Source organism: Terrapene carolina, unplaced genomic scaffold (assembly GCF_002925995.2).
Source record: "Terrapene carolina triunguis isolate 2854851 unplaced genomic scaffold, T_m_triunguis-2.0 Scaffold84, whole genome shotgun sequence".
NCBI lineage: Eukaryota > Metazoa > Chordata > Testudines > Emydidae > Terrapene > Terrapene triunguis.
The window spans coordinates 14,692,545-14,836,723 of NW_020664435.1; the positions used below are offsets into that span (position 1 = coordinate 14,692,545).

At 39.4% G+C, this 144,179-nt stretch overlaps 10 protein-coding genes and 1 long non-coding RNA gene across 11 annotated transcripts; 10 read left to right on the top strand and 1 right to left on the bottom strand.

Moving 5' to 3' along the window:
- Positions 1 to 11,691: 11,691 nt before the first annotated feature.
- On the top strand, positions 11,692 to 14,692 carry HOXA11 (homeobox A11). Its single transcript, XM_024222939.3, has 2 exons — positions 11,692 to 12,370; positions 13,852 to 14,692. Exons 1-2 carry the CDS (start codon positions 11,692 to 11,694, stop codon positions 14,082 to 14,084), a joined length of 912 nt encoding a protein of 303 aa, XP_024078707.1. The 3' UTR covers positions 14,085 to 14,692.
- An 8,649-nt stretch (positions 14,693 to 23,341) lies between these two features.
- HOXA10 (homeobox A10) lies at positions 23,342 to 26,715 on the top strand. Its single transcript, XM_024222958.2, has 2 exons — positions 23,342 to 24,164; positions 25,316 to 26,715. Exons 1-2 carry the CDS (start codon positions 23,342 to 23,344, stop codon positions 25,588 to 25,590), a joined length of 1,098 nt encoding a protein of 365 aa, XP_024078726.1. The 3' UTR covers positions 25,591 to 26,715.
- Positions 26,716 to 30,189: 3,474 nt separating this feature from the next.
- On the top strand, positions 30,190 to 34,938 carry HOXA9 (homeobox A9). Its single transcript, XM_024222985.2, has 2 exons — positions 30,190 to 32,772; positions 33,601 to 34,938. The coding sequence occupies exons 1-2, from the start codon at positions 32,220 to 32,222 to the stop codon at positions 33,837 to 33,839; spliced, it is 792 nt and encodes a 263-aa protein (XP_024078753.1). The 5' UTR covers positions 30,190 to 32,219; the 3' UTR covers positions 33,840 to 34,938.
- Positions 34,939 to 41,059: 6,121 nt separating this feature from the next.
- HOXA7 (homeobox A7) lies at positions 41,060 to 42,758 on the top strand. The gene is made up of 2 exons (XM_024223004.3): positions 41,060 to 41,527; positions 42,463 to 42,758. Exons 1-2 carry the CDS (start codon positions 41,152 to 41,154, stop codon positions 42,744 to 42,746), a joined length of 660 nt encoding a protein of 219 aa, XP_024078772.1. The 5' UTR covers positions 41,060 to 41,151; the 3' UTR covers positions 42,747 to 42,758.
- A 2,541-nt stretch (positions 42,759 to 45,299) lies between these two features.
- On the bottom strand, positions 45,300 to 56,195 carry LOC112124526. The gene is made up of 3 exons (XR_002909643.1): positions 56,083 to 56,195; positions 45,788 to 45,860; positions 45,300 to 45,385 (listed from the first exon to the last, which is right to left on the bottom strand). It is a non-coding gene; the product is annotated as an uncharacterized LOC112124526 (long non-coding RNA).
- Positions 49,359 to 52,903, top strand: HOXA6 (homeobox A6). The gene is made up of 2 exons (XM_024222995.2): positions 49,359 to 49,930; positions 51,052 to 52,903. Exons 1-2 carry the CDS (start codon positions 49,495 to 49,497, stop codon positions 51,309 to 51,311), a joined length of 696 nt encoding a protein of 231 aa, XP_024078763.1. The 5' UTR covers positions 49,359 to 49,494; the 3' UTR covers positions 51,312 to 52,903.
- Positions 53,026 to 55,518, top strand: HOXA5 (homeobox A5). The gene is made up of 2 exons (XM_024222977.3): positions 53,026 to 53,807; positions 54,576 to 55,518. The coding sequence occupies exons 1-2, from the start codon at positions 53,246 to 53,248 to the stop codon at positions 54,824 to 54,826; spliced, it is 813 nt and encodes a 270-aa protein (XP_024078745.1). The 5' UTR covers positions 53,026 to 53,245; the 3' UTR covers positions 54,827 to 55,518.
- A 10,494-nt stretch (positions 56,196 to 66,689) lies between the features above and the next one.
- Positions 66,690 to 69,299, top strand: HOXA4 (homeobox A4). The gene is made up of 2 exons (XM_024222966.3): positions 66,690 to 67,272; positions 67,685 to 69,299. Exons 1-2 carry the CDS (start codon positions 66,696 to 66,698, stop codon positions 68,011 to 68,013), a joined length of 906 nt encoding a protein of 301 aa, XP_024078734.2. The 5' UTR covers positions 66,690 to 66,695; the 3' UTR covers positions 68,014 to 69,299.
- Positions 69,300 to 85,468: 16,169 nt separating this feature from the next.
- On the top strand, positions 85,469 to 89,269 carry HOXA3 (homeobox A3). Its single transcript, XM_024222948.3, has 2 exons — positions 85,469 to 85,998; positions 87,428 to 89,269. The coding sequence occupies exons 1-2, from the start codon at positions 85,533 to 85,535 to the stop codon at positions 88,195 to 88,197; spliced, it is 1,236 nt and encodes a 411-aa protein (XP_024078716.1). The 5' UTR covers positions 85,469 to 85,532; the 3' UTR covers positions 88,198 to 89,269.
- Positions 89,270 to 93,295: 4,026 nt separating this feature from the next.
- Positions 93,296 to 95,408, top strand: HOXA2 (homeobox A2). The gene is made up of 2 exons (XM_024223021.3): positions 93,296 to 93,799; positions 94,348 to 95,408. Exons 1-2 carry the CDS (start codon positions 93,418 to 93,420, stop codon positions 95,088 to 95,090), a joined length of 1,125 nt encoding a protein of 374 aa, XP_024078789.1. The 5' UTR covers positions 93,296 to 93,417; the 3' UTR covers positions 95,091 to 95,408.
- A 4,482-nt stretch (positions 95,409 to 99,890) lies between these two features.
- HOXA1 (homeobox A1) lies at positions 99,891 to 101,290 on the top strand. The gene is made up of 2 exons (XM_024222762.2): positions 99,891 to 100,530; positions 100,935 to 101,290. The coding sequence occupies exons 1-2, from the start codon at positions 99,891 to 99,893 to the stop codon at positions 101,288 to 101,290; spliced, it is 996 nt and encodes a 331-aa protein (XP_024078530.2).
- The last annotated feature ends 42,889 nt before the right edge of the window (positions 101,291 to 144,179 follow it).

The window sequence follows — 144,179 nt, forward strand, 5'->3', positions numbered from 1 at the left end:
ACATAGTTTTTAATTTGTTTTTGTAGCATTCTAAGATGTAGTGAAAGGAAATGTAAAAGTTCTCACTATATTCTGGAATTATGAATTCGACAGTTTCAGTGTCTAACACTTTTGATCACCGAAAATATATATGAATGTAGTAAATAAACGGTAATTATATCTATATCTATATCTATAACTATATATCTATATCTAGTAAATTATATGTATATATGTATGTGTGCATATATGTATATACACGCATTATGCACTATATATATAGTTAGCATTTATTTACTACATTCATATATATTTTCGGTGATCAAAAGTGTTAGCTTAGATACTGAATTTGTCGAATCCAGAATATATGTATATTGGCAAAATGTGTCTGCACATTTTCTCGGTTTCGTTATTTATAATCGTTAGTTTGACTGAAGAAATACAGATACAAACACACGCATTTACACTCGTATGTACTCTGTATGTATATAACATACTTCAAATTACATATAATTTACATGTAATTTATATTTGTATTGCACAATTCAAGTTGCATATAATTTGCACTTAAATATATTATACTAACAAATAGTTTAGCAAACTCTTCCCAAAGCAATAGCAGTTACATATTACCCAGGAGTAATTGTTTAAAAATGTGAATAGGTTTAATAAAATCACTTAAAAACAATTTCTAGTAACTCTTTATCAGAACTAATGAATGAAAATTTTGTTCAGATTGACTACCTATCAGCTAAATCCCCGTGCTGAAATTGGGTTACTGGATTTAAATTTCCACTGGTGTCTATATATTTTTACAGTGTACGTATTTTATAGTGTAAAAAGTGTGCAATTTCAATTGTGATGCTTACAAGGAGCAACATAACATTTTGGACCTGACCCTGCTCTCATTGAAATGCATTGCAAGTTCCCATTGACTTCAAAGGAAATAGGATAAGGTCCTCTTTCCTAACAAATAAAGGTTCCTCTCCTGCTTCCGTTTAAGTATAGAAAAATCCCACTGACTTCAGCAGGAGTGGGATTAGGCCCAAGGCGCAGACGTATAACAATAATTCAAACCAGGGTCTAGCTCTCGTGTAGTCTTATTCAGTTAATGGGAATACACCAACACCTAAAAATGGAAGGTTCGGGCCTTATTAAGAATTGTTATCACAGTAAGCATATTTAGCAATACAGAACTTGCATCTGAAGAGATGAGGTTTTTTACCCACGAAAGCTTATGCCCAAATAAATCTGTTAGTCTTTAAGGTGCCACCGGACTCCTTGTTCTTCTTTTTTAAGGCACATTACGTCCCCCATTAACTGTCCGGCAAACCACCTCCTGATTTGGGCTCCGACTCTACAAAACATACATGGGAAAGTTAATAGCTTTAGTCAGGTGAGTTCTATTGATCTTGCTGGGATTATTCACTCGAGTAAAATTATTTACTTACGTAGGGGGTTGCAGAATTGGGCCAATAACTGACCTCACGTACGGATTTAGCTTGATCCGTTGGTAATTGTTTTACTTATCAATGCGTCAACTGATTTAATAACAAATTAAGAATTAGCTGTGCTTACTGATTTATTAATTGAAGAATTCTTTAAAATTGACCGCGCTATGAGATGTAGGGAGAGGGAAATTCGCTGTACTTTACTTAATATCGAATAATCTGTCAGCAAACATGAAGAGGAATAGGTTAATGGCATGATTTTAAGACACTTCACTGATTAAGTTTTCTTCTTTTTAACTGTGAAACATCTGATCGTCCGCTTTATTTTCGAATATCTATCTATCTATCTATCTAGTCTTCTTGTGTATACATAAACACACCTATATATGCATGTGCGTGGGTGTATGTTATTTATTACCTTAATTTACCATCCAAAAGCTGTTGGCATATACATTTTCAAATACAAATTGCTGCTGTATTAGATATTCCCGTCTCAGCAATCTGACGCCAACGTTCTAAAATATGTCCGTAATATGTGTTTTATAGGAAAATACATCACCAACGAAAATAATTAACAAACGCGATACACTACTTCACAAAGTACTCCCATGCACATGGGTCTGAGAAAAACGTTATTTATATTCTCAACACTACCAGGAATATATTCAAATGGGGAGGGGGGGTCATTGTATCTGTAATGTTTAATAGTGTTATACACATTCAGCATTTTATTTGCATACATTTAAAATAACCCAAAATAGCCTGGGAGGATTGTTGTTGTTATTAATGTATTGTTTATTATTTATTATTATTATTTTATTTATTTTAAAATCAGGACAAATAAAAGACACCTAGAGGTTTTAACTTTTCCCCCCAGATCCCTGGAAAATGCTGTATATAGAAAAAAATGAAGGCAAGCTAATGCTTTATATTTAGAGCATTTATGGCAACAGTAATGCCAAGGTAATATTTCTGTCTCAGTGCAAAATGAAAAACATAATTAAAGATAAAAAGATTAGCGCAGCCTCATATTTTGCAATTCTTGCAGGATTCAGCAACATAAACCTTAATTCCAAGTGTCTGAATATGTTGATTTATAATCTTCTAATGCCTGACGTCCTTAGAACATTGGATTTAGAATTCCCATAGACTAGAAATGTTTTATGATATTTGATGAGGACGGAAGAGTAAAACAAATGTTTTGTATTTTTTCCACAGCAAGAGAATAAGATGGTATTTAATCTATCTCCGCCTTTAACTCCTGGCAGCAACAAAGGTGGTTTGCAACGGGAAATAAAACTTGACAGCAGCATATTTCCTAAAAGGGATTAGTTTAACGGCAAAACTATGTCTTTTTCCTCTTTCTTAAAAATACTTCCGTTTAAAATTACTGGATTTCTAAGAAATCATTTCGAAAGAAACCCACTGTGGTGCTTAAAATTGTAATGATTGGGATGCAGAATTATGTCACGCTTCTATGGAAATGACTTTATTTTTTTCATGTCTGAACAAACGGTAAGTATCTAGACCGCCAAACTATAAATTTAAGTTTACAAAATGTTGCTGTCTTAAGTAAAATACACATTTCAGTGTCTGTGTAGGCAGCGTTAGCAATGAAATCAAAACAGTGCTTAATACGAAAAAGATATGCTATAAAAAGGCGGTTTGTTGTCATTGGGAACTTTTAAATGAACTTAAAATGATGATTTGAAGAGATGTGCTTAAAGATTTTCTTGTGGTTGAATTGCAGAAAAAATATGAAGGATAGTCGTTTTCTTTCCCAAATTATACTTGTTCCCAAATAAACTACGGACCATGTTGACTGCTGACATTACAATTATTTTCTGAGGGGACAGTTCCCGCAAAATGTGGGATTGGCTTGGGTGTTTTAGCCTATTGTTGCTTATTTTCTTGGAAGCCTCCTATTCTTTCCTTGCTAATTGCCCCTTTTGTAGGGATTTGGCTCATTAACTGCAGCTACGAAATGCAAATGTTCATTAACGCTCTGCGAAAACGCCCCAGTGAAAATATGGCGTGCTGAAATGCAATGGTCTTTGCCGCTCCTAGATCTGATTTCTGATTAAAGATCCCCTAAGAGAGCATCTTCCCTTCCCCCCTCTCCTCCTGCAGCGTGAAAGAAAGCGCCCTCCTCTACGTAGTAAAGGTCAAGTCCTACAACGCACAATCCACGGTCATTACTGTATTGTGACCCACGGTGTATTGGAGAGGGAACGTCAGTGTGTCCAGTGATCAAAAACTCTTGGACTTTTCCTCTAGGGCGATGGGAATACACGGAATTATACTGCAGTTAGCCTACTGCAATTACCTTGTTGTATTAGAATTTCAGTCGGAAATTTAAGCAGGACTGAAAAGAAATGCTTAACATGATGCATTTTCCAAGTAGGCTAGGCTGAAGTCTGTGAGAAAGCTTATGCACCTTAGCAACTCAGTTTCTTTGCGTGCCTGGGTGCGATAAAAAACCTTTAGAGTTCCAGAAGAAATACTTTTGTGGACCAGGTGTATTGTATGTATAGGAAAGCCACTACTGAGTGGGTGTCTAGAGTGCTATCAAGCGAGGCGCGGGATCCTAGCTATTAGTCTCCGGTTTTTGATGTTTGCACAAGGGAAGAAGATTTCGGACACTGGGGTAAGATTTAAATGTTTTTCCTCGATCTTGCTCAATGGTTTCCCTCTCCCTGCTGCTGATGTTGAACTCAAAACAGTGTGGGACCGTGGATTTGTACAGCAATGTCATTTGGAAGGCCTTTGCGGCGGTTTTTCAGCCCACTCCTCCTCCTCTTCCCCTGCTTAACCTTCCAATCTAGCTCTCTCCCATGATATAAACAGAAGTACAGATTTTGCTTCAGAAGTTTGGGGGAATGCGTGCGGCTAATGGTGACGATCAAGCCATTTATAAAAGTATTAATTCTGATGGTCACTTGGGGGCAAAGCTCCAACTTGCCAAAAGATGCTACGGAGCACAACATAGGTGGAAACAACAAAAGGGTTTTAGCATTAAAGAAAGATGAAAGGTGCTGGGAGTGTCAAACCCAAGATTAGAGGGTGCATGTAGTGACGGTGCTGGATAATTGGTTTTGTATTTGTCTGTTTCTCTAAGAGTTTGCTCAAATGTAATTGAAAAAGAATCGGTTGAGTTTCTTTCCGAGTAATTTTTTTTCATTGTTTGCCTCTTTTTGTTATTATTTAATCTTGCAAGAGAATTAAGGAGAGGGGAAAAACCCTGCAAGGATAAAGCCATCCATGGACGAATTTCCTTAATGCTCCCTTAGGATGGTTATTTAACCTGCCTGTTTTGGCCATATGTGGAATGTCCGAAAACAAATTTCCACAGGATTTTAATCATTTAAATTTAAATGAATCCGAAGTTAATTTTAATCACCTTGATTCAAACTCCCCAAGCATAGTTTGATTTGTTTAGTATATCAGAAATTCGCCGCTGTACCCAGCCTCGGTTAAAAATAATCGGAAGGCAAAGTATTTTAGGCCAGTCTGTTCTTAACCTTCGGGATGCCGCTGGGTAGACATAAAAATGAATAGTTCTTAATACAAAGAAGGCTTGGATTGCTTTCAGCCGTAGCTAATGGTTGGCATATGTCTAAATATAAACAGCTTCAACAAAATAAAAATACCACATTGAATAAACAGGAAAAACAGGAAAAGGGGAACGACTAGAGAGCCACATCTCAGCTCTGCTTGTTTTGCTGGAATTTGAGAAGTTTACATACGTGCATGGTATAAAATGTATTGTTGTGTTGCTAAATAGTTTCATTTATATCTATATTGATGTTTGAACCATTGCTAGACATGGGCCAGGAAAAGGAAATTGACAATACGATGGACATAGGATTTGTGGGGGAAATATTTGTATAAGCACCCTTGTATTTTATTTGCATAGCTAAAATACAGTACACAAAAGGAAGAAGACCTTACAGAACAATATAAAACGTGTGTGGTAAAGCTATTACATTTTACAATCCACAACTTGTGTTTTACAAATATAAGATTTAAAAAGTTACATAAGTACAGGTTACCTTTATTATAATATAGTTCTTAGAGTCCATCAGAATATGTTAATGTTCGAAGTCGTTGGTTTGACAGGCTCAGTATAATGATACTTCCTGTACCCGCCCCCTGAAACAATCCTTGATGAAGAAATGTCTTTAGGTCGGTGTGTTTCACAATTCTTGAGTAGGGCTCTCCTATACAGTTAGCAGGGTGGCATAGTAGAATCTGATTTTTTTTTTTTTTTTTTTTTTTTTTGGTGAGTGGACAAAATATTTTTTAAAACCCCCTTATCTATCGCTGTTAAAATTCAACATGCATTAGCGAAAACACTGAGTATTACACAATCGGATTTAGCTGAGAATCCAAGTGCTCGACTTTTTTTTTAGGATGCACAGCAAAATGCGGATCTCAGCCCCAAGAATAACCAAAATAAAAAGAGTTTGTCTAGCCGTAGCGACATTTTATTGCCTATAACTTTAAAATCTTAACATTAAGAGCATATTATATATACCACAGGAATTGAACTTCGTTGTTGTAACCCTGAATTCCAATATAACAAAATAACCTTCTGTAGGAAGCAATACAATCAGCAATACAAAACTCTTTTTCTCCCAGCATGTATTTCATTGATTAACATACCTAAGGTCAAGTTCAAGGCATCACCTGTAGCAATACTTCTAAATATATGTGGGCATTGGAATGTTCTGGAGGGGTTGTTTCTGTTGTTCATATAAACAGCATCGCAGTTCCCAGACAGCGCATCAATTGTGTAAGCAAATGGTTGTGGGTCAAATCTCTGTGGACTTTGCATCAGGAGATCACGAGTCTGTACATTTTATGTAAGGATAGAGGTAGTCTTATTGTTTTATAACTAGGTTTCTTGAAATAAATCTTGGAGATTAATGATTAATTCCACATAAAATACATCTGCATGAAAGGTGATTGGAACCTGTTTACTACAGGTGACGTTAATTATCCTAGTCATCTGTGGATATGAATATGGGTGGAACTCAGTTAAAAGTGTCTGGCTTTCTATATCAAAGGATAAGAAGCGAAGAATTTTGCTTTCGCAGACACTTTAGAGCAACTGGTTTAGACACCCATCCCCTGCACCCCACATTTGTCAGAAGTCTCTTGCACCTGTATGTGGATACATGGAAATAAATTAGTTACTGTATGTTTTCATGTATTGGAAAAATATAGCTGCACAATCAAGTAGAGAAAGGAAGATATTTATGGTACCATCGACAGTCAAACAATTTCAGAAACACCTAGACGTCCAATATAACACCTCCTTATGTCCACCTTATTTTTGACCCTGCCTCGATTCTCTTAGAGATGGTACACAAAAATACCATGACATTGTAGGCAAATGTATACTCTGGGTCTCGACGCTTTCCAGAAAAACACGTTTTCGGAAACAGAATAATGAGAGAAAGACTCAGCACTTAAAACGGTGCTTGTGGTATGTTATAAATAATATCTAATATTTTGGTTAAAAAGAACAGGAAAATAACATTTGAAAGAGATTATTCTATTTAGCAGAATAAATTCCTTGTTAAAAAGAGAAACACCTCTGTGTTTATATTTGTTACAGTTATCGGAATGTTGCCTTACTTTCAGTAACAGCTATTAGATATCGAGCATCATTCTAAGTGAATATCAGATATTCTTGTTAAATGCTAAAATCGTGTAGCTTTATTCATATCGTCATAAGTCTTATTTAAGTATTAAAAGAGACCACGATAAAGGAAAATCATTTTTCCAAACATTGTAACTTTAACATACAACATTTTCAATGCTAATAAAATGATGTACAATCTCCAACTTGGTAAGTAAAATTGTTTTAAAAAGCTTATTCATCAGAATTAATTTAAGGCCGTTAAATATACCAAGACTTCAGTTGAACTGTGACTCAATTTTGTATTTATATTTGCTTTCTCTTTATATATAAATTTGCACCTCCATAATATGACTACAATTAGGTAGCGCCTGGTTTTGAATAATGAAGAGACTATTCCATATCATAATTTTGGAAATGCATCTTGCTCTTTTGATAAATCCCTACTAGCTGTAATAGCAGAGGTATTAGTGTTTGAAATCCATTATCAAAACATTGTTACAATTTTTTTTTCTTAAAATGTTAAAGAAATGTGTTTAGGTGAAAAACTATATTTTGGTTATTACCGTATAGCTCAGTAGTATAGTGGTCAAAAAGGAAAAGAGAAAAATAGCTGAGTAGAGAACTAGTAAGTCTTAAATAATGTTTAATCCAAACAATCGTCAGGAAATTTAAACAATTACATTTAAGACAATTTTTTTCAAAGTGTTGCGACCTTATAGGCAATTTTCATTAGAAAGAAAGAAGTTATGAAGTTTTCGTTGGCCAAAATATGTTGCATATTTCCTAATATTGCCCTACTATAATAACTGCATGTATATAGAAAGAAAAGCATACAATACCCATATGCTGTAACAATTAATTAGTTCATAATTTTGGAGACATCAAAATTCTATCAAAAAGCATGCTTATTGAAAATATGCTAATTTTCAAAAATCAATAAAGGTGTAATATTTTAGTTAACTCGTTTTACATATAAATTACACTTAGTATACACTTCTACTCTGAAACACAGGTATTCACCCTAATATTTAATATAAATTATAGTGCGATTTGTTTTTATGAAAACCCCCACAAACATAATACAAAGTGGCAACATTTTACACATTATAGAACTTGACCTTTTAAAGATCCCCTATATTGTTTTTAAAAGTTCCTTCCGCACACCAGATATATACAAACTCTGGACGTGGCATCCTAGCTTTGTATATATCGCTCCAAAGTATGGATTAATTTTTCTTCGCTTTGTATAGGTAGACATGGCCCAATCTGCTCATAAAGTGTATTCACCTATTAGCGATATTTGCGCCCATTGTAAAATGTATCTAGAATGTCATGCAGCGCAGTTGCAAAGCACATAACATGATTATACACATTGCCCTTTCTCAGCCAGACGAAATAGTTGTAAAAGAGGACTGAATGCATTTTGCTTCTCAAAATGAAATGCCTTCTTTTGTTTTTGCTGTTCCCACTGAGGTTAGCAGGGGCAATGCACGGTGTTATTTGCTTTCTAAACGCAGAAGTCCCAATGACTGTATTAAAAGAGCAATTCAAAATTAGACAAAATAATAAACAGTATAATTGTGTTTAAAACAGCAACATAAAAGCAGTCTTACTGCAATTACCCAGACATTCCGGGGCTTTAAGCGTACATTATGTCTGTTTCACTTAGCAGCAAATAAAGCAGAGAACTAACTCCGCCTTGGGTGCCTGCTTATTCTTACACTAGCTGCACCCTTAAATCTTTTCAATAATCGTTTCTAATTGTTCTACAGATGTAATCATTTGTCAGGATGCATTTTGTTTTCTCCTGTGTTAAAGCATGTTCTAACAGACTAAGTACCCTACTTCTCTGGGAAAATACATAGCAAACCATCAAAACTAAGCATGTATATTCCGCATAGGCTGTGCAGTGTCCTTTAATATAATGCTAGCTGGACTTGCATTATTAATTGCGTTCTTGCCTTCATCCCATCATGATTTCCCTTTGTTTCAAATAGGCATACATGAAAACAGCAAGTCAGAGCCTTTAACTGTACGACAGAAATTGAATGTAAATAGGAGCGGGAAATAGCCACATACAAACCTTTTTTCAGAACTGCAGCCCGTTCTATCCCCCAGGTTTGAGATTTATTTAATTAAGAGGGGACTGCAGCGATTCCAAGTAGGTGGTGTCTCCCGATTAACCGTTGGTCAGCTCTGTCATGTCTGTTCTCACACAAGCTGAAGTTGACTGCCAAAAGTGCTATAAAACCGCAGGTCAGTCTAGAACTGTTTTCGGTTCTCCTAGACGCGCCGTGTTCAATTATAGCCTTAAAAGCCCTAATACAAGTGCAAGAATTTGTTTGCCATCACACAGAGGCGGGGCGAACCTCTGCAATGGTGGCGCCTTTGTTATCTCAAAGTCGCTGAAATCCTTTATACATTCCTTTTGTCTGGAAGGGGGAAATAGATTTTAATATCAAGAATTGAAAGGGAGGGAGGAGGGAGATGAACTGTACTCAGAGAGCAAGAGTCTTTTTAAAAAAAAAAAAAAGTCTAAAGGGGAAACTAAATAAAGGCAAAAGTGTAGAATTAAGGAAGAAGTCTAAGCATGGATGCTGCAGAGTTCTTCTGCGGCTTAAAAACATTTTTACAATCCCCAAACGACAATGGAGTCTTCAGGTAGCACTTTGATGACATGCATATCTCTTACTTCCATCCACTTTCTGGCAAATATGTCAAGCTTGAAGATTAATTAATAATTTCAAGTTCAGCTCACAAACACTGAGGGAGCATAAAAGTTCTTGCAGCACACCAAAATAAAGAGTTCATTAAAGGGATATGTCCAGAGCATTTGATTTGTGATTCGTAACCCTTGTAAAATAAAAAAGGCATATAAACATTAATGCTAATAAATTAGTTTACTCCACTACAAAGTAATTACTTGATAATGTTGATATTTACAGCTTGAATTCAAATGTAATAGTTAACTATAATTTAGCGAAAATACATAATGGGAATATTTAGTCAGTGCAAAACATGATAAGATTTGTTATTAAGTCAGTTACGATAAGCTAAGCAATAAATAAACAAATCGATGTTGACATTTAAATACCGAAGATCTCCAAAATTTACAATAGAACTTTCCCCTGATATATAAATACTTCCACTACATTGTGGACGTAGACAAATTCAAAATGTTGTTATTTTAATATTTTTAGTTTTCCTTCCATTGCTCGCCCAGGTCCACAGGAACAGAGATGGTGAAATATGTCCAATTTCTTAATTACACCAACTTCACAATAGTCGTTTGTGGCCTTAGTGTAATTCTGTTTTACTGTTTTGATTAAAATGAGCCAGAACCTGAATATTTCTTTTCGGATATCGATAGGAAAAATGGTTTTTTTTTTCAACAGATTAAGGCTGTTCATGCCTCAAAAGGTGCTGGCTTATTTCTCTGTTTTCTTTGGCAAAGATCATTCGATGGGATGTGCATTTTTGTTGGCAGAGAAATACTTTTTAGTCTCTGCCCTGTACAATCCGCTTTCCACATCATCCCTTTCATGCAACACTAGTAAAAGCTTCACTACGTTTTTAAAATAGGTCTATCTAGATCTCAACGTCCAGCGATGGTCTGAAGAAAAAATAAAAGTATCTGGGTGCTGGAAGTTTGTTTCTAGGGGTTAATAGGATATAAAAATATTTTTAACAAGGCTTCTGGCAATTAAACATAGAATATTTGTGAAATCGGAATAGCCCAACATCCTTTGGTTTCCCAGGTATTTAGCAGCACTGTTTAGGCAAAGAGATCAGATGCCCTCTTTACGCAGTGGTCTGGAATTTAAAGGACTTCCTAACATTGCAAATAAAGAAAGCAACGCTTTGGAGAAAAGGCAAAAAGAGAACCTTCATGATGGGAATAAAATGTTATTAAATATCTCTAGCAAAACTTGGATAAAATCGGACAGGGTATTTGTGGTTAATATGTTAAAAAGGAAAGGAAGACACTAAGCGCTTCGGAAGTGAACATGAATGCGAGCATGTAATCTATTCACCATGAAAATCAGTACAGACTTGACCCTGGCACATTCTTCCAAGCAAAACCCTGCAGGGCGACTATCTTCTGCACAAACAAAAAAATACCGACCGATTGCTTTGGGAGCATTCAATGCTAGAAATCAGATCGCAGGAAAAAACAAGCATTTAATTTCTCTTGATTTTTTTTGCAAATACTGTATACAAATAAAAAAGATCTCACCTAACATGTGGGAATTGCTAATTCTTTCTATTCCACAGCGACCTGGTGCAATTGGTCAAACTGATAAGTAGGAAAAAGTGTCATGCGTCTTTTTGTCCTCTAAGGGTACACAAGGCAAGCATGAGTTATATTTTAGATTACGTGCTTTTGGTGAGAATACCAAAGTGACGATCTGTTGCTTCCCTTGAGATGGCTACAAAGAAAAAAGGGCCCATACTTGCAGCTTGTCAATTTCAACATTTGGTCACATGACCAGCACCTCCCTGCTAAGGATGGGGATAGATTTCCACGTCAGCTTACGTCTCCAAATTTCTTACTTCACGGATCTGCTTCAAAGAGGCAGCTGCATTAGAGAATCATGTTAAGCTCAGCTAATGCGGAGAACCCGAGGTAGCCTAATGATGGATTTTGATGAGCGTGTTCCTTGTTCCTCTAACATGTATTTGCCAAGTTGTACTTACTACGTCTCGGGTCCTGATTTCTCCAGCCTCCCTTCTTTTTTGCCCCAGACCCCGTCTTCTCGCCCTATGACATACTCCTACTCTTCCAACCTACCCCAGGTCCAACCTGTGAGAGAAGTTACCTTCAGGGAGTATGCCATTGACCCCTCCAGTAAATGGCACCCCAGGAACAATCTACCCCACTGCTACTCAGCAGAGGAGATCATGCACAGAGACTGCCTGCCTGCCACCAACACGGCTAGCATGGGCGAGATGTTCGGCAAAAACACAGCAAACGTCTACCACCCCACCACCAACGTCTCGTCCAATTTCTATAGCACGGTGGGGAGGAACGGGGTCCTGCCCCAGGCTTTCGACCAGTTTTTCGAGACGGCGTATGGCACCACGGAAAACCTGTCCTCAGCGGACTATTCGGGAGACAAGAATGGCGAGAAAATGCCTCCGACAGCTACTGCAACTTCAAGTTCGGAAGGCGGCTGCAGCAGAGAGGCGGCAGCAGCAGCAGAGGAGAAGGAGAGGCGGAGGAGGACAGAGAGCAGCAGCAGCCCGGAGTCATCTTCCGGCAACAATGAGGAGAAATCCAGCAGCTCCAGTACGTATAAAGGCAGCGCCCAAGCGCTTTATGAAAGGGAGTTTGAAATCTAGCGCACCACCGCTGTTAAATTTTTATATGCTGTTTTATAAGCATATAAGGTTTATGAAGGGCCTTTAGATTTCCCCCAACAAAACTTTGTTATAAAAGGCAAGATCACGTGTTTAGTGCTGAAATTGGCCGTGAAATACCCACCGGCCAATGGATGCCTTTAAAAAAAATCGTTCTCCTTCCTTTTTTTTTTTTTTTTAAATAATAATAAAAAAGGGCTCTGTGGTCAAACTCTCGAAAATATAATAACGTTCGTTTGTGCCTGTAAAGTCACCAAAAAGGGATCCTGACTCCTTTGATATCAAGGTAATCCAGTGATTTTATAAAAGCCATGTGTTGCACCAGAAGTCTAGTTAGGGGCTGAATTCAAAGCCATCACCATTTTAACGATTGCACTAGCATAGTGTTTAGCAGATAAAGTAGCCGCCTGAACTGTAGCAATATATTAAAAGAAACAAATTAACCCAAAGCTGGCCTTTTTGTCTAAAGGAAGCCATTTTACTTAGGCATTATGGCAATTACGTGTTGCCTTCTGTCCAACAGTCTGTTACTTACAATTGTTATTCAATCTGTCAAAGTCTGATTTTTATATGTGTTTTTTAAAAGGCAAAGCAAGTAAACAACTTTGAAAAATACCTCTACAGTGGCCTGTACCAGAAAAGGAAGTTTTTTTTTAAAAAAGTGATAAGACTAATATTTAATGTAAAGAGCTTTTGAACCTTGAAAACCTTCCAAACAGAACTACTCTGCGTAGTGAACTTTAAGCCTATTGTGGCAAATTGAGAGACGACATTGCTATTATAACTATATACCTGCATTTTAAAAACCAGCGGAGTCAATCAGAATGCAATGATTTAATAGCAGCCTTAGACGCAGTGCCATTTCCACTGATTAAAAAGAAAGGTGAGGGGGGGGGCAAACACATTCATGGAAATGTAAAGCCAGTATCTGTAGACAGAATAAAAATCAATTGTAATGGTCTGGAGAAAGATTGGGGTTGGAAATGTGTTTACTAACCCTGATAACATAATGTCAGCTGAAGTGAACCAGGTGATTAAAACAGAAATGTCTATGTGCAGCTGTTTGTTTAGTCTGTTACACCACGGTACCAAGCATCGCATATAGCTTCTGAAAAGTGCAGGTACAAACAATGAGGCAGGTACTCTAATTCTTGTTCTGTATTATGCCTGTCCACCTTGCCGAAGTGACACGTTGTTTGCCATCATTGCTTTTTCACATGAAGAAATGTGGGCTCTGCGTTTTCTGTACCCTTTCCCCATAGAAAGCTCGATAAGGTTAAGAGCTAGCCTGTAGAATAGGACCTAACCGTTATACCCATGGAGTAGGCAAAACACTTTACAGATTTGCCCCTTGACTGAGCTTTTCCCAGTACCAAGTTTCAAACACTTCTGCCTTTTTTCATTCCACAGGTGGACAACGGACCCGTAAAAAGAGATGTCCATACACCAAATATCAGATTAGAGAATTAGAAAGAGAATTCTTCTTCAGTGTCTATATAAACAAAGAGAAACGCCTCCAGCTTTCCCGAATGCTCAATTTGACCGACCGTCAAGTAAAAATATGGTTTCAAAACAGAAGAATGAAAGAAAAAAAAATTAACAGGGACCGATTACAATATTACTCAGCTAATCCACTACTTTAAAACTCATAGCGTTTTTCAAAATGAGATTAAATTCAGATTTCGCCCTTGACAAGGTCAAGCCACAGGGTTACATTTAAGAAGGAGGTGTGTAACTGACGGGACTATGAGACCTATGATTTTACATACATGTAAATCAACTCTGGACTTTTAATTTTTTAATTTTTGATATTTACGTATCAACTGGAATTGATTTGATGCTGACCCACATGGCATCTAGGGCCAACAGGCCAGCCACAATCTTTGTTCTGAGTGCAAAATTCATACCTCTTACCTTTACAGACACTTCCGCTCGTTCTGTTCTGGTTTCAGTAATTAAAAGTGGGAAGTGAACCTTTGCCTATTCACTGTTTAACTATTGTTGATCTTGTTCCCCTGTTTTACTGTGGAATGTGTGTGTGGAAATTACAGGTCGAGTTTACGTGCTGAGGACCACTGCAAAACAAAGCTTCGCAAAATAATATTTTTTTCCTTCGGAAGAGAATGTCTCTGTTAGAGCAGAGCTCCATGACTAATTGATTTAAATAAAAATAAATACATATTCCTTTACAAGGTCAATCAAGAAAGTTATAGTACAGACGAAGTGATGGATATAATCGTGTTTTATTGGGGGGGGGAATGATATGAAAGACTTGATTATTTACTTTAAAAATATGTCAGGCATAAATTTGCCATATATCGTAAAGAAACAATCACTGAAAATAAAATGTTGAGCAGTTGTCATATTAGCTCTCGATTTATTTATAACAACTGTCTATACCTTGCCATCCTTTTAACAACTAATCATGATCCCATATTTAAACGTTTAAAAGATTGCAAAATGAATTCCAAAGTTTTAAAAGAAAAAAATAAATAGAAAACTAACCTTCTGGCTTCTGGCTCACAAACTTTCTTCAGGAAATACCTGTGGAGAACGAGAGTTTGGTTAATACCACACAACACTTAAATGTAACTTGGATTTGTACAATGCACTAACATTTGAATCACCAAACTAATTTAATCTTCTATTTCTTTAGAAGGTTGCTTGTAAGGAATTTATTCAGAAGCCGAACAATGTAAATATGGTAATTTTGTTTTCATATGTTGTTGTCTACTTTAAATGTCATGAGCTCTACTTCGTCCCTCAGGCGACATATACAAAGAATGGATAGTTGTTTGGAGTTATTTTAAACATATACATATATATATATATATATATAAATATATATATTGTCCTGCAGGAACCAAAGCGAGAAAAATGCAATTTAAAAAAATATTTAAAATTCTATATCAGTTTACAAAGGATACGATATTCTATCGTTAAGGTAATTTGCTGTTGAGAGTACGTGAATGTATATTTCATACAGGAACAGTGTTTTACAAGACTTGTAAATAAAAAAACATTACCTATTTTGTTTTAATACATTTTTTACATATGTTTTTCCTTTGGGGTGAGAGGGTGCCTTTTTTTCTCTACATGAGCAACAAATTGGTGATAATTATTTTTGAACAATCAGTTTACCAAATGGATGTAATTTCTTTTTACACAGTTCACAAAATGCAATATCTTTGTATTACATCACTGTTTTCAATATCTATCATCTATATGTATATACAGTTTTCTTTTAATACGCGAAAGTATTTGGTTGCATGTATACAATGGAACAGCGCACAAGGAAATAAAAAAATGGAAAATTTATATTTTTATTCTGGTGTTACATTACTGTGTATGGTTTTATCTAATCTAAATTTTACAATCAAAATCTACTGTGCAAGTTACTCGCCTATTTTTTCTAATCCTTCACTATCAGCCAAAGCACAGTGTTCACACTGGTGAATAAACATGCAGACCAAAGTTCATTTAAATCTAAATTTCAACGGATTAAAAAGAGAAAAAATAATGCTTTTAGTAATTCAGTGTAAATATCACGCCTTTGTTCTCAGCTGTAAAATACACACAAGACGATAACTTGTTATGTTCTAGGAATTAAAAATATATTGTTTATTTCAGACCACACATGTCTGGACTAACCATTTTAAAATTATTTTTAGTATCAGTAATGTTTGGGAATATTTTATCACCATAACCCTAAAGCGAATTTTAAAATGAGCTGACGTGTGTGTAAAGGAGTGAGAACATTGTTTTCTTCGAAAAGTCTTCCATGTGTGAGAGTGGTGGAGCTGGGCTGTATGAAATTGTCCTTGATCTCGAAGGGGGGAAAACAAAAGTTGGGAAAACAATGTCTAGATGAGACTGTGGTATGGAGAATGGCATTTTAATCTCTAATTCTTGTCCTAATCTTAATCAGGAAAAGAAAGTGCATACTGTTTTTGAATTGTTTACTGGCTTTGAACTTCTGTATTGCATTGGACATCACCCATAACCTTGAGGTGAAGGGCTAAATGGCTCTGGACCTGTGGTTGACAACCCCCACCCAGTCAGACAACGTCTCGTCAAAGGAAATGTTTTAAAAAATGAGAAAAGTAGTTTGTTTGTTTGTTTGTTTGTTTGTTTGTCTAGAATGCCACAATGGTATGCAAGTTTTAAAAGAGATGGACGGAAAGATACAGAGAGAGAGAGAGAGAGAGAGAAATAAATGAATGGCAGTGAGTGTTTAGCAAGAAGCTTCCTTTCCTAGTTAAAAATTAACTGGTATTCATGGCTACTCCTGGAGGTAGTTGAGCCATGGCGTTTCTCTGGTTGGGATTTGATTTCCTAACCCAATAAAAACACATCCTCTGTGTTGCTGTGACAATGTGATTATAAAAAGTGTCCATGACTTGTTCATTTGCATATATGGAATGCCCTGCTATAAACTAAGCAGAGGGTCTACAGCAATTTCTTAGATATAGAAATTAGATCTGAATAACACTTGTCTGGACACATTCTCTAGCATCCTTTTATTAGAATAGTGAATCTGAATTCGTTAGTCAGTCACTGTTCCTCAGGTGCTCGATTGCCACAAGATGGCGTGCTTCAGATCAATGTCAAAGCCGCAGCGGGAGAAGAGAACCCCTGGGAAAAAAATCTTGGCCTTTGTTCACTTTACATTCTAGCAGCAGCACGTTAAATTATTGCACTTTCTATGCTACGGTTGGCAAAAGTTGCTTCAGTGGATTGCTTACTTGACACATGAAGTTAAACATTTCGCAAGGCATTCCTGAAAAATTTAATCCCGATTGACTTTGGTTTAGAAAAAGCATGAAGGTAAGTGCTTAGATCTGCCATATGTACAGAAATTAAAATGGAATGGGTTGTTATCAAACTAGTTCTTGGAAAGTTTGCATGAGCTTTATTTGTTTTGTTTCAGTTAAGCATTTTGGAGGAGAACTATAGAGAGGGGAACTATTCCAAAAAGTTGGTTATTAAACTTAATACATGAAAGAATATTTAAGAGACTTCTTAAATTTTAGTTGACTATTTTTCTTTTACTTAATAAAGTTTTGGCTAACAGTATGGAAAAATCCACGTTATGGGGATTTTTTTTTTCAGAAGAATACTGTAGATTTCTTCCAATTATACAAATCGTTGCACTGGAAATATGATCAAACTTGACATTTATGTGTAGAACGCTAAGGGTCTTCAGTCAAATAGAGCTATGATAACATACACTGAAAATGACAGGTAATTTTGATGTTCTTATTGGACTTGAACCGTAGTTTGCTTATTGGTCAAAATTTTAATGGAATGGCTAGGACAATATTTGTTTAAAAACGTCACTATTCTGAGGCAAACTTTACTCTTTTCTTTTTGTTGCAGCTGGAAATAGATGTTGGTAAACGTATAGTTAAAGTCACTTGCACAAGGAATAAAATATTTGATTGCGTATTAAGTGAGTGTTTGAATAAGACTAACTTTAAAATATTCATTATCTATCTATCGCAGATAGAACACTGTTGCAGACGGATATAGGTCAAATATACCCATTTTCTAAGGCGTGAGTTGGGATGTAGTTGCTAACGTATCTTCAACGTGTAATTTAGCAGCTACTGTACTTCTGGTTATTCCTCCTGTTTCTTCAGTTCCACGCTTCATTATAAAGTCTGCATTTGAAAAATGTGTGGTTCTGTGAATTCACTAGTTTAGCCGCATATTTTAATACACAGGGTCCTATAGTCTGAGTACTTTGCTTTTAAATATCAGATTCAAATACAGTTAATTTAAACTTTGCTTCCTGATTGTAATACTATGCCATCGTCAAAAGAGACTAATGAAACTGGTATGCAATATTTTGCACGAAAAGATCATTTAAAACATGTTTAGAGAAATGTGGAGTGAATTGTTAAAAACCCACATGCAATCATTATGAAGTATATTTTAGATCATTATCAGAATCTATGTATTAAGAAAATATATTACATTAAAAGTTCAAGAATGTTGATCTTTTTTCACTTCCGCGGATAGGCGTCAATACTTAAAAAGGCACCTCAAAATAAAGCGGGACGAATACCGAAAGCCCTTTTAGTAAATTCTATTTTACACCAGTCAGATTAGGCTTAGCATATTTGATCAAATATTTTCCTTGTTGTTCCCTTCCCCCATCCAGTACTCAAATGAATAAATCAAAGAGACCCCAGCAGTAGTTAAAGCGCCCTCTGGTTACAAATTGTTTACTGATGGTCTTGGTCATAGGACAATATTTAAAAAAAACCAAGCTTGCTTCTTACAATAACTGTTTATTATTTCACATGGTTTGGAATAGCGTGTTTTGGAGGAAAGAGTCTAAAAGAAATTCAGTATTTACTTTGCGTTAATTATTCATGGAAACAATTCTATTTTGCGTGCTAAGGATACCACTTCCTATACCAAGGGGAGGTTTTTCATAATGTTTTGTCACAACCTTTTCATCTAATGGTCTAAAATTGCAATTTGAGGCCAATATCTATCTAACCATCTAGCTAGCTAGCTAGCTCTCAAGCTGCCTCCACCTCGAAAAGGGATACTTATATTTTACATCAAAACTGTATTTAAAGAGAAGGTAGTCACAAAAAAGACAGTAGCTATATAACTTGAAATGTTTAATATTACTGTCTGTCCTAAATCTACATTAAAAGACAGATCTCTACGTCTGTACCGTATTAAGGGCTACATAGACATTAGAAAGCACTAGAAGGCAGCGGTCTCACAGAGGTTAGTGATTAGGTAAATCCTTAAAAATGGTTCTGGTGTAATTTTTTATACTGTATAGTAATCATAGGGGTCTATACTAGGGAAAGGGCTCATCAGAGTTATGTGCAAAATACATTGCTAATCAAAATTAGTAAAACGGCACACAAAATATAAAATATATTCAGAAGATAGAAGGCCTTCAGACGGCTGGGATACAAATTAAATTGCAACCTCAATTTCAAAAAGGATAACATCCCAAGGTTCATTTTGTCCCTTATAGCGTGAAACAATTTCTAGTAAAGATAAAAATTGGTGAGCTAGTCATTTATCACCTTTCTTGGCGCAGACACGGTTTCTAAACCTCCTGATTGAAAGCCGCCTTCTTTGGATCAAATCCAGAAAGAAAAGTAAATCTGGCACACATACACGGTCCTGACAACTGACAGTTCTAATATTAAATAAGTATTCACTGACTGCATTAGTTTTTTGAGATTTATACAATGTAATCTACCTCTATATACTCATATAGGCGGCGTACACACGCCCATGACAAACTTCAGGAGGGTTTACATTTTAGTATATTGCAATTTGCCCACGTCAGAAACAAAAGCATATTTTAATTAGCATACAAAATAGCATCAGCCGATTAACAGTGTTGTACCTTTTGTTTTGTCTAGGAAATAAGAAAGAGATAAATCATTATTTAGCTTGATGCATTTTAAAGTTTCGAACCAGAGTTTGCATGAGGGTGAGCTATCCTTTTTAATTTATTTCTTTTAGTTTTTAATTTTTAGTCTAACCAATAAAAGAGTTTAACGACTCTATTAATACATCCATTACACTTTTCTTAGATTGGTAAAATTTTATTTTGATCTTGTTGTCTGTGTATGCCATTAATTTAGATTCCCCACCAAATAACACTTTTACTTGCTTAGACGCTTTTTAAACTGTACTTGCTCATTTGTATTTACCGCCAGATGGTGTTGCTTATATAAGCAGAATTTAGAAGAAACTATTTCTCGTCCCTTGGAATAGACAATATTATTCAAAATTTCTTTAAAGTCGGGGTTAATCTTCAAGAGACACATTGTTAAGTGTTTAAAATGTAGTAGCTACACACGCTGCATGCCAAATTAGTTTAGTTTATCCAAAATTGGCCATTATCTTTTATAGTTAAGAATCAAGTGAACATTATTAGTTTTACTTCACTGGGTTTGATGATGTTAGTTACTATTTGCCTTGGCCTTGTTAGCGATTAAAGAAAGCACAGATAATACACAGCCGAGTTGAGTTCATGATCTAGACTAAGTGCTTTGACCATCAAAGCAACACTGTTCATTACTATAAACAAAACAATAAAGGGCATAGATTTCTGTTTCCTGTTGCAAGTTATAGGTGAATACCTATCCTTTGGGTTAAAGTAATCAGCATTACTAATGCTAAAAATCAATCCCTCTGTGGCAGATCTTTTGCTACAAAGGATAAAATAAAGTATTGAGTTAAAACCTGTTTTCTTTCTTTGATTAGTCTGTGTCCTGTATTTCATCTCCCTGATTTCTTTGCCTTAACATTTTTTAAAAAGGCAAATCCAATTATTTTTATAAAATTTGCAATCGTTTTATTTAGGCTGACAAGCATTTTACATACTTTTTCTTTGATCCTTTTTCACTTTAATACAAAACTAATTTTAATTTTAAAAACTAGCTGGTTATTTAAAAAAACAGTTTTGGAAGGATTTCAAGCGTTACTCTTCTATTAGTATAGTTTCTAGATTTGCAATCCATTTCTATATAATTTGGCAAATACAGAATAAACACGCCGCAAGAGCAGACTTCCCCGGTGTAAATTTTATACCTGATTTGGGTAGAGAAATGTATTTGGAACTTGGAACTAAGGGTCACATTTCATTTTATTTAGATCTGTATTTATAACGCTAAGCCTATTGATAATAACCTTCTTGTATACTAGCCAATAAACTGGTTCCTTATATGGTATTAATTTTGTTAGCAGTGATATGGCCCTCACAGGAATCTGATAAGGGTTTGTCTATCACACATTAACACATTGTGGGGTAAGTCGAGTTTGGGAAATACACACAATATTACAGCAGGAAAATAAATAAGTAGAGGGGTTCCGATAGGCTGTTTGATGTCCCCAGATCACTGCACTCGACCATTACGTCCTACTTGGCAGTCGTATGTAAGCAATGGTATAATACTCATTAGATAACATTTGAAAAATAAGCAGCATTTCCATAAAGATTTTATGGGCACTGCAAAGTTGTAACAACCTCTACCAGCTCACAGCATTTCCAGCTGACAGGGAAAGAACCTTGGGAGGGCCCCTTCAGCTTAATTTGCCCATGGAAACTAACATTTGTGTCCCGCTGTTTTCTGTACGTTTCAAAATAACTTGTCTAGGGGAATGTCAAAATGTGGAAAGGAATTTCCTCGTTGTAGGCAAACACTAAAATATTAAACCACGTGAGGCTCGACAGATCAATAGATCGAGGGGAAATGTACAGAGTACAGTTGACACTGTTATTCTTGTAATATTCTCCTAGATGCTTTGAACGCCAAGGGTATGCGCTGCAGGAGTGTATGGCTGAACGCCTGCCTGTTCTGACTGACACAGTCAAGCGTGGTCAGAAACGAAGCCAAATGACCACTTTAACTGTTTCCTTGGCATTCTTATTGGTTACGGCTGGCTTTATGGCAGAGCTGGGTGCCAGAATGAGGCGAGCATTAAGATTTAATGAGCAATATTTATTTTTCAAACGGTTATTTGTACTCATCGGGAAGCCAAAGACAACCGATCCTTTGCTTCTAGGATCTGAGGATCAGCTTTGTGTTTTAAACAGAAGACCCATATGCTAAGCGGGAATGTGTCACCGAATGCTTTAAAAATATTTAAAAATCCCACGCAGCCATAGACCTTGCACAAAAGACCATGATTTCTCCAAGTCAGTTGTATGATTTTAAAATAGCATAAATGAGAGATGATATAAGTGAACCATCATCCAGCTATTTCATTACAAAGTCTATCCAACGCTCCGTCTGCATGCCTGTCTGTCTGCGCTCTGCCTAGGAGCTCCGCTACAATTACATATTGACTGTACAGCATTGTCTAATATCCCAGGATTAGTTGTTTTAGTATTTTACTGAGGAAATGGACGGTACATTTTAACAGATTCACAGTGAATGATTCAAATGAGAAAATGTAAAACATAAATACCGATATATAAACACATAGGGAGGGTGGCATCATGTGGGAATCCATTTTCACTGTTTAGATTTGGATTCTTTCTGTGACTTCTATCTTTTCATTAGAAATGTTAACCAGATTTAGGGACAAATCCAAGGTGAACCATGGTATTAGAAGATGCAATCACAATATTCTGCCACAATGGAATTAGTTATTAATTGATTCTTCAGTACTCTAGCCAACAACTATTCATCTCTAGTACATTTCAGACTAGTTTACAGTAATTCACATTTGGTGGTGATGTTAGTCTAGGAATAGCTAATTTCTTAATAATTTAAGGCTACAGAAGCCAGAATCCTTTATAGCGTCAAATGGTGCGTGATAAATAATAACAATTTTTTAAAAGTAGGCAATCAAATAAAATGTCACAGACCCCAGCCGTAAAAACAGAGGATTCCTGGCTTTATTAATATCATCACAAACACATGCTGTGCAACGAGGCGAGCACGCCTTACTTCCGGAAAGCACAACTGTAGGAAAAGAAGTGATAATAAAAGGTTTATTTATATCCCGCTTCATCCTAGGTAATAATAAACATCAGACTGCTCTGCTACTTTATAGCAGTGAATGTGATAATAGAAGAGTATAACGTGTGCTAACACTAAAATAAGGTAGGAAATTGTTTTATACTTTTCAGTGTGCATCTGTATCTCCGCATACACGTATACCCTATATCTACCTATAGCTATCGATATGGGTAGATTTAGGTGCTCGTCTATATGGAAATAGATATTACACATTAATATACATATATATTCTAAATACAGAGGTCGACCTGAGACCAGCTCTCTGCATACGAAACCAAACTGGGAGGGGTTGCTGGTAGGGCTTGGGTTTCCATTGGCTGTAAGCATTTGCCGTGGTGCGGGGGTATCTCTAATCATATTCAGCATGTTTTGCACAAGAAATGTCAGCCAGAAAGGGCTATCGGCTCCCTTCGCCAAATTATTCCACAACAATGTCATGCTCAGAGAGCCCGGCTGCAAACTCTTTTTTGGTAGACTCCTTGATCAGCTCAGGCAGAGGGGAAGGAGGAGGAGGAGGAGGCGGAGGAGGAGGAGGCGGCGGCTACTATCCCAACAGTAGTGTCTTTTTGCCACAGGCGTCCGATTTGTCCTATGGGTTGCAAAGCTGCGGACTTTTCCCAGTTTTGAGCAAACGCAATGAAGGTGCTGCTCAAAGCATGGTCCCCACTTCTCATCCCTACATGTCAGGGATGGAGGTCTGGCTAGAGCCCCCAAGATCCTGTCGCCTGGAAGAGCCTGAAACCCAGCAGGCTACCTCCTGCTCTTTTGCTCAAAACATTAAAGAGGAGAACTCTTACTGCCTCTATGATTCAGACAAATGTCCTAAAGGTGCAGCTGCCACAGATCTATCTACTTTTCCAAGGCTAAACGCTGAGGTCTGTCCCATGAACAACGCTAGTGGGGTTCCTGTCCCAGGCTACTTCCGCTTGTCTCAAGCTTATGGCACTTCCAAGAACTACAATGCTGGGCAGGTTGTTGCTTCCCAGTTCACACCGCAGCCCCAAGTTCGTTTTGATGCGGCTCCATCTTTGCCTTCAGTCCCAACAGAAGCGGGGAGGACAGAGACCGAGGAGGCTTCCCCCAACACCTTGGCTTGCGTCTCCCAGAGGGAGGAAGACGCCCAGGCTTCGTCTTCGACCGCAGAAGAACTCTCCCCAGCTCCGTCAGAAAGCAGCAAACACTCTCCTGAGAAAGAACCCATAGGTAAGCAAATAAAAGCCGTGTGAGGATGGTAGTTACATCACAAATGGAAAGGAGGATTCGAGCAGCCTGCAGAGCTGGCAAGAAGCGCCGCTCAGACTGACCTTCTGAACTTTTTAATATTTGGGCGTGGGGATGTAGTAAAAAATAATGTCCATCCTATAGTTTAAATGTTAAAGCCTCCGCTCTGGGCAAACCTTAACCTGCATGCGGTTTAAACATATAGAAAAACAGAGATCCATCTTCCCAGTTGATGTGAGGGTGCCTAAGAGATAACATAGATGTTTGTAAAGCATCCAAAATAAGCAATAGGCAGTGCCAATAAATAAACCCATTAACGGGGTAAGTTATATTTTACGATCCAGAATGCTTTTCAAAATAACTGGCGCGGTGAAATGTTCTTTCTATGAACTGCTATCAAATTAGACTGATGAATGCTCCACGAATATCCTTCAGTGTCTTCAATAGATAACAGGGCTGTTATTATTTATTATTGTGATCCCATAGGCAAAAATAAAACCCTAGTGGGCGATATTGTCAGACTTTTAAGTTGCTGATCATTTTACAATTGATTTTTTTAGATATAATACAGTTGCTCTATTAAACAAAAAAGGAAAACCAAAACCATCACCCACTCCACTAACAGACCAATATCTAAATAATAGCAACAAACACCTACAAAGGGACCTTAGTTTGTTTTTAAAACTGGGTAGAAGCTTCCTAGTTAAGCGGGAAATAAGGCGAAATAGCTCATCTTGTCTTCCATCTGCAAAGCTCGCTTATAAAGTTTAAATCCGCAGTTTTTCCTGACGCAGTTTTGAAAAGAATAAACTGAACTGCAACACAAGGGTTGGGCGGGGGAGCCATTTAAAAAGCCACTTCAATTAAATTAACTGACCACTGACGTATCTCTATCACTGTAGGAGCCAACCATTCTTTTCATTAGGAAAATGGAAACACAGACATTCAGTTTTAATGATCTCCCCGGGCTTTTGGGGGCTAGATTTTTAAAGGAAACGCCGGCTACTCTAAACAAGAGGCTGAGGTGCCCGCAAGGACTCCCTAATTTAGAACTGTGACCAGGGGTCGCAACTTGAGGAACCTCTTTGCCTCTGTCATCTGGTAATGTCCCTTTTTTACTTTCTTAAAACTAGGCAATTCAAAAGGAGAAAATGCAGCAAACTGGCTAACCGCAAAAAGTGGCAGAAAGAAACGATGCCCCTATACCAAGCACCAAACTCTCGAGCTGGAAAAGGAGTTTCTATTCAATATGTACCTGACTCGTGAGCGTCGCCTAGAGATCAGCCGCACAGTCCACCTAACAGACAGACAAGTTAAAATCTGGTTTCAGAACCGCAGAATGAAACTGAAGAAAATGAACAGAGAGAATAGAATTCGGGAGCTCACAGCCAACTTTAATTTTTCTTGATAAACCTATAAGCACATTTTTTTATGGTTTAAAGAGCCAGTATCATTTTCCTAGGCTTTAGTAATCTGCACCTGTATGGATTAAGGATTTTATACATTCTCAGTATGTCCATAACTTCTTTATAGCTATTTCTGGGGGGGAAAGCCATAATGATGCATAAAATTCCGTGTGTGCCGCCCTTGTTCCATTACAATTCCCTTGATGTTATTTGCTTCTTTAACCTTGAAACAGAGACATATGATTTCAAGAGCTGCAAATATATTTTTTTCCTCTTGAAAAAGTAAGCAAACCCGGTTAAAGGCGCGTTACACTTTTAAACGATAAAAAGGTATATGTGAACCGTGTGTAGCTTAATAATGAATAATTGAAGCCTTGCCATAGTTCTATGTAATGGGAGATCAACTTTTCCCCCTCCAAATGGCAGGAGTTCCAATAATTAAATGCAGGCATGCTTTAAAAGAAGGGCTTCAGGGGAACTGGTGTTAACCTCTGTTTTCTTTTCCTTTTCCTTTAACATAACAACCAATATCTGAAGCTTTAAAATTGGCCAGGAAAATGAGACCTTTTCTCTTTAAGGATATAAAAGATCTCGTGTTGCTTATGGACTAAATTATTACACTTACCTCTGAATTTCACCCACTCTGTCTGGTTGTAGATATTGACCATAATGTAGTTTTGCTTAAATATGTGGAATTAGTGGATTTTTGTCTATACATGACGTTACCGCTGGTAACGCATGACAAGCACACAACAATCCCCCCCTGTCTTGAGAAAAAAAATAGTCCCTTTTGCTAGCTAAGTTCATTGAACATCAGAAGGACTTGCTGAGCCAAAGAGCGAGGGAGAATGTGTCCGTCTATCCTTTATACTGTGAAGTTACATGCATTAAAAAGGTCAAACGTGTAGGTGCAAAAAGAAATAAAGAAGGGGAAAATATAAATACAGATATGTATAAATGTCTATTATTATAAAAATGACGATACTGGTTTAAGCAAATGCATTCTATCATTATTATAAATGTTAGTTCTAGCTCTATCTAGTACTTACCTTAAATCGGAATAAATTAATATTGTAATGCTGCTGTGCGTGAAAAGACGATGTTTATGTTCTCATAGAAGAATAAAAGACGTGGAATGAATCCTTTTAATTTTACCTCTTTTTGTGACTGTTTATCCTCAGGTTCTACTTTATGTCTTCAAGAACTTTTACAACAGGAATAGTTGCCTAAACACCCTGCAATTACTTTAGGAATCTATTTAAATATTACCTAGACGGTCGTAATTTGTCTGGGCCATATAGCAATGGTGCAGTAAGGTTTGTCGGCTTTTGTTCAGTTTTATGACTTGCTAGTATATCTGGATTGTTGCTGTCTTGGACGAGTGGTTTCAGTTGAGTGAGGAGCTGCATAGACAGAGGAAGCAAATTACTATTTCTTGAGTGTAGCGTATTGATTTTTTTTTTTTTTGAAAAATAAAACACCTTGAAATATGCTGATGTTTTTGACTCCAAAGGACGGTGAAAAATCTAGCTTTAGCAGATGGCTCAGAAGAAAATCATAAAGGTGAGCACATGTAAATGAGGGTATTAAGGTCTTGTTCTTCTTATCAAACAGGTCCTAGCCACTTTTACACATCTGTATCCTCTGCCTTTCTACCTGTCTGCATGTTATCAGGCTTATTTAATATGCTTTTTCTTTCCTTGCTGCATGTTTAAGTATTAAAGAGTTTTGCACTAGGGGGAAACAAAATATAGGGCCTGAATAACGGCTACAGCTAATTCTTTCTTTCGGGGGGAGGGGCGGCGGAGATAGACTTAACCCGGGCTTATGGCGAGTCTTTAGCTTTTTATGATCTACCATTACGGCGCACGGCTTTTCTTCACTTTTTCATGTGCATGGAGAATTAGAAGAAAAACTCACACGAGAATATTCCCCCCTCCCCCCCCCCCCACACACATTTTAAAAAATCCTAGCCAGATTGGAGTCGGTGACCGGTGTAGGCTGTGGGGGAGCGAGGGGAGGTGGAATGTTTTGGTCACATTTCTGGTTTTATTTTTATAGCGGGATCCTTGCGTAAGGAACACGGCTATGGGGAGCGTAATAATTAGAGCGCTGAGAACTGTTCTGTGGTTTAGGTAGTTTCATGTTGTTGGGGCTCCACCTTTCTCTCTGCAGCACGAAACTGCCTTAATTACTTCAGTTGAAATCATCACCAGGTATGATAGTGCGAGTTGGTTTACTACCGAAGAAATCTTACAGCTGAAGCTATCTGTAGGCGTCAAGTCCCAATGCCATTGTTTCCTATCAGCAACGAAGGTTCATTCACTTCCCAATAAACATTGCAGCCAAGGGGGAAATCTTGGGGAACTCTTCAAGGTTAGCTAGTTCTTGAGTAAGCCTGCTTGCTTATGGAATTTTTAAATATATCTTGTCGTCTACATTCAAGGTCAGGTGCGCTTTACATTCTGCTCAGCAATTGTTCTGTTGTTGTTTTTTTTTGGGGGGGGCTGGATTTTTTAAATGCGTTACAATTCAATTGCGTGCCAATATTCATACAGTCTGTTATCCTGAGTCCTTGCAATGTAGCGTCAATATAAGTAAGCAAAGGTAGCGACTGCAACCAGACCAGAGACGGAGTCTCATTTTTTTGTTAAGATATTTTATGTCATTGTGTCACCTTTTTTTTGCCTGCACACTGTTGTGTTATTTCGTGTCCATCTCAGCCTTGAGTGTATCTAAAATCTAAGTCTGCTTCTACATATGTCCAGGGATTAATCATATATTACACAAAAGGACTTTACCGGAGGTGAAGGGGTAACCAGAAGTGATTTAAAATCGGCCAAAACCCATTTCCCTATAGCTCACAAGGCCTCGGTTACGATCATTATTACAGTGTGTCCAGGCGCCGACATTCCATTGAGGCTGAATGAGCAACAGCGACCTCACTGGGCCTTGTGCAGGGGATCTAGGGCTGCCGGCTATTGTGTACATAGACCAAACAGAAATAGGAGCTGCAGCCCTTGTTTAGATCACAGGCACAACATTTATCCTTAACGTACATGATCAAGATTTCTTCTGGCTGCAAGGACTTGGGAAGTATTTGAAAATTGAATATCCTTTTTGATCATTCGTTTTTAAACTTTTCAGGGCTCATATAGGCTACAGTGAATAAAAATAGTTTGGAAACGGGATTTTCACGGGTTATGTAGATGTGTTATAATTAAATTCTCATAGGAAGGGATGCATTTACAAAGAAAGAGTCAAACCTTTAAATTGCAGACATATGACTCTGAGTGTATATGTCTGTATACACTCTGTATGTATGACGATGTATACTTATGTCTATCTATCTATCTATCTATCTATCTATCTATCTATCTATCTATCTAAGTTATAGTGTGTGTACATAGGCTTGCCTCTGCTTTATTTAAAATTTTCAGTATATAATTTTCATTTCATGAGCACTTATCTCAAGTTCTATACAAATTTCCATTTTAAAATTTCTGGAACTGGTTAGTTTTCAATGGAAATAAGTTCTTTAAGAGGCGATCCAGCAATTCCCATTCAATCAAGACTGAAAATTCCTACAGACTATTTATCCAAATGCCAAAGCCTATATGCAAGCTCTATAGTGCATTAATAGATAAATTGCATTTACTATTTCCCTTCAGTTAAAAATAGCAATATCCTTTCTGTTACATTGGATTTAAAAATCGTATCTAAATTGCAGTTTTAGAGTTCTGATTATACAGGTATGGAGGACAGAACCATTTTTAAAATTACTACAGATAAACTGTTTCTCTTCTAAATACCCCGAGATACCATATACACAGACCAATTTTATATTAATTTTTCCTGGTGGTGACTAACTGTCTACGTGATTATGTTTCTTATAGTTTAAAATTATTTGTGATGCAAACTATATCAAATTAATAATTTCAATACCCTGATTATCAGAACTTAAAATTGATTAAAAAAACTCGCCATAAAAGGGAAAAAAAGAAAGGAGAACATATTGAGTGTGTTAGTCAGAAACCTGCCTGAAAATAGCGTTATTTATTATGTATTATTATTTTAACTCTAGGTGTCTTTCAGTCTCCTAATGCTCCTTTAATCCTGCAGCGAGCAATTTTCGGAATACATAGGGTGTTTAAGAATCTGCCATATTATTTTACATTCTGTCTATGTATATAAGTGTGAGCAATCAAAAATGAAACACGCTGCAGCTTCAGTACCCAAATTCTAACATAAACATCCAGGACTCCTGGAGTTAAGATTATTTTTCTTACTGGAAAAAGGAAGTTCTGCAATCACATTTCACCCCAGTTGATTCAATAATAAATACAAATGACGTGGAGTTCCGTCTTTCAGTAATAGACATAGACTTCTTTTTCTATCGCGGTATGTCAGTACATGCATGAAAAAAAAAAGCTATAATGAGTACATAGAACTTTATTTGCATTAAAAATGTTGTAAAAGAACGGATTGCCATTCGCTTGGGCAATCTCTAGGGGTTTTTTTTGTTTGTTTTTGTTTTTTTAGGTTTTCTGACTAATGTATTAAATAATAGTTTCATATAGCTCTTGTGATTTCAAATCAGGATAGAAACTGTTGTTAAAAATTACATCTCTGTAAGCTTCCTGGTGTAATTGGGAAAAGTTGAAAAGAAACAAAAACAGAGCGCGCGAGAGAGACCAAATAGTGATGTAAAACTAATGAGAAACATATTTTTGCATGCAGAATATTCACACATGAATTTAATTATTACGCAGTTGCTCTGCCGTTTGCTGGTCTCTATGCTGAATAATATTTTTCAAATGCAGTTGACAGAGATGTTTTCCCCCTCCCATTGGTCTCTTTTTCCTTGCAACAACAGGAAATAAGCAGCACACACATAAACAGAAGAAGATAATTAAATCAATTGTCATACTTTCAAATGTTTCAGCCATTAGTTTAATTCATAACACTGGACTTGATCTGGGAGCCGTATCACTTTTTTTTTGTATAGGACTGTAACCCTCCGCTTAGTTTTGATGCTGTAGTCTGTGCACAGAAGTCAAAGAACGTGCCAGCAAATACCTAGATTTGCACATAAATTTGATTAATCAGAAAGTGATACAACATAATGCAAGTGCCCTTTTTACAGTACAACTGAGAAGAAGGGTGCCTTTCGGCAATGAGGAAGAGAATGTTTTCCCCCCTGCTGCTTTGGTGCATATTTAAGAATTAATCGTCTTGATAAACACTCCTCCCCCTCCTCCTCTTTCCTCTCTCTTCCTCTCTTGTTCTGGTTTAGCTCCGTTCTAGATATAATATTAGCTACATTTCAGGAAGGCAGGTCTAAAAAGCTCTTCTGTGCAAACAGACGTAAAAGTGGAAATAAATTCAAACAGCTGAAATACATTCAAACAATTTGGTGGAGAAATCAACCACTGTATTTGTTCTATTAAAGTCGATTTTACTTCACTCGCTTTAATTATAGTTTTCCTGTGATAATTGTGTGTGTGTGTGTCTGAGGTGTTTTAATATAATGTAATTGGCAATGTTCCAGAAGTGCATATTCGTTCAAATTTCCTTTCACACCTTCTATTAAAAGATAGTTTCGAAATCCGGTAAATTTACCAGGAACACAGTGTTTATAGTATAATTCAAATGCATCGATTAATTCTTGTGTATCTGGTTAAATGATTTTTTTGGAGATTCTTATTGTGGTTTTAAATCTGGTGCATTCGGGATTTCTAACTGGAGTTTGTTGTCTTTAAACGTGAAAAAACAGTTGTTCAGAAAAGTCCAAGATCCAAGACTAGTTAGTGGTGTCTATACAAATACAAATTTAAATATCGATTTAAAATATTTCTATATTCCTCCTCTGGTCTGTGTGGTAAGGAGCTACTCTGTAGATTAGTTTCGGTAAGAGACTGTGATGAATTTGACTTTTCATTGCCAGCTCCAGTTAGCTCGGAACTAAACGGAACAGTATTATTTACAGTTAGTTCCCAAACTAAACACAATAGTATAATTTAACCTTTCCAAGCTCTCGTAAATTTTTACTGCTGTGAAACACAGCGATGCAAATGAATATGCTCATAGTTACTGACTTAATAACATGCCTGTGGCTCCTGAAACAATAACTCCTTATGAAATATAATAAATATATATTTAAATACAGTATACCGCAACTGCTATTTTGCTTTTTTATTACTTCAATTACTGTATAATTTTATGTGAAGGTCTCCGATCACAAGGTTTTTGCTGGGAACACGAACCACTGATGGGATGATTAATTATGATATAAAATAGTCCGCTTAAAAAGGGTAATAATACAAAATCTGATCTTTTAATCTCAGTTGGCCACAATTAAAACAAACTTTATAGTATAACTCAAATATCCCTTTGCATAAAAACATATGGCTTTGCTATAAAAATTATGACTGGAAAACACTGACCCATTAATAGCCTGCGGAGTGATTTATACTTTATTGTTCTGCTACCCTGCCATGTGACTCCGGCAACCAATGGGCTGACAGGCAGCCTTCAACTTATTAGGTGACTGTACTTCTTGCAAGGACCAAGTTGTTACATGAAATCTGCAGTTTCATAATTTCAGCAGGTCCTGCTCTGTGTTTGTTGAATGGCAATGTCGACTTCAGGGACGCTCAGCAATTATTATGTGGACTCTTTCATAATTCACGAGAGTGAAGACCTGGTGCAGTCCAGATATGCCTCTGCTCCACTGGCACCGCCAACGAGACAGCCAGCCCTGAGCGAGCACCCTGAATTCACCCCATGCAGTTTTCAGTCGAAAACTTCAGTCTTTAGCACTTCCTGGAACCCCGTTCACCCTCCGAGCGCTAATAATGTGCCCACTGTGTACCATCCATATGTGCATCATCAGGCACCAATGGCAGCGCCTGACGGCAGGTACATGCGTTCGTGGCTCGAGCCTATGCCGGGCTCATTGTCTTTCCCTGGGTTACCTTCCAGCAGGCATTACGGCATTAAACCTGAACCGCTCTCGGCCAGAAGGGGTGACTGTACCACGTTTGACACGCACACGTTGTCTCTGTCTGATTATGCTTGTGGTTCTCCTCCAGCTGATAGGGATAAGCAACCCAGCGAAGGTGCGTTCTCTGAAAACAATGGAGAAAATGAGACAAACGGAGAAAAACCACAGATTGATCCAAGTAAGTGCAACTGCAAGGGTAATGGACTTCAGGTCTCTGAGCAGGCTGCAGGGAGGTTAGCATCTTGGGCTAACTAAATGACTAGCAGTTGCCGTTGCTCGGGTGTAGTTCGATCTTAAAGGGAACTGTGCATGTCTAAACTCTTAAAACGTGAATTAGAATGCCTGAACGTCCAGGCACAACTCGGCCAGGCGTGGTTTCCCCGTGTACGTACTTTTGGGAAATCATTAGGAAGCATTGGCTTCTTTTGTCACGAGTATCTTGCAAGAAACAGCCCAGGGTAGGTTACTGTAAGGATGAAAACAGAAACCTCTTCATTTACTTCATTTTCTTGCTGTAAATCTAACGGAACAATAGGCTCAATGTTAATGCACAAAATAATGCGTATGCAAATAAGGCGAATAAGCAACGGAGGCTTAATTGAGCCAGCTGTATAGTGACTCGCTATCTCCTTGAAACCTTACAGTGGGGACACGGGAGAAGGTCAGAATTAAAAACTGAAACGTTTTCCCGGTGACATTCTAAGCCCACTAGTCCTCCCCGGGCGGTGAGGAGGAGGGACAGTCTATTTTAAAATCACATTCTATAAACAATATCAAGGCTAGAGTAGGCGGGGGCTGGGCTTTTACCGCGTGCGATTCTATGTGACCTCTCCATGTGTCTGTATTTTGATTCCATTGTGCCTAACCATCCTGTATGTCTGCTGAAATGAAAGGAATGTCGTAAACCCTAATATCAGGCTACCTACGCTTTTAAAGTCAGGGCACCAAACTGTGGTGCGACGTGGCTTCCTCCCTCCACTGAACTTCTCCTGCTCTTTTATTGTAGATAATCCTGCTGCAAATTGGCTGCACGCAAGATCCACTCGGAAAAAGCGTTGTCCGTACACCAAGCACCAAACGCTGGAACTGGAAAAGGAGTTTTTGTTCAATATGTATCTCACTAGGGACCGTAGATACGAAGTGGCGAGACTCCTTAATTTAACTGAGAGACAAGTGAAAATCTGGTTTCAAAACAGGAGGATGAAAATGAAGAAAATCAACAAAGACCGAGCAAAGGATGAATAATGAGGAAACACAGGTTACTTTTTTTTAAAGAAAATCCTCCCTCCCCCCGCTCCAACCCCACCACACAATGCGACTGTGCCCAGGCCTCGTTTTTTTGTCATGGCAAATTCTAATCGTTAATGTACCTTGTAACAGTAGCATTGAAATATCGGTTTGCCAGTGCTACTGCGGCGGTACCATAATACTTTTAATTTTATAATAGGAAAGAAAAAGGGGGCATTAGCACGGAAGGCTGTTTATGGGCTTGTATAATTCTACCTGTTCTTCACTTACAAAGAAACAAAACAAAACAAAAAAAAACTACCTTTTCGTAATGCACAACTATTTACGGACTGTAGAGTTTAGACTACGTAGTTAATTTAATTTGCCCTTTGCGCGGCAGAGAGAGGTCTGCTGTAATACTTGAACACTGTGTTTTATTGTGGTAATTATGTTTGTGACTCAACTTATGTGCTTGGGTGCTGTACCAGATGTGATTGTGAAAGCTAGAATTCAATTTGAACTCAGGTTGTTTATTATAAAAGTTGCATAGAGTATAGCTCTGTAGTGTAATAAGTCTTTTCTGTATAACTAGACAGTAAACCTTTGATTGTAATATCTATCTATCCCCAACCTATATATAGAGATATCTATATATATATACCAATTTAAACAAACAAAAACAATAATAAAAAAATCGCCGGAGTATCTAAGAATTATGGTTCTCAAACTATTACCAAGAAGGTCATTTTAGTACGAAAAGTTGATATATATAGTACTGTCTTTGTCAGCTGTATATATAATCTATATATTAAGGAAAAAGTAAATAATCAGACTAGCTTAAATATTGTTTTTGCACCAGTAAGCAGTTATCAGATTTCGGAGCTATACATATATGTGAAAAGGGTAACTACCTATGGTTTACGTTTTAATTTTAATCAAATAATTTGAAGCTTATTGTAATGAAGTTTAATTTTATTGATAATAAATTATACACTATAAAAAGCTACATTTGGTTATTGTAGATTTGTATCGAATATAAAAATCTGGGAAGTTGTGTTTATGCAGAACATACACTGTATATTTTGCAATAGTTACCTCATGGCCTACTGACCAAATTGTTGTGTTGAAATGATATTTAACTTTTTGCTAAATAAAATATATTGATTCTTTTATGTTTTGTGATGTTTTAACATTATTAAGAAGGCGCTCATCTGTATAACCCAACATAAAAACCAGTAGAAACTGCATGGTTAGAACAATTGTGGTAGGAATAGAAATTTATTTGATCCAGGTTAAATGCACAGATATATGAGTGCAAAACCTGTATAATAATATGTACTAATTTTCTTTGTTTAACCTACAGAGTGCATAAAAACACCCGGATACAATTATGTAATCCAGTGCTTAGAAACATAGTCAGGAAACCCTTTAAATACTATGGAGTGCATGCTTTGGAGTTAACGTATTTGAATAAAGTTTTTTTAAAAGAACAAGACGGAAATAGTCAAAACTTTTTAGAGGGACAACAATGTAAATAGATTAGACATCTTAATTTTAGTTGGCACTGTAAATTACCCCATTATAAAATGGGCATAGCTAAACTGGCTGCAAAAGGTTTGAGAAACCCTCGCTTTGCCAATATATTAATTTTATCCCCTTCCATATATAATGTAATGTGCAAAATATGTCATTTTAAAAAGTTTTGCAATCAGTTATTTTTCTTCTCCTTTATTTGCATCTGCAATTTTTCCTCTGAAGTGGCTTATGACACGTAAAATAAGCACATTGCGTTTTACTATCTCTAAGGGTAAAGGTTTACAGACAAGAAATGATATTATTATTATGAAGTCTACTTTGGTCGCTGTTTTAGTCCAACTGAGAAAATGTGCCTCGCAACAAGCTAGTGCAACGAAGCCAAATACATGAAAGAAGGTTTATTAAAGAAACTTTATTTCGGGTGAAAGTTATTTTTTTTCCAGCTGAGCAACAAAACCAAATAGCAAATATCGTGAGCCAGCTAAAGTTATCCCTGCTTTAGGCCGACATCTTACCGCCCAAAGAAGGAATCTTCCAAAATACGATCCAGAATGCACGTCTGCTCAAGACCAAGCAAACCATATTTGTAAATATGTAGAACAAATGCTTTGTGAGTGTATTATTTTTAAGACAAAAGTAGCCAGAACATTTATAGTCACAATTCTTGGCAGAAGATGTTGCTAGGAAAATTCAGAGCTATACAATGCAATAAAAGAAAATGACTGCTGTAACCGTTTATGGGGTGTAAAACGCTGCAGGGTTAAACACAAAATTTAGGGCGCTCGCAAGAAGCTTACAGAGGTGCAAAAGTGCGGAAGGAAAATCTTTCAGCCTCACTTCTTCTTCTTCTTCTTCTTTTTTTAAAAGAAATCTCTGGTAAGTTTTGATGGGTTATAATTAGTAAACGGGAAATAGTTTTGTTGCACACTCACACACAAAAAAAGACCCTAATTGATCCCTGTTCCAGTGTTTTGGGATGTTCGGGACGCCCTCTGTTGTTGCAGACAGAGGAAACTTCAAAGAATCAGCATTAAGGGTGTGTAATAAATGACGGGTCTGCAAACTGTCTGGAATTCGGCTCTTAATGAGTTTACAACTGTCCAGCCACAATTAAGATTTTCTACCAAAGCCTTTTCATTTGTTTTGTCTGGCTGTTTTAGATAAAGCGGGGGTGCGGAAATAACTACCTTTTATTAGCCTTCCTCTTCTGAAATCTAAGCTCGAAGGCGAACGTTTATCTTTAATGTATTTGTGACCGGAACATTTTGTATAATTGCTACTCTTTTGCCGAGCAGATTATTGAAGTATTCGCTGTCGGAGACGTAAACTGTTAGCAAACTGAAACGTTCTTGCATCATTTATTATTTGCAATGTCCCAAATAGAACAGCAGATGGCAGTATTATTCCATGAAAACATTCACAAACCCGCCATGAAGCATACTGCGAGAGCACTTGAAAGCTCCTAAAATGTCGACTTTATAGGAGAATAACTGGATTTGAAACAACTGATCTGATGTTAACCAAGGCCAACAGTTCTTACTCTGGGCTTATTATGAATGATGCTTCATTGAAAAATAATATAGTTAGTATTAGACTTGCTGTGCAGTAATTGAAAAGGTAAAGTTTCAGTCTCCGATTTTATCAGACGATTTATTTATTTTTAATTATCAAAGCATTAAAGCATTTCTAATTAGTTAACATAAACCGCTGACGCCTTTATACACTATTCAATTCCCTTTTCACCTTTCCTTTTTTCAAAAATATTAGCCATTTTATCATTAACCCATTAATGTACAAGCAAACTATTCTGATTTCATTCAGGGCTCATGAGCGCTTTAATATTTCGGAGAAGCGGGGATTGAAAAAGTATTAACATAATGATTCGAATGTCATGTAGCGTTCTGTGGACGGCGGTGGTGTTTTTCATAATCAAGTCCATAACGCGATTTCACAAGACGTGGGCTTTGTATGGGGAACGAACAAAGAGTCAAACTAACTCCCAAATTCCCAAATTGCGTCTGATGAAGTGGGCATTCACCCACGAAAGCTTATGCTCTAATACTTCTGTTAGTCTTAAAGGTGCCACAGGACCCTCTGTTGCTTTTTACAGATTCAGACTAACTCTGTTACTTAATTCCCAAATGGAACTCTTCTTACTGAACATACGACCTAACCTTGTTCACTGAAGAAACGGCAAGGTTGCAAACTTTAATTTGAAAATTATTTACTGGCAACTGAAATTCTTCAACAGCTGTCTTTGATACAGTTAAAACACTGCTTGGGTTCCTAGCAATTTCAGCTCTGTGGGACCCGTTTAATTATATCATACAGATGCTAACCGTCCGATGAGATGTCTCTACACATTCATTCTTAAATTCTCGTGCCTCTTATTTTTATTTCCCTCGTTAATTTTAGTATTTATCCGTTTTGGTTTTGTTGACTGCGTTGTTCCTCGCTAACTGCTTTCATGGCGCAGTTTAGTGGAATTATGTTATCTTTTGTCAAATCAGTCGTGAAAACGAGAGAAAAACTAACCGAAAGAGAAATAAAGACAGGAACCCTCTAAACATGGTCGAAGATATTAGTGTTATATCTTTCAAGTTAAAGAAAACAAAGAAAACGAACCGCGCCCTAGGAGTCATCTTACTTAACTATTTTGATATATTTGATTAATATTTCTTTAAATTAAAGGCAATTTCTTGAAACCAATTCTCAGAATGAGCAAGGGATGTGGGGATTATGTTATTTTTTCCACATCACTTTAAGTATGTTAGTATTTTTAGGGTAAAATATAATTGAAATAGAACCATCGCTTTCTCAGGTTTCTAATAAGCCTATTCATATCGAATGTCTGCATATATTCGTATTTTAAAATAATTATTTGATTAATTATTTTTCTTGAGCAGTTAAATTATACTGAAATGAACACGTGCGTATGTATTTCAAAGTAAGTAATAATTTGGCACGGTATGTCCCATTATCATATTGGATAAATTATAGTGGTAACATATTTTGAAACAACAGAGTAGTGTCCAGGGTCACAGTTACATCAAAATATTGCTTAACACACAACCGATAATCAGGCAGTGTTCCCAGGTTGCGTATAACTTCTGCGCACCATTTTATCACTACCTTTTCCATTCTGGGAAAAGCTCAGAATGCAATGAGACATAGACCGGGTCTTTATTAGTAAAAAAGAAATAAATTCTAAGTTTTTTTTAAAAACATAGGAGGCTATTGTGATAGCTGAAAGCTTGCGATTTACTTGTCCACTATTTTTTTTTCTTGAATGTAATAATTCACTCAAATGTAAAAGTTGCAATTTCAGAAATATGCTAAAGCACTATACCGTGCAGTATAGAATGCAGCAGATTGACATGTTTTAGAGTCTATTCCAGAGGTAGTATTTTAAGGAGGCTTTTGTCGAATAGGTGCGGGGGAAACACTTTCCTGGGACTCCTGATGTGTCTTATTCAGTGCGAACTTGGTGTGAAATATTAATATTGTTTACAAGAGGTGACATTGGAAAGATGAAAGGAAAACAATCAAAGGTGGCGGTATCCATGTTTAATATCCTGATTACTTTTAAATATGTTTTAAGAAGCGAGACACACTTAAATGTTCTTTTTAAGGCTCCTCTATAAACTCCTGTCTTGCATTATCAATACCCAAGTCTAGACATTGGTTATGTTTGCTGTTTCTTTCTTCTTGCATCTTGGTATGTTGTCACCAGAGGAGCAATTTATTGGTCTAATGCCGTCTAATTCAGCCTCTTTGATCTTCTTAGTAGTCTTCTTGGTTGCTTCGCATTCGTTTAACTTCTTGGGCCTTTATTTCTTTCCAGAAAGTCAGTTGGGATTGTGATTCTTCGTTTTTTGTAATTAACTGTAATGCTGAGTAATATTTCTGAAACAAAATAAAGAGGAAGCTGTTTATTCAGATGCTGGCTTTAGATTGCGAATAATAACCTGGTTTGTACATGTTTAGCTGTTGACAAATATCTAGATGTAGTCACAACGTTTGCATACTCTTAACCACAAATATCTAGATGACTTCGCTTTAGTCAATTTCACTTGTTTTTCTCCGTACCCTACATGGGATTGTTGCAATATTCGCATATAAACAGTCCTCAAGCGTTTTTTTTTTCCCTTAGGTTTTCAAAACGTGAACTCTAGGGTCCGTGCGAAATATCTCCAAGAACAATTTTAACTGGTGAGAAGTTCTTTGTACACAGGGCATTAAACTCTATAATTTAAAGGAGAATTTCCGGGGCAATTCCATTGTGCTTCTTCCAGTTTATGATGTGCAATATAGCAGGGCAGTAAAAGCTGTCTTTACCAGGACTCCCTGTCTGAGAGAAGGAAACCCATTTTATGATCCGTTTAAAGGAAGGGTACGGTGCAGCATCCTCAATGGAAAGTCATTCTTATTGTTGGAAAGCGGAGTGTTTAGAAAATGAGGAACGTTACCCGTGATCTAAATGTAATGTTGCTGTCTCCGTCTTCGGATAGTAAGGTATGTACATTGAAAGGCAAAGAATGCATCAAACAATTAGTTAAGATCTGAAGCCCTACATGTGTGACTCCAGGACTTATTGGTTTTTAAAAGGTGTTCAGACGAGAGGTATCCTCTTTTTGCTTCAAGGGAACGGGGGAAAGCGGAATTGTTCTGCTATTAGACGTAATGAATCCGTCAGGAATACAGTCGTAACAATACAGATTTAGCAACGGAGTATTATAAATAAAAAACGTGATCGATATATTAATTCACCTTTGAAATCGGAAGAGATGGACTAAGTTTCACACGCAAGGTTCGGTAATGTATGCGAGTCATTATTATAAGAGCCAAGGAGTATTAATATTCTTTCAGAACGGTTAGCTTCGTCCTTTGAGACATACTGGTTTGCAAAAGAGTTAAAAGCGGATTTCTGGAGCAACCCCATCCTGATCCATCTAGCCGAAAGCGATTAGCAGAATGTAATATAGCAATATCGTAATATATCTGTTAGCAAATTAGGGAATGCAATATATACTTATTTCACTACTGCAGAAAAATAATGCATGCGTGAGTAACAGAATTATTTAAACTTGTGTGTATGTGTGTGTGAGAGAGACACATGGTTTCAGTTTACTGCGGAGGCTTTTTAATGTGCAAGATGTGCTTTCCCCCCAAACACTAACTATTGATCAGCTGAGCACTGTAGCTTTTATTAAATAGAAAACCTTCCTACACATATTATAATATAGTCCAATGCTATGCGATCTCCACTTGGATAAAAAAAAAAACAGAAAGGAGAAGAAAAAAAAAGACAGAAAATGAGGAGTAAACTGAGAGGCAGGGAGCAATATGTGCGCAGCCATACCTTGTTTTTCTAAACCAATACAGCTCTAGAATAGAGAGATCTGCGTCGCACAACGTGCGGTTTAAGTTTCATAATACAACCAAATAAATCTCTGTTTATTTTACTTACTATACTTTATAGGGATCTTACAAAATATAATCTACCATGTGGCACCCTTAACCAAAAGCCCCCTTGTCTTTAATTTGTTAGACATATATTTGATCCTCTTCCCCTTCCATTATAGGATATTGTGAGACACCCTGATCCATACCACCTGTGATGCAGGAGGAGATTGGAGGATGGGGTCATATGACTGGTCACGTGCTGGAGGCAGCTCAGTCCAAAAGAAAATGGGGTTTGGTGTAAATCTGGGGGTGTAATGTTATCATATATCACGCTACCTCGTAAAACCGACACTGAAGCCTACCGGACAACAAATCACAAGTCAAAATTATGAGTTCTTCGTATTATGTGAACGCTCTTTTTAGCAAATATACGACGGGGGCTTCTCTTTTCCAAAATGCAGAGCCTACTTCTTGCTCCTTTGCAACCAACTCTCAGAGAAGCGGCTATGGACCAGGGGCTAGTGCTTTCACCTCCTCCATGCCTGGCTTGTACAATGTGAACAGTACCATATATCAAAACCCGTTCTCTTCCGGATACAGCCTGGGCTCAGATGCCTACAACCTGCATTGTTCCTCTTTTGATCAGAACATTCCCGTCCTCTGCAATGATCTAACCAAATCCAGCTGTGAGAAAGCGGAGGAAAGCAACCTGCACAGCCAGGCTGAGGCTAATTTCCGGATATACCCCTGGATGAGGTCTTCAGGTATGGGGAATGGAGAGGGCAAAGCTATGGCAGCCAGGCAAATGTGTAGCCGAAATTACTGTCAGCACAGCCTTTATGGTTTTAATTATAGCAGAGGCGCCATTGCGTAGAAAGCCCGTGGCATTGTATGTAAATGAGTATCATAAAACTTTTTATTGCTCAATTAATGGGTTCTATCCTCGTAAATTTATTTAAGTCAATTTGCTATGGAATTTTAGTATTACGTTTATTTGTGCGGGTTGATGTAGAAATATGGAGAGCTGGCTATGTACTCTGGGAGCCCACACGGGTAAGTGTTCCCCACCCCCACCCTCACCCCAACAAAATGTACAAAAATCATATGTGGCGGAAAACGCAGAGGAAAGAGAAAAAGAGGGGCTCTAAAGAAGGGAGGAGAGACTATTTCAGAGGGGCAGGGGTGCTCTAGCTCACTGTTAGTGTGAAATGTGTCATCTGCCTTTTCTGGGGATCAGGGTCTGTATACGTGCGTAAAAAGGAAAGAGATCTGGAAAATGTGAGCTCCGTTCTTGAGTCTAATGCTAGTATGTGTCTATAATCCGATAAAAAAAGACCTTGGAATGAATAAATAAATAAATAAATTGAAGTTTCAGACCCTGCCTTTCTTTTCCTTTGTGAAACACAAAAGTCTGGAGGACGCTGGAGAAACAGAGCCCGTTGTAAAGTCCATCCTTTAGGAAGTAAAATGTTTTTGTCTTTAATGTTTTCTCTCCACTTTGGTATATTTCAGAGAACTTAATTTGCCATGTTTGAGCTGGGCATGCTGTCTGAGAGAAATGCCTTTGTTAGGGGCGGGGGAATAAAGGAAGAGGATTTACTCCAGTTGCTTGGATGGCTGTTTGTAAATACCAACTTTCCATCGAACTGATTATCTTCAGGTTTCTAGCTAACTTCTGTGCCTGTTTGCCTGCTTTCAGGTCCAGATAGGAAGCGAGGTCGGCAGACGTACACCCGCTACCAGACGCTGGAGCTGGAGAAAGAATTCCACTTTAACCGCTATCTGACTCGCAGGCGGAGAATAGAGATCGCCCATGCTCTGTGCCTAACTGAAAGGCAGATCAAAATCTGGTTCCAAAACAGGAGGATGAAATGGAAGAAAGAGCATAAAGAAGAGAGCTCCAGCACTCCAGCGACCAACGAGAACACGTCAGCAACAGCGTCTGTGGAGAAAGTGGAAGAAGAGGAGGAAGAAGACGAGTAAAGCTCCCATTTGATGAAGCAATCTCTAGTATTATGTATGCACGTGACAGTTGTAAAAGCTCTCTTTAAAAAAAGACTTCTTGTTTTATTTTAAAAATTCTGTTCCCTTTAATGAACATCTTGAAACCGAGCATTTTCAAACATTAAAAGGTCCCCTGATTTGTCTTCCAGTCCCCACCTCCCCAAACCTCCCACATTTCCTGTCCAACTTATTTGGAATCTCTCATAAGATCATCCTAATCATTTTATTTTCGTTTGCCCAAATCTTGGTGTATTTTGTATGGTTACATTTGCGTGAGAGAACTGCTACTTGCACATGCAGAAAAACGTTAACTTCCAGCATAACTACCTGACTCAATTAGTCCCAATCAGTTGTTAAGGGGTAAGTGCATTAGGGTCACATAAAAAAACTACCTAATTTAGAATAAATAGTTCTGCACTTCCTGTTTCCTTTTATTTCAAAGGATCACAACAAACAGGCAACATTAAACAGCAAGTGAAAAAAATCCTGTAAAAATAATGAAACAGAAACCACTACATCCTGCAACAATTATTTGTACTACCTATTTTCCAGACTACCTATTTCTCGCTCCGCCTACCTATCTTCTAAACTATACTGTATTTTATTAATCAAAAGAAGATAACATACTAATGTGAATTGCAGAATGCTTTTAGAAACTTAAGTGTAGTCCTTTGAAAAGCAGGCATCAATAGCTTTGGTATACAATTTGGTACCGAAAATGCTGAATATATTTAAATTGAAAAAATAATATATTTATTCCAACGCAATTATAAATGAAAACCATATGCTGCAATATATCTTTCTTCTCAATCCTTTACTATTCCGAGTGAAGAAGAAAACACATACTAATATTGTACAAAGCGCTTTAATATCTTCTGTTGGCTTCTACCTTTTGAAGTACATTGTTATAGGCCGTTTTGTTTTCTAAGCTCATCCTACCTAATATAGCGGAAAATGTTCTTTAAAAAGTGAATTAAGACGACCAGGTTAGCGCCTCTCAAAAATCTTTTTGTCCTGATTTCAGAATGTGTTAATATGTAATACCGTGAATTTTCCTACAATAGAAAATACTGTATATTTAAACGAAATTTTTGTCATTTATATTGTCTTGAAATCATTTGTAAGATCACGTCATAAACTGGGAAGTCTGTAATTAAACTGGTAACTTTGTAGCATGGTGTATTGTTAAGAACTCTGTATAAATCCTTCATGAAGGTTTGGCTAAAGTTTATTCATAAATTGTATGTTACAATGTGTTTCGATGTGTTCATTGTGAACATTTGGATATCCGTGTCAGTATTGGCAGTGGAGAAAAAATGTAAGTGAGCTCTCTTTGGAAGTGATACCGTGTTCAAATATCTCCCACGATAAATGTTTTATGTTACACAGGAAATAAATATGCTTGTTGACAATGAATTGTGTTTCTTTATTAGGGAACAGTTCAAAAGAAGCATAAAATTTACAAGGCCAAATAAAGAATTTAGATCAAATATATCATTTTTATCCGCAATCAAAAACAAAAAATTCATAGGTGATGAATTGTTAGGAATCAGTCAATTTCTCTATCTAGATTTTTCACCTGAGTTGATTAATTAAGCAGAGATCATTCCTTAAACAAGAAGCTCCTATGTGCTTCAGTGAAATTTTTAAAATCACAGTAGACGAAACCTGCCTATACCCAGGCGGAAATCCGCGTTAGCGGAATAATATTTGATTATAGACGCAAACTGCAGTGCGAAAGTTCAAAATGTTGAAGATCAAGTCAGGTGTGTGTCTGCGTGTCAGTCATATTAGGGCAATAGGAAATATGTAAAATCAAGACAAATAACCTAACCGAACCGCCTATATTTAAAAATATTCTCTCTGCCCATTATTACAACCCGTAAAGCAGACACCGTATTTTAATATGGAATTTAAAAAGATCATGCATGAAATTCTCTTCAGAGGGCAAGAAAAATATAGATATAATGCTACCATCATCTGCAGAGTAGTTCCCTAGCTCTGCTGTGTTCAGTTACTGGTAAATGCACTAATTGCAATTTTAATAAAATTAGAACAAACTCTAGGTCTTTTAAAACTCCAGGTCTGCCTCCCTGGTAAGATGGCGCCTCTCTAAGACCTGCCTCTTCTTAGTGATGAGGAAAAGGCCATAAATCCGTTGTTGTTTATGAAAATTTACAACTTTGCAATACAACTTTATGAGTTGCTCGGTTTTTCCATTGGTCGCTGTCGGTCATGTGGATGGTAACCGTGAACATGAACTTTTTTATAATTTCCCTTGCGAGAATAGAGCTGCATTCTTTTGCTCAGCTCTGTCCTGCTTCGGATCTCTCTGGCTTTCAATCCCCCATTTCATTTGTTCTTTGTAAGGCAATAGTGAACAAAGTGTATGGAGGTTCAGCATAAGCAGCCGCCTAGAACACAGATCCTGGATGGCAATTTCCAATTCCTCCGCTGGAAGGTGTGGCATATTGGATTCAAAGCACTGGAGTGGCAGATTTTCAACTTGCAACCTGGCTAATTTCCTGCTTCTTCTGGCACCAAAAGGAGGGCGATTCGTCTCCTGTGCAGCCAAAGCGACAGCTGTCAAAGTAGCAGGGGCTCCTGCGAGCCAGAACCTAAAGGTGAGAAACGTATATAACACTACCATAAGCAGGGTAACATTATTTTAATACCCATATATACCTATATGGGACCCATCTATATATAACAGATATAGTAGACATGAATTGATACCAATTGAAGGATTATCAGTCGAATATTTAGCTTATTTATATTTAACCAGTGCATGCAAAAATACAAGCATTTGTTATTAGCAAGGCTGAGGTGTAATTTTAATAAAGGTATTTTTAAAAGATTTACTATCACATTCAGATTTGTATTATTATTATTTTAGAATTCAAATTTACAAAATCATATCGAGTTTCTTTGCCCAAGAAAATGTATTATTTTTGTTTCCCAGCATTAGCAAATTAATTTGTGTTAATTGCAACTTAGAATTTTTAAAAAAATACACTTACAATTTCAGAAAGAGACCAATCGGCATAATATCTTCTCATTCCGTAAAATTTCCAGGAGAGAGAAAGGATATCTCTGTAACAGCAGAATAGAGGAAATATGTGCATAGGTTGCTTTATCAAATGAATCATTGTATACAGTATAATTGTGTCACGTCATGTGTTGATCGGAGCTTGAACAATATTACAGACATTTTTCTAAATACGTAGTTTATGGATGAATATCTAAGGCTCGATTTTAAGCAATCAGTCCTACATCAGATTCTGAAATGAAGCTTTTTCGATGTCAATTGAAGAAAATAAGAGGTACTGTGTCAATTTAATTATGATTTTGAAAAAAATGGAACACGGGTTGTGTGTGTGGGGGGGACGGGACGGAAACAGATCTGGACATGGATTATTTTAGTAAGGTATTGGCATCATAACGTGTCTTTCACCGAGCTGGCGTTGCTTCCTATGTTTGTGTTCTGGAAACCGCGGCATTGGTTCAGGGTTCTGCTTCTGTAATATCTTTATATTCATTACAGTAATTAAGAATGAGCTGTGAGTGCTTTAGATGTTAACACCGGTGTTGTTTGTGTTCTCCGGGCTGATAAAGAATTACATTTGCATTGCATTGCAGTATCTGCTTGACTGCAACTGCAGTGAGTGTCGGATTATTTATGGCGGAGCGATAGACTCTCAGTGCTGCCACTGTGTGGCGGAAACCTGGCGATCCAAAGGCAGCAGCAAGTAAAAGGCTAATTGTCTGCAATCCTCTTGGAGAAATCCTAAAAATTCGGCCTACCTAGGGAAACCATTCAAACTCCACCAGGCATGGGCTATTTCTACAGGGCTGGGTTTTTTATATATTTTTTTAAAACTTTGATGTGTGTCGAATGTAAAATGTCCCAGTGCGAATTGGTTTGATGGGATAAGATTGAGGCTGCCCAGTGAGGTTACTAATACGAGTTCAATCTAAACAATGGTTTGGATTGCAAGAACTGTTTGGATTATAGGCTATTAGTTAAAGGTTGCTTTCTATTGCGCCTCTGAACATGAGAAGGATTTGTAAGTGGATTTAGATAGTATGTGAAGGAGGGAGGGTTAAACTCAAGAGGGTAACTGCCCCTGCACCTGTACTCTAGCGTTGTTTGAGTTATGGAGTCTGTTGACTGAAAGAAAGAAAGAAAGAAAGAAAGAAAGAAAGAAAAAATAACCCGCGTCTTGTTAAAGTGCTAATCACGTTTTTTTCAACTGTGTGCTGACATTTTTTCATAATTTAAAGAAAATGGGAGGAGCAGGACTGCTTACTTTATTACAGTTGCAGAAGTGCAGTGGGGAGCTTTTCAATATTCACTTTTCGAAGATAAGTGTTTATATAAAGCTGCTATTAAACCTATCTGGCTGGGAACGCTCACGGTAAAAGCTTTATGGTGGCAGGTTTTTTTATTTTTGTTTTTTTGAATAATGAATGTAACTGAAATCACGATTGCCATGCAAATTGTTTAGCTGTTACTACAAATGCTGTAACCATAACAAATGTGTACTTTCATTTATTTTGAGGTTTAGTGCGGCGGAAGCAACTGAGAAATGTTTTCATTTGTTATGCTGAGACATTAGAGATTTTGACTTTGGCTAGAACAAGAACCGCAAATTAAGATTCCTGGGCAAATCATTTCCCTCCCACCCCTTTAAACAAAGATAATATCAATCCGAAACCGACATAATAAAACTTAAATATTTATAAACCTCTCGTTTTTTTCGCGATGAATCCAGTGCATCTTCAAAGAAAAGACCTTCTGACCACAACTTTTTAAAAAGAAGTATGGACGTTGGATTTTTATATTCACCAAATCTTAATTTTCATGGCACGTTTCCGGTCTAGCCTCTGCTGAAAAATTTCACATTTTTAAAAACCTCATTTGTATTCATTATTTTTCCCCACACATAGTACAAATTCTTCAGGACAGGGATTCTTTTGAGTAGCTACACATCATGTTTAGCTGTTATCTCAATGCATATAATTTTTAGTCTACCAGATGTGTATATAGATTAGAGTCGGAGAAGAGAATAGGGGGAAAAATAAAAATGGAAGGTAATCAACATCTCAGTGTGAAAGTCCAGTGGAGAACGCTAACAATACCAACTATTGTGGAGAGATGTTTTAACTCACTACTGTTTTATAGGTACCGTAATCATCCTCCGGAAATGAGACACGGAACCTTCCAACAACAACAAAACTCACGTTTCCAAAGCTAGTTTAGGTGCTATAGGAAACAGAGTTAGTACAAACTCCAGCACGTTTAAAAATCGGCTGTTCAGTCTGTTGTCATAGTCACGTATTATGAGTAAACACAGCTTGGAAGGAATAATCTCCTTGTTATTTTTAGGAACTGCTGGAGTAGGCTGAATTAAAAGCCATTATGTGCATTTCATCAGCACTGCTACTGCTTCTGCCCTGGGCCAAGAATTGTATGTCCGTCCTGGGGTAACTGCCAAGTTGAACAGTACACGTTAAGACGTTTGTTAAAACATCAGTGAACACAAATGATTAGAAACAACAGCGAAACCGTTTTGCCTCTGCACACACGTTAGCGTGGCTATTTTCATTAGGTATAATTCTACCGCTACAATTTTAAAATCGTCGTTTCAGATACAGCAAAACACACTTTTTGGATGTAAAGAAAACAAACGTGTAACTTTCTCTGAACACATCTTTCCCGGGAGCTCTGGAAACCTGTTCCAACCTCTGCCAGCGACTCCCTTTGAAACACACATCTAAATAAATAAATAAATAAATAAACAAACAAACCTAGGAGGCCACCATTTCCTGTCCGAGCCATAATCTCCACTTTCATTATCTGAGTGTTCATTAATGCACGCGATTCCCTTCAATAAACAACGGAGAATATGGCTCAATCCGAACACAAAGGCTGGATTCTGAACTGGGGCGAAGAAGATGCTTGGTGCTCAAGCTCGGGAGGGAAATATTCTTTGGGAGCTTTCAGTATATTTAGTTGAATAACGTTATTTTCTTTGCACGGTGTTAAGAAAACAGATATTTGTTTACAAAGTCGGCCAGCTCAGATGCCATCGCTGATTCATTCCCCTGCCGCAGATTTTAATTGCTCCAAAGTTTTCAGTTCTAACATAAATCATTCTCTACCTTTCATATAGGAATATAGAAAGGACTGGGGTAGTCCAGCCCCCCGGGGTGGGGAGCGAGGGGGAGGGGAGTTCGCTGTGTGATGATTTGCATATCTTCCAGAGTGGAGATCCTAACTTTGGAGAGCTGCCCCTTTTTTCCCAGCTGCCACGGGGCACTGCCCCGGGGGCGCTCGCGGCCGCCGCTTGCCGCATTCTTTTACGCTTTGCAGTTTATTTTTTTACAGTAACACCCTCTAGTCCTTCCCCTCCCCCCAACATGTCCCACCTCCCACGTTCCCTTAGCCACGCTAAAGGTGGTGTGTGTGTGCGTGTTGCCATCCATCTGTCGGGTGTGCGGGCTCGGGGTTGTTTGTAACTTTGCTGGCTCGGTCGCTGCGGGTCCCAGGGGAGCGGGCTCCACGTTGCTCTCCCATTGGCCGCCGAGCCGTCAGCTGGTGCTATTTGCTGCTGTCGCTTTTGGCGCTCGGCCATCCAGAAACAAACCAGTTCGATGACTACTAATAGTTATAGCCAGATGTACTAATACACAACAAATCACAGTCCTGGAGAGGGGAGAGCAAATGAGTTCCTATTTTGTGAATCCCACTTTCCCTGGGAGCCTGCCTAATGGCCAGGACTCTTTCCTCGGGCAAATCCCCCTTTATCCAGCTGGCTATGATGCTCTGAGGCATTTCCCAGCTTCTTATGGGGCAACAAGCCTGCAGGACAAGACCTACACCTCACCTTGTTTTTACCAACAGTCCAACACGGTCATTACTTGCAATCGGGCATCCTATGAGTATGGAGCCTCGTGTTTTTATTCTGACAAGGACATAAGTAGCGCCTCTCCCTCCGGCAGTGGCAAGCAGAGGGGACACGGGGACTATCTGCACTTTTCTCCTGATCAACCATACAAATCCGACAGTGTGCAAAGCAAAATTTTAAATGAGGAAGGCAGCGACCGGAAGTACACGAGCCCTGTTTATCCCTGGATGCAGCGGATGAACTCCTGCGCTGGTAAGTCATTTGAATGCAATAAAGAGAGAGAGAGAGAGAGAGAGAGAGAGAGAGAGTGAAGTTTCTTTGAGAAAGACTTTCAGAAAGGGCGTCCAAACTGTCGGAGAGGAATGACTCCTGCGAGGTAATGTGTAACACGAAACCTTTCCAGGTTATTCCAGCCCTGGCACATTGGCAGCCTTAAAGCAGTTTAGGAACAATCTGCTCCAAACTTGGCTGACTTGGTGCAGTTCCTTAGTAATAACTGAAAAATAGGCATTCACAAATTACTAATAACCATCCCTCCTCGAAGAAACCTCTTCGCTCCTTCAGTGTCAAAGACTGATGTAAGGAACATGCTCCCTGTACTGCCTACCCCCATTTATTTGTAGGACCCACCCAAGCCCATTAGTATACAAATATTGATTATCGAAAGCACGTTTTCGGACAATGTGTGCACATTTACAAATCACCTCGAATTTTGTCTCACTTAAAGTGAAGTTTACACAACAGGACTGTTTGGGATGGGAGCAAATGGCACGTGTTTGAATAAGCACACTGCCTTGTTTACTTCAACTGTTTCAAAAAATAAAATCTCCCCTTACCTTCCCCCGGGTTATCTCTTGAAAGGTAGGATTATGACTTATATTTATTTGAAAAGTTTAACTTTTAAAGACATTTCTTATTTTGAAGAGCCCTTTTGCGTTTAAATGCACCATATCCAGGAGCAAATGCCAGGGGCTGTTCTAGGAACTTTAGCTGCTTCTATGAGCTTTAATTATGATCATACTTAATTATAGTTCTGCTATAGTTATAGTAACTATTATAGTTGTATACATACGCACACATATTTGTATATCTCACACACAAGTATGTATATATAAAAGTTTTAAATATTTCTCGTTCATTGGGTAAATGCTTGTCCCAATACATATCTGTGTATCAGAATTATACCTTCAAATATGATAATGATGCTCTTCATCATTTAGAAATGTTTAATCAAGAAAACTTCTGAAAATCAGAGTAGACACCCCTTATGTGATTGCCTCTGCAAGAGGAGGTGCAATGCAACTGACCACTATTTCTTAACTTGAAATCATTGGGCCTTGTTCAATGCGACAATTTTGTCTTTACTTTTACAGGTACAGTGTATGGAACACATGGGAGACGGGGGAGGCAAACTTACACCAGATACCAAACGCTAGAGTTAGAAAAGGAATTTCATTTTAACAGATACTTAACCAGAAGACGACGGATTGAGATTGCAAACGCTCTCTGCCTTACTGAACGACAAATTAAAATATGGTTTCAAAACAGGCGAATGAAATGGAAAAAGGAAAACAAACTCATACATTCCACACAGCCCAGCGGCGAAGAAACAGAGGAAAAGTCAGGGGAGTAGAGTAATGCTTAATAAAAGTTACCAGGCCTTTTCCCTTTTAGCGTTTTTTTTCTTGTGTTCCTTCTGCTACTAAAATCCTATAGGTTTTTCACAGTCTGTTGACTCCCAAAGGCTTGATTAAAATATATACATTTGCAATCAACTGTGAATTTATTTAAAAATAGAAGTATTTGATTTAGAGCTATGTAGTGTATATGGTCACCTTTTCAAAGCCTAGATAGCCTTGCTTAAAGTAATTCAGAAAAAAACTAGATTATAATTATAAATATTTTAAATTGAGCATCTATGTCTGTATGAATGTCTCTGATACGACCGTATGGCTGTAGGCAACAGATAAGTGAGTAGATTTTTGTAATTGGAAACGTTCATATTGTGGAATGACGCCTGATTTAGAAAATCCTGGTTTGATGTCTTTACTAATCCTGGGCGTCTTGTTCTACTGTGTTTGGGATTTTAGGGTCTCTAGAAAAAAAAGTTTTACACGTGTATAAGAGATTTAATTAGCACAGAGAAGGTAACGGCATTTTAAAAAAATCGATTTACAAATCCCGACTATTAACTTCCATTAAAATCGAGGATGAATCGCAGGGAGATTTTAAAATGCCCAGAGCTGATTCCACTAAACTGAACAAAATCTGCGCTAGTATTAAAGAAAAAACTATGCGTTAAACTTTACAACGGGGAAAGAAAAGGTTTTGAGGCGGGCAGATTTCTGCGGCTCCTGATGTGGCGCTGATAGTAAAGAAAGCTTTCATTGAGCAACGAGAGGGTTTTAATCATGCAGTACGATTGTGCTAGTTTCAAAAAATTAAAAATCAATGGTCTGTAATGTTAAATCGTGGCTCTTCTTTCTATCTTTATTTACTTTCGAAATTCCTAGCACAGAAGACTAAATAGATAATAGATAGAAACTAGCTTCTAAATTGATTCCAAATAGAGTTCTCTTTCACTGAGTAAAATACATGCAGTCAAAATATTTACTAATAGATACGTATATGTGTGTGTGAATGTGCGTACAGTACACACAAAGACCCCTTTATTCGGAAGGAGAAGCAATTTGGGCTACCGCTCTGAATAGTCCCAAATCGCGAAAATATTAATGTCAAATGACCGCCACAACATTATATTTATCTGAGAAAAAGTCGCCGACCATAAAATTATATAGAATTTGACCCCAGTTGGAAAACTACTATACGATATTTATTTTTAATAGGTACCTGCCTTTTAAAATCGGCAGTACAGCTTTTCTTAAGCGCCTGCAAAACAGGACTGTAATTGTTGCCAGTGTGTGAGGATTTATATTTTTCAATAGGTTTAAATAAGCATCACTCTAAAAAGAGATCGAAGTTATTTCTGTATTTAAAAATCTATAGCAGAACAGAAGAGGAAGGAATTAAAGAATAAAAGAAAGCTATTGAAAATAAAAGCAAATGTTTTCCCCAAACTCCTGCATTATTGCTGGTTTTGTGATTTGCAGCCGATAGCCCGTTACAATTGGTACATACTAATGGAACTGTGAGAGAAATGCAATAATTTTGCTATAATGGGCTGTAACCTCGAGTCGACCCCAGCCTTGCAGACCCTGGCTGGAAGCGTGAAGATCTAACTAGTCTCCAGAGGGTGGCGCAAGAGTCCGACTGACAATCAGGAGCTGGAAGCGGGAGCGCGCCTTGGGCGCGCGCGCCAACCCTCCAGCATCCACCCAACTCCCCCATTAGTGCACGAGTTTACCTCTAGAGGTCATCAGGCAGGATTTACGACTGGACAACAAAAGCACGTGATTTGAAGTCGTACCCCATATTTGGGTGCCTACGTAGGAGGGAACCAAGTACATGTCCCAGTCATTTCCATAATTCATCATAAATTGTGCAAGGGTGCTATAGACGCACAAAACGACCAAGAGCCACAAATCAAGCACACATATCAAAAAACAAATGAGCTCTTATTTTGTAAACTCATTTTGCGGTCGCTATCCAAATGGCCCGGACTACCAGTTACATAATTATGGAGATCATAGTTCCGTGAGCGAGCAATACAGGGATTCAGCGAGCATGCATTCCAGCAGGTACGGGTACGGCTACAATGGCATGGATCTCAGCGTTGGGCGCTCAGCTTCCAACCACTTTGGTGCCAATGAAAGATCTCGCAATTACCCAGCCACCACCACCTCTGCGTCGACAGAGCCCAGGTATAACCAACCTGCAACGTCTTCACATTCGCCTCCACCTGACCCTCTGCCCTGTACCGCCGTGGCCACTTCGCCTGTCAGCGACAGTCATCACGGGGTGAAAAACTCCATAGCTAACTCTACCAGCACTTCGTCCAATTCCAGCAGCAGCACTCACATAAGCAGAGAGGGGGTTGGCACGTCGTCTGGCACTGAGGATGACACCCCAGCAAGCAGCGACCAGGCAAGTGCCCAGAATGACCAAAGCACAGCTCAGCCTTCACAGCCCCAGATCTACCCCTGGATGCGAAAACTGCACATAAGTCATGGTAAAGCGTACCCTGCTTTTCTTTAAAGAGGCTTTAATGTAAAATGCGTGGTGGCTGGGTGGATGTGAGTGTGTAGCCTGATCAGACCCCTGTGCTTGCACGGTGGGGAACGACAGTTTCGTAGGCACGTTAAAAATGTAAATGTAGCAACTCTAACTCAACAAAGTCTGCACAACTCGGGGAGCAGAGATGTATCTGAAGTGGGAAAATGTGAATAGTGCTTGTCACGGTGTGTAATTTATTATGAGGACTGTCCAGCGGAACAGCGTTACTAATTATATATAAAAAAAAGAGTTTAGCAAAACAGTGAGTGAGGGTGGGAGTTTGCACTGGTAGGAAGTCAGAAAAAATCCTAAGGGTGAGGACCGAGGGGCATGGGAAGGCTATGTGGTTGCCTTCTGCTCTGTAATTAAAATATATATATATATATACCTTCCATGCCCCTTCTAATTATGAAACAGGAATGATTTTGTTAGTTACAAAGCATTCTAAAACTAAATCTCGTGACAGATCTGAATGCCCTTGCTTTGCTCTCCTATCTCTGAAATCCAATCTAGCCTCAGATCCACAGTGCATTGATCAGCTTAGCTCAGAATTCTGTTGGTTTACTCTTTTAAAAATGTCTACAGAAAAGGGGATACTTGTTGAGCATTTATCCAAAACAAAAACAGGACCAAGAATAACGGTACTACTGATGCTCTGGGCTGCTTTAGAAAATACAGGAGCAGGTCGCTGGGAGAGACTAAATCATTCACTTTTCTGTTACAGACAACATAGGGGGACCAGAAGGAAAAAGGGCTCGGACTGCTTATACCCGATATCAAACCCTGGAGCTGGAAAAAGAATTTCACTTCAATAGATACCTGACCCGCAGAAGAAGGATTGAAATAGCACATGCTCTTTGCCTCTCAGAGAGACAAATAAAGATCTGGTTCCAAAACAGGAGAATGAAATGGAAAAAGGATAATAAGCTGAAAAGCATGAGCATGGCAGCTGCAGGAGGGGCTTTTCGTCCTTAAGAAATTGATCAATTAAAAAGTACTGAGCAGTATTAGTTGACCCTGCGCATAATGTCAGTACTAAGTTGACTTTCTAAAACTTCCTTGTGTTACTTCTGTGAAGAAACCTTGTTCTTGTCGCCCTAATTCATCTTTTAATCATGAGCCTGTTTCTTACCATTATATCGCGTGTATAAGTAGATCTGCTTCCCCTACATTTCTTTGTCTTGAATGGCTTTGTCTTGAAAATTTAGATGTTTTAACTTATTTATATAAAGCGAGCTGTGTTACTTGAAGTAACTGTAAAAAAGAGAGAGAATCCCCCTCCTTTAGTACAAATGTTACGTGTTGCACTCAATTTGCTTAACTGTGCATGTGTGTTTAAGTGTTAATAACTGTATAGCTCCAAGCTGTTAAAATATTTTTATTCAAACTACCTATATAATTCTTGTGTAATTAATGCTGTTGTAGAGGTGAAATGATGAAATACAACTGAACTTGTCCTACGTGTAGTGAATAGTGAATCTGTGACGAAAACTGTGATTCCAAGCAGTATGTCCTTGCTGTGCCTTTGTATGACTCTTTGCACGAACTCCTAGAAGTGGCTCTTATTAAGCGCAGCATCAGTAATGTATGTTTTTGTGAACAAAGTTACAAATATAGTCAAAGTCTGGCTGTTTGAGCAAACTGTGATCAGCTTTTTTTTTTTTTTTTTGTATTTGTTTTTTAAAAAAACTGACTGGAAACAAACAGACAAAAATAAATAAATAAACTTTCTATTGTAAGTTTTCGTGATCTGATTTTGAAGCTGTACTTCCTGATTTGCTGATTTTTTTCTTAAACGGTGCAGATTTTTGTAACATTTTATCTGGATAGGACCTTATGCTACACTTTGCAAATGATACAAGTGCAATTATCCGACACCAATCCTTTTAATTGAAAGTTTGACCATAAGTTCCTCCTTAATGGTTTCTCGTTAGGTGGAAAGCTGCATTGCAGAACCACAATCAACACTCTCTGTGGGTGAATAAACTGGTAGCTGGTTGGTGATTGTTGAAAAACATGTGCTTTGTTAAAAGACACTCCCAACCCCAGAGCGTGTTTACCTTGCTATATAATTACTCGTGTGGTTTAATTAAGTATATTTGCAGGACAGCCACATCAGAGATCTTTGCGTCTATAAGCAACACCCTATAGCCACCTTCCCGCTTTTCACCCTTTAAAGATATTTGTTTTTTTCTCTACAATTAGTTTTCTATAAATGTAATGTTACTTACCCCATCAGAGCTTGAATGGTTAACTCTTCAGAGCTTCTAAGAGCAACTAGAGATTTGCACATTTACTGACTGGTTACACTGATGCCTTCCCTTAAAAGTTATAAAACAGTAAACTTTATAAGCCCCAGTTCCGGCTATATGACATTTGGGTGCCAAATGAATAGGGTTTTGTCTATGAATTAGATCGTAAAATCATCCATAGCACAGACAGATAGGCTCACTGGCTATAAAAAGTCACGTGGTGCCATTAAAGTAAGTTTTATGGTTTTGGGGAGTTGACATCCAACATTATATACCACATAACATATAATCTCGCTGACGCTGGACTTCATTTGACTCTTTTGCAGGCTACGTGTGCCTCCTGGTCATTCAAATTGTCAGTTTTAGGTACAGAAGTATCCAAATCACAAGTTCTCAGTGTTCTATGAAAAATGGCTCCTTACAAGTCAAGGTAAGTTTTATGCACAAGTTCCTTAAAGTTTATTTGTACAGTGGAGAACTGGACTCTTTCTGGCTCGATCCTTCCAGGACTGTCACATTGAATTCAGAAATGCAGAATAATCTACTAAGGATACAGGTTTCGTTGAAAAGTTTCCCCCTCTCTGATTCTAACATTCAGCAGCTAGCTCTATATTTTAACAATCAAATCAAAGTAAACCACAATAAGCGTCTTTGGCAGAGATGGATTTTAAGGCCTAACTTTAATTACTTTGACTACTGCAGAAGATAATTACTTCCTTTGCTCCATAGACTTTCCAGTTTGGAAAGGTTTTGTTTAGCAAAGAGTAGATACTGCAGCGAATTTTTTAAAGGGAATTACATGGGTTGATATTATTTGAGAAGTGTCTTATAGAGGCATGATAACCTGTAGGCATGCCGATGTGGTCGTAATCTTTGGATTGGAAAATATTTTGCACACCAAAGCAAGCATTAAAATGGCATAGATTGAATTTTCGTGTTTAGGATTCCTCTTTACTGCTCAGTGTTATATAGATAGCTATATCTATATGACTGTGTATCCATATGTGTATACGTGGTATGTGCGGTCACTCATAGCCACTTACAACTTTGTTATACCTTTTTCCAGAGACAGTATACATTTTTTGAATTTCGCTGTTTTTTTCTAAGGAAACACATTGACTGTAACTTGTAACGTTAATACAAGCTACTACAGGTCACAATGCTGTAAATTATGAAATACAAACCAGGTTATAGACAATTGTAAATAACCCCGTCTCTATATAGCTACAGATATTATTGGCTAGCAATTGTGAGGTAGGCCCCAGCTGCGTGTTTACTTCAACATTCTTTTTATTTAAGTAGACTATTCTCACCAGAGTGTGATTACTCAGCAGTAAACTTTATGGCCGGATTTAACTTTAGTCTTTGAATTTTCAGAGGCTGCATGAAAGGGCGAAAGAAACTTTCACTTTCTCTCCGTCTCTCTCCTTCTTTGTAGAACTAGAGCCAGATCCTGAAAATACTTACTCACAAGATCATTGCTTAGGTGAGTAGTCTCACTGAACCCATTAGGACTATTGGGGTGATGACTACTCAGTTGAATAAAGGTTTGAAGGATTAGGCCCAGAGAATGTAAATACAAATTTTGACATCTATCTATCTATCTATCTATCTATCTATCTATCTATCTATCTATCTATCTAAGGTTTGGTCATTTTGGAGTACACCAGACTCAACAGAGTTCTCTAAAACTGCAGTACAATGATGTTGTTTTTCCTGACATGTCATAAATTCGAGATTAAAGAAGAAAGGAGTTGTTTGTCACTAGATGATTTCTGGCTTTATTTTGTTAGATTCCTTTCTCTTTGAGTATTGTTAATTTTCGTAATATATGATAGCTGAAACTATTATTAAAATGGCAGAAAGGTGTTAGAGTTCAGGAGAATTATGAAGATTATTATTTGCACCTTTATAACATAATACCTCCGCAAGGTCTAAGAATGAAATAGAAAATTCATTCTACCTTTGTTTTATTTTTTTAAAATAATCAAGGGTATACATTGATAAAACACTATCATATATTCAAGGTTAACCCCTCGAGCTACTCCAAAAGATATGGTAGGTTTACAAACTTTTAATATTTTGAGTTCATTCCCAACATAAGATAAAAAAATTTAGATACTTTTGTGTTTTAGTATCTTTCTATGAACACTAGATAATGGCATTTGCTTATCATTCCTATAATAAAATGGAAAAGAGGTAGACTTTAAAAGTGCATTCTTTATTGCACTTTATAGCCAAAGTACAAACTAAAATAATTCCCATAACAAACAGCTGGCAGTTTCATGGTACACAAATATAACAGATTCAATATTAGGAATACAGCAAAGTTATATTTGATAGGAATACATTTAATTATATGTCATAATACCCAGGCAGTGTTTAATGGCAAAAATCATACATAGACTAGTTTAAAAGTTTTGACTTCTTTCATATATTGGTGGTTTTCTGAAGAAAAAGCCCTTATTTCTGCTATTTCATAGATTAAAACTAAAGATAATCGTTTGAATATCTCAGTTTCTTAGCTCCATTGTGAGAACTGGATATTCACCATAGGGCAAATGTACTTAAATTCTTTTTAAGGGACCTTAATGTCATCTGAGGTTGTGAATTGTCAGTGAAGGAAGTAAATAATTTGCTACCAACATGAAATTCTTTGAATTTTAGCTTCTTAAGCATGCTATATATGAGATACAGTGTGGACATGTTTGGGTATTGTGAAAATATCCCAATATTTACAGATACATTCAGTAAGGAACTACGAGACTCACTCTTGAGACACAAAATAAAGTTGATTGAAAAATTACTACAACTTTAAAGTATTTCTAGCCTTGAATCACCCTCTCAAAGTTATGACAGCTAGAATCCTTTTAAAACAGAAATGCGTTAAGATTTTATAATCCAGACTGGAACGGAAAACTCAGATACCTTCAAAATGCAAAACTCCAAAAACCTTTCACAGATCCTAACTGTCTTCTGAGGGGAAGTGGCTGGTTCCTTCGTAGAGAATGATCATTTGGAATCAAGATTTAGTTCTTTTCTGTGCATATTATTTTTCTACGGTATTTTTGGACTCAGTGCACCTGAGTTTATTTTACTGAAATCATCGCAAGTGGTGGTCTACTTGGTATTAAAATACAATTTACTAACTTCTCTGAAAGAAATACGTTAGTGTAGTGTGTCGTGTCTCAGCATAAGGCCAACTGAAGTTTAGGCAACCCGTTTGTGCGTATACCTAGTAATTTATAAGTCTTGACTTTCACTAAACTATAACATGTCTTGTGAAAGGCAAATAATTTTAGGTTGATAGATTTGTCCGAGCCCTACACACGTACTAATTATTAAACATAGCGAAATTACTATTCTCCCATTTCCTTACGTTTAGTAAGGGTGTGTCTGTAGAAGGGTGAGAATACAAATGTTTTCTGTCTGCTCTATGGGAAATTGACTGTAACAGATTCATATGGGCTGATCATGATTTTCGATTTCAAATCGTACGTACTGGAGGAATGTATTTTCCCGTCACAGCTAATACAGATATAATAAATTAAATACATAAATAAACCTTCTGACCAAGATAAGAAATCTCTTTCCCCCTTATCTTTTTCTCTCTTTTAGGCTTCAGATAGACACAATTCAGTGTCTGAGTTTTTATGAATAGTACAAAGATATGACTCCTACAGTAGCCTGCTTATATTTGAAAGTATTCTCCTTTATAAATGAAAGCATCCTCGCTAATATTTCTGAGGAAAACAAACACTCATGTACCATCTTAGTCATATGTATATATAGCTGCATATGTACACCATACCACATAAGACATACAGAATGTACAAGATTTGCAAAGGTTTCCCTTTACAGTGCACATACGGAATCTGTCCTATATCCAAAAAATGTCTTTTCAATAATAATATTTGTTATGAAGGTTATTGGGTAATTATTGCAATTTTGTGAAACAGTCCTTGCTTGAGGTGAAGTCTGTCTCTGGATAACAAATGGCAGCCCTTGCAGTTCACTGCCAGGTTAAGTAAATGCAGAAAAGATAAATCTGCACACCCTAGGAATCACCAGCAGAGCTCGCTTTAGACCAAGTTCACAGTCAACTCGTTTGCCTAGACAAGGCTTCACAAACAATTAGAGTTTCTTTATTTTTAAATAAAGGCGAAATGACTAAGTACTTAGCAACATATAGCTACATCTTTTCCCCAGTGCTATACAGTACGTTCTTTCCGACTCCATGTCCAGAACTTACCAGACTTTCACCTGCAATTGTAACCATATAGCGTCTTTCAGTTAATCTAGTCCCTCCAACGCTGGCGAAAGAGTTTGCAAACTGATTTAACAGCACTTTACAATGGTGAGAGATTTTTTAAAAAATCCAGTTTTCTCAAAACAAACAAACAACAACAAAAACCCAACAATAACAACAACACAAAAAACCCCCCACACTTAAAAAGCAGGGGGGAAACAGCAGAACCATTGAAACAAACAGTCCAAGTCCCTTGCTCCTAAAAGACGCTGCATAGCTTTTGTATATCTTTGTGGTTAGGGCGTTACAACTGCAGGTCAAAAAGTTGAGGGTCAAAAGTTTACGTTTTGCACCACTCTTAGTCATCCGCCCAGACAGAGTTTGATGTCAATGTTATAGTCGAGATCTTGACTATCAGCACAAAAGATAAAATAGCTTTGAGTTAAGCGTGTATCACAGTATGGACTCCAGGTGAACTCTAGTGGTTGAATGACCTCAATTACCGAGGAAAGGATAGAAAATTCCTCTTTTCAAGAGTAATACATGTTGTATTTCATCTTGAATTATCAGGCACATTTGAGTCTGAATATCTCTGGCTCAGATGCACCAGGTAAACATGAATGTTACTCCAGAACACCAAAACGCGTTCATAGCTGTATTCTTCAATACCATGGTCAGGTAACAAAATGTTTCACACTCCTTAATATAATAGCCTCCTTGAGAGGCTTAATGTAAAGACTTTTCACTTTTCAAAATGTCAGGAACTTAAGACATGAGCAGATCTATTAACATGTGTATCGATCCTAGCAGCGTCTTGTTTTTACTATAATTTCTGTAGTGAGCACTAAACTGTACTTAATAAGGACATATTGTAGGTAATACTTTCAGGTTATATTTTTAGTCCGAAGGTGAAAATCTAAAATTCAGAATTACGGGGCGATTTGTGATACTAACAGATTATTCTGCAAAAAAACCTGACGGCGCTATACAGTTCCATAATTTCAGGGCTATCAAAGCTTTCTGGAACTACTCTCAGACATAAATTAATAGTTAAACAAGTATCAAGGTATTTTTAAGCTGATTATTTTTGGGGTAAAGAGCACTTTCCAAATTGTTGAGAATTGTTCTTGTCTTTAAGACTGTGACAGTGTTGAAGATTTAGCTCTGAAGTTAAGTATGTCAATAAAAAGCAACACACAGTATTACACAGAGAAATTGGGAAGGTAATTATAAACCAAATATACAGTGTAGCACATAAATACAGGTCGAAATTATATTGAAGCAGTGCTTTGTTTAAGAGGGAAAGTTTATCCAAAATATTCAGATGTAAAAGGTCTGGGGAATGGGGGGAGGGGGGGTTATAATGAGGAATTCAGTTGGGAAAAAGTACCTCATCTATATCCATGTTTAGCTGAATTAAGAACAAACAGGCATGGATTATACGATATTCCTAGTTATTTGGATACAAATTAATTATTTGTCAGTGATACTGGTGGATCATTGCAGAAAGCAGAAGTTGTTGAAAATAAATTGTGAGCTGTTTGATTTCAAATCATTGAGAGATATTATTGGAGATTATGCCTACATCGCTTGTATATGACAGCGGTGTGGAAATATATAAATAACATTACACACCGTGTATACATTGTTCATCAAATACTGTTGTTGCCAACTTGTAATAAGATAGTCAGATTGCATATTTTGGGTTAAAAAGAACGTTTCCCCCACTTGAGATATTATAGATTACTTTATACTGTTAGATCATTTGTTTGTTGAGAAAAGGAAAGTCTTGGTAGTAACCTGAAATATATAACCATTTATATATATTGTTAACGAGTGCTAGGCAGATTGTTTCCGAGAATAACAAGTCTTTGATACTCCCTGACCGAAAAGCTGTTAGTATAACTAAATTACACAAAATGAGGGAACTGAAATCTAGTTTCTTACTTACCAGAACAATTATTTTGATGCAAATCCATGTATTCAACATAGTTTAAAATAAAAATATCAATGAGAATATTTTCAGAGTTCAACTGCAACTTCAATAAATATTGACTTATCTCAATTATTGTTTAAATGATTCCTTTTTAAAAAGGGAAACAGAGCAGTTATTAATTTGAGATGAACGAGTCCTTGCCTTTGTACGTTCATTCTTTGAATGCAGCACACACTGGTGTAGAGTGTCTGGTCAAAAGACCATTCATTTAAAATTCTAACACAAATCACATTTTGTGTGTGTTTATTTAACCATGCCGGTATAGAGCAAGCAAATCACTCCAAACATCCAGTTGTTAGAACATATACAGTGCCAGTGAAGTAATCGCTTTATAAAATAATGAACTTGGGGGCCAAAATTCAACCATTGCCCCAATCTTGACAATTTAAAGCAACCGTTTCACATGTTAGTTTCAAAGTTAACAAATGTTAAACTGAGTAACTGTCTTGCGGGCTTTTATGATTCCCAAAGAAGAAAGGAGAGATACAGTTGATACATTCCATAACGTTTACATTTTCCCGCTATTTTTTCTTAATTTTCCCTTAGAAGTAGTGACCTGAGCAAAGCACCCTGCTATCTAAAAGACACTGTTATAGACCTTTTAGAAAAACTAAGTCCAAGGCCGAGGTGAACTTCAGGTCACCGCGTCTAACAAATATGAAAATGTCGGCTGGTGAAGGGCACGCCTTGTTGTTTAACAAAGACTGTCAATGTGTAAGATTAATAAGAAACAAAATGCACACGGTGTCACTTTTCGGTCACTTTGAAACTTGGGACAGGGTTGCATTCAAGAGGGAAAGCTGGGGCTAAATATATTCAAAATGGTTCAAATCAGATTCAAACCAGGCTGCTCGCGAGTCTCTCTCTGTCCACCCTCTCTGGTGCATGGACACGTTAAAAAGTGTAATTGAATTATTATTTTTTAATTCTTTGGTTGTAAAACTATTTTATCTGCACGCATGGAAGTCAGCAGATGTGCTTGTATGTTTCACAAGAACTCTTTTAGACTGTTTGGGTATGCATGAGATTGGAGCCTGTTGGTGCATGAAGATTAGATATCGCACTATCAACTTCGTTTCAGTGAATTCCCAATCTCGTCTATCGCAAGATTCAGCTGGTAAACTTTGGGTCCTATGTTAATTGTTTAAGCGTGTGAAATATGGTCTTATTTCTTAAATAAAAAATAAAGTTTTTTTGTTTGTTTGTTTGTTTGTTTGTTTGTTTGTTTGTTTGTTTTTAAAGCTGGGATGGTGCTACAAGTTGGGTAACGGGAAATATCCGAGGATGGTTCTGAGATTGTTTATTACATCCATAAATCTTGCAGTAAAATGTCGAAATGGCCGTGTGTAAGATAACACTTGGTGGTCTTGGCTGGGTTCTTGTTTATGATAACAAAACCACAAAGACAAGGAACAGGCCTTTGGAGATCCTGCATAAGCACATCTTCACAGGCTGCTAGAACCACAGGAAAAACATGCTTCATCTGAGCAGCTGAGGTCACCTTGTAGATTTACAATCGTATGCAAAATTGTATTATTTTCTGTTTCACTGAGAAACGCAGCTACACAGTAGAAAGAAGTACAGTTGAACAAGTATACTTTGAAGTCTAATCACGGTAAATATTATTAATCAGAACCTGGGAAGCTCTCCGAATACAACACTCAGCATACAAAATAAGGTACCAGCTTTCGTTGTATTTTACTGAGGTTTTGAAGTATGGTAGTTACTAGAGTATTCTGGCCATCATAACTAAGGAGCTCCCTTATATTAGGAGGATAATATTTAGGGTAACCCAATTTAATGCAATTATGCGCGCCTACGTATATTTGTATGCATGTATCTGTGTATGAATGTACAGCTGTGCGCCGAAAACAACGTACTGTGGGTCTCTAGCAATCTCATCTTCTTGCCACACTGTAAGCGTTAGCTTTATTATTTTAATAGATATTTGGGTTTCGCCGAAAAATAGTCCCCAACAATCTAGTCCTACCTGTGTATACTACAATTTGTTGTGTTGAATAGTTGTGGATGTTAGACGCCTATGGCGTGTGTAACCATATTTTCTTCTACATACAAAGTAAATAGAGAAAGATATCTTTCACACCAGTTAAAGAGTTGCATAGACGTTCAGTAGGAAATGAGTTGAACAAGTATACTTTGAAGTCTAATCACGGTAAATATTATGTGCTTTAACTCTCTTTGCAAATTAGACATTAGATATTAGCAAAAATGAGTAATTGTTTATGTAAGTATCACAGTATGTTGGAAATGTTCAAACATACACCAGATGGTCTGCAATATATGTGTAGTTATATGTTTATAATATAAATTAATGCAGTATACGTGTGTAAGTATCTAGTTAGACCTAACATATATTAAATTATAATTTTATATTTATATAATGTTATCTATACAACTGCAAAAGACAACAATCTGAATTTAAGCAATGATAGCTACTATGAGGAAAAAGATCTAAATTGTATTAACATTTTTGCTTTATATATTCAGTTAGATGCATTTTCCTATTTTCGAAGGTGAGACTATCCATTCAGGAACAATGCTCCTGAAGAGGGTGGCAAATATTTGTATTCGATTTTCTATAAACTAGCCAACCAACAAAAATATAAAATAAATTCTAAAAAGTTCAGTATTAACTCCAAACATACAACAGCAGATGGAATTCATAAGTAATCTATTATTTTAAAATAATGGTGTAATTAGTTTAACTATCAAATTCCAATTATCTAAGGTCAGGCGGTTGCCTCTTTTCCTTCCTGAGCTGCAAATATTGTTAGCAGACTAATTTTTAGCAATTTAGAAGTCATAGAGTTTTTTCTGCATTCTAATTTCAGTATTGTAGGCTACTTTCTGAAAGATGTCAGTGAATTCTCCTATAATAAAAACCCCAAACCAAATCAAACCCAAACCAAAACACACAAAAACCCAAAACGTAAATTTGTAGTTTGGGAAATGCTCTCACTCGGAGAGAAATAGTCCCAGTTAGTCCTTTCATTTTATTGGACATTTTCTTTTCTTTCTTTCTTTCTTTCTTTCTTTCTTTCTTTCTTTCTTTCTTTCTTTCTTTCTTTCTTTGCTAACTATATCGTTAATGGCACACAGCACCGCTAATTAATCTATTTGGCCCTTCCCCCTTTCATATCAACTTCTGAATCTAGTTATATGTTATCACAGCTCGCAATCTACAAAGGGATAAAAGATTCTCTAATAACTAAATTATCATACAATAACAACGTTTAAAAGCTCTGGGGACAGATCATAGAGAAACAAATACTGATTTGCAATTAGTTGGCCTCTATTTCACAGGATCTAGCAGTCTCATTTCCACCTTGATATATAATGTATACCCAATCCTAAATCAAGTGAGTTTGAAATGGAGAGTTGTAAACTATTGTCATTGTATCAGAGGGGTAGCCGTGTTAGTCTGGATTTGTAAAAAGCAACAAAGAGTCCTGTGGCACCTTAAAGACTAACAGATGTATTGGAGCATAAGCTTTCGTGGGTGAAAACCCACTTCGGCAGACGCATGCCATTGTCATTGTATTTAATGTATTATGCAATGTCAATTTCTTTTTCTGTATGCTACATTTTAGTTTCTCGTTGATTTCTGATCCGCCCCCCATCTTTCCTCCCCTCTCTTTCTTCTCCGTCCCCCCCCCTCCAAAAAAATGCTAGAGAAATAAAATATTTGTGCCCAGGACGAATTTACGACTGGTAGCGCCGAATTTAGGTCTCTCTCAGTTCCACAGGGAACAGGGGGAAATAATTGGCCACAATAAGCAGCAATCAAAGTGTAGCAAAGCTCAGACTCGCGTGGCTTTGAGCAAAATTTTGTTCTCCTGTTTTAAGAGTCCGAGGCCACCCATTTGAGAGGTATCTGGTCGAACTGGGGGTTTAGGGAAGGTGGTTGGTGCGATGGATACTAGGATGCGCTTCGGATTTCGCTCCCCTTTCTGGCTGCGCAGTTTTTTACCATTGCTGGGACCTCTCTCCCCAGCTCGGTAAGAGACGGTTTGGGCTGCTCCTGCTGCTGCCCTGGGCTCCTCCGGCACTCACCATCTTTCCATTTCCTGATCCGGGGTCCGCAAACAGCGCAGCAATTGGCCCTGCCGGTCAGGTGGTGATGTGTGTGTGTGTGTGTGTGTGTTATGCGCTTGGGTTGGGGGGGGGAGGCCCAAACTTTGGCAGCCGGCACTTGACAGCGGCGAGAGGAGGAGGGGGAGGGAGGGAGGAAGGGCGGGGGAGGGGGGGAGAAGGGGGAGGGGCCTCGCCGAGCCCAGAAAAACGACAACGCGAGAAAAATTAGTATTTTTGCACTTCAACAAATTAATGACCATGAGTTCGTTTTTGATAAACTCCAACTACATCGAGCCCAAATTCCCGCCCTGCGAGGAGTATTCGCAGCACAGCAGCGCCAGCAGCAACAGCAGCACCTACCACCACCACCACCACCAGCCGCACCTGCATCAGCACCCAGCGCACCCGGGCCAGTCTCTCCCCGACTACTACCAGCGGCCCAGCAGAGACCCTGGATACCAGCCACCACCACCGCCACCGCCACCTCCTCCTCCTCCTCCCGAGGCGCTCTACCCCGCGCAGCCACCCGGCTACTCCGAGGCGCCCTACAGCTACAGCAGCACCAGCGCCACCCCGGGCCAGGAGCAGCCACCCCCGGGTGCCTCTCCTCCACCGCCTCCTCCACCGAAGGGGCACCATGTCCAGTCCCAGCCCCTGCTCCAAAGCCGCGTCCTGCAGCACCAGCGACACTGCGAAGCAGCCCCCGCCGCAGGGGCTGGGGCCGGGGCCAGCCCAGGATGCCCCCTCCTGCCTGACAAGAGCCTGCCTGGCCTCAAAGGCAAAGAGCCCGTGGTCTACCCCTGGATGAAGAAGATCCATGTGAGCACTGGTGAGTGGGACTGCCTGGGGAGGAGGAAGAGGAGGAGGAGGAGGAGAGGACGCTGAAAAGTGCTGCAGGGTTGGGTTGGGTTTTTATGTGTGCGCGTTTCCTAATACAAACGTGAGAAACCTTTTGTATCCGGGGTCCTTTATCGAGAGATTTACGAGACGCCAAACCGTTAGGGCAGTAATTATAGCCCCCATAAATTTAATTGCCCTGCCAGTGGCTCTGGGCCATGTGTCTTTGAAGCTTTTCTTCCACCCAAATGCCCATCACCATTTTTTATTGCTCTTCAATTGTTTCCTATTGTCAATAGCCTGTGAAACATTTTCTTGCAGTTATGTCTCTGATTTGAACCTAGTGTCAAGTTATTATATAATGATTATGTTCAATTGCTTTTTGTGTGTGTGTGTGTGTTCAGTCAATCCCAATTACACTGGAGGGGAACCCAAGAGGTCTCGAACTGCCTACACCAGACAACAAGTCTTAGAGCTGGAGAAGGAGTTCCATTTTAACCGTTACCTGACCAGGAGGCGACGCATTGAGATAGCACATACACTTTGTCTCTCGGAGCGCCAGGTCAAGATTTGGTTTCAGAACAGGAGGATGAAATGGAAGAAAGATCACAAACTGCCTAACACTAAGATGCGCTCCTCAAATCCATCTACTGCTAGTCAGCAAGCCAAAGCACAGACACAGGGCCACCATCATCAACTCGATGGGTCAACACCCAACTCATCAGCCCTATAATGATTTTTATATTTGTTTTTTTCAGTTGCCTATTTTTGTTGTTGACCATTTGGACCAAAACAACTGTATACAGAATCAGAAGAAATGTGCCCTGTACAGGGTACATGTTGAAACCAAAACATGGACAAATTGTCTACACTGTACAGACATAATGGTTCCATTCCCATCATTCTTTCGTATTTATGAAAATACGCTGTACCTTCCGTGTCACAGAGCGCTGGATGCTGTAATGGATGAATTCTGTACCCAAGAAGGACTCTTTTGTACATAACACTTTAAAAATAAAATACAGTTAAAATAATAATTCTTGAAACACTTGTGTAAGACATTGACTTGAGTTGTGTTGTTTCGTGCAATGTTCGTGGATTCTCCAGTATATGCAGACAGAAGAAACCAAATTTTATGTCATGGAGATTTTATGAAAACTGTCCCATTACAGTCTGACAGGCAATGTTTAATGTAACAAGAGTTATTTAATTGTTTTTAAGCGTAGCCACTGCGGTAGTTGTGATATAATCGTTTTCCCCATGTCTCCTATTGCATTTATTTAAAAATATTAAAGGCTGTTGCTGTCTTCATATCTGGCACGTCTAACTGTTTCGGTCTGTGTACAATTTGTGAATTTTGGTGTGATGTATATATTGCCAATACTGGTAATAAAGAATACTCTGTACAAAAAAAAAAAATTAAAGGCTTCAAACACAAGTTCATGTAATGCTGTTTCCTAAACATTATGCTTTGCTGATAATTTGCTTTCAAATTTAGTTAAAGAGATGCTCATTTTAGTTGCCTGCCTTCACAAAAAATAGAGCCTGCTTGAACAAGTATATGTATTATTTATTGCCTAGATGACTTGTGGCCTGTAGCAACCTTGCCAGAGGTTCAGTCTGTCTATTCATTTACATGTATATGGCTATTCCCACCCTATGCACAGAGAAATAGAGCTTTCACACTGAGTCAATGAACTGAAATGAACTAATTTACTTTAGTAGAACTAAGACAGCTAACCATGATACACTTTAAAAATATCTGGCCAGTCATTATTTATTCGTTCACTTGGTATTTATTGTGACTTGTCAATTCACTATGAAGAATTAAGGGGATGTATGGGTGATAAAAGTTTCTTTATTTCAAAGGCATCTATTTTGAAAAGTGTTTGGGTGTAAACAGAAAGCCTTAATAATTAAATGAAATCTGGTACAACCCAGAGGTTTAATCTGGTAAATGTGTTCAGAATGATTCTGGAAAACAGTATTCAGGTGTTTCAAACTCATAGTAACCTTCTAATTGTCAAGGATGTTGAGAAATATACCAAAGGTGGAATTATTACAATAAAATGTATACAATTTATAAGGATTTTCATATCACTTTCTCGAAAGTATCATTGACATTGAAACGTATTAACTGAGCAGAAGAACTTGTAGGCGGAAACTCTGTCACTGTTTTTCTGCCAGAAAAAGATGAAAGGCCACATTTTATTCGCCATACTCACGAAAGTATATCCAGGTACTAAACTGGAGTCGACGAGTCTTCTCACGTGAGTAAGGCGAGCACGATTTAGTTTCTTTTTTTAAATATATCACAATTCACTCAGTAAGAAAGCACATTGGCACAACGATATTGTGAGCATCACTGCCTGTCCCAGGAACACATACCATTTCAATGAAAAATTTAACATGTCACTGGAAGAGTATATTCAGCATCAAAGCTATGGCAGTTGTAAATACGTTTAGCAAACAGTGTTGTCTTCACATTGAACAACTAACCACCCTGAAAAGTATGTTTCCGTTACCATGCTGCTGTTTACTAAATCCTAAAACGTTTTCCATGTTAGCTGCCCCAATATAAAAGAAACTGAATATATCTGAAGGTGGGGTAACTGCTGGTATCTCTCACTCTCTGCAACGTACAGCTCTTTGTTTTGTTTATTGTGTGGAACATTTCCCCCCAATTTATTTTAAAACCAAATTAGCAGAAATGATCAAAATCCCAAATCAAACATTTTAATTGAGAATAATTTATTACTGAAGACTATGCCTATAAACCCATTTTCCCTTCGTAAAACTAAATGAAAACACGCGCTGAAAATAGCAATTTTACTGAGTATCATTAATCACCTCCTACAATAAATACTTCTTTGTAATTCAACAGCCGTTCTGAAAGGCATTCTCTTGGAAAAAGTCTGTGAAGACGCAAAGGATTTTCCTGGAAAAAAAAATGTGGTCATGTGTAAAGACACAGCATCTTGGCTGTCTGCTAAAAAAATGTATACTGTCTTGGTGGAGAATCAGCCCCGGACTGCAAAATATCACATGGCAGATTATCATCATTTAAGGTAAATTTTCATTTGTTCCCCACCCCCTTTTTAAAGCTGCATAGTGTTTGATATGTGAGTGTTACTATGCTTCTCGTGTGATATAATCAGTGTTACAATCACTTAGAAAATTAAATCGCAGACTTTAAACTCTGGCATTGTCCAGCCTTTGCTAGGGCAACCAGAAGAGTTCACTGAAAGGACAAATTTTCTATCCCATTAATTGTTTTTTTAGAGAAGCAGACTGACCCTTCAAACCCTTGACCTTTAAAGACAGTATCCTTTTAAATCCAGATCTTGGACCTAAATGTCTCTCTTTGGCTGGCTGTCTCTCTCTCTCTCACACACGTATTTATCTGCTCTCGCCACAAAGGAAAGCGGCACAAAATGCTTAAGGTGGAAGTTTGTCAATATTTCAAATAAAGACAAAATCAGGTCTGAGTCACTTTAATTGTCACAGTTAGAGCCAAGCCGTTAACCCCCGCCCCTTCCCACCAAGAAAAATGGTAGTTTTTCAAGGTCTCCCTTCCAGTTTCTACTGCAATCTCTAATATACCTGGTGTTTTATTACAAGAGGAACTCATCTGTGACAAGCAGCGCGCAGTATTTAATAACTATAACCATTCTCCATTGAATGTTTAGCCAGGGCTCTGACATTTTTTGGTATACTCTGCGCCCTATGGACTGCTTCTTGGGTTTTGTAAATGGGTGGGGGATGGGTGGGAGAGGAAGGAAGGTGGAGGTCTTGACAAACTTGTCAGGAGACTCCATCTTTCTTCTCCCCTCCCTAGCCCGAGCCTCCATCCCAACCCTGAAGTCTGATCATGGGCCCGATCCTGCATTCCCTTACTCACGAGTCACGCTAACAGCGCTTACTCATTCCAGTAGACCCACTGAAACCAACAGACTACTGGCGCTAGGAAAGCTTGGCAGCATCGCTGCGTTAGCACCTCTACTTTAGGACACTCTATGATATCATTCCATGACAGCCATGACATGAATCGACTTGAAGAGTAATAAACAAAAAGATTGGGGGTTCTTTCTGTGATTTTTTTGAAGCACATATACCCGGATTTCTCTTTTGTATTCATTCTCCACCCTATTGCGGAATTTGTGAGATTGTTGAAAACAGTACTCCAATACATCTACAATTATATGTATCCTTTCAGATGTGTTGCTGTTGTGTGAGAAATATGATATTCGGTACGTATATCATTAATAGAACACAAAGTATTAAGAGCTTGAGTCTTATTTTTCTTTTAACCCCAGTTACTGCACTAGAAGGTGTTACATTCACTCCATTGTAGACACACTGGGACTGATTCTGACATAGTATATACTACTTTACACCAATGTAGTTCCATTGAGTTCACTATTGTCACTAATGTAAACGAGACCTGAATGAGGCCCACTGGTTCAAATGAACGCCTGGGTTAATATCTCTGAAGTCAAATGAATTATGCCAGGCATTCATTTAGCCCACTAACTGTGTATTTTCTAAGTACAGAAAGGAAATCTCTCTTTTAACTCTTTATTATACTTTCCCACGAGATGTGCAAATGGCAGAGCAAAAGAATTCTTCCCAGACCTCCTATACCACATGAATATTGATAAACTGTGGTGAGCCAATTCTTTGTCAGTTTTAAAGGCATCATAAGGGCAAATATATTTGGTATCAGTATTGTCATCATATTATCATGTGTAATAACTGTTAGAAGAGGGATGGACTATAATTATGCATGTTAACACAGTCTGCTGTAGACAATAAAAATCCGGAATCAAATGGCTAATTTAAAGCTAAGGTCTATAGAACGCCTGATCTCACAATAGCAGACAAGCACATGTTATTAATGTTCAAATGATCTCCCAAGAAACTGAAAAGCTGTCAAAACCAACAGAGATTATGGGACCTAAATAAGCAAAACAGAAACCCTGCACTAGTAGATAAAGGTGTTGCGTCTTTTCTTGTGTAGATATTGAAATTTTAATCTTTAAGGTCACGTGACTCATTAAATAATTAATGGAGATAGTCAGGAATGGATCTGTGGCCGTCAGTTCTCACTAGGAGTGATTCTCTCTGAAGTGAAACTCAACTTCCTATTTGAGTTTTTTAAAAAGCCCCGATTTGCCTTGAAAGATTCTAAACTTCTTAAGAAAGCAGTAGGGACTATGTTGGTAAGTATTTAGTGTATATTTATAGCTTGATGACTGTAATTGTTTGTGCTAACTTTGTTGAAGTCTGCTGAGTATTTACTTAGCAAGTTTAATATTTAGAAATGTTAAATCTTTGTTTTAGCTGCTTTGTGGTCACATTATGGCTTTTTGTGATTAAGTGTTACCGAGTCAAACACATTTGATAATGTTCTAATTCACACTGTGGAAGGCTGGATACCACAGTGCAGGAAGACTGCTTTGTTCAATTTTCCTGGCATTAATAAATCACCGGCTTCTAATGCAGGGCCAAAAAAGCAATGGAAAGGCAGCAAGCATTGTAAAGGAAAAGTCATGGGCAAATTTCTCTATGACTCATTAGTCTGAACGATTTATGTACGAAGTTAAAGTGCCGCAATGAATATTAGAATTTGGGATAACAACAAATTAAAAAAAAAGTCATAGCGTTTGTAAAGTGCTTTATTGCTACTTAGCAACTCTTTCAAGAAGAAGTATAGTTTAAAGGACTGTGGCAGTATAAAATATTGTGGTGTAACTTAATAGCTCCAAAATAAATAGCAGAAAGTCGTTGGCACCATTTTCAGATGCACATTCCATATTTTAAAGGGGGGGTGGGTTAAATCCAATCAAGACATTCGGATCAATTTTATTGTAGTTGATAACATGATTATTGATTATGGATCAAAATGGTTAAAGAACGAGTTTTAACATAAAATACAAGTATTCTATGCCCCCACTGTATTTTTTGGAATGATGTGAATATCAGAGCTAAGAAAACATCAGGCAACCGAATTAAAGCTGGAGATAGCTATCTGAAAAAATTAACTTTCAATTTGTTTATACATTTTATCAATGAGCCCTCCAAATTTATGAGAGGGAAATAAACAGCCCAGTAAGCTATTATTGCATTATTTTCTATAGACTGTAATTCTACACCAAATTTCAAATTATTATAGTAATTATGGAGCTACTAAATTAGCAAAGCAAAAATCTCTTCTCCAAAAGTTCTCCCAAGACAGACCTAATATTTTCCAAGGCTCAGATGACATTCTTCCAAGAAATCGTGTTAGTTAGCTATTAGCATTTACATTTGCTGGCAATCTTAAGAAACAATACATAGGATTTTATTAGGAATAATGAATGCATGGAGTACGTTATTATATCTGATAAATACCTTAGTAAATGTGATCCAAAAATATTTGAAGAGTATGATTATTGGCTTCTTGGGGTCTGTAATATTATAAGACCGACAAAAAATTACAATATCGAAGTGCTAAATGTTTCTGCTTCGTCTTCTTCTTTTTCCACAACAGCTTTTAGTAAAGAGTTGAAGGGTTCGATCCGGCTCTGATTGAAGTCAACGGCAGAACTCTCATAGAATTTAATGGGAATAGATTCGGGCTGGAATCCTTAAGTATTTGAATAAAAATCCTAGTATACCGTGTCCTACACTTAAACTGGAACCTCTTCCTTGATTTATTCAACAGAGATGAACATCGCTAGTTGTGTTTAATGTCTGCTCTTGATTAAATGATCCTAAACAAAGGTTTCCCAGAGGAAAATAAAGCATACATTCATGTAACAAGAGTTTGGAATGACAATATTTCCAAACACTTGGAGACAGAAGGCATAGCAGTCTACCACAAAAGGCATGTTCAGATACCAGTGTTCTTTACTGTTGTATAAAATAATATTTTACACATTACACTAATCAATGGATTCCCTTCAGTAGTTCTATGCACAACCACGACTTTTGTCTTTTAAAAGAATTAAGCAAACCAAATACTTTTTGTATGAATAAATATCTTCCTTTCTGATTCTCATTTAGGCATTGCTTGTTGCTTATTTACAGAACTCCAGTGCACCGAAAAAGACGATTTACTGAGCGATAACAGCAAGAAACAATTCAGTCCACTGTTAGAAATTTTAGGAGGTAAGGACTTCGGAAAATAAAATCTGTTGTGGGATAGTTTTGTGTAGAGTTCATATTTCCTAGTGCTTGCATATGGGGGAAGGGGGGGGGATGCTGTTACAATGAGATTTTATTGTGATAAATATTTAACCTAGTTGGAATTTTCCGGATTGAGTCCATTCATCTTCTATGGCTGGTGAATGCGAGTGGCTCGACAGACAAAGAAATATATGGAACAGAATTAATAGCAGTCCTCATAGAGGCATTCGAAACAGGAAAGATGTAAAGTAATTTAAAGAGCGAAAGAGGTTGGTAATTTCTTTGTCCATTCTTAGTTCCTTCCAAAATCGAAGACTTAAAGCAAGAGACAGGTAGTTGAAGCAGTTTTAGTGTTGGGTGGCTTTCGCAGTTTTTTTGTTTGGTTCCCTTGAGTAGTTTTGCAATGACTCCTGTGTGGTTTGGAATTAGGAACATAAAAATAAATGTTCTTTGATTTTAGAAACTCTGGCTGTTGCTTCAGAAAATACACCAGAGGAGCATAGGTTTTATGTATTTTATATATTTTTGGACTTCTCTGCATTGTGTGCATGTTTCTTTCGTGATTCAGTTGTTTTTTAAACAAAGAAATGTAATGCTCTTTATGGTGACTATATTATTCTGGCAGTGGTAGAAGAGAAAGGATTATATAGAACTATTTCAAATCCTTGCCAGATTTACCTGCTTATGTTTTATGCTGATACATAATTAGTGTAGTTTACTACCTTTTAAAGGCGGCCATAAATTATAGGGCTACAAGGGCTGCTTGTGTTGATTTAATAGCCTGTTGAAATCCTTCCTACAAACAGACACGGCAAATATCCATTCATTCCCATTTTAAGAAAAGAAAAAAGAAAGCATTATTTAATAGAATAATAATTTTATCCCGCATGCCCCACATATATACCTTTGTCCAGAAATAATTGTGATTTGTAAATTAACCATATATTCTCAAGTTCCACTCAATTTCAGTAAAAATGTCTTTAAATAGGTTGTATCGTTTTAAAATACACTCTTTCTTTTAACCTGAAAAGGAATTGTCAAAATTCAGTTGAACTAACTTCATCAGTAACAAATACATATTTCTAGGTAAACAACTTTGCCCTGTGAATTTCAACTGGGAGAGAACGGAAATAAAAACTCTATATCAAATAGTGTTTCCATTTCTTCATTCACATAAGGGGATAGTCTTACCTTTTAACTAGTGACATAAGCATAACAATGAAAGGTAGACAGAGAGCAAGAATATTTCGAAATCTACTTATGTAGCCACTTAAAAGGACTATTAATACTAATATTTGCATTCAAATCTATCACAAAGGGACTCTCTTTATTAGCACATATTTTAAAACAGCTGTTTGTTGATATTGCTGCTTGGAGTCTCAACGCAAAGCCATGTGCACAAAGCATAAAAAAATTAATAGTAAATCTTCGGAGAAACGTAAGGTTTTTCAGCTCTTAAAACAAACTTCTCAGGGATCCAAATCATTGAGGTAATAAAACAAAGTTGAGTCTCCAGGAACAAAGCAATATGTTGGATGGCAAGGCAAACCAAACCTCTGCTACTTTCAAGTCCATTTGAATTTGTGTTTGAAAACTCATAATCTTGATACTTGACCAAAGAAAATGAATTCCAGAACCGTTGAAAGGGAATTATTTTCAGCTGCGGTCCAGGACCCGGTAAAGTTAGAAAGTCTCCCCGTTCTTCTAAAGCACATCCTGAAGAAGTAATTCATACATCAAGAAGTTACTTTACTTTATAATTATCCACTACATACAATAAGTTAATTGTTAAACTGTAGTTTTAACATTAGCTTGATCATTAATTCTAATAAAGATGTTCATAGAAATAGGTTTTTGAAGCCAATAGTCATAGCTAGCGTTAAGGCATTTAAGTTTAAGATGTACCTCTGACTTATGATTGTGATTTATTGCGTTTGTAGTTTCTATTTGCTCAGGACTGCAAGTTCTAAAGCCATCTTTCTGCTTTTGATGCAAAGCAGTCGATAACTTTTTACAACAGACCAAGGAAGACTTGCTGTGCTTTTTCAGCATCTGCTCCATTATCCATTACTTCCAGTTGCATTGTTGCATAAGAACTTTTTTTATGTGTTTCTTTTATGGAATCTAAAATCACTTTATTTAAAATAGCCATGAATCCATCCCTAGTAAATTTCACTATTGGTTTAAATGTAGTACTCTGCTATACAGTTAAAATAGTGTTAGAGTTCTGGAGTTGCATTTGCTATGTGTGTCTAAGATGCTATATTTTCCAGGATTTTTTAAATTCAAGGTTCTTAGTGAGGATAATATATAAATGTTCTACTGCTATCAAAGTCACTTCCACTAGAAATATTGCAAATTCTTCTTCTGTTTTAATGTCACGCTGACTTTGTTGGAATGTCTACTAATCTATACTATTACTGATGGTTTAAATTCCAATAACCGTTTATGTTCCACTTTACAATCAAAGCGAGATTATTATATACAGTTTGACCATAAAGTCTGTAGACGATAAAATTAATCTTTTTATACAATCTTATTATCGCCAATAAAGTATTGGTGAAGTGATAAAAGAATATAAAAAGTAAGCTAAAAGTTTTCTGTAAAAATGCTAGAGTGGGGAAAGGTTTGAGGCAAATGATATATTGTAAAATGCACAATGGTGGTAAGAAATTCAGAGTGTAAAAGTCACCACAGTGGCACAGTAGCACAATACAAGTGTGAAATATGTTATTTACCCCAACTATCTTTATAAGAGCTCTTTGAATTTGTGATTTCTTTTGTCTGTGGTAGGATTGTGTAAATAGGAAAAACTAAGTTTTAGAGGGAAGACTTCATTCAGATTAGAAATTTGTTCATTTCATAGGTTAACTCAGGGGACGTATATGAGGGCTGTTCCTTTTTTTCCTGGACAGTTAGATCATTTTGTTTCTAAATTTTTCATCGTTAGAAGCCTATAATTTTGTGCATCACTCAAATAGTTGTATAGGAAATGCGTAAGCGCAGGTTTAACAGGAAGGTCCCAGAAGATTTTGCAAAATTCAGATCCTCCACACCGAAGCCAGGCGCATTCTTCATAGGGTGTTACAACGACAAAAATCAACCACATTATTAGAGGAGACTCTTTTTGCCTTTGTCAGGTAATTGCAGGTCTTTTTAGTTTCTATAGCTGCCCTGTTGTAAAGTGTGGGTGTTAAGCAAGCGCCATACAATAGCAATATAGAGAAGCCTGTAGGGAAGATTGGTAATCAGAGTAGTCATTAAGGAGGTCCTTATTGAAATAATAGTATCAAGAGTTGACTTTATTATTGGATTGCAAAACACACCATTATTAAATGTAGATCAGTGTGGCGGTTTTGTTTGGGAAATGCCAGTTAATTAGGTTTAGTATAAAAGTTCATTGTAATCACATAATATGAAAATAATTTCTCTTACCTTGCATGTGATTTTGTGTAAAGAAATATTAAGTGTGGGGAAAAAATAATCATCTCCGGCTCCTGATTTTTTTCTTTAAATTCTTCTTAATGTATTTGGTTAAGGCTTTAAAAATCAGAGGATTGCGCTTAGAAACCTTGTTCCTTCAATGATTCCCTATTTCAAATAAAAGGATTTAAGTTGACGTATGACCACGTGAGCACATAATACAGCGCATTATTGTGGCATTTGGAGTGGAGACCCGGGCTGGCTTCGTCTGTGATTACGCTTTTCCAGTTTCTGTTCAGAGCAAGCACTGCTTTCTATTATTTTTTCCCTCCCTCTCCCCTGCAAGAGCTTTCCATTTCGGTTGCAGCTTTCGTTCCTTATGGAAAGGTTATTGTCGAGCTGATAGGACGAAATGCTTCGTTAAAAAGGATGGATTTTATTTTAAGGTATTTCCGTTGATTGTTCATTTATGTGGTGAGTTATTGCTGGTCGAGGCAAAGGTCAGTAGAAAAGGCTTAAGGGTGTGCGTGGATCCAAATCAAGCTTCGTTTCCCCCTTTGTTTCAATTTGCTGCGGAAAATATTCAAGTATCTCTTCGCAGCAAAGAAACCAGAGAGTTTCTTATTTTCCCCCCTAGAGATTCTGTGTTTCTTTTATGGGGATCTCCCTCTGTTAAATCTCTTTTAAAGCTACATTACTGTTGTCTTTTACGATCAAGTGGAGACTGGGAGGATCTTATTTTTCTTGAAATACATACATATCTGTGTATACCAGAGTAGTTCAGGAGATTGAGAAACACCCCTGGAATGGAGTCGGGGTTCGATTTGTGGCTGTTGTTATTGTTTTGTTTTCTGTGTGCTTCTTTTGCCGATTCCGGCTCCGAAAATCGATGAGTATGCAATTGTGCTGCCATTTTATTTATGATGCTTAGTGGTACTTTGTTTACCATGCGAGCAGGGCTGGATTAGCTCTCTACCATATCGAGGTTAACAATTCCAGTTGAGAAGGGATTGCCTTTCTTTCTTTAGTGAAACCAAACCTGGATTTAGCTAAGAATTATCTGGCTATGAACAAATGTCCATCCACCGATTCTAACAATAAATCAGCCTCTAGAAATTTGTTTTACTCTGAATAGGGGATCTGGAAAGCGAGGGGGGAGGGGACAATCTCCTTTCTGTAAGGATTTACATGATCACTAAATTTCCTATCTCTACCACTATGTCGTAACCTGCGCTATATAACTACATATATTGTGTAGAGGGAAATGCACCTCAAATAACCCAAAAACGAAGGGATTCCTTGTGTTCTACAAGGGGACAAATGTTATATAAAATTACATCCACCAGTGAGTTCCAGCTTTGGGAAAGGTCAGAGTGCTGAGGTTTGATTTATGTTTCCAGTGAGTTGGGGCAGCGTGCTCGCCTAGATACGGCTGTGTCATTTTGTCCCAAATTACTGGGCAGTTGTAATTACTCAATTTATGAGCGGGTCATGGAAAAAAAATCGAACTATTAGAAACAAAACGTTCTTTGCTGAAACACAAAGGCAGAGTTTAATTTAGAACGACTCGCGGCCATTCTGCACGGTCCCAGAAAGCGGAAATGTAGAATTTGGGTTTAGCTGCCAACAGATACACTCCAAACAGAACTGACCCAAAGAAATGCCAATTCCCCCACACATAACGAAGCATGTTCCTCTTTATTAGCCATAGTGTTTTTCTTACGCAATTAAAGCAGGGCTATTTCACTCCCAACAGTGTGTTTAAAGCTAAAGCAGGTCAAACCATATTTTAAACGGGCCAAAAACGCGTCGTGAAAATAAAATGTAAGCTTTAATTGCAGCCTTATTGCTTGTCATCGTTTCTGATGATTTACGACCCAATTCTGGTGCATTTTTGACCTAGTTAAAACACTCATAAATAAAAAAAAGTCCCAATATAAAACGTGGGAGACCAAGAACAGTTGTGTAGATGGATATTTCGAAAGCCTTTCTACTTGTGTAAATAATCAGAGTGTTGAGTAAATACAAAATGAAGTGTCAATTGCGATTTTATGGTGTTCGATAACACACACGGTAATGCAGATTAAACAGGCTTGTTTGCAATATTTGATAATGCACTCATTTTCTAAGGCAACTCACATCCTTGCTCATCAGTGTAATTACTTTAATGTACATTTTATCAGTAATTTCTTCAATTCTCTCCTTTCCCCAATTTGAAGAAGGTAGAATATTCTTCCCACCAATTATTTCCCCCTAAAATATGCCGAAATTATAAATCGTTTATAATCTTAGGCGTTTCTCCCAGAACGGACCCAATAAAGATTTATATTAGCTATTTTACACCGAGACTGACAACATTTCCGTGAGTGGAGAGAACTCCGATACAATGTAAACTCTCCAGAAATACATTACATTTCAAATTTCAAATATTTAACCAAAATATAGAGGAACTTCTTCCCTCACATTAAACCCTTGCAGTCCCATTGGCTTCTGTGGGGTATTAGGGAAGGAGGGAATTTCGGCCCTCTGTTAGTGAAAGATACATGCATTTATCTTTGTATAACATGCAGTGCAAATATGCGCATTTTTATATGTTACATCAAATTCAAATCCAGTCATACAAAGAAAAATCACCTGCGCACCTTAAAATTACATCTTTGCGTAGCGAGAAAGACAGGACCTGTCTAGAGTTATTGAAAAGTAACTTTATTTTCTTATACAGTAAAATGTATCAAGAAAAAATATACCGCAGTAGCTCAATAAACCATTTAATTTCTTGAATTAAAATACCGTAACAATTCCCACGATTTAGAACAAAGAATCTTCCCCTTATTCCTCCCCCTTCCAAAACAAAATACATATTTCAGTCCAAACTTTAAACGCACTAATATTAAAACACCAAATAGTCCCGAGGTATCCTGAAGAGCTCCCAAAATCGGCACCGTTTCCTGAGTCCGGAGGTTTTTGAAGATGTATAAGTAACCATCTTCTAGTTTCCCCTGTTTGCTCTAGGAGGGTTCTGTAGGGGTTCTGTAGGGGTCTCTTTGATTGCATTTTGCAATTTTAGCTGGAAACAGGGAGAAAGACAAATCAGCAGTTTCAGAAAAAAAGTGTGGGGTTGATTATTGACTAAAGAAGCTTTTCTTCAAATGCAACATTCAAGGGGCTGTTTGAAGCAAAATGCATACGAGTGAATTTTTGCCTCTTCTCCCCTCCTACGCTGCCCGACTTCCCCTTTCATGTTGTGCCATCGCAATATGCCATAAGGAGCAAGTGTTTTCTGTTTTAGTGCTCTGTTTACAGCTTTGGTGCATGAAGCCATAAATCTTGTATAGCTATAAATGACAAAAACCATTGGTATGCATAAGAGGCCACCCTGGCCTTATAGTGCTTTTTATTTGTCGCTTGCTTTGTTTTTGCTTTAAGGTGACACTGTGCTCCCTTGCGGTTTTAAGCATAGTATTTATATTTTTAACACCTTAATTAACGAAGAAACGACAAATTTACACCTCGTAATTATTCTAAACCTCCACTAAATGTGTTTCACCCAAACCGGCTGCTTTATGCGGGGTTATAGTCTTAAACTTGATTCGAACTGTAATGTAACCGAAAGGAACTCCATGGTTGTTGCTGACGCGCGTATATTTCTGTTGTCAAGTTTGGGTTATTTCTTTTTAAAGCACTGAAGCTCAAAACATAAGCCCTCCATATACACCCCAGCAATCTATACAGATAGGTGTGCCAACATAGGCATAGTGTGTGTGTCAAATGTATGTGTGTGCATACGTGAAAGTATATACATGCACATCTGGGTGGATATCTCTATAGGTATATCTATGTGTATGTATGCATAGATCTATATCTGCACATAGGTGAATATATCAGTATGTGCATATATGTGTGGATATCTATATGGGGGTGTGTGCATGTGTACATCTCTATTTGCGTGTGTATATGTTTAATTACTAACTATAATTATTTCATTCGTTCTACTAAAAGCATTGCCCAGAGCACAGATCTGATAGGAGTTGCTTGGATGAAAGACATAAACCACAGATTAATTATTATTGTTATTATTATTACTGACTAGGTCTCCCATAACTTTCAGCATTCATGAGCTCGTGTAGAGAATATTCCATATCTACCAAAAACCGATTCACACAAAAAACTGGTCAGAGTGACCCTTTGTGAGCGCAGTTTGTCTTCATTAGCATAATTTTCCTGGACTTTAGTGACGCCTCGGTGCGGGGGGAGCTGCACTCCTTCACTCCCCTCTCTCCTCTCACTCCTTCATTCCTTCTCTGCAACCCCCACCCTGCCCCGGACTTCCCGAGGCGGCTGCGTTTTTTTCCCCCTCACCAGACGTCTTTTGCGTGTAATATTCATAAGAAACATACCCATTTTCTGTGGCACTACATGAGGGAAGCCCTGAGACTTGATAGCTCTTATCTTTGGGACCCGCTTGCTGCCTTAGGGGCTGAGCAGGGAGAGGGAGGGGGTCCGAGCCGAACCAGCAATCCCTTGCGAGTCCTGAGCAGTGAGTGCTCCTCCAGTCTTGGCTGGTGGGTTCCTGGTGTAGATGACTTGAGCCGGTGCCCATCCCGGAGCCGAAGGGACTTGGCTGGGGGAAAGTCCTGCTCCCTGGGTTGTGTGTCGCCGAGCCTCCAAAGAGCATGTTGGCTTCCGCCTCAGTCGTCAGAAGTTAAGGTAAGCAGGCCACAAATACGCTGCTATCAGTTGTGAATGGCGGAGTTTATGTCCCAGTGATTTATGACCATAGACTTAAATCTCGGTTCAAGAAGAGTTCACAAGCGGGAGCTTCCTCCCAGGCAGTGACTGATACCCTTACACTTCGCATGCAGGCAGTTTCTCCCTCTTCCCTGAACTTTTCTTTATCTGTCAGGAAATCTTTAGGGGCTGCCTGCTTTTCTCTCCTGGATCAGAGTTCGGGCTGGGGGGAGGGGGGTTGGAAGGAAGGAATTTTGTTAGATGTATCAGGGAGGGGGAAATAATGGAGAAATGGGGAACAAGTGGGGGACCTGCCCTAGTAAGGCAACTTTCCTCCGTGTCTTCTTTACCTTTCAGAGAGCTTGTTAAAGTGGCACTTGTTTAACGCGCAAATATTGATCTTGTCGGCGGAAGGGCCACTCCAAGTTTTTGGGGCCCAATTTTGCTTTCACTCCCATGCGACCCCATTGAAGTCAGTGGGGTCGCCCGGGTATAACTGAGGACAGAGTCAGGCCCTTTGTCTTCAATGTGTAAAAGAGAAACATTTCTGCCAGCCCAGGCTCCAGTTTCAGTGACAAACTTTTGTCCTCCCCTGGTTTTAGTATCTCTGGCACTTTTAAAAAAAGATAAATGGCCATGTTGTACCCACAGCTTCCCAGTTTTCTATAACTTTGCAGAAGCTGCTTAACTCTGGAAACCAAAACCTGAGTTGCTCTGTCTGCAAATAGATTTACCAGAACCTAAAATATTTCTCTCTCAAAATCAAGTTGCTTTTTATTTTTGTTTTAGCTCCTTGCAGAGCTCTGGAAATATTTTCCACCAGACTTTCTACTCAGCATTTCCCCCCTGGACGTGTTAGTCACTGTAACAAACTTTAAAATGTCAAAAATAAAGTGAAGCATTTTAAATGGGCAACCATGACACTAAGATCACTATTATTTAATTAATGTATTGTTTTCCTGAGACTGAGTCCCATTTCTCTGTATGTTTCAAGGGAACTAAATGAAACCTACTTTAGGGCCTAAGAATCAGGCACAGTAACTAGGGGGTGGGGAGGAGGTTGTGCTTTATAATTGAGGAACTGGAAATTAATAAGTCTATATGTATAGCTTTTCAGTATATGTTTTACAGATCTTGACCAGCTTATTAATTCAATAACATCCATGGGTCTTAATTAATAAAAAATCAAATGGTAATGCCTTTTTGGGGATTATTAAATTAACTAGTCTATCATAAAAGAAAGGGACCGTTCCTTTCTAAGTAACTTGTATCACTTGAAATACATATATTTGTAATTATTGGTGTACATTGTGTAACACTTTCTCCCCAAAGGCTCATGTGGTTTTAGGTGCCTTGGAAAAAATCAAGCAACATGAGACTGTAGAGCACTATTTTTGACCTGGTGTAGCTGTTTGTCAGCAACAGGGAGGTGGGTGGGGGGTAGAAAAAAGGATTTTAATTTCTGAAAATAATGTGTGTGTAAGAGTTCCGAGATTGGAGATAACATTCAGATCTCCTTTCCCATTACTGAGGACACATCTTTAACTGGTTAGTCTCAGGCAGGTAAACAGCATGAGTTAACAAAAAAGATTCGCACGGGCTGTAGGAGCATTTTATGGTTTGTGTGTCCATCCCCTCTCTCTAGCCAAATGACCCTCATACATCAAATTACATAGCAGTTTCAAAGACAGAACCTATTATCGTTAAGTTGGAAGGAAAGTTCAAGCCGTGGTCATGGAGATGAACGCTGGTTTTTCAGGTTCCTGGTGTTTTTTCCAATCCATCATGTTTTAACAGGTAGAATTTGGTAGTTTCCATGAAAAGAAGTAGCTCCAAAATAACTATAAAAAGTGTCTTGATTCCTTACGAACTTTTGTTTATAATCGTCATTCCTAGAGAACAACATTCCATTTCTGGGATTTTTTTTTAAAGTGAAAGACATAAGAAATGGAAATTCCAAACAGGCCGATTCTACCAGGCTCACTTGAGAGAAAACTCCCAAGTGACAACTGGAGAACAGTCCCCAAATTATTTACTTTGATGGCTTTGTAAAACTGTTTGGTCCTGGTTGCCAAATCTGTGTCCAAGTTTAAAAATTCACTGCAGTTAAAACTGATTTATGTGCATGAGGTGGGTTTGGTATTAAATATCGAAATTAGTACCGGCTTAATCTGCAAGTACTGCTTCTTCCATTTAATGTGTGTCAGCTTGTATTGTTTTTGTCAAGTATTTTGTAGACAAACAAAATATGCATTAGACTGTGTGCGTGTGGATCTTCTTGAATGGAAAGGCTTTACATAGTGTTTTCTTTCCCACTTAATGTGTGTGTGTGTGTGTGTGTGTGTGTGTGTGTGTGTAAAATTAAAAAGTCTTATCCAAACTGTAACCACAATATAAATATTAAAAATAAGATGGCAGTGGTTACTGTGAAGTACAGGAGAAAGGTTTATTACTCTCCTACAGCAGTGAAAGTGAATGAGAGAACCACTCCCTTAGTGTAACATATGTTTTCCTTGATCACCCTTATCTGGAAGCGTTGTATTTAAATAACTCCTTGTGTGATAAATGATAAAACACAATTCACGGTGTTATAAACCCTAGAAAACCCTTCTACTGGTGCAGTAAACCACATGTTTGTAGCTGCCAGTAAATTCAGGCAGCTTTTATATCGAAATTCTCTTAGCCTAAGGCCAAGTCATGCTGCTAAATATTGCTGACCACTTTTTCTTTTATGGCTTTCATGTCACTTAGCTATTGAAAGTAAGATGGATTTGTACTATTTCTTCACTCTAGTGTGCTTTCGCTACACCCTAGGTCTACCAGGAGAGGCCATTGGAGGAAGAACGTCACGTGACAGAGGGGTGCCAATGTTATTCTTTAAGGGTGTCAAGACCCTGTCAGTTTGTGAAATAAATATTGGGAAACAACGAAATGCAAAAAGCGACCTACTACGACAGCTCTGCAATCTATGGTGGCTACCCCTACCAAGGAGCAAATGGTTTCACTTATAATGCTAGTCAGCAGCAATATCCTCCATCTTCATCACTTGTGGAAACTGAATATCATCGACCAGCTTGCTCTTTACAGTCACCTGGCAGTTCTGTGTCCCACCATAAAGCCAATGAAATCAATGAAAGTTGCATGAGGACCATCACTAGCCAACCCATTCAGCCCCCAGTTATTTCAGAGCAGCAACAGCAACAGCCTCCAGCCCAGCAGGCACCACCTCCACCGCCACCCTCTGTCTCACCACCTCAAAATGCCAGCAGCAATTCTGCCCCAACTAACACTACCAAGAGCCCAGTTATTAACTCACCCACCATGTCCAAACAAATATTCCCATGGATGAAAGAGTCTCGACAAAATACAAAGCAGAAAAACAGCAGCTCCAGTTCAGGTATGAAATGTATTTACATTATAAGTGACTTACTTAGCCTCACAGGCCAAATTGTGGGATCAGGTATTTGTAGTTTGTCCTAGACATGTCATCTTTTAAAAAAATATTGTGGTAGTAATCTTATTTCTAATATAACTTTTTAACCATGTATCTTCTAGAAAGTATTTTAGATTGCGTTAAAGTGACTTTTGTAAAATGTTAAACTTAGCCTTGCAAATTATTTCTAAGTTATTTAGTTTCCAGGCACTTCTATTTTCTAATGTCTAAGGTTGATATAACATTTACCTTTTAGTCTGTAACATTCCATTCCACAGGTTATGTCCCCTCTTCTATTAAATCATGTCAATATCATAGAGGCCTAGGCCTCTAGCCAGAGGCACATCCTGAATATTTTGTTGGCATAGTGCTATTAGAATAATAAGACAGTGACCTAGTCCTGCTGAAGTGTAACTGGAATAAAATAGCTCATTATCATCTGCAGTCAGGATCAATGCTTTACTTATATTCAGAACCTACTCTTATTTTAGCAGACCGATTGGCAAAGTTACAAGTCTGGTAAACAAAGATCAGTTATGAGTACAATAAAGTTAGGTCCATAAAAATACTACTGGGGGATTATAGTGTATATCAACACTATTATTACACAAGTACACCTAAATCGATAACACAAGCTTCTGTTCCCAGATATTTTGTTTATATTTACCACTTCCTACATTTCCTGTGTATTGTGGAAATAGATTCTGAAACTTTAGCAAATTTTTCTTTCATGTATTTCTTATGGTTTGATAATATTATCATTTACAACGTTGTATGTCATGTATTATTTTATTCATAAAAGCAATGTGTTTATATATATGTATACATATTACATATATATTTATATTTATTTACATGTATATGTTTATATTTATATTTTTGTTTGTATATATGGGACATGCGCACATGAGTGTGAGTGTGCACACACACACAGAGTTCATGTGTGTATGATGAGATTTTCAGACCATTCTGGAGGATTCCATTGATGGAAATATCTAAATCCTCTGGACTGCTTTGAGGAAACCAACAGTAATATATAAAATATAATCAGACTTTTGCATTAAAGAGTTCATAAGACTCATTTTTTAAAAACCTTTTCTTCTTGTATAAGGATTATTTCAGGTAAACTACAATATTTAGTGTTGTGTTTAATTGAGGCAGTTATAGTCATATAGTGACACTTCAAAGGTGAAAGAAAATAATGGTGAATCGTTCAATGCTTTTAGCCTGGCATATTTTAGTTATAGAAAGAAATATGTATGTTTCACTAGGATATTTGTATACCAGAGAGCTGGGATCTACAGATACTAATCCTAGCCATGGCTTCTATTGTTTCTGGTTACTGTGTTCAGGTTCCACCATGCTGATTGTATTCTTTGTGTGATTTACATAGGTGAGAGCTGTGCTGGTGATAAAAGCCCTCCAGGGCAAGCCTCCTCTAAAAGAGCACGTACAGCTTATACAAGTGCCCAGCTGGTAGAACTGGAAAAGGAGTTCCACTTCAATAGATACCTTTGCAGGCCAAGAAGGGTAGAAATGGCTAATTTGCTCAATCTCACAGAAAGACAAATCAAAATATGGTTTCAGAACCGCAGAATGAAATATAAAAAGGATCAAAAGGGAAAGGGCATGATGACCTCTTCAGGAGGACAGTCCCCAAGCAGAAGTCCTGTGCCTCCAGCTCCTGGGGGGTATTTAAACTCTATGCATTCTTTAGTAAACAGTGTTCCCTATGAGCCCCAGTCGCCTCCATCATTTAACAAGCCTCATCAAAATGCCTATGGCATCCCTGCATCATATCCAGCTCCTCTCAATAATTGCCCGCCTCCTCAAAAGAGATACACGGGGACAGCAGCGGTTACTCCTGAATATGATACTCATCCTCTTCAAGGCAACAGTTATGGAAATCCACATATACAGGGAAGCCCCGTCTATGTGGGGGGCAACTATGTGGACACCATGACCAATTCTGGGCCTTCCATCTTTGGTCTAACTCATCTCCCTCATCCTTCCTCTGCCAACATGGACTACAGTGGGACTGGGCCAATGGGCAACAATCACCACCATGGACCTTGTGATCCACACCCAACATACACAGACCTTACTTCTCACCATCCTTCTCAGGGAAGAATTCAGGAAGCGCCCAAACTCACCCATCTGTAACAGACATGAGTTACTAAGTGGAATGAAGTCCCCAACTTTTTTAAAGTACTTTCCACCCTCCCATCTCCCTCTATTTTTTTGTTTTTGTTTTGTTTGGTTTGGTAAAGCGTTCTATAGTTTATGTGACGTAGCAATATTTGTTGCTTGAATTGCTCTATAGTTTCAATAGTGGATATTTATCTTCTTGAACTGTAGCCTTGTGTCTCGCTTTGGGAGTATACATAGGCTTTATACTTTACTTCTACGCTTTTATCAAAACAGGGTATATGAACAAATTTTCTATAACAATAATTCTGAAATGTGAATTTGTTCGTACATGATTGATCCCACGGGGAAGCAATTTTTTATTGCACTTCTTTTAAATAGCGAGAAAGAAATCAAAGGCGCTTGAACAGGGGCTCCCTGGACAATTATTAATACGTGTTAAGTCTTTCAATGTGTGTATGCTGGTGAACATTCAGATTAATTTATATTTTTTTTGAAAACATTGAATAATCTAAGTGTTTAAAATTTTATTTATCCCCATCTGTTCATATTTATATATATATAAAAAATTCTGTACCCTGAATATTCAGGAGGTATTTACCTGGCCGTATGTTAGATGGCATATTGGCATAAGTAGGAAATATCATTTGAAAGGAAACTATTACTCCTTTATTTAAAAATATAATAATGCAATAAAAGCTGAAAAAAAATTGATCACAAATTGAATAATTTATGCTTGTAACATCCAGCTAAATGGAAAATGTGTAAACCTGAAAAGACTAGATTTGTTTTGAAAGTTATACATTCCTTGCTGCTCACATTCTGAAAAAAATAAAGTTTTTATTCTGAATAATAAAGAGTTAAGAAACGATTATTTGTTAAAAAAGACCCAAGCCATGTGATCACTAAGTGAACAGATACACACACGTATCCGATACCCACGTAACCTCCAACCCCTTCTATTTTCCTTATCAAGGTTTTAAAACCTGCAGTGAATTGGCAAATCCCAATATGTCTTATGAGCTGTGACAGTTTCAGCGTTGAAAATACCAAGGATGCAAACGATCCGCCTTTTGTGTCCATAACGTTAGGTGCTGAGCTGCAGGCATGCTTACAGGCACTGCTATGGGGAGGATATTTTTGTCTGAATAATATTTATTTGGGTCAGAAACAAAACCACGTTTATTTCGCAAACAACACTGCTCCACATAAAGCTCAGGTGCCCGCGCCGAACAGAGTGATTCCCGAGACAGTGCTCGTAAGGGTAAGCTGGTCCTTGCTCTAGGAATGTTGGATTTCGCCATGTTGGGCTCTTTTTTTCCCCTGCAGGAACCCACTTCACCAACAGCCGTCCGTATGGAAAAGGCTCTTCTCGCCTCTGCACTGGAGGGACCTTTTGAAAGCTGGGAGATTTCTACTCCCACACTTTTCCTCCCAGGGTCAAAACAGACAATTCATCGACTGTTACATTGTGCTGGGAGGAGGGGGAAATTAAATAAAGCAAAGAGAGCGAAGAATAAAAATATCATGTATATGGATATTTTGAAGGCACAAATTAAAAACAAAATGTAATAGTGAGAAATACAGTTCATCACCCCACTAGAGAAGAAACCAGAAGAAACCAGCTGTTTAGGCTTGTTTACACTTTTTGGAAGCAAAGCTAGTTGTTCAGGCTCATAAACAGGATTACAATATAGTTCGGAATATTTTCTTCTCAATATGTTGCTTCCTATTCGTCTATGATTTTTTAAAAAAATGACCCGATTTTGTGTTTTTTCATTTTTGTTAATCTGACTTCCCACCCGACTTCACCCGACTTCACCTCCTCCCTTTTCTGGCCCTGGTGGGGGAGGGGAGACAAGCGCGCTCTAGCTTTCGGTTAAAAAATGCAATATTGTAAAATACTTACTCTTTGCATGGCTTTCGATAATAAATTAGCAAGCTAGTCACATGCAAGGCTATTCCGATAGGAATCTGTATTAACTGGAAACCAGGGAAGCAAATTAACATACTAAAATAAGATTTTTCTTTCATAATACTATGTGACCTTATTTTTAAAATTCAGGCTATAAATCAGGGTGAACCTTAATAGACTCGGGTGAAATATACTCATATATGTATATAGAGACATAAACATATGCCATGTATATATTAACCCATGCTTTTCAGTATCTGTACCTTTTAATGCACAGGAAAAATGTCGCCATTTTGGTCTCACTCTAAAATATTATTAATCGTGAGTCTTTATCTTGTTTTGAGAATCATCCTAGCTTGAAGTTTGTTGAAAATATTATAATGTATCCATGAATCTATATATACGTGTTCTGCAAAAATATATATAACATTTCAGTCAAAGAAAGCGATTTTGTATATATTTATTTTGTATACATATACAGTATATATATATATATACCTCAACTGAAGAAAAGGTTGCTTAGAATCTGTCTGATATTTTTCATTGAATCATAATATATATTCAAAACTGACCTAGGCTAGAACATTAATCTGAAGAGGAAGAAAATATATTTTGGCAATTGATAAATCCAGAAAGGATTATTTTGGAAATGTTTCTGTTTTATTTAAACAACTCTTGTTTTAGGCAGGTTAAATAAAATCAAAGGAAATGTCAGAATCTATGAATTCTTCATGTGTTGCTTCTTTTAGCACAGATAATTCAATTTATAAAAATATTAGAAAGAATTCGGCTCTCTACTCCCCTCCCTCTCATTCCAATTATATATATGAGCGCAATTTCCCGTACTCTTTCCAGAAAAAATATATCATACATCTTGTTTGTTTTAATTTTTAGATCTCTATAGTGGATTTTTTAAAAAAATCTATTGATTAACACATAATTATAAAGGCAGAGTAATAGATTTTTTACAAGTATGTTACGTTCATTGTCCGAAGAGAAAAACCTTTTGTTCCAGGTGGTTTTTGTATTACACCGACCACAAGAAAATAAATAGAATAAATAAATAAACAAATAAATGCACAGGATACCTACACCCACACGGTTTTTACTTACAAAGCCTCGTTACACTCCAAATCTCCCTCTTTCTCTCCCTTTATTGCTTTTTTCATCCTACTGTTAATTCCAATATTTTAAAGGAAAAATAACCCCCAGCACTAAGCCAAATAGAAACGTACTGTTCCCACAATACTGAGAATAACCCTGTAACAGTACATTTTTAAAAGGAGCCCTTTTCCTTGTTTACTTGCGTTTCTTGCTCTCCTTCTTTGCTCGGTCACATTTGATCTTGGAAAGAGCAAGAAGGTTTAAATGTGTTCTTAAGGGCCAGTAGCTGTCAAACCTTTTGGCGGACAAGATTGATCACGCGCAGGCATCACCAGAGCTTTGTTTGGAGTAAAAGCAAGAAAATTAAACCCCTAGCATTTTCCAACAGCATCTATATTTATAAGGCATCCCTTTTGAGGTATTAAATGACAAGTCTTGTTCTATATTTTATTTAAACAACCTAACAAAACAACCCCCCGTTAAAATGCCCCAACCCCATTCCTCCTCCCGAGCCTTTCCCAGATATACTTCATCTTGTGGATTTATTAGCTTCAAACCGAAGGGTTTTGGTCAACCTCGGATAGAGGGGAGGTCTAATGATCAGTTTGTTATTTGAACCGCTTACAAAGATTCTGGCGATTCCTTTCAATGCAATTCCGAAATAGAGCAGCTATTGCCAGCGGTAGGCTGATTTGGCTTCCTTAGACCATTAAAAAAAAAAAAAAAAAAAGCACAACAATGACGTTTTTCATCTTGAATATAAAAAGCTGCACGAAACACATATGACCTGTGTGCTGTGGAAAATAAAATTTCGGATTTGTTCATTGTGTTGAATAATAATAATAATAATAATAATAATAAATAATAATAATAATAAATATAGCCATTAGCATCATATTTTTACCACTCTTCTCGATTTGATTGGAAAGATTGTTTCAAAACATCAGCGTTCAGTAGTTTAATAGCTTTGTAAGTGGTAAATCAAAACGATTGTAAACAAAGCAAATGCTTTTAGATCATGTACAGTTATTCAACTTAGAATCCTTGCAGCATTTTTCCACTGACGTATTAATATTTATATACATATCTGACACTACCTTCCAATATATTTCCCTGCAACTGAACATACTCACCAGACCCAGTCTACTACGGTTATTAAGCAAAACATGTCAGCAGACGCGAGTATAGTTTACAAACTAATGCACTAGATTGCTTAGAATATTTACAGTATATATATCTATATCTACATGATATAGATATATATATTATGGTCCACTTCTGTGAAGTCAACTGCAGTGAAAAGTCATGACCATAAAGCTGTTTCGATGTTATTCTTCCCATAGGAGCAAGGCTGCAGCGGAAAATCCTGCTAAACAATGGGCTCAGAGATCGGCGGCCAATTGTTCTCCATACTGTATATACTCTCTCCCCCCAAAGCAAAAGTGTCATAGAGATGCCAATTCGGGAGCAGTAAACTAGTTTAGGGGAAGTGCTATTCCCCAGGAAAAAAGCAGGACTCTCTGCCAGTAACTCCTGCCTGGGTGAAACTTCTTATGTGTCCGAGATGTGGGGGCCCTAGGTGTCAAAACTTTGAAGATTAATGGATTACTTTGTTAATGACTCAAAGCGTCAGATTGAGGTGCTTAAATGATTTGCGAGGTGCAAAGCGTTTTCCTGACAGTCCCAAACAATGAGATGAGTGTGCGGGAGGAGACAAGAGGGGCAGCAGTCTGCAGGACAAGCAACCACACACACACACACACACACACACGCACATACATACACACACGCACGCACAGATCATTTCAGATTAGGACGCAAAGCCGATAGATACAGATATATAATTTCCCCCCTAAAAAGTGTAAATAAAGCCTTTCTGGCCCCCAATGAGGCGTTCCTTCCCGACTTTTTTGGATCAATCAAACAGACAGTGGCTTCTTTTGATTAAAGCCCAAATTGTCATTGGGCAGAGGCAATCATGTGACAGCCAATTCGGTCCAATTTCAACCTTGTCTCCATGAATTCAATAGTTTAATAGTAGCACGGTCCCCATACGGCTGTAATCAGTGAATTAGAAAAAAAACACCCCACCAGCGATCTTCTATGATATATTTTTTTCTTCTCTCTCTCCTTTTTCCTGGGCCTTTCCCCCCTCCCCCCCAAAAACCCTCAATAAGAGGGAACTTTTTCTCCAAGGGGGCTGCGAGTTGAAGGCCATGAATTTCGAATTTGAGCGAGAGATTGGTTTTATCAATAGTCAGCCATCGCTTGCTGAGTGCCTGACATCTTTTCCCCCTGTCGGTGATACATTTCAAAGTTCATCAATCAAGAACTCGACGCTTTCACACTCGACACTGATTCCTCCTCCTTTTGAGCAGACCATCCCCAGCCTGAACCCAGGCAGCCACCCTCGCCACACCAGCAGCAGCCGTCCCAAGCAGAGCCCCAATGTCAGCAGCAGCAGCCCGGTGCCAGCCGGCGCCCTGCAGCCTCCGGAGTACCCCTGGATGAAAGAGAAAAAAGCCTCCAAGAAAACTACCCTCCCGCTTGCTTCGGCCTCAGCCTCAGCCACTGGACCAGCCTGCCTAAGCCACAAAGGTCAGTTCAAAGACTTTCCCCTAGAGCTAGCCCTTTTCCTTGGATTGTTGCTTTCCCAACTTCACTGGAAATGATTTGGAGGAGGAGGAGGAAATAAACTGGTGGGCTCCACAGTGTTATTAAAACCCCAAACTTTTCCTAACTTGTTTAATGTGGGATGATTTATCTGAGTTGGAGCTGACCTCCTCTTGTCTTGCTGTCCTAGAGTTAGGATATTTGACAGTAATGAAGAGTGATAGATTGCTCCTGCTCAGCTAAGCAGCTGATGCATTAATTATAAATTGTAGTATGGCTAATATAAAGTTTGCTCTGGTAGGTTTGGGAGCTAGATGCAATAATTTTATTGAGGTGGAAAGGGGTCCACAGTATCGGGAGCACAGGAGTGCAACACAATGGATTTACTGCAGCCAAGGGCGGCCATTTTGTTGCAGTTGATATTTTATGCTATATATATATATATATATACACACACATATATCTTTCCCCTCGCTGAGGTGGAATGTGCTGGGATGCTAAAATTCATACTGTGCATTTATCTGTTTTTACAGAGTCTCATGAAATCCCCGAAAGTGGTAACGGTGGATCTAGGAGGCTGAGGACGGCTTATACCAACACCCAGCTTTTGGAGCTAGAAAAAGAATTTCATTTCAACAAGTATCTCTGTAGACCAAGGAGGGTAGAGATCGCAGCTTTGCTGGATTTGACTGAGAGACAAGTAAAAGTCTGGTTCCAGAACAGAAGGATGAAGCACAAGAGACAGACCCAGTGTAAGGAGAACCAAAACAGTGAGGGGAAATTTAAGAATCTAGAGGACAGCGAGAAAGCAGAAGAGGAGGAGGAGGAGAAATCGCTCTTTGAGCAAACCCTCAATAATGTCTCAGGCGCTCTTTTGGAAAGGGAAGGTTACACTTTTCAACAAAATGCACTATCTCAACAGCAGGCTCAGAATGTACACAATGGAGAGTCCCAAAGTTTCCCAGTTTCGCCTTTAACAAGCAATGAGAAAAATCTGAAACATTTTCAGCATCAGTCACCCACTGTTCAAAACTGCCTATCAACAATGGCCCAGAACTGTGCAGCTGGCCTGAACAATGACAGTCCTGAGGCCCTAGATGTCCCTTCTTTACAGGACTTTAACGTTTTCTCCACAGATTCCTGCCTACAGCTTTCAGATGCAGTTTCACCCAGTTTGCCAGGATCTCTGGACAGTCCTGTAGATATTTCTGCTGACAGTTTTGACTTTTTTACAGACACACTCACTACAATTGACTTGCAGCATCTGAATTATTGAGAAATTAAAGACGTCCTGTCGCCAAGGGTCATGGCTTGTTTCAAATTACTTTCTTTTATTTTTCTTTTCCTGGTCAGTATTTTCTGTTTATTAATTCCCTTTACTGTGTTCCAGAGCCATTTTTACTGTTTCTTATGAAGTTTTAGTTGTGTTCAGTTTAACCTAGCCACATTCTAGGTCCCTCTATGAAAGCAATATATGAGGCCTGTAAGAAAGTGATCATATAGAATTGTATCTTCACTTTCTTTTTATTTTTGTATTACATTAGGATGCGTTGTCATAAGTATTTTTGGTAGAATAAATTCTTGTTTGCTACAAGTAACTTTCTTCTCTCTCTCTAGACTCAGACCATAACGGGTATTTCTCCCCCCCCCCTTTATTTAACATCAGAAATAAAATTAAGACATTCTGGTCACAAACTCTCTCCTTTTGGTAATTTAATATATTTATCAGAGAGAAAAAAATCACATTTAAATTCTTTATTGCAAAGGTTCTCATAAGTCAAGTCAAAATACCCGATGATTCTCACAAACAAATATAACTAAAACACCCAGAGGTCACATAAAGATTTCTTCCTTTTAATGTACACATAACACGTTATTCTATGTGTGAATACAAGTCTTGCATTTTCTAAACTGTGACAAACACCATATATATGCAGCTTTGCGGTTACAGACAAAATAGAATCTATTGTAAATGGGGAACGTGCCTGCTATAGAAACTGGCTCATTTCAAGCATCGTATTTTTCTATAACTCAACGCTTAGGTGTCCAGCAAGTCGTTTTCTGAAACACTTCTTTAAAAATACAAATGCTAACAAAGTACGCCTTGGATTAGCTCCCATGTGCTGAAAGGTCCCAAGAAAATATATCTAAAAAAAGAGAGGAAATAAAAAAAATGTTATTATGTGTAAAAATACATTTAGGACGGACTTAAGTTCTTAGTGCCATTCTTTCGGAGATTTCTGCGGGGGTCCCATAACAAAAAAATCCCTTTCTTTTTAAACCGGTTTGCGATGCCAAGGGTTGATCATTAAAACTGGAAGCTAATGGTTAACATGTTTAAATTTTAATGGAGCCAGTTCAGCGGCCCACTGTCCAAAATGTGTTACTTTCTCAGTTACAGCAGTAAAGAAGCACATTAAAAATTCCAGCTAATTTGGTAAGAATATTATCGATATGAATCACCCAGTTCAGGAGAGCGTTTTTTACTCTTCTAAAATCAAGCAACAGATGCTAGCAGGTAGTTTTGCTGCCCACATATCCCTCGACCCTTGATTTTGAGTATTCCGGACTATTTCTGAAACACAGTGAATGGATTCATTTGTCTCAAGTAGTTTGTTTCCATTTCATTTGAGGTGTGTTGTTTCTCTGATCCGCAACACGTTGTGGAGCTGAGATGCGTGGGCAATAGCTGGAAGGGGTTGGATGCAATTCTTCCTAAACTCATAAATCACACTCTTTCTATGAATGAGAATGTCATCAAAGAGATCAATGGCAGGAACACATGCACAAATAAAAATCCTCTTACGCATTTGCCGGAGCCGGGGATCCCCGTCTAAAACCATTAAGTTCGAAGGCGTTTAGTCATAATTCATTTTTATTGCTCGTTTAAAACAACAGATTGGCTAAGCTGCGGATGCCGCAAAAACCTCGGGCCTGCTTCTTTTCTTTCTCTGCTTCAGCACTTTCGCTTTGGTAAGAGGGCAGTTTCGTCGAGTATTTTAACGCATGTTACAGGGTTCCAATGGGATTTAATTGTTAATATATGATTGGCTTTTAGATATTTATATATGATGTATATACAGAGTGATGTCATAGCATCTTAAATGAACAGAATTGTTTAGTAAAAGACCAGTAAACGTCTCTCAGGATATATTTAAAATCAATATCTGCAAATCTATCTGAGATAGAATTCCTCTAAGAAACTCATTGTAACCCCTAAATCTTGAGTGTGTGTGTGTGTGGGGGGGGAGGGTGAAACACATAGCGTATTATTTGGGGAATGTCCCAAGAATGTGCATCAGGCAGCAGAAATGCTTCAAAGGCTTGAATTGCTGGAGATGCAAACTCGACTTTCTGCAAACCACGATGGACCGAAGCAACAAAGGAGGCAGGGTGGGGGCTAGCAGAAAGGTTTGACTTTTAAAATAGCACAGCTCTGAATTTTGTGTGCATTTGCGACCGTGTCCGATGGCAACTTTCCTCGTTGGGGGTATGAAGAGGTATTTATCCCTGATGTATCCCCTTCCCATTATGTTGCACTGAGGCTCTGTAATGGCAGCAGAATTCGAGGCATTAGAGGAGAGACAATGTAACAAAAGACGCGGATTTCTTCAAAACAATGGTACAGAAATGAAGGGAAACGATTTAAAGGAAGCAGAGGAGCTGTTATTTGGCAAAAATTACGGGGTAAATATATAGAGAGGATTTCTATGTGCAGATAGATTTGCAGATATGTTGATTTTAAATAGAGAGAAGTTTACTGTTCTTTTAGTAAACAATTCTGTTCTTTTAATGTGATGGTATAACATCAACGATGTTTATAAATAAATTATACATATACGGTATACTAAACAGTTTTGTTAATCGTTAAAGTAGTGGAAAAAAAACCACCCTGGAAAAAGCCATCTCTGGTAAACAGATACACCAGCCTGTGTTTGCACCTGATTTATACAGCACTTATCACAACTGATTGACAAGAATTAAATAAGACAATACTGCAGCCAAAAAAGGTTGAGCGTCGTTCCATATATGCTTGCTGGACTTCCCACCCCCCACGGATTTTAAGAAATCGAAAGTTTTCAAACGGCTGTTATCTAGGCATGTTTGTAAATTGTAAAATAGAAGGATAAATCTTTTTATGGATACACTTGGGACGGGGGAACATATATTCGTTTTTCGGTGGCGTCAGGGGGGGCTGTGGAGGTGAAATGGATACATGGGTGGCATAATAGGAGCCTCGAACACTTTTGGTGGCTTATCACTTGGAAGAGGATGTTGCACTTAGTATGTGTGGGTGGCTGGAGGGAGGGAGCTGGAGAGTTCAGGCGGAAATAGCCCTTTATATTTTAAAATACAAACAACAATCAATCGGGCATGATGACAATGCAAAATCTGCCAAAGTTGAAGTGCATCTGCATAAATCCACACACAGTTCGCCAGGCTGAAAAAGACAAGAATAAAACTATTTCCGAAGTTCTGTGGCTGGCTGCACATGTTTGACTAGCTCTGTAACTGCCTGTATCCGTCTGAATAGATAAGGTGAATGTGAAATCAATGGCAAATACCAACTATCATCCATGCTGTTCTATACATCAGTTCTATTTTCCTTGTCTGGAACAAGAGAAAGTTTTAGTACATTCTGAGATAGCTCACACAGGGTGTGTGTGTGTGTGGGGGGGGGACCTCTGCCAGCAGCCATCTGTTTACTCTCCCCTCTACTCTCTGTATACTCTGTGGTGGAGTACGCAGCCACCAAGTGACAAAGAGAATTAATTGGAGTTAGGGACTGCAGTGGCCCTTCACCTCCTTTTCTCTCCCCCCGCCCCTTACCCCTGGGCATGTCATCCGGTGTTTGGGTGTGTTTATCGTTAGGAACTGTTCCTAGATCTCACGCATTGTGTGTGTGTGTGTGTGTGTGTGTGTGTGCGTGTGTGTGGCACGGGCGCCGCGGGACCCCAGCAGATGGATTGCAGAACCTGGAAAAGCTTCCTGCCTGCCCCCCCGTTTGCAATCGTCATTCATCTTCCTGCCCCCTCTCCAGTGCTCCCTCCCCAGCCCCGAAACCGACTGAGCTCACGTAACCTCTGGTTAGCTGGGCAGAGCCTCAAATAGGGGCCGCTGCAGCAGCGCTCCGGCCGCTCCGCGCCCCATGCCTGGGCGCGGTGGCAGAAGCCGGGCGAGCCCGCCTGCCTGCAGCACAATGGGGTTAAATTACAAAAGCGCCTCATTTCCATGCTAATAACATCGGCGCGATGGGGACGGAGATGGACAAGCCCCTTTAACTCTTGGCTGGTCGAGCGCGGGGCTCTGCGGAGGCTCCCGGAAAGGGGACACCCAGGCGTGGTCCCCCCCCCCCCCCAGCCGCATGCCTCCAGCCCCTAAATGCTGCGCGGGGCTCCCTTCTGCACAGCCCGCTTGCCCGTCCAGTTGGGCCCCGCACAAGGATCAGCCAGCCGGGGGGCAGGGGGGACGGGCTGTCCTGACCGCACCAGCAAGAGCGGTGCACTGTCGAGCCATCCGTAAAGGAGATTCCCCCCGGAGCGGTGCTGATGGTGGCAGAAATCCTCCCAAGCGCGCCCCGGGGAAGGGAGCGGCCACTAACTGCTGTGCGAGCAGAAAGCGTGGGAGCGCCTGTCTTACCTGGGTTCCTCCAGCTGGGTCTCCGAGCCCTGTAATCCATGCAGCACGAGCACCCCCCTCCACCCCCCTCCAGAGGCGCCTCCGCGTCAGCTGCTGCAGGCTGAGCGCCTGGGCTCACACTGTCTCTCTGGCCCCGGCTCTGAAGCCCCAATCCACTGGCTAAGGGGGAGGGGGGACGGGGGGGGGGCGAGAGGAGGTGGTGGTGGCTCCGCGTCACCTTGATGGAGGAGCGCTCGGAATTTAAATGCCACTGGAACGGTGATCCATCACCAGCAGGAGCAGGGAAATTTTAGCAGGAGGCTCAGCCATTGGCTGCCGCCCTCACGTGTCCCCCTCTCACTGTACATTCATATCATTTTTCTCCTGGCCCCATGGAGGAAGTGAGAAAGTTGGCACGGTCACCCAGGACTCCGAAGACCCGGTCACTCGGTGATAAATGGACACGGCGAGGATGAGTTCCTTCCTCGATTACCCCATCCTCAGCGGAGAGTCCGGGGCATGCTCTTCCCGAGCCTATCCTCCCCCAGATCATGGGATTACAACTTTCCAGTCCTGTGCGGTCACTGCCAGTAACTGCAACGGGGACGATCGCTTTATGGTTGGCAGGGGGGTCCAGATAAGTCCCCATCACCACCACCATCACCACCACCAGACCGGTGCCTACCAGCATCATAACAACCTGGGCATGTCCTACTCGCACTCTAGCTGTAGCCCGGGATATGGCACCCAGAACTTCAGCGCGGGTTACAGTCACTACGCACTAAATCAGGAAGCAGATGTAAGTGGAGGGTATCCCCCATGCACCCCGGCCGTTTACTCTGGAACTATCTCATCTTCCATGGTCCAGCATCACCACTCCCACCAAGGTTATGCTGGGGGCACGGTGGGTCCCGCTCAGTACATTCACCCCCCATACGGACAAGAGCAGCAGAATCTGACTCTAGCGAGTTATAGTAATTCCTTATCCCCTCTCCATGCCAGCCACCAAGAAGCTTGTCGCTCTCCTTCTGCAGAGACCTCGCCTCCAGCACAAACCTTTGACTGGATGAAAGTTAAAAGAAACCCGCCTAAAACAGGTTAGTCGTGATTTCAGAGCAGGGGGCTGTTTCTTTCCTCTTCCACTTTCTTTAATAAAACAAAACGAACCCAAATCATGCTGCCTTCTGACCTATAGTGTACAGGTGCCTTGTTGTTTATAGGTAAGGAGATCGGAGACCTCTGAGTATGGACAGGTTCATCAATCTGATATAATGGCAGTTCCATGCTGGTTTTTCTGTGGTAATATTTCTTGTAATTTGTAAACAACTTATCAAGTTTCCTTTGATACACACTAGTGGCCGACTTTATGTTAGCACCTCACACTCCATCACTCACTGTCCCTCTTTTTAAGAAGTTCTTGTTCCATATCGTTTTACCTCTGTGTACATATTGATTATGTCACCTATATATCATTTATTTAACGTTTCATATACTTTTGCAGGGAAAGCTAGAGAGTACGGATACGTAGGTCAGCCCAACACCGTTAGAACCAATTTTACCACTAAGCAGCTCACAGAACTGGAGAAAGAATTCCATTTCAACAAGTACTTGACAAGGGCCAGGAGGGTGGAGATAGCTGCTTCACTGCAACTTAATGAAACACAGGTGAAGATCTGGTTCCAGAACCGTAGGATGAAGCAGAAGAAAAGAGAGAAAGAGGGGTTGCTACCTATTTCCCCTGCTACCCCGACAGGAAGTGAAGAAAAAACAGAGGAATCATCAGAAAAGTCCAGTTCATCCCCATGTACCCCTTCACCAGCTTCATCTACCTCAGACACTCTAACTACCTCAAATTGAAATATTTCTGCTCCTCCCCCCCACTGTTTTAGATATATGACTCCCACTCTAAAACCACATTTTTAGCAAAGCTTTATTGATTTAAAGTATATTTTAATCTTTAGGTCATCTTTACATCAATCAACTTGTTTAAAGAGAATTTGGTTTTAGAAGGCTCCCCCAGCTGTTTAGTCTATGCAGAACTAAACAATTTAGTGGTTTCCATAATCAGGTTTCTGATGACCACTTATTCAAAATTCATATTTTTTAAAATTCCAGCTAGCGCTGCAATTTGCTGCAGAAGATTTGTTGGCACAGTTAAGAGTTTCTCTCAGTAGAATAAAATTGCAAGGACGTTTCTATATTTTTCCTTACATAAAGACAGGATATATGGAGTACATAACCTCATGAAGAGATGCACTATTGAAAGTGTTTACACGAATTATAGACCTTTCATCCTTTAATTTAATGTATTCTTTTTCGTGTGTATGAGTTTGCTGGTTGTAAATACTTTGTCCAAGAGATTTATCTTTTTACAGATTTTTTAGAAATGATGTCTAGATTATCAGATTAAATAGGGTAGGTACATTCTCAAAGTTGATTCAATTTTATATTGTTAAAACTGATGATCATATCAGCTAAAGTTGTTAATGTCAATCAGATACCTCAAATAATAGCACCATTTCTTTTAATGAGATAGAAGAAAAAAGCTTCAATTGCACTAGGTTTTGTAAACTTTGCTTAGTGTGCTCCCACCCCACCTCCCCCCATCTGTGCTGGATTGTATTGGACCTAAGGGTATATTATCCCAAAGACCTGACCTACTCCTATTTTCATATTAATCCTTCCTTAGACTTGATGTCTTTTCGACCAAATCGTAAATGTGATGAATGGCCAAATGAATGTATATTTTATGTGATTCGTGTATGGAACTTTGCATGACGCACAGTGCTTTGATGTACTTAAGGTACACTGAGTTTTATCAGTTGTCATTTGTGAGCAAACCATCTTCCTGATTTTCTGTACAATCATTAAAGGTTCTGAGATTCTGTAAATGATGAATCCAGAGCAAAATTTACGGGTCCTAAAATGTCTGTAATAAATATATTCACCTTTCAGGTATACTTGGTTTGGGTACTTTTTTTGTGCCGTTGTTGATCATACTTAGCTCAACATTTCAGTTTCTTCATTTTCACTGATGTGGCCTTTGATATGCTACTTAATAAAAAGTAATTTCTCCTAATCATTATTGTGCTGAGGTCAGAACTCTGTGGTTCCTTTCAACCGTGCCACATCACACAAGCCTGATTCCTTTTTCATGTTTCACCAATATTATCTTTAGAAAATATAAGAAAACTCCCCTCTCTGTTGCAGCACGAGGGAATTTATGAACTAGATCTATTTTTGAAACGCAAATACTAGCACTTCCTGGTTCAAGTGCTAACCTTTTCACCTCGAACTGAACGTTGACATATCTATAAACAGAGCACTCTTCAAAAGCAAGAAACTGTCTTCAGCCAGTCTTTCTTCACATCGTAGGCCAATAGTTAAGAGAGTCACATTTCATTATCCCTAGTATAAAGTTGACCCAAGAAATGCAGCTTCATTCTCCCTCCTCTTTACATTGCCAGTGACATCTTTAGGACGTTAACAACCGGAAAGTTGAGTGCTTCTTCTTCACGGAGATGGAACTCTAATGCTACACATTTGCCCCTTATTTCAAAGAGAATTTCGCCCCCAGGTGATACACACAACTTGTTCTTGCCAAAGAGCACAGTAATCTACACCGATTGGATGTTTTCGCTGTGCGTAAAACAAGTTCTTTCAGGTAAATTTTAGGAAATCCTGAAATACTTCGATTCAAGTTAATACAATTTGCAGATTGAAAGAAAGCTCCCCCCTCTTTTTATTGACTGTATTTCAGGGCTGAGTACAGACATGCTCAGCTAGACATGTGAGGTATAAAATTGATGCTAGCTTTTGAATTTCAGCCCAAACAAATAACATCTTATTCCTTCCCTGCACATCTGTAGGCAAGCTTTACAAAGGCTGGGCTGCCCATAAAGCGGCTGACTCTGCTTGGAGGCTCTATAGAGCGTCAACGAAATTTTCTTCACTTCAGTGTCAAAAAAGACAAGCCTTGATTTGCAGGCGCGTCGGCCATATCAAGAGCAAAGAGATCTGCAATAGCACAGGGCTGTCTCCAAAGGCTCCTGTGAATGCAGCAGAACTTCAAAGCAGAGGCAGATATTTCTTTCATTTCCCCGCCTGGCTTATACTTTACCTTTTGTTTATTAGTGTAAGGCCACAAAGTAAAACAGATGGCTCTCTTCCCGATCCTTTAATGTGTTAAAGTGCCATTTGCATGCCAATGAGGTGATTTCAATATCGAAAACTGTATCCAAACATGTTGGAATTTGGTTCTGCAACCTGGCTCCCCGGTGATGGCTTAATGGAACAGAAAGCATAGCAAAACGTTCTACACTAAATGTAGCAGTTCCTGCTTGTCGCTGCGTAAATCTGCAGGCAAGCGATTCATTTCCAAAGAACCCTTTACCTTTCCTCAACGAAAACCTGGGTATCTTTTTGCTGCCCAAATAGATTACATCAAAGGGACCTAACACGTTCTGCTTCAAAGCCTTGTCTTGGGTTTCGCTACAACAAATCGTTAAAAAAGAAAAATGGAATAAAAATCTGTACACTTCCGACGCCTGATTTTTGTAACTGAAAGTAAAGAGGGCGACATAAAATAATGTTAATAATAAAAGCATTATTTGACCTGACAAAGAGGTTCATTTTCTTTTAAATCTCTTACAATTCGTTTGTTTTTACTATAGTCATTTTTTAAGCGTCCAAATGTCAAACGAAGTTTAGCATCTTTCTATAATACTGGCGTTCACCTTTAAAGTTTACTTTTGGAGGCTGTTGAGATGCTTTGGTGTTTTCCTCTGGGGCTATCAGATTGAAACAGATCAATATTTACTCAGTCTGAAAGGGTTGTTGAAAAGGCAGCTAACAACAAACTGCTTAGCTGCTCACCCCTGTTTAATCTCAGGTTCACCGAAAGTTCAAGCAGAAATGAATTCAGTGATGGGTCACTTTAGAATGAGTCCCAGTGGTTTATCTCAGTGCTCTGGTAAAGGCAACAATTACAGATTCAGCCTCTCTCTACGACAGCGGCAAATTTCCGATTATTCTTTTGCTAAGCGATGTTTACTAAAAACTTAAAACATTTTATTCTCTTTTGCTGAGACTTTGCTTCCCTCCCCCCTTCTGTTTCGCTCTCTCCGTCAATTATCCGTACTGTTGGTAAAACCACGAATAGCTATTAAAATAGATTGGCATAGATTCTTAAAATAAACCCTTTAAAAGATATAATTAATTTAAAAAAGGTCTTTCAGAGACTACCTTTCAGGGAAAGCACTGCACAAGATTGAATGGGAGAACATTTGTGTTTCCATAATAGAACCAGGATCTTAATATCTATCTAGAGCTATCTGTAGGGAAGCGTGCAGGAGGAATTTTCAGAATTAATTTAGACATTAATTTGTCTAAACCGTGTGTTTTTATTCTCTTCTGGTCCACCATTTACCAAAAAAAGAGTTAAAAAAACATAGATCCAGGAGGAAAGTGGTGGACGTTGCGGCTAATTGCAGCAACTCTTTAGAGGTCAAAGTTCACGTAATCACTGCATAAATGCATACTTAATAGGAATTTATTAGCCCTTTTCTAATGGCAGCTCACGTTTTGGATGTAGTCTTGAGAGCGTTTCCATGAGCATATTGGTTCTCAGGAATTATCGCTCATAAACTCGGGAAATTGACATGTTGATTTCGTTTGAGATATACGTCGTATAAATAATATATTTATATTACGAAACAGATGCACAGCGTAAGTAACACTTATTCAGGAGCTAACACTATGGCAGCGGGGGATAGATAGATAGATAGATAGATAGATAGATAGATAGATGTTAATCAGAGAATTTCATGATTTGGGTTTTATAAAAAAAACGTATTCATAATATTTTTTCGAAAATAGCTCTATTGTATTAACTTAGAAATTAGCTAGACATAGCCTAAATAAACTGATAAATAAATGGAGCGAATACAGAAATAATTAAATGTATAATAATTGAATAAATAATAATATAATGTATCATAACATTACAATTAAGCATTTCTTTCTTTCTTTCTTTGGAAAGCACACGTTCTATATCTTTCCCGGCATGTTACTTAGCTAGTTTTCACTGTTTAGATTCCTCTTTTATGGCATATGTGCCATAAAATATTTCGGGCCATAGCGAGTTACTCTTCTTTCAAGCGGAGAACGCCTGTTACAGTCTAGAGAGCTTTGCAATAAAATAAACTAAAAATAAAGAGCCAAAATAAAATAAAATCGATGTGCCTCTTTGTGCTTAAGAATTTCGGGGCAAAACCGGTTTATTTTGATCACGTGAGTAGTCCTATTTGCCACATAATTTTAAAGGGATTACGGGCATGAGTCATATGAACAGAATTTGGCCCGAATAAAGGATCTGCGCTATTTTTATAGGTTAGTGACACATTTGAAGCATTTACTACACATACATAGTGTTTCAATTATTATTTTACAAACTATCTTTGATCCCTTTTGGATTTCCTTGCAAGTGCATATCTCAATTTTGGAAAGGTAATCAGGATTATTGATTATTAGAAGAGTTCAGCTGGCAATCAACCTTTACCATAATAAAATCAAGATCCATGGACATACCATTTCCTTCGCAGGAGTTCAGTTTAAAATATGAAATTAATACACTGTATAAAACTACCTAGCCAAAGTTCAAGAAAAACAGCATCCCGGACAGATGGCAAACAAACGACATGAAGGAAATCCGTATGGCTTTGCATGCATCTGATAGGTAATGTGGTCCAACGGGAACTTTGGGTGCTAGAAAAATATAGCACCATGTAGCATAATTCTTGCAACAGTTGTACCACGATTCTGGATGGAGATCTGAACACATTATGTTATCAGAACTCGAGACGTATGTCTTAAAACTTCCCTCGCCTTCTTTACTATTCGGGCTTCCTTAGCAATCTGTGTTGTCAGTAGTTTAACTAGCTATGCTTTTCTTCACATATCTATCTTAAATTAAAACATATCCTGGGCTTCCACTTCCTAGGCCGTTTATTCTGAATAACCTGCACAAACAAAAAGCAGAACTTAATCATTGGGGTTTTAAAAAATGAATAAAAGTAACAAAAAACTGCTTTGAAGGACTACTTTGTGAGCATATTTTAAAACGGTCGTTGGAACGTACAGCTGGCTTCAATTTTGATCATACAAAATGACATGTATAACGAAATTTCGTTTTGTAATCACAGTAATAATTAGCGGATTTAATGATTTAAGGCGCTGGGCTGCAGCCATTGTAGTCAATGAGATTTTCACCTTTTAATTTAACTGGGACCGGATGGCGTGTTAACCCGAGATGTTTCAGAAAAGGTTATTTTAAAGTACTATGTTAAGGCGTGTTTTTAAAGTGTAATGTTTAAATGTGTATAAATGTGTTTAAATATGTATAAATCAATAAATGTAGTGTAGCATTTGAGTTCCAACTATTCATATAATATCTGTTTTTATTTTAAAATATTATTCAGACTAAGGCATGTTTTAAATCTATGTTTAATCATATCTTTAATTGTTTTATGACAAGTTACTCTTTTATGTACCCCTCCTGTTATTTTTGTTGTGAGAATTCCAACCAGGAACACGCTTTTACAAATATTAAAAACTATGAAGGTAGCGAAAAGTTTTTAAGACCATACACTAATCTGTTTTTCTTTCAAGTTTTTTCTTTCAAGTTTATTTGCTTACAGTGCCTTTTTTCCCCCTCTAAGTTTAATAAAACCTCACAAACCTAGAATGGTTGTAAACCATTGCACACCTATGTAAACTTTCAGCTTGGTTTATGGTGCCCATTGTTTAATGTAAATATTACCCGGCCGATATTAGACTCTGATTCTACAAGGATTCTGCACGGAAAAAAAGTGAAAACGGGCAGCAGCCGAGCAAAATATGCAGGGTGGCGTTCACAGTAAAACATGACTGGAGCGGGTATGTAGCAAGGGCCCGATCCTGCGCCCATTAAACCTAATGGAAATTTTCGATTACATTCAGTGGGAGCAGATTCGGAGCCATCGGACTCCAGCTGTTACTACGCAAACTCTTGAGAAAACACAGACCCCTCTGCAGTGAGCTGCTCAATCATTGCCTGAAGGTAGTTCTTGCCTGTAGGAAACCTTTGACAGTCTAGCTTTATAGTCACTCCTAGAGTAGACTCCTACTGCAGACACACGTTGCATTGATTTCATAGGGCCGAATCCTGCAGCCCCGACTCAGGGAGCCAATGGGATTTCTGCCGGAGTGAAGACTCCAGGCGTTCGCCCACAGTGGTGGAGGAAAGGGCTCGACCACACAATCCCCGTAGCGACCATTTAAAAACAAAACGAATGAGGAAGCATCTCCTAAGTGGTTCATCATTTCAGTCTTCAGAGCCGAAGCCGAAATGGGCTATAAAGACCCACCTTCTAATGCTGAGAGGTTAAGTGTATTGTAGTCCCGGTTTTGTCTTTATATCTTTATAGGCCACTGTGTGATGGCATTTAGAGGTCCTTTCTAAGCAGCTGTTTTCCCCAAGGCTCTGTGCCAATTCATTAAATGGGGGGGAGGGGGAAGGTAGGGGACTTATTTTAAAATGCAGGTCCGTAATCAAGAGCGAGCGGAAGCTAGGGGCCCGATCCTGCTATTTACATTAATCATGGGAGTTTCGCTATGAACTTCGTTGTGAGCAGGATCAGGCCCTTGTATCTGAAGTTTAATGATCGAAGCTCAAGAGGGGATAGAATTAAGGACAAGCCATACTTTATGGATGATACTGCTCAGATACTATGGTGATTAGGGCCATATGGGGGATGGGGGGAAACAGGGTTCACATCAGCGTCCATTGGTGGCTTCATGATTGGTGCATGATTGCTATTCACCCAGAAACTCTGCTTTCCCTAAAATGGTAGCTACAAAGCCAAGGCAGATTAATGGAGTATCCAAAGTGATCACTTCTGATCTCCTTTGTCTATTAATAAACCCATCACCCCAAACCGGATAACCCTCCTTTTCTCTCTGTCAACGCTGCTGAAGTCAACAATGTACACTGGAGAAGAGGGATTGGACATGCCATCAGGGTCCTGCAAAGGGGCGGACCTTTTGGGGTTACTTGATGACAGATGTTGACATTTACAGCGAGCTTAGTAAACAGAAAATTGGACTGGACTTTTTCATAGCCCATATGTTTTTCATCATTCCTCTTCCAGCTAAGACCAAAGAAAGAAGCTTCCCTCTTCGGACTGAACATCTTCTCTCATCTTCAACAGTCAGTCAGCTCTGGTGACATGAAATAAAGAGCAGAGAAAATACAAGGAAACCAGGTTCTTCTTAAACTGGGGCAAAGGATGGAGGGTGGGGGTTACTTCCTCCTGGACACCTACAGGCATCAAGTTGCAAACTAGGTTTATGTAAATTCTGAAAAAAATACTTCTGGAAAAATCATGTTAAATAAATAGAATACATCAGGAAAGATTCTCAGAGAATTAACCATGTGCTTGGCTCAAAAGATTTTCTGATTAAAAGGAATCTGGTTGTGGCTCCAGGAAGGGGATAATTTATAAGACTGGGGAGGGAATTAATACCTGGCTTTCACTGCAAGTCAGAAATATGAATGAGCCAAAGCTTTTCCTACAATGGCACCCTTTCATCAGGGTTATTTATTTTTAATAGGAATAAAATCCAGTCCTAATCCAGGATTAGTTTCTCAGCAGTTGTAAAATACTCTTTTGGGCACGTGCAAAAATGGTGGGAAATGATTCTCTTCAGCCCTATTAGTCCATCCTGACAATGGTCCATCTTGAGAACAAATCCCAGCAGATTTGACCTGGAATGTCAGAAAACCCAACGTTCACCCATGTATCTGGGAACAGATCCATTGTAAAATGAAATACACAGGTTAAGGCAGTGTTGATTCCCCATTCTGGTCTTAGAAATGGGGTAAAAACTAATTGTAACTAGAACCCAAAAGGTGATCCTGTCTGAGATGCATGTCATAAAACATAATTCAAGCAATGCAACATTAGCCTGAACAATGTGCTCAGATACAGAAGTGGTTGTTGCAGGTAAATGAGGTACCCTGGGGGCAATACATGTAGTTTTGTAATTTATTAGCTGTATATATTTTGTGTGTGTGTGTGTGTAATTTTTTTTTATTTCAGTCAGTGCTGTAAGAGCACGCAACAATCCTGGAAATGCAGATCAACACAGAAAGGGGCAGGGAGTCTCTATACATAGGTCTGCAGTGGGATGAATAATACAATACCTAAGACATTGTCTATACTAGAAAGTTGCACCCCTTTAACTAAAATTGGTTTTAAATCTAAACAAGTTCAGTCCCTTCATGTAGATTCATTTAAATTGATTTAAATCTTGCTAATATCAATTTAGCTTGCAGATCAAAAGGTTTAGATGCAATTACATCTTTGTATTGTAGATCACACTCAGAGATGAGCCTATGGTTGCAAAATTGGCCAGCTTCCCATTGCCAGTGGGAGTTGGCCTGCCTGTAGACTACAGGACTGCAGAGAACTACACTAGTAGGAATAATAACCTATGACTAAGAGCAAATTCCTTCCTTTAAATCACATCTTTAAACCTTTCTCTTGCCATTAACTTGAATCTCTCTGTAAAGCATCTTGTGATACTATTCATGAAGGAAGGTATATACAAAAAGCAACAGAGGGTCCTGTGGCACCTTTAAGACTAAGGCCTGGTCTACACTACGAGTTTAGGTCGACTTTAGCAGCGTTAAATCGACTTAAGCCTGGACACGTTTACACTACGAAGCCCTTTCTGTCGACTTAAAGGGCCCTTTAAACCGGTTTCCTAACACCACCTCGACAAGGGGATTAGCGATAAAATCGACCTTAGGGGGTCGGAATTGGGCTAGTGTGGACGGAATTCGACATTACTGGCCTCCGGGAGCTATCCCACAGTGCTTCATTGTGACCGCTCTGGACAGCACTCTCATCTCAGATGCACTGGCCAGGTAGACAGGAAAAGCCCCGCGAACGTTTGAATTTCATTTCCTGTTTGCTCAGCGTGGAGAGCACAGGTGACCATGCAGAGCCCATCAGCACAGGTAACCATGATGGAGTCCCAGTCCCAGTCCCAGGATCGCAGAAGAGCTCCAGCCTGGACCGAACGGGAGGTACAGGATCTGATCGCCATCTGGGGAGATGAAGCAGTGCTCGCCGAACTCCGAAACAGTAAAAGAAACGGCAAAACATTAGAAAAGATCTCCAAGGCCATGAAGGACAGAGGCCATAACAGGGACGCGCGGCAGTGCCGCGTGAAAATTAAGGAGCTAAGGCAAGCCTACCACAAAGTCAGAGACGCAAACGGAAGGTCCGGGGCAGAGCCGCAAACATGCCGCTACTACGCGGAGCTGCATGCCATTCTAGGGGGTGCAGCCACCACTAGCCCAAGCGTGTTCTATGAGTCCCTCTCTGCAAACGGGGAAGCGGGTTCGGCGGACGAGGAAGATGAGGATGGAGAGAACATAGATAGCTCACAGCAGCAAGGAAGCGGAGAAACCAGTTACCCCAACAGCCAGGATATGTTTGTCACCCTGGACCTGGAAACAGTAACCCCCGAACTGACCCAAGACCCTGAGGGCACACAGGGGACCTCTGGTGAGTGTACCTTTGTAAATATTACACATGGTTTAAAAACAAGCGTGTTTAATGATTAATGATTAATTTGCCCTGGCAATCGCGGCCAGTACAGCTACTGGAAAAGTCTGTTAACGTGTATGGGGATGGAGCGGAAATCCTCCAGGGACATCTCTAGAAAGCTCTCCTTCATGTAATCCCAAAGCCTTTGCAAAAGGTTTCTGGGGAGGGCTGCCTTATCCCGTCCGCCATGGTAGGACACTTTACCACGCCAGGCCAGTAGCACGTAGTCTGGAATCATTGCATAACAAAGCATGGCAGCGTATGGTCCCGGTGTTTGCTGGCATGCAGACAACATCCATTCCTTATCACTCTTTGTTATCCTCAGGAGAGTGATATCATTCACGGTCACCTGGTTAAAATGGGGCAATTTTATTAAGGGGACATTCAGAGGTGCCCCTTCCTGGTCTGCTGAACAGAAATATTCCCCGCTGTTAACCACGCGGTGGGGGGGAGGGTTGAAGTGACCATCCCAGAGAATTGGGTGTGAGGGGGAGGGGAGTTAGTTGGGTTTGTGCTGCATGTTAAACCTGAAATCGCAGCCCCTCCTTTTACATTGCAAACCCATTTTAAATGGCACGGGTGCTTGGTATGGGAAATGAGGGCAGAACTGTTTGAAACCATCCCCACATGTTAAGAAGGTTAAAAAAGCCCAAAGACTATATGTCTTACCATGGCTGCCTGCAAGCTGAAATCTGTGTCCTGGCACTGCGTGAGTGATCTCTCACACCAAACCAGGAGACTCTCAATATAAGAGGAAAAATGCGACCTTGTAACGAAAGCACATGTGCTGTGTGATGTTGTGAACAGCAAAATCTAACGTGAAAGAGTCTACCCATTGTTCTCTAAAATGTATCTTTTTTAACAACCTCTCCCTTCTCCACCAGCTGCAAATCTTACTCCTTCGCAGAGGCTAGTGAATATTCGAAGAAGGAAGCGAAGGACGCGTGACGAAATGTTTACTGAACTTCAGACTGCCTCCCACGCTGACAGAGCACAGCTGAATGCGTGGAGGCAGTCAATGACTGATTTTAAAAAAGCCCAATATGAGCGAGAGGAGAGGTGGCGTGCTGAATCGCGGGCTGAAGAGGAGAAGTTGCGTGCTGAAACGCGGGCTGAAGAGGAGAGGTGGCGTCAACTTGTAATCAGAAAGCAAGAGTCGATGCTCCGGCTGCTGGAGCATCAAAGTGATATGCTCCTGCGTATGGTTGAGCTGCAGGAAAGGCAGCAGGAGCAGAGACCGCCGCTACAGCCCCTCTGTAACCAGCAGCCATCCTCCCCAAGTCCCATTGCCTCCTCACCCAGACGCCCAAGAACACGGTGGGGGGGCCTTCGGCCACCCACTCACTCCACCCTAGATGATTTCCATAGCAATAAGTTTTAAAGTTTTAAATTGGAGTGTGTCCTTTTCCTTCCCTCCTCCCCCACCCATCCCGGGCTACCTTTCAAATTATCCCCCTAGTTGTGTGCTGAATTAATAAAGAATGCATGAATGTGAAGCAACAATGACTTTATTGCCTCTGCAAGTGGTGCTCGAAGGGGGGAGGGTAGTAGGGGAGGGTGGGGTGGTTGGTTTGCAGGGAAGTAGAGTTAACAGGGTGGTGGGGGAGGGGCAGAGGGTTCATCAAGGAGCAACAAACAGAAGTTTCACTCCGTAGCCTGGCCAGTCACAAAACTGGTTTTCAACGCTTCTCTGATGCGCACCGCGCCCTGCTGTGCTCCTCTAACCGCCCTGGTGTCTGGCTGCGCGTAATCAGCGGCCAGGCGATTTGCCTCAACCTCCCACCCCGCCATAAATGTCTCCCCCTTACTTTCACATATATTGTGGAGCGCACAGCAAGTAGCAATAACAATGGGGAGATTCTTTTCGTTAAGGTCTGAGCGAGTCAGTAAGCTGCGCCAGCGCGCTTTTAAACGGCCAAATGCACATTCCACCACCATTCGGCACTTGCTCAGCCTGTAGTTGAACAGGTCCTGACTGCTGTCCAGGCTGCCTGTGTATGGCTTCATGAGCCATGGCATTAAGGGGTAGGCTGGGTCCCCAAGGATCACGATAGGCATTTCAACATCCCCAACTGTTATTTTCTGGTCTGGGAAGAAAGTCCCTTCCTCCAGCTTTCGAAACAGAAGAGACTGCCTGAAGACGCGAGCATCATGTACTCTTCCCGGCCAGCCCACGTTGATGTCGGTGAAACGTCCCTTGTGATCCACCAGGGCTTGCAGCAGCATTGAAAAGTACCCCTTGCGGTTTATGTAGTCGGTGGCTTGGTGCGCCGGTGCCAAGATAGGGATATGGGTTCCGTCTATCGCCCCACCACAGTTTGGGAATCCCATTGCAGCAAAGCCATCCACTATGGTCTGCACGTTTCCCAGAGTCACTACCCTTGATATCACCAGGTCTCTCATTGCCCTGGCAACTTGGATCACAGCAGCCCCCACAGTAGATTTGCCCACTCCAAATTGATTCCCGACTGACCGGTAGCTGTCTGGCGTTGCAAGCTTCCACAGGGCTATCGCCACTCGCTTCTCCACTGTGAGGGCTGCTCTCATCCTGGTATTCTGGCGCTTCAGGGCAGGGGAAAGCAAGTCACAAAGTTCCATGAAAGTGCCCTTACGCATGCGAAAGTTTCGCAGCCACTGGGCATCGTCCCAGACCTGCAACACGATGCGGTCCCACCACTCTGTGCTTGTTTCCCGGGCCCAGAATCGGCGGTCCACGGCATGAACCTGCCCCAGTAACACCAAGATTTCCACATTGCTGGGGCCTGTGCCTTGTGAGAGGTCCATGTCAATTTCCTCATCACTATCGTCGCCGCGCTGCAATCGCCTCCTCCTCAGCTGGTCCTGGTTTGGCTTTGGCATGTCCAGGAGGCTCTGCATGTTTTCCAGGACAATGCGCGTGGTGTTCATAGTGCTCAGAATTGCCGCGGTGATCTGAGCGGGCTCCATGATCCCAGTGCTGGCTATGGCGTCTGGTCTGAAAAAAAGCGCGAAAGTAGTATCTGACGGACCAGGGGAAGAAGGGAGGGAGGGAGAGAGGGAGGGAGGGGCGAGTGACACCGCGTACAGGTACAGGGAATTAAAATCAAGAAAGGTGGGTTTGCATCAGGGAGAAACACAAACAACTGTCACACAGAATGCCCCCCCCCCCCAAAGATTGAACTCAAAAGCCTGGGTTTAGCAGGAGGGAGGGGGGAAGCAAATGAATGGAGAATAAATCTATTTTTTACATCTTAAGACGACGGTGCAGCATGACTGATAGCCCTTGGCATTTTCTGGGTGCTTGGCAGCAAATACTGGGCGCTTGGCAGTAAGCCTTCAGGTCTATTGCACGATCTGATGCCCACTGCAGTATGACAACGATGGATACCAGTCGTAATATACTATCTTCTGCCCAAAAGGCAAGGGGTTGCTGCTGTGTAGCAATGTTGCCCCATCCTGCGAATAATACATCTGATAACCATCATCATCAAGGCAAGGGGGCTGGTGCAATGCAGCCCCACGGCTGCCAGCCCCATGTCTGCCAGCACCCAGATAGCCCTCGGCCTCTTCTGGGTGCTTAGCAGACAATATTGGGCACTTGGCAGAAAATAGCATACTACGACTGATAACCATCATTGTCTGCCCGGGTGCCCATGATCGACAGCCACTGCAGTACGATGACGACGGTTACCAGTCGTAATATACCATCTTCTACCAAAAGGCAAGGGGCTGGTGCAATGCAGCCCTACGGCTGCCAGCCCCACAGCTGCCAGCACCCAGATCGCCAATGAAGGCTACCAGTCATGCTGCACCGTCTACCGCCAAAAGGCAGTAAGCTGCTGCTGCTGTTTAGCAATGCAGTCCCACGTTTGCCGGCACCCGGAAGAGATATGGTGACGGTGAGCTGAGCTGAGCGGGCTCAATGCTTGGCGTGGTATGTTGTCTGCACAGGTAACCCAGGTAAAAAGGCGCGAATCTATTGTCTGCCGTTGCTGTGACGGCGGGGGAGGGGCCTGACGCAATGTACCCAGAACCCCTCGCGGCACTGCTTTGCATCATCCGGGCATTGCGATCTCAACCCATAATTCCAATGGGCGCCGGAGGCTCCGGGAACTGTGGGATAGGTACCATAGTGCAATGCGCCGGAAGTCGACGCTAGCCTCGGTACTGTGGACGCGGTCCGCCGACTTCATGCACTTAGAGCATTTTAGGTGGGGACACACACAATCGGCTGCATACAACCGGTTTCTATAAAACCGGCTTCTATAAATCCGACCTAATTCTGTAGTGTAGACATAGCCTAACAGAAGTATTGGGAGCATAAGCTTTCGTGGGTAAGAACCTCACTTCTTCAGATGCAAGTAATGGAAATCTCCAGAGGCAGGTATAAATCAGTATGGAGATAACGAGGTATATACAAACAATGCTATTGTACTGTGCCTTCTACTGAGTCCTATATTTACCTAGAAATTATATGACAGTTAGATACCAAAATATACAAAACACTTTATATATACATAAGACTTTTTTTTTAAAGTCTATTGTAATCTATAACGGAATCACTGCTCCTTGACTACACAGGAGTATTTTGAGAATGACCATACATTTATTAGTATATCCACATTTTGTAGACATTTAGGATTCAATCCTGCTTCCACTGAAGTCAGTAGCAAGATGCCAATGGGAGCAGGATTAGGTCCTTAAAGACTCATAAACCACGTAAAGTCTTGATCCAAAGCCAATTGAAGTCTATGGAAAGACTTCCCATTGATTTCAATGGGCTTTGGGCCAAGCCCTAAATGTGCACATACAGGCATATACATACCAAACAAGGAGCAAAATACTCCTCTCCAATTTGCTGTGAATGTAGAGCAGGTAGGAGGGGGCAGCCCTGTCCCAATTAAATCAATGGGAGTCTTGCGGGTCATGTCTTCACTTACAAGCTTACAGCAGCACAGCTGCACCAATACAGCTGTGATGCTCTAATATCGCTCGTGTAGCCACATTATGCCGCCTAGTGTAGACACGGTCTTATCTATTGCACCATCTTCATGGGATATCAACTGGGAGTTCTGCCAGCAAATTACGTACAGAATATGCAATCAAAGTACACACCGAATATCAGAGAGGATAATTTTCCCAAACAAGGTATGAATAGCCTGAAGTGAATATGAAAAACTTGCCTTTAAAAAGAATCTTAACTGTAGTCTTAGTATATGATCCCTTTCACCGCAACAGCAATAGGAGTAGGCCCCATAATAACCAGTCTTAACCAGGGTATAAATATAATCTATAATAGAGACCCATCTTGCAGTCCTTACTCATTGCAGTCAGCAGGAGTTTTGTATGAGAAAGAACTACAGGCTTGGGCTCAGTAGTGACTATCTATTTTTCAGCGTGACATTTTACAAGAAGTTAAAATAATAGGTGAGAAGGAGTTACTATAAATGCAGCATTAAAAGCAACAGTGAACCCACAATATAATTGATCTCTCTTTCTGTCTCTTTCTCTCTTACTTTATAAAACTAATGTACTCTAGCAATATGAAGTTACCTACTTTGCTAATAAATCTGCTGTTTCAGGCCAATGTTTCCTTTTACATATAATTTATAGTTATATTGATTTTAAGCACTGACTCTATAGTCCCCTGCTGTTGTATTAAAAGATGAGTCCTAACTGAAAGACAAAGTGATCTTTGGCTAAAGTGCATAATAGAATGTTTTGGTTCAATCTGATGAATGATAAAATGAAAAGCTTTGAACAATATTTTAAATGACAATTTTCAGTTAAAAAAAAAGTTGTTAATGAAGCTGTGGAAAGCTGGCTTGAACCAATCAGTCCAAAAGCAGATGCTCTTTTGCTTTCTGGTCAATATTCTGGTTTGCAGCATGTATAGTAAACATCTCAGTGAATACACAAGTATGTCCAAACCTTTCAGCCTGTTCCTAGATTTTTTTTGCCTTGAGGATATCTGCATATCTGCCAGGGACTTCAGTGGGAGCAGGATCAGGCCTAAAGCCCATTCTATCTAGGTATAAAAAAATGTTTGCATGTGCTTGTGGGTGTAATCAGTGCTTCTTTGTGGGCTTTGCAAGTCAGAATGGGTGAAAGCTTCCCCCAATTTTCACCTGTAGTCTCTTATTTCATTAAGTCCTTGTCTCCTCAGATAGACTGAAAAATCATCAAAAGATGAATGGAAGATCTGAGACATACTGTATATTGTGTTTGAGTATATTCATGTTATATATTTCATGCCAATAAGATAAGGATGCTGTTAATTCATATGCTATCACTTTACAGAACTAAATAAAATGATCAAGGACTCCCCCCCCAATTTAAACACCTTTGAAGATCACCTTAAATGGTAAAATGTATGAAACTTCCAAGTTAAGTGTGCAGTGTATGTATCAATTCTTTTTATGATTATGAGAATGTCATATATATGTTCTTCTTTTTAATACTTAAGGCAGGCCCTTTTTTGCACTTTCCACTATCCCCTTTGAAGGAGCAATGCCAAAACCAACAGACTCAAACTCTGCCCTCTACAGACTTTAAAATATACATCTATTTTTGTTTCTATGTATTCTCCAGGGTGAGGGATAAATATCAACCGTCCAAAAATTCGACCAGATGGCACAAGCAAAATGAATAAAAGTAAACTGTGATTAGAAGCACATTAAGTAATCCAGACTTTATTGTACACTTATCATAACAAGGAGTTTGTAAGTAAGAAGATTATTATTATCATGGTCAAAAGTACATTTTCCCCCAGGCTCCCCATACTTTCTAATATTTGATATAAAGTTCTCCAGTAACTTTCAAAGAAAAACGTCCTTTAATCACTAAGGGTCAAATTCTGGCAATCTTATTCAGTCAGAGGACCCATTGATTTTAGTGAGAAAACTGCCAGAGAAAGGACTACAGAAGTTGGTGCACAGTTATTTACTTAAGGGACCGAGACAACCTGAGCTCAGACAGAAAAAGGGAGAAAGGAGAGAGGTCTACCAATGGCCATGTCTTGAAGAACACCCATTTGATCCCAATGGCTGCTCAGTGTCCAAAGGAAGGCACCCTCCCCCAACCTCCCCAAGGACCCTGGTAATATGACCTGGGGAAATTCTATTTAGACTTCAAATAGGAAGATCAATTTAACTGGGCATATGAATAAGAATAACCATAATTAGTCACTGAATCCTTTAGGTACTCTGAAATACTGCTGCTGTTGGAAACATTACCTTTTCTTGACTCATAGCTAGGTGAATTCTGCCCATATCTCCAAGGGCCAAGAACGGTAAATGTTATGATTGCCTTCTTAGGGGAAAGGAAATAAAGAGGTTCTCCTTATATATAACCTACATTTTTCTTTTTTACAAATATTGGCATGTCCACATGTTCTCCAGCTGCCACTCAATATGAATAAATCCTCAGCCAACTCTGAGATAATCTTTTAGGGTATGTCTACACCGCAATTAAAAACCCACAACTGGTCCGTGCCAGCTGACTTGGGCTCATGGCGCTCAGGCTAAGGGGATGTGTAATTGCAGTGTAGATGTTTGGGCTTGAGATGCAGCATGAGCTCTGGGACCCTCACACCTTACAGGGTCCTAGAGCCTGAGCCTGAATGTCTACACTGCAATTCAACAGCCTCTTAGCCCAAGCCCCGTTGTGAACCTGAGTCAGCTGGCATAGGCTAGTCGTGGGTTTTTAATGATAGTGTAGACATACCCTTAGGCACTTGTTCACTGCAATAAGATTCACCAATAGTGTCCTCTTCTCCAACCCTTATCAGCTAAGTTCTCCAAACTATCATCATAGCTAAGACTATTCATTGCTTTTGATCAGTTTAGGATACCTTCTCTGGAACTTATATAGAATTTGAAATTGCTGGGTTGGCAAAGTGCTCAAACCAGGAAATAGTATTCCAAATGGGGCTTCACTAGGGCCTTTTACAACAATTTATTTTCCTCAGTCTTGTTTATAATTCCCTTTTTGATGCATCCTACTAACCTTCTCACATGTAATGTAACAATGCTTTCCTATTCTATTGTTAGCTTGAATCCCTTGAAACATTGTCTTATGCACATGTGGTTTGTCTGTAACCCTGCATGGCTAAAGGTTGATTTTCCTTAAAAGATAACTGGGTCACTTGATGAGGTTGATAGAAAATGGAGGATTTTTTTGTTTTGGATACAAGTTTATAGGCTTTTTTTCTTAAACCCTGAACAAAACAACACAAGAACTGTATGTTGTGGTTATGAATCAGGGAAGATGTGCATGCTTCCTTCCATTTCCCTGTTGGAATGCCCAAAATATTCATATTGGGAGCAGGATACTTCATTTTCTAGTACTTCTACCTGCCTTTCCAGAACGGTATCATTTTTAACTGGAGATTGGTTCTGAGAACTTATAGTCATTAGGACAAGGCTAGAGTGTGCATTTCACTTCATTTCACACTGGCTTGCTATTTGTTTCATCTCATTCATTTCCCCCATATCATTCATTGTAGAATTCAAAAACGCAGACTTTTGCTCCAGGGGAGTCATAGAAGCTGGTAGTTTACCTTGTCAGAAAGGATTCTTCCAATGGCTGCCCAATTTTCTTCCTCCTCTCCTCTTCGTCAGCATCGCCAGTAAGTGCTACCATCTGCTTGGGTGCCTAGGTTTGCATGTAGTGAACTAGGCCAGGATTTTTAAAAAGCCCAAGACTGTTTTGATGACTGGTCGGCCTAATGAAGATTGTTGTCTTTGCCGGGGGTGGGGGTGGGGCTGGAGAGCACAGAGTAAAAATGCAGAAAATTCATTGTTTTTGAGTGATCTAAGTGTTTGCTAAAAGAAGATTTTGCTGTTTAAAAACAGTGTTCACTCAGTATGCAGCCACTCTTGTCTTCTGCTAGTCTTCACCTTCCTAATATTCTTAACCTTAGTCAGAAAGATGCAATATACTGTAATGCTCCTAACAGGTCTGAAGACACTATCAATTTTATATGTGATAGGTACATGCCAAAATCAGTGTAATTAACTGGAATGACAATCCTGTTAAATGTGTTCATGCCATTGTACTGGTAATAAAGCATGTGCATATTTACAATTAAGGCCTGTCTTTCCTCTATACCATAGAGACTTGTGACAAACCTTAAGAAGTTGTATAGGCCCATGGATCTGAAAGAGGTATTTATCACAATAAAAACACCAGGTGATACATTACCCAAGTTGAAATGTCTTAGCATACAATTACTCTTTTTGCTGCATATTTTTGACTGAATAATAATTACCTTTCCACTTTGAACGGATAGTTGCAAAATTTTAAAATCTTCTATATTTCCAAGACAGATGAAAACCATAATGGTTTATTTACTTTATGGGAAAAGTATTTAAAACAGCTCTTGTTTTATATAATATAGCAATTTATATTTTAAACTAATGCTGGCTGCATTGGACTTTACACAAACATATATGAGGATAAGTTTTCAGTAGTTCTACAAATCATTTCCCTGAACTGCATATAGATGTTGTAGCTACGTCTATAGCGATCACTGGAAAGCATCAGCATAAGTAAGATGAAGGTGATTTAAAGTGCATTTGAGAATCAGGCAGTGAATTGACAGCCATCTTTAACCAGCATGACCCAGGAATGACCCTGAGCTCAGCTGGTTGTGAGATAGTTGGGTCTATTATGGGACAAAGGATCATATGTCTGACAGGATGCAGAGAACACATTACAAGATCACAGCTGAGTAACAGCGCAAGACATAATGTACATTTATTTGATGAACAATACAAGCAAATCTTGCCAAGAAAATTGAATGTTAACTTTTTTGTTTATTTCAAATAGACCTCTTTTCTCCCCCTATTTCAAGAAATTCATATTTGTTAGCTTTTTCTAGTCTAGGCCTAAAACAAGTCATCATGATGGTGGAATTTATAAAGAAGGTAAATTCATGCAGATAAATTTATGAAACGTGCATACATATTTTCATTTTGTTTTCTATTTGCCAAGTAGGCTTGACCAGTTATCTGCATCTAGTAAATGTAGAATTTCTAACGGCTTTGCCTAAAACCGTGTACCTAATTTTGTCAAGCATGATGGCTCTGAATGTCAGAATAAAGGTGATATCTTGACACTAGCAATACTGATTGAAATAAGAATTACAGGCCCAATCATGTGTATACTTTGGCATGTGAGTAACTTCACTCATTTGAGTGGTGCCAAGTAAATGTTTTTGGGTGGGTTTTTTTTTTAAATAGCTGTCCAGGAAGACATGGAACTGGTGTAACTCTGCATGTCAAACCTAATCTGCCCTTAGGATAATGCACTACCAGAATGATATCTGACATCACTGGTATATATAACTCATTTCAACAAGGGGGAAAAGGCGGATTATGAATGGGGGAAGGGGTGACCTCTATGATCCTGAATACTAATACTTAGCTCATATGTAAGATTTCAAGGTACTGTACAAAGGAAGGTAACGATCTTTGTTCTCATTTTACAGATGGGGAAACTGAGGCACGGAGAGGCAAAGTGGCTTGTCCAAGGTCACACAACCTGCCAATGGCGGAGCCAAGAATAGTACCCAGGTTTCCTGACCCCTAGTCCAGCCACTTAAACATGAACTGTGCTGTCTCTCTGCCGTGACTTTTTGAAAAAGGGAAGAGGAATGATGCTAACGCTGATCCCAAAGGCACACCACAGCACAAAGAGAGGGCCTTAAAGAATAGCCTCTGCTGCTGAATGATGTTGTCAATAGGACTCAGATCAAACCAAAGCGGTTTCCATCAGTCCCCCAACATTGCTGATCCAAAGCCCATTGAAATCAATGGAAAAACTCCAGTTGGCTTGGACTTTAGATCAGGCCCAACCTGTGTCAAAAGAAAGCATAGCTGATAATACAGTAATGGGTTTCCCCTGCCCCAAGGCGGCATGGTTTGAGAGATGGGCTGGGGAAATGGAAATGGAAACAAAGTGTCCTTCCAGGGGCGGGGCCACCTGTTGCTAGCTCTGGGGAAGACTGGTCCTACTGCGAGCCACTGCTCTAGCAGCATTCAAGTTGGCTGGAATTTTTGACAGTGCGGTCTCACCTCATCCCTTCGGATGCCCTTGATGCTACCATTTCAAAAGTTGCCAAGAAGTCTAGTCAAAGAACGTAACTTGAATCTGCAGAATTAAATAAATAATTGTACCCCTGCCCCAAGCAGACTTTGTGGCTTGGTGAGTCTTAGAACCTAACTGGAATTTTGCGAGATAGCCAGATTGAGCAAGGTTATTTTACCAACATGGTTTTCCTAGGTTCTGGGGTTTTAATCTGCTTTTCGGGGCCTGTGCATCCCATTGCTTAATCTAAGGCAAAATCTGGCTCACAGCCTTATATAGACAGCTCACTCTTCACAGAACTACTGTGTTTTGTGACCTCTTTTAATATATTACTGTTTTATATTTGCTCTGATTGCATCCAAAAGGAAAGTGACAAGAAGTGATTCAGTATGACCTCGTTAACTTGGCTCACACCATTAAATGGATGACCACGATTAGGAAGGCTCTGCTAAGGAAATGCTTCCATCATATTACCTGTGGATAGTATCATAATCTTGCTATAACCTGCTGCAAAGATTTATGCACTCTGCTAACTTGCATAATACAACTGCTTTCTGTCTTCTAAATATTGACTTTTGTGCCAAAAACAACTTTATGCAACAGGAATTAATCTTCTGCTTGACTGATGTATCTTTACAGACCAGTTTGTCTTTAGGAAATAGAGCTCAAGAGAGTTTTATGATTTAGAAAAATACTTTGGAAGTTGATCTAAAATATAGCCTGAGATAAGCAGGGTCATTGTTCAGGTGGCATGGTGGTTATATTTTGCCTTCCAGTTTTTACCTAACTGTACCATCTGTTTGTAGTCTAGACTTGTGTGAAATTTTAAAGAAATTGCTAGACTCTGTACCCTAAATATTTTTTGTGTGTATCACATTTTCTATTGTAAATTATCTATAACATTATCCAAATGATTTTAATTCACTTGATTTTCTTCATCAAAAAAATCCTGCAGCACATCCTATTAATCAAAACCTCTATAGATGTTAGAAGATATTTTTCTCAGATAGAGCATCACATAGCCAGAGAAGCAAAGCACACCCCCCATTTGCTGTGAGACACTAAATTCACAATATTGCAGGATTACAGAGCTAAAGACAATAAATAATGAATTACAGAGTAGAGGTGTTGGGTTAAAACACAGAACATTGGCTTGTCGTTTCCAAGGTCCTTCTAAAACGTACTCATACAATATAATGCATAAGTTAATACATTTTGTAAAGTAACTATGTTACTAGACCTAAACATGGACCTACAGTATCTTGGCAGTTGTCCTGTACTGAAGTTCAGATGTTAAGAATTCTAGCTACAGATTTATTTTTTATAAATCAATCAGTGTTATACATGCAGAGAGAAAGATTCATAGATTTCATAGATTATAAAGTCAGAAGGGATAATCTAGTTTGACCTCCTGTATATCACAAGACATAGGAGTACATTCTTCTTTGAACCAAAGCACATTATTTTTTAATATAAACAAAAACCTTAAACTACAGACAGTTTGCAATACATGCAAAACCATTTTTGACCTGAATCAGTATTATGTAATGTACCTACCATTTCTGTAAGTAGTCGAGTGCTTCCAAATGAGCACCAATCTCAGATCTGATACCAGGGTGATCTGGAGGCTATTTACTTATCTTAATAACTACTATTTCTTTTTTTTTTTAATTAACACTGTCCCTGCCTCAGAGAGAATGAGAGAGACTCTGAATACATGACGATATGGTGTGGTATAAGGGTAAGATTTTCATAAGCACTCAGCATTGGCCTAACTATACTCCCACTAGTCTTCAGGTCTATCCAAACATCAGGAAAGAGTTGTGGTTTAATGCAATATTAACTCAGCCATGTTACATATTCTGTATATATTATAGTTGCATATTCTCATTCACGCCAAATTCCCATTGACTTCAGTGAAATTTTTACCTGAATGAAGACATTACTGCTGAGTCCTTAATAACATTTGGTGAAACTCATCTCTACACACCCCTACAGTTTTGAATGGTAGCAATGATCACTTTAGAAGAAAGAAAGAAAGAAAGAAAGAAAGAAAGAAAGAAAGAAAGAAAGAAAGAATTACATAGTTGGAATCCCTAATCTGGTCATCGTTGTAACTCAAAAACACATATTTTTAAATGCCTGAGATATTGTGCACCTGATTATAAATAAACAATTGCACAGATGCTATTTAGAGGTAATGCATATCTACACCAGTTTATCTACTGTATCATATTCAACAAATTAATGTACACCTCTACCCCGATATAACACGACCCGATATAACATGAATTCGGATATAACGCAGTAAAGCAGCGCTCTGGGGGGGCCGGGCTGCACACTCCGGTGGATCAAAGCAAGTTCAATATAACGCGGTTTCACCTATAACCAGGGGCGGCTCTAGTTTTTTGCTGCCCCAAGCACGGCAGGCAGGCCGCCTTCGGCGGCTTGGCTGCGGGAGGTCCCCAGTCCCGCGGATTCAGCGGCATGCCTGCGGGAGGTCCGCCAGTCCCGCGGCTTCAGCGTACCCACCGCCGAATTGCCGCCGAATCAGCAGGACCGGCGGACCTCCCACAGGCATGCCGCCGAAGGCGGCCTGACTGCCGCCCTCGCAGGGACTGGCAGGGCGCCCCTCGCAGCTTGCCGCCCCAGGCACGCGCTTGGAGCGCTGGTGCCTGGAGCCGCCGCTGCCTATAACTCAGTAAGATTTTTTGGCTCCCGAGGACAGCGTTATATTGGTGTAGAGGTGTATTTTGAGCTGCAAGAATGATTGGTGTGTGAAAAGAAATATGAACTGCGGTTAGAAACATTAAGTTATGAATTTAAATATTGTGTGACAAAAGCTATCAAGATAGATCAATTTTAGATTTAATATTAGGTCCTGGAGGCAGGGACTATCTTTTCTGCTTTGTTTGTACAGCACCTAGCACAATGGGGCCCTGGTCCCCATGCCTACTAACAACGCTCTGGTCCATGACTTGTATATGGCTACTAGGTGCTATCGCAATACAAATAAATAATAACAAGAACCTTCTAAGTTTTGCTTTGATGGCTTAAGTTAGTTCCAATGGGCAAAAACTCACACCAGAACCTATATAGTGCCATATACTGCTCTTTATCTTCAATGAAATTTTCACTGATATCAATGCAAGCAGTTCATGTGGATCAAGGCCTAGAACTGGTCATATATTGGGCAAAGTTGGCAACATCTGTTCAGATGAAATCTGATACTATATAATATGAAAGGTGTCACCTCTCCTCCTGGAGGTAGATAACAGTGTGGATACATCGGCTCTATGAAGGAGCAGAAAATTGACATTTTAAATTCAGTCAGAATTGAAATATTGGATGCAATATCTTATCCTTTAGAATAAAAATATTATTTTGCAACTTTTATAATGCCTTTCAGGCTAGGTTCTCAAAGTGTTTTATGAACCTTAATTAATTAAGTCTTATAACATGTTTGTAAGAGAGAAAAGTATTATCACAGAATCATAGAAATGTAGGGCTGGAAGGGAACTTGAGAGGTCATCTAGTCCAGTGGTTCTCAACCTTTCCAGACTACTGTATCCCTTTCAGGAGTCTGATTTGTCTTGTGTACCCTCAAGTTTCACCTCACTTAAAAACTACTTGCTTACAAAAGCAGACATAAAAAATACAAAAGTGTCACAGCACACTATTACTGAAAAATTGTTTATGTTCTCATTTTTACCATACAATTATAAAGTAAATCATGACCCCCAGGTTGAGAAACACTGATATAGCATATAGAGCAGTATAACCAAGTTATTGTTTGTATGAAATTTTAGTTTGAACTGACTTTGCTAGTGCTTTTCATGTAGCCTGTTGTAAAACTAGGCAAATATCTAGATGATTTGATGCATCCCCAGGAAGATCTCTGTGCACCGCCAAGGGTACATGTATGCCTGGTTGAGAACCACTGATCTAGTCCAACCCCTTGCTCTGAGGTAGGACCAACTATACCAAGACCATTACTCGCAGGTGTTTTTCTAACCTGTTCTTAAAAACCTCCAGTGATGAGGATTCCACAACCTTCCTTGGAAGCCTATTCCAGTCCTTAACTACCCTTATACACCTCTACCTCAATATAACACTGTCCTCGGGAGCCAAAAAATCTTACCGCGTTATAGGTGAAACCGCGTTATATCAAACTTGTTTTGATCCACCGGAGTGCGCAGCCCCGCCCCCCCAGAGCACTGCTTTACCGCGTTATATCCAAATTTGTGTTATATCAGGTCATGTTATATCGAGGTAGCGGTGTAGTTGGAAAGTTTTCCCTAATATTTAACCATAATCTCTCTTGCTGCAGATTAAGCCCATTATTTTTGGTCCTACTTTCAGTGGACAGGGAAGACAATTGATCACCGTCCTCTTTATAACAGCCCTTAAAATATTGGAAGAATGTTATCAGGTCTCCCCTCCCCCAAGTCATCTTTTCTCAAGAACCTTAACCTTTTCTCTTAATCTTTCCTCCTAGGCAGGGCCGGCTCCAGGCATCAGTTTACCAAGCAGGTGCTTGGGGCGGCCACTTCAGAGAGGGGCGGCACGTCCATCTATTCGGCGGCAATTCGGCGGTCGGTCCCTCACTCCAGTTCGGAGCGAAGGACCTCCCGCCGAATTGCTGCCGCAGATCGCGATCGCATCTTTTTGTTTTTTGTTTTTTTGTTTTGGTTTGGTTTGGTTTTTTTGTTTGGCTGCTTGGGGCGGCCAAAACCCTGGAGCCGGCCCTGCTCCTAGGTTAGGTTTTCGAAACCTTTCATCATTGTTGTTGGTCTTTTGTGGACTCTTTCCAGTTTATCCACATCTTTCTTGATGTGTAGATCCCAGAACTGGACACAGCACTCCAGCTGAGGCTTGACCAGTGCCTACTAGAACAGGAGAGGTGCTTCCAGTGCCTTACATATGACACTCTTGATAATATACACCGAAATGATATTTGTCTTTTTCACAATTACATCACATTTTTGACTCATATTCAATCTGTGATCCACTATAACCCACAGATCCTTTTCTGAAATCTACTGCCTAGCTAGATATTCCTCATTTTGTAGTTGTGCATTTGATTTTTCCTTCATAAGAGTAGTAATTTGCACTTGTCTTTATTAAATTTTGTCTTGTTGATTTCAGAACAATCCTCCAATTTGTTAAAGACATTTTGAATTCTAATCCTGTCTTCCTTCTCAGCTTGGTGTAGTCTACAAATTTTATAACCATACCCTCCACTCCATTATACAAATCATTAATGGAAATATTGAAAAGTACCAGAGCCAGGTAAGACTCTTGAGGGACCCCACTAAATATCTGCTCCCAGTTTGACAGCGAACCATTGATAACTACTTTTTGACTATGGTCTTTCAACCCAGTTATGCACCCACCTTATAGTAATTTCATCAAGACCACGTTTCTCTAGTTTGCTTATGAAAATGTCAATTGAGGTTGTGTCAAAAGCCTTCCTAAAATCAAGGTATACAATGTTTACAGCTTTTTGCTTATCCAGTAGGCCAGTAACCCTGTCAAAGAAAGAAATTTGATTGGTTTGGCATGATTTGTTCTTAGTGCATACCTATTGGCTAGTCCTTATAATCCTATGTTCTCTAGATGCTTACAAATTGATTGTTTAATAATTTGTTCCAGTATCATTTCAGGTATGGAAGTTAGGTTGACTGCTCTATAATTCCCCAGGTCTTGTTTGTTTTCCTTTTTAAAGATAAGTAATATATTTGCCCTTTTCCTGTCCTCTGGGACTTCGGCCATTGTTTATGAGTTCTCAAAGAGAATCACTAATGGTTCTGAGATTGCTTCAGCTAGTTCCTTAAATACCCTAGGATGAATTTCATCAGACCCTACTGACTTGAATACATCTAAGGGTATGTCTACACTGGCAGAATTATATTGCCGGCAGTTATATCACTGCTCAGAGACTGCTGAAGGAAAACTGCTCTTGTGTGTTCACACTGTCAGCTGCCTGCGCAATAGTGTGTTCACATTTGCGGCACTTGCCTCGGTATTCGGAGTGCTGCACTCTGGGCAGCTATTCCACAGAGCATCTCTTCCTCTTCTGCCGCTAAGAGTTGTGGGAAGGTGAAGTGGGTCGCGGGGCATCCTGGGTCCTGTCCCAATGCCCCGTGATGCATTGCTTCACATCCCAGCAATCCCTGTGATTCCGTCCGCATTTGGCACCATCTTTCAACGGTTTGTGTACTGCGTGCCCTGCCTCTTCGGTCTGCAGGAATGGATCCCGCACTGTTGATCAATGTGCTGCTTGCTCTGACCAACACATCACGAGTGGCAGTGGAGTTATTCCTTAAACTACAAAGGCAGGACGCGTTTGATATTGATCTCGCTACATGTAGTAGCTACAACATGAGATTGCTTGTGGCATTCATGGAGATGCTGTCACTAACTGGCTGACCCCAGGCAAGCACACATGAGCCCCAAGACCTTCAAAATGGTGAGTAACTGCAGGAGCAGGGGAAATCAGCATTCCAGGACCGTACTGTACACTGGGCATGTGGCTCTTTGGAAGAGCCAGCACTGTAGGGGTGGCCTGATTATCATTCTTGTCCCCACATTTTCCACAGGCTGTGTTTATTATGGAAGATAGCTCGCTGCTGAGGGTGAGCAGGGAATCAAGGGAGAGTCTTCTGGCCTTTATGCGGCTCGCCTGTGTGCAGCAATGGTCCCCCCGATGATGGCAGAGTGGTGCGGGAAAGTTACCCTTAATGAGGCAAGAAACAAAGCAGGTCTGCCAAAGAACCTGCGGCAGCGGATTGCCCAGTATCTCCATGTTTTCATTTTTTGTAGGATTCTTTTTGATTTTCAAGTCATTAAAAAGCTCCGGATAGTGTCATTTTGGCATCTTACTATTCTTCCTATCTTTCCTTCACATTGGGATAATGCTGTTGCACCTTTAATATTGTTTCCTTGAGAAATTGCCAGCTCTCCTGAACTCTTTTTTCTCTTAGATTTTCTTCCCATGAGATCTTACCTACCAGATCTCTAAGTTTGTTAATGTCTGGGTTTTTTTAAGTCAGTTGTCCGTATTCTGCTGCTCTCACTCCTTCATTTCCTTAGAATCATAACATCTATCATTTCATGGTCACTTTCATCCAAATTGCCTTCAGCCTTCAGATTCACAATGAATTCCTCCTTGTTAGGACATTTTGTTTTTTGATGTATTACTTTTCAGCAGATGTCTGGGTAGCTAAAGTTCCCCATTAATACCAGGTTTTGTGTTTTGGATATTTCTGTTATTTGTTCTATAAATGCCTTATCCACCTTCTCCTTCTAATTTGGTGATCTATAGTAGACCCCTACCATGATATCACTCCTGTTTTATCTCCTTTATTATACCCATTTCACACTTCGATAGTCACAGCACACATGGATAGGTTAAGTCGTCAAAGGTGCACATACACCTGACCACCTGATTTAGGGCACACGAATACCGGTGTGTGTGTAAGCTGAGCTTTGCACAGTTGTATGCAAATGTGTTTACTCAAGACCTAATAGCTTGCAGGGCCAAAATGGACTCATGTCTGAGGTTGCACATGCCTAAGATGGCCACATGAAAAAGTGCACATGCATTGTTTAAGATCTGGCTCTAAGGGGCAAATCTAGCCCCCTGTATTGGGCTCATAGAGTTTTGTGGCTGAAACAGTGTTAATTTCACTATGCAGGAGTTTGGAGGGGGGGACTGGAGGTTGGGACTCCGCAGAGGGTGTGCAACCCCACAGAGTTCAGCTCCTTGTGAGTTTTCTGGCCTGCATTGCAAGGAAAAAGGGAAACAGCAGGCATGGAGTGTGGGACCAATGTCTGTTGATGAGCAGATACCCTGTTTCTCATCCCCGCACATTCCACCGTGGTGTGAGGGACGGAGATGTAAGGCCCCCATGTAGATTACTTTAGCCACTGGCAACTTCATGGCATCCTCTCATTTGACTCTTACCTCTCGTCCCCAGCCTTCGCCCATTCCCGTGCACCTACCCAATACCTACCTTCACTATCCAGGCCAGTTACCAGGTCCAGGATTTTAGCTCAAGTGATTGTCCAAGATCACATAGTGAATCAGTGGCATATCCCACAGGTACAGATAACTATAACAAAACTTGCAAAGAGGCCGGGCTTGATTCATCACTGTGGGTGCAGGTGCGTGCAACTTTGAACCCCCGCATCTCCTCCCATCAGATTCCGTCAGTGGAGAGCAGCTTTAACTGACAGTAGAGGCTGTGCTGAATAAGCACATTTCCTGGCTGCACTGGCCACATCTCTTCCCCTTCCCACTTGGAGTATGTCTACTCTGCAGAGGAGCGCATGCTTTCCAGTGTGAATAGACAGACACGCACCAGCTCTGCTTGAGCTAAGGTGCTCAAAATAGCCATGTGGATGCAATGGCATGGGCAGCGGCTCGGGCTCGCCACCTGAATAAGCACCCAGAGTGGTCAGACAGGTTTGTGCTTGGGTGGCTAGCTGAAGCTGCTGCCCATGCTGCTGTAGCCACACTGCTATTTTTAGCAGTCTAGCTTGAGCACGGCTAGCACTTGTCTGTCTACCCATGCTGGGAAGCACCTCCCCGGCAGTTGTGTAGCCATACCCTTTCTGGGAGCCACAGATTGGCTCTGTGCCTCCAGGTGAAGCTGGAAGCACCTTGTGGTGCTGTGCCCCCACTCCGCCCTGGACTTTCTAGCAGACGTTCTCTCACCAGAAAGCGCAGCCGGAGTTCCTGTGGTGAGGCAGTGAAACAAGTTTCCTAAGCTGCTCTAATCATGTACACATTCAAATCTAGAAACACGGAGATACTTGCCCTTATATTTTATGCTGGTTCAGTTTTACCTTTTTAGGAAATAATCAACAGTGTCTGAATTCATTAGCCAGAATTGCCTCTCTTCTCGAAAAGAAGTTTTTGCTGGGAAAATGACTTTGTCTGTGTTCACCATATTTGATTAAACATATATCTAGATGTAAGACAAATAACCGAATGAGTCAGTAGTATGTCGAGAAAGCTTTAGCTACCTCATGTAAAAATAAGCAGCACCATAGCCATGTACTTTCTGGTGCTGCGCTCTGTTTGATATTTTAATTACTGTAAGATTAGGCAAACAATTTTCTACCTGCTGCTGCCGAGTATCCTCTGAGGACTTAGGGTCCAATCCCACAAACACAGGGGGCTACTGGAACGTGTAAAGCTAGGCACATGTGAGAGTTTGCAGGCCCAACTGTGAAAATTCATCTCACAGCAGAGGACTCCTGGAAGCCTTTGGTAGCAGCTGAGCCCAGCTGTGGGGCAGCATGACTGCAAGAGAGGAGCGCAAGCTGAGCAGCCACTCCTGGGTGTCTTTGCACTTTCAGGGAAGGTCTCCACTGGCTATGAGTAGATTGTTAGAGGGAGCATCAGGGAGGGCTTGGAAGGGGCCATTAGACTGATAACTATGCAGAGCCGGTGACAGGGAACCTTTTCCTAGGAAGATTAGAAGGGGTGGCAAATCCAGTACACAGACTAGAATAGGAGCCTCTGAAGCTCTGGACTATCCGCTCACGGCTTGTCTATTCTATTCCTCTGTGACCCATGGTGTCTGGGGCAACCCTCACTGGGAATGCCAAGGTCAGGGCAGGCTGCAAAAGGAAGAGCAGATACTCCCAAAACTGGTGGGTGACACTGAAGTTAAACTCCCCAACCAGTCACAGACTGTGCTTCTGATCACGCACTCTGATTATCAAGAAGCAAAAAAGAAATCACGCAGTCCCCTTTATTGCATTCAAGTTCTCTGGCTCCCAATCAGCACCTAGGTCCAGTACAGTGAGAAGTTATTTTAAAAAACTCTGCTCACATATACAAAATGTTCTTCTGACCCCAAAGGGCCAGCTACATTACTAGGTCAGTATAGGTTTGGATCTTACCCAAAATACCACGCTGCCAGCCAATCCTTTAGTGTCTAAAACCAAAGGTTTATTATAAAGAAAAAAGAACAAGAAGAGAGATGTTAAATGGTAAAACAGTCACGTACATACAAAGATTCAAAGTCCATACATCAGGTTCCTAGCAGTATTGGTGACTTTGCTGGTTTGAAATTCCCTCTGGAATACATCCACAGCTTGGATGGGTCATTCAGTCTTTTGTTCAGAGTGTTAGTTTGTAGCAAAGTTCCTCGAGAGGTAAGAAGCAGGACTGAAGACAAAATGGAGACGATGCAGCTGCCTTTTATAGTCTTTTGCCATGTGGCCTGTGCTTCTTTTGTTTCAAACACAAGCTGACCAGCACATGGCTTGGAAGCCTTAGAGTTCTGTCCATAGGCATGTCCCTGCATGCCTTGCTGAGTCATGAGGTGTATATGCCTTCTCTCAGTTGTATAGCTGATGATCCTTAATGGGCCATCAAGCAGGCTAGGCAGTGCTGATGCCAAACTGTCTGGGGGTGTCACCCAGAAGCATGGCACAAGTTTGAAATACAGACATACATACATATCTATAACTCATAATACAAAGGTGATACAAACACATAAAAGAGATTATAATCTCTGGTAAATAATAACATTTTTGCAGATACCTTATATGGCCTATATGGCACAACTCATTGCAATTTTACAATATTGATATTCATAATATCCTCAAGTGTCCCCCAGATTCCATACAGCGTCACATCCTCCACTCCCACAGAATTCCCTGCAGAAAGTCCATTTACTCAGTCCTGGTGCAGCAATGGCTGAATTTCATCATTAATGCAGAACTGTAGGCCTTTAAAAAGAAAATGTATGATGTTTAATTTATGCCCTCACCAAGCAATCGGCTTGGCATGGGTGGACATCTGAGGCCATGTCAAGCCCCATTGAAGCAAATGAAACTCCAGCCTTGTGATGCTCATTGTTGGTTCAAGGCCTTGGACAGCTTTAATAGTTGGATATGCTGCTTACTCAATACATGAACAGACAGCATTGCCTAGTGGTTAGATCAGTGGCTTGGAAGACAGGAAACCAGGGTTCTGTTATTGACATGGCTACAGCTCTGCTGTGTAACCTTGGATAAGTCATTGCATTGCTCCATGCCTCAGTTTCCCAATTTATAAAATGGGGATAATTATCTTTACCTTTGAAAAGTACTTTGAGATCTATGTGGTATTGAAGAGCTAGGTATTATTATTGGTAGGAGAATAACTGCTTTAACTAATATGAAATATAAATAATTGCTTAAATATAGCTTCCATGGGACATCAGTGTTTCTGAAGGAGCTGTTCCAGATTTTAGGTAACTAATACACATTTTAAGCAAATATATACATTAAGAAAACCTGTGTACCTACCTATTTTTCTGGATACCATATCTAGGAAAATGATTGAAAAGCAAACAATGTACTTAAGTATAAAAAAGCCTGTGTAAATGAAAGCTTATCTGTATTTTACTCAGTTGTGATAAAAAGTATTATGGCTTAGGATAAGAATATGATGCAACATATGTTTCATTTGGGTAAACTCTTACTCTGTTTTAAAAGCCACCTGTTATGACAGCCCTGTGTGTAGAAATGATGAAAGAAAATGATGAAAGAAATTTGGAGGCACTGCTTTGCGAGAGGAAGGATGAGTTAACCTGGCACTTGGGAGACCCAGGTTCAGTTCCCAGTGTGATCTTCAGCAAGTTACTCATGTTATATCTACACTGCAGCTGGAAGCAAGCCTCCCAGTGCCAGTCGACAGATTTGCACTAGCACCGCTCAAGCTAGTTTGCTTAAAATAGCAGTGTGGGTGTTACAGCTGCAGCAGAGACTCGGGCTAGCCACCTAGGCTGAGACCCAGGGGACTGGGTGGGCTTGAGAACCTGAGCCACAATGTCCATGCTGCTATTTTTAGTGTGCTAGCTCGAGACCTACTAGTGTGAATATGTCTACATGGACTAAGAATCTTGATCCTAGTTGCAGTGTAAATGTACCCTAAGATCCAGATCCTTAAAGGTGCTGAGGTGCCCATCTGCCACTTCAGATGCCTAAGCGCCAATTAGGTGCCACCAACATTTTCAAAGGAGCCACTCAGCGGCCACATAACTCCTCAAATGCCTAAGTCCCCAATTCATCTAAGTTTCTGCCGGTAGGCATTCACTAAGTTACCCATGAACTGAAGTTGCCCCACAGCTAATGATCTGCTCATAGGCCTAGTTCAAGCTGACGTCCTGGAAGCCCCAAAGTGCGATTCTCAAACTAGACTGGGTAATGCCTAACTTGCCAGTGGGTCCGGATCCCATAGGCATGGTCTGAGCACACCTAACACCTATTTAACTGCTAGCCCCTGAATAAGGAGGGCCAGATGCAGTCCACTGGCAGGTGTGTGTGTGTGAGGCCAGCAGAGTGCCACACAAGAGATGGGGAATTGTAGGGTGAGTGTGAGAGAGGTATTGAGTGTGAGCAAGAGACAGAAGGAGAGACGGTTTTGGCTGCTAGGGAATGGACTAGCTAAGTGGCTGACCTGGCTTAGGTGCCTAACTCCAGAATAGCTGAATCACTGTTGATTGTCTATATACATACAGTTATTTGTTCCAAGGATCTTTTGTTTGTTTGTTTGTTTTTTATTTAATTGAATTAGAAGGAAGTGAAGCAGGGCTGATTGCTAAGGCAATCAAAGCTTATTTAGTGAAACATGATTACTGCAATGAATATTTGAGTATGAACTTTGTAGGTATACGCAATGATGGTGCTAACATCATGGTCGGGATAAAAGTGGACTAGTTTAACCAATGACTACTCTAATCTCATCAAATCTCTGTCTATGTCACAGAGTTGAATTTAGCATTGGGGTTACCATAGAAAAAATTGGAAGAATAAATCACTTCAAAATTTTCATGGACAAGGTACACTCATTTTACAGCCAATCTCCCAAAAATCAATGGGAACTCAGTGCTTGTGACTCCGAACTTGATATTCAACTTAACAAGATTGGAAAAATTCTGACAGTACGTCAGGTGGCTTCTTGTTTTAGAGTGGTATCAGCTGTATGGAAAAATTATGCAGCTCTTCACGTGCATTTCATATATGCCTCTGAAAATCAGTCATGTGATGCCAAAACCCAAGAGACTTTCTGGGGGCTTACTAAGTCATTGGTTTGTTTTAAATTGCAGACTTTTGATGGATTCTCTAGAGGAGGTAACTAAAGTGTTGGAACACCTACAAAGAGATGATGTCATCTTAGCTTGAGCATAGCAGGTGATCAATTGAACTGTTTGGGCAATAGAGAAAATGAAACAAGAAGCTCTCCCACATATACTGGAAACACAGCAAGCCGTTTCTGAACAGATTTTCAAATCAATACCACTGTTGACAAGTGCTTCTGCAACCAGCTAGCAATCAACCAAAAACAGTTTCTCCAAAGCTACTGGTCATGAGAGGAGAAATTTTGCTGACTGTAGTTCCAGAGCATACAGGGATGCATACAGAGCAAGGCATGATGGGAAGGAGGGCCAGGAGCTATTAGAAGCATCTCTTCCCACAGAACAGAAAGAGCTGTAGAAGAATTAGCATCTTTGTGGCTCTCTCCACTGAAAGACAACAGGGTAAAGAACCCTGGAGAGAGGAAGTATTTGGTGGCCCTGCGGAAAATAGCTTTTGAACTTATTTATCAGTGGAACATTGGTTGACTGTCAGGATTTGTGCTGGGAACTCAGAGTGGAAGGTGGTGACTTGGAACAAGGTGAAGGAAACAGTCTTGGGCAAAGAGGCAAATGTGGGCTTGAGGCCTAGAGTGGGCACTGACTTAGGGGAACCCAAATCAGAACTTTTGAAGGAAGTTTTAAAGTGGTATCTGCAATTTAAAACAATCCCTTCACATGCCTTCCTCCTTTCTTGCCTCTCCTTGCACCATGCCCACATGGGAACCGAATGCAGACCACCAGTTAAGAAGGCAAAGAATGAGGTGGGCTTTGCCTTGATTGACATCTTTGTTGGATTCTTGTTGCCTTGAAAGGGTAGAATTTTGGCTTACCCAGAAGGCTACGCTACCCAGAGAGTGAGGGAGATAGAGGCAGCAGTTGGCTTTGCCTTGATTTCAAATGCTCATAAATTATTTCAAAACTTCTTTTGTGGCTGAAAGCTTCCATGCTTGGTATCAATTCAGAGGTGATGTTTTTTCTTCTGAAAATGTGAGGAAAATTCTTTGATCCAGTTTTGAGCAATAGAAGAGTGAGAAAATTTAACCTTTTCATATTCAGACAGTAACTCAAAAATAGCTGAGCAAAAAGAACTCTGAACTTGACCTTCCTCTGTGAGGACTAGCTTCCAAGTTAACAGGACAAACCTCCAAGCCCATCACAGAACTCCTACTAACCACAGAGGGCTTGGAGGGTCAGATCCTCAGTTTAGAAAAATATATAGCTTTATAACTGACTGAGAAACTGCTTCTGCACATGCTCATGACCTTACATATAAAGTGGACAAAATTATATATTCTCCCTGTTTGACCTGACCATCCTCCACAGGACTATGTGTCCTAGCATCCCAGACAGATGCTAGGACAACTTACATGAGGGAAACTGTAACTGTCTTACTAAAACACATTCATTTTCATAGTTAACTTACCTCCATTGTGCATATCTCTTAAAAATGAATTTAACAGAGGGATCTATATTGGCTTAATTAAATGAAAGGTTTGCAGCTAATTTTATTGTTATACTTCACACTTACAACATTTTGGAAATTTTCCTTATTTTAAAATGTATTGAGATCTGTTTTTTATTATTGTTATTTATTTCCGCTTGAACTATTTGTCAGGTAAGTAACATAGGTAAATTCAGACTATTTGAGATCACAATATTTACCCTTCTTTGTTAATCACTGAGATTTTTCAGATCAAAAGCACTATATATGTAATGCTGCTCTGTAATATGATGAAAAACAAAAATCCCATAAAATCTCTGATGCCATGAAATAATATCAACAGGAATATGTAATGAAAACCACAGTAATGTGTACCACAAAATCAAGGTTTAGGTAGTGTACCATAAAGATCTTATTTCAGCTGTGTTCAGAACTGAATTCTGTTCAATGGTTTTGTCTTAATAATGAGAGCACACATTTCATGCTGGCAAATAGCAATAATCCCTATTGAGAGTAATATGCTCATTGTTGTCATAATGGATCTCCATCCACACATTTAACAGCTTGAAGGTACACACTTCAGGCACTATAACTTACAGTAATTAATCTTTATTACATCATTACTGCTATGTACTCATGAAAAGCAGAACCCATGTAAGAATTTATCATTGATATTAATGAACATATCAGCTCAGCTAAACTTGAAGTTGAACTTTATTTTGAAAATGGAGACACACTAACTACTCTGGGCAAACAATGAGTCAGTGAAGTCAGTTGTACATTGTAACTGTCTACTCTATTATACTATTAGGTATCTATGTGTTATCCTTACCTGATGAGTTAGGGCTTTCTGATTTAGAATTCACTAAGTTACTAATGAGACTATAAGATCTGTCAATCATGGTGATCTCTTGAGGACTTGGAGTGTTATTACAGTCTTCAGCAAAGTATCTTTGCACTAATATTATCATTTTAGATGTCATGGTTAACCAACATCTTAATTAGATTTCATGTCTAATATCTCTAATGACAATGATATGAAATGGCTTCTTAGTGTAATACAGTGTGCAATTGTGCCACAGAAGCACAAGCCCTCATTAGGAGTGAAGTGGAGCTGCATAGCCCCACTGAAGGTCCAGGAGACATTGCAAGAGCAGAGGGCTCAGTCTATCTAATCTAAGAAGGCATTCATCACTAGTGTGGTGAGCTATGTGTCCAGAAGTCCAGCAGAATCTGGAGGCTTTGCATTGCCCTGCCCCCCTCTGGGCTGAGTTTGTCAATTGATGGTGAGGTTAGGGTATTACAAATTACTCTGTCTTTTCTGGATCAAGTGTGAGCCCTCTCTCCTCCTCTACCTGCTCATCTCCTCTAGAAAGAGAGACTTCTTTGTGATGGGGCAGGTTACATTGGTAGAGAAGGATGTATGGTTGCCTATTGTCTATATACTGATGGCATGGAGAGAACTGAATATGCCATTAATTCAAAGCAGTCACACAGAGATGTAAATGAGGAGGAGACTATGCTTGAGGGCCTGATGAAATGCATCCTAGAATACTCAAGGAGCTAATAGAGGAGGTATATGAGCCTCTAGCTATTATCTTTGGAAAATCATGGGAGACAGGAGAGATTCCAGAAGACTGGAAAAAGGCAAACATAGTGCCCATCTATAAAAAGGGAAATAAAAACAACCCAGGAAACTACAGACCACTTAGTTTAACTTCTGTGCCAGGGAAGATAATGGAGCAAGTAATTAAGGAAATCATCTGCAAACACTTGCAAGGTAGTAAGGTGATAGGGAATAGCCAGCATGGATTTGTAAAGAACAAATCACATCAGACCAATCTGATAGCTTTCTTTGATAGGATAACGAGTCTTGTGGATAAGGGAGAAGCGGTGGATGTGGTATACCTAGACTTTAGTAAGGCATTTGATACGGTCTCGCATGATATTCTTATCGCTAAACTAGGCAAATACAAACTTAGATGGGGCTACTATAAGGTGGGTGCATAACTGGCTGGATAACCGTACTCAGAGAGTAGTTATTAATGGTTCCCAATCCTGCTGGAAAGCTATAACAAGTGGGGTTCCGCAGGGGTCGGTTTCGGGACCGGCTCTGTTCAATATCTTCATCAACGACTTAGATATTGGCATAGAAAGTACGCTTATTAAGTTTGCAGATGATACCAAACTGGGAGGGATTGTAACTGTTTTGGAGGATAGGATCATAATTCAAAATGATCTGGACAAATTGGAGAAATGGTCTGAGGTAAACAGGATGAAGTTTAACAAAGACAAATGCAAAGTGCTCCACTTAGGAAGGAACAATCCGTTTCACACATACAGAATGGGAAGAAACTGTCTAGGAAGGCAGAAAGGGATCTAGGGGTTATAGGAGACCACAAGCTAAATATGAGTCAACAGTGTGATGCTGTTGCAAAAAAAGCAAATATGACTCTGGGATGCATTAACAGGTGTGTTGTGAGCAAGACACGAGAAGTCATTCTTCCGCTCTACTCTGCGCTGGTTAGGCCTCAACTGGAGTATTGTGTCCAGTTCTGGGCACCGCATTTCAAGAAAGATGTGGAGAAATTGGAGAGGGTCCAGAGAAGAGCAACAAGAATGATTAAAGGTCTTGAGAATATGACCTATGAAGGAAGGCTGAAAGAATTGGGTTTGTTTAGTTTGGAAAAAAGAAGACTGAGAGGGGACATGATAGCAGTTTTCAGGTATCTAAAAGGGTGTCATAAGGAGGAGGGAGAAAACTTGATCACCTTAGCCTCTAAGGATAGAACAAGAAGCAATGGGCTTAAACTGCAGCAAGGGAGGTTTAGGTTGGACATTAGGAAAAAGTTCCTAACTGTCAGGGTGGTTAAACACTGGAATAAATTGCCTAGGGAGGTTGTGGAATCTCCATCTGTGGAGATATTTAAGAGTAGGTTAGATAAATGTCTATCAGGGATGGTCTAGACAGTATTTGGTCCTGCCATGCGAGCAGGGGACTGGACTCGATGACCTCTCGAGGTCCCTTGCAGTCCTAGAATCTATGAATCTATGAGAGTAGGTTCTCATCATGACCCAGTAAGGTCAGTGTGATGGGAATGAATGGATTCAGCACAGTACTGCCCCATTTACCTCTTTTAGGTTTCTTAGCATGTCATCAATGGCATGCTGAAAGATCTGACAATATGATCATGGACATTCTGTCCATAGCTAGCAGGGCTATCTCTATTCTATATCCTAATCCAGGGATAGTCAATAGGTGGACCGTGGGCCAAATCCAGACTGTCAGATGCTTTTGAAAGGACCCCCAAAATCTTTTTATTTACTTATCATTATTGTTAGTTTTTTATTATTATTTTCTCTGGAGTCTGGACCGTGACTATATCTTGACCAAGAAATTTGGACCTTGACAAAAAATAATTGACTACCCTGTCCTAATCTGAACTGATGATAAGAGGATCCAGGATATTGGCAGAATGCAGGTGTTGCTGATGCTTGGATGCCATTCTCATCCCAAAGACACTGCAGAGAAAAGGGATGTTGGAACTTGAGCAGTTAGTGATTTTGTTGGCTTCTTTAAAACTGGCCACTCTTTAAGGTAGCTGATATCGATAAGTTCTATTATTATCTATAAGCTGCATTAGACTTCACTAGCAAAGACCAGGGATCAGTTTCACAAGTGGTGGATCAAAGAGGGCTAAATTATCTATGAATGACTTGCTTTTATGTGATTTCACATCTGTTGGTTACTCCATGTTGGTGTGAATCCTTTAAAAACCAGTTCCATTAAGATTTCACTAAAGACAGATATTGCCACTGTCAGGGCTGGCTCCAGGCACCAGCGCAGGAAGCAGGTGCTTGGGGCGGCCAATGGGAAGGGGCGGCACGTCCGGGTCTTTGGCGGCAATTCGGTGGCGGGTCCCTCAGTCCCTCTCAGAGGGAAGGACCGGCCGCCGAATTGCCGCCGAAGAATGGAACGGCACGGTACAGCAGCCGCCGAAGTGCCGTCGATCGCGGCAAAAAACCTGGAGCCGGCCCTGGCGGCTGTAATGGATAATAGAAATGCTACTCAATCAAATTATGTACAAAGAATACAAAGTACTGTGTAAAATGATCCTGTGACAGCTCCCCGCAGTTGGACATAGCTAGAGACAGAGAGGGGTTAGCTCTACTAGCTTAAATGGAGCTACGCTGATGGACCCCAAATCAGGCATTTCTTTCAAGCTGAGTTGGGCAAATAAAACTGCAGAAATATTAATTCAAATTGTGAAATGAATTGCTTAGGCCACATTTGAGCTCCTTCTGTAGTCACTTTCCACGGGCATTCTAGTGATCCAGTCTGCTGGCACAACTGTCTGTACGAAGCAAACTTCAGTACTTGTGTGGGAATTGCTTTCACGTTTATCCAGTCAGGGAACAGAAAGTGTCTGCCCAGTCACAACAAAACTGCATGATCTGAACATAGAATATTCACAGCTAGGCAAGAGAATAGAAAAGCTGAAAAGAAATTCACTGAACAAGTGTGAACAACAAATAGATTTGAGGAAATTGATCTAATGGTAGATATTCTGGGGCTTAACTTGTCAAATTATTCAGTGAAAATTAATTCAACTCTAGTCAATCAAGTGTTGGTTCATGTAAAATGTGTCTAATGCACTTCTGGAAACTGCACACAGGATTTGTTTGACAGGTTCTCTGTAATTCAGAAAGAAAACACAATGAGATACAAATAACAACATCCTGGGCCCTAAGTAACATTCCCCCACTTCTTACAATTGTTTTTATGTCTTTGTCCTAGTCCTGGGGTGTATCTATGACACAAGCCACAGCATTTTAAGGGGGCACTGTTCATCTGTTCATTTACAGAGGGCTGGGCAGTGTACAGCAAAGGGTCATCACAAAGTTTGAGGTGCAGGTTGCACTTAAATGGCCAAACTTTTTGATATTGTAACTTCATTGACTTCACACATCCAGAGTTTACTAACATAGTTAAATTAGGAATGAATTCCCATGTGTTTAAATTACATCAGAGTAACACACAGTGACCTTTTATTTCTTTTTCAGAAAATGTGGCACATATCACATTGTGTTCCCAGTTCAAAGAAACAGCACTTCCTTTTTTAAACAAAATGGTAGAAATTGGTAATTTACCGGCATGTGGCAAGTAATTTTCAGCTCTCCCTGCTGTGAATGAAGCCAACAGCTTCAAGTCTTAAATCAGGTTTTTATTTAAATAGGTTTCACTGTGCTACAATAGACAAAAAAGGCAACTCATTCTCTAGTAATAAGCTACATTGTCAGCTTGTCATAATTTCTCAAAATGATGAACCATATTATGAGCCCATAACACATGGTATGAAAAAGTGGTGTATACTGACAGAGTATGAACCTTTCTTGCATCTGTACCTCTATATTGCCTCTTAAAACTGTGTTGCCACATTGAAAATGGGAGAATGTAGAGCCAGCTGCTTCTCTCGCATAATACTTATGCAGCACTTTACAAACATCATCTAATTAATCTTCACAATGCCCCAGTGAGGTAGGTAAATTTAATCTTTGTCTATATAGGTAGATGATCATTTCTCCTCCGCATCAGAGCTCCAGCTGGTGGGGGGCTGGCAGGAAGGAGCAATGTAGCACTGGCCAGTCCTGGCGTTAGGTAGAGCCACCAAGGAGCTGCTCTAACTTACACATGTGAATTGTCATAACAGAATTCTGCCATGTCCTCAGCCCACCGCTGCCATGCCTCCTCCCTCTGCTGATATATCCAAGGTGATTAAGATATTATGGGATTATTAAGGGGTTGAGGAACAGAAAAAACAGCTCTGCTGCATTACTGGCTTTCAGAAGCAGAGAGCTCCCTGCTACAAGGAGAAATATCTGGCTATTTCCAGCCAGAATCCACCCATTTTGTGCTGCTTGTCTGGAGCAGATTAGGAAATACGGCCATGAGGTTAAATGACTTGCACCAGGTCAGTGAACTCAAGAGCTACTGAAGCCAGTTTTGTGCTCTAGCACATACATTTTGTTCTCTGGATCACAAAGAAGCCATGCCTGTTCTGACCTTGAGTTGAGTTTGTGACGAATCCATTAGGACATTAGCTCACAAAATACTAGGACCAGATCCAAAGCTTTCTTCTTCAGTGGGGTCAGGATCAGGATCTCACTGGCTTTCTATGGGTATCTGTTCAATGGCACCATCTTGGGTTCTATCTTTCTTCCATCAATGACTCCCCAAGTTGAAAGATATCTACATCATTAAAAGTAGTAATCAATATTCTTGTTTTACCATCTCAAATATCTCTGTTTCAAAAAATGAATTGTAGCTAATAACTGAAGGATGTAATTAGTCACTTCTAGGCACCAGATGACCTTTACTCAATAACAAGTCTTGTCATGTTTTATTGTTTAACTACCCGCTGAAGTTTCTTAAGATAATTGAATGGCATTCACTAGTACAGTATGTGCTTACAGGAGCAAATAGCCTAACAAGCATGGTCAGGTACACATCTCAGCTGCTCATTTTGCTCAAGGCAGGTAACTTACGCTACACCCATTGGCTAATTCTCTTCAGACCAGGTACACATAAAACTGGAATGTTAATGGGACCTATTGCAAAGTCTTAGAGGGACAGTGGTGATACTTTATGCTAAACTATTTAATTCTGCCAGCTTTGTAGACAAAATCTTAAACCATTTAAACTGAAATGCATGGTTGGAGGGAGGGGGAAAGTGGTCATGTTTTGACACATAAATCAGACACTCACATTTCTAAGCGGTTTACATATTTTTAATTTATTTTCTTCTATTGAGATTAAACGAACTAGCACACTTTTATAAGTGTTTGAATGTTTGAAGGGATGCTCAAAATCTCAGTTAGTACTTCATTTGCTAAGGATAAAATATAGTTTATTTAAAAAAATAATTAAGTAAACATTCTGAGTCATGGGGGAGAAAAAACTGTCATTAAAGGTATGGAGATTTGAGAGAGGGCTTTGAAACTGCAGAGATCCTCTACCCTATATTGGTTCAGCCATCCTTCCACTGAATATTGCTAGGGAACCCCTGTGGAGAACTGGGCAAATTCTACAGAGATTCTAGTACAATTTTCATAAGCACACCCTCTGATCAGGGCTCAAATCTCTGTTTGGATGGGCAGATTAATTTTCCCAGACTTTGAACTCACTCAAACATCAGGGGCTTGAATTTTTGACTTGAATATTATTAGGTTCATGTTCATTAGAAGGCAGTCTTTTTTTTAAAGGGGGAGCAGAGAGGGTGCTAAGGGGAGGGGGAAATGCAATGAGAAAATAGAGTGAAAAATGGATTTTAGAGGTTTAAAAAAAGCAGTGAAATTCAGAGGAGGGAGATGAGTGTGGGGGAAGGAATGTTATTGAAGAAACAGACACATATGGCATATACCTATGCTAACCT

What these genes read in the sequence shown, in the direction of transcription:
- HOXA11 (XM_024222939.3), top strand. Translation starts at nt 11,692, where the DNA reads ATGCGGAGAACCCGAGGTAGCCTAATGATGGATTTTGATGAGCGTGTT. An exon ending in GGAGAAATCCAGCAGCTCCA is followed by an intron (nt 12,371 to 13,851) that starts GTACGTATAAAG and finishes TTCATTCCACAG; the next exon opens with GTGGACAACGGACCCGTAAA.
- HOXA3 (XM_024222948.3), top strand. Translation starts at nt 85,533, where the DNA reads ATGCAAAAAGCGACCTACTACGACAGCTCTGCAATCTATGGTGGCTAC. An exon ending in AAACAGCAGCTCCAGTTCAG is followed by an intron (nt 85,999 to 87,427) that starts GTATGAAATGTA and finishes TGATTTACATAG; the next exon opens with GTGAGAGCTGTGCTGGTGAT.
- HOXA4 (XM_024222966.3), top strand. Translation starts at nt 66,696, where the DNA reads ATGACCATGAGTTCGTTTTTGATAAACTCCAACTACATCGAGCCCAAA. An exon ending in GAAGATCCATGTGAGCACTG is followed by an intron (nt 67,273 to 67,684) that starts GTGAGTGGGACT and finishes GTGTGTGTTCAG; the next exon opens with TCAATCCCAATTACACTGGA.
- HOXA1 (XM_024222762.2), top strand. Translation starts at nt 99,891, where the DNA reads ATGGACACGGCGAGGATGAGTTCCTTCCTCGATTACCCCATCCTCAGC. An exon ending in AAGAAACCCGCCTAAAACAG is followed by an intron (nt 100,531 to 100,934) that starts GTTAGTCGTGAT and finishes ATACTTTTGCAG; the next exon opens with GGAAAGCTAGAGAGTACGGA.
- HOXA7 (XM_024223004.3), top strand. Translation starts at nt 41,152, where the DNA reads ATGAGTTCTTCGTATTATGTGAACGCTCTTTTTAGCAAATATACGACG. An exon ending in CCCCTGGATGAGGTCTTCAG is followed by an intron (nt 41,528 to 42,462) that starts GTATGGGGAATG and finishes GCCTGCTTTCAG; the next exon opens with GTCCAGATAGGAAGCGAGGT.
- HOXA5 (XM_024222977.3), top strand. Translation starts at nt 53,246, where the DNA reads ATGAGCTCTTATTTTGTAAACTCATTTTGCGGTCGCTATCCAAATGGC. An exon ending in AAAACTGCACATAAGTCATG is followed by an intron (nt 53,808 to 54,575) that starts GTAAAGCGTACC and finishes TTTCTGTTACAG; the next exon opens with ACAACATAGGGGGACCAGAA.
- HOXA6 (XM_024222995.2), top strand. Translation starts at nt 49,495, where the DNA reads ATGAGTTCCTATTTTGTGAATCCCACTTTCCCTGGGAGCCTGCCTAAT. An exon ending in GCGGATGAACTCCTGCGCTG is followed by an intron (nt 49,931 to 51,051) that starts GTAAGTCATTTG and finishes TTACTTTTACAG; the next exon opens with GTACAGTGTATGGAACACAT.
- HOXA9 (XM_024222985.2), top strand. Translation starts at nt 32,220, where the DNA reads ATGGCAATGTCGACTTCAGGGACGCTCAGCAATTATTATGTGGACTCT. An exon ending in AAAACCACAGATTGATCCAA is followed by an intron (nt 32,773 to 33,600) that starts GTAAGTGCAACT and finishes CTTTTATTGTAG; the next exon opens with ATAATCCTGCTGCAAATTGG.
- HOXA10 (XM_024222958.2), top strand. Translation starts at nt 23,342, where the DNA reads ATGTCAGCCAGAAAGGGCTATCGGCTCCCTTCGCCAAATTATTCCACA. An exon ending in TCCTGAGAAAGAACCCATAG is followed by an intron (nt 24,165 to 25,315) that starts GTAAGCAAATAA and finishes TCTTAAAACTAG; the next exon opens with GCAATTCAAAAGGAGAAAAT.
- HOXA2 (XM_024223021.3), top strand. Translation starts at nt 93,418, where the DNA reads ATGAATTTCGAATTTGAGCGAGAGATTGGTTTTATCAATAGTCAGCCA. An exon ending in AGCCTGCCTAAGCCACAAAG is followed by an intron (nt 93,800 to 94,347) that starts GTCAGTTCAAAG and finishes CTGTTTTTACAG; the next exon opens with AGTCTCATGAAATCCCCGAA.